The 106,958-nt window shown below is 45.2% G+C and overlaps 4 protein-coding genes and 1 pseudogene across 12 annotated transcripts; 2 read left to right on the top strand and 3 right to left on the bottom strand.

Moving 5' to 3' along the window:
* Positions 1–3,148: 3,148 nt before the first annotated feature.
* PIN1 (peptidylprolyl cis/trans isomerase, NIMA-interacting 1) lies at positions 3,149–14,858 on the bottom strand. The gene is made up of 4 exons (XM_059159899.1): positions 14,707–14,858; positions 12,476–12,688; positions 4,686–4,796; positions 3,149–3,773 (listed from the first exon to the last, which is right to left on the bottom strand). Exons 1-4 carry the CDS (start codon positions 14,762–14,764, stop codon positions 3,664–3,666), a joined length of 492 nt encoding a protein of 163 aa, XP_059015882.1. The 5' UTR covers positions 14,765–14,858; the 3' UTR covers positions 3,149–3,663.
* A 6,572-nt stretch (positions 14,859–21,430) lies between these two features.
* Positions 21,431–23,074, bottom strand: UBL5 (ubiquitin like 5). Its single transcript, XM_059159898.1, has 5 exons — positions 22,917–23,074; positions 22,573–22,639; positions 22,290–22,373; positions 22,104–22,141; positions 21,431–21,621 (listed from the first exon to the last, which is right to left on the bottom strand). Exons 2-5 carry the CDS (start codon positions 22,626–22,628, stop codon positions 21,578–21,580), a joined length of 222 nt encoding a protein of 73 aa, XP_059015881.1. The 5' UTR covers positions 22,629–22,639; positions 22,917–23,074; the 3' UTR covers positions 21,431–21,577.
* Positions 23,075–29,843: 6,769 nt separating this feature from the next.
* FBXL12 (F-box and leucine rich repeat protein 12) lies at positions 29,844–33,642 on the top strand. Of its 3 annotated transcripts, XM_059159895.1 has the most exons (3): positions 29,844–30,173; positions 30,292–30,364; positions 32,214–33,642. In XM_059159895.1, the coding sequence occupies exons 1-3, from the start codon at positions 30,088–30,090 to the stop codon at positions 33,033–33,035; spliced, it is 981 nt and encodes a 326-aa protein (XP_059015878.1). In that variant the 5' UTR covers positions 29,844–30,087; the 3' UTR covers positions 33,036–33,642. The 3 variants fall into 3 exon arrangements, with proteins under 3 accessions (XP_059015878.1, XP_059015879.1, XP_059015880.1); XM_059159896.1 differs by lacking the exon at positions 30,292–30,364; XM_059159897.1 differs by lacking the exons at positions 29,844–30,173; positions 30,292–30,364 and adding an exon at positions 30,371–30,564.
* An 8,385-nt stretch (positions 33,643–42,027) lies between these two features.
* Positions 42,028–93,476, top strand: ZNF846 (zinc finger protein 846). 7 transcript variants are annotated; one of them, XM_059159890.1, is made up of 8 exons: positions 42,028–42,073; positions 82,671–82,895; positions 85,410–85,638; positions 86,090–86,178; positions 86,816–86,942; positions 87,410–87,493; positions 91,751–91,833; positions 92,302–93,476. In XM_059159890.1, the coding sequence occupies exons 3-8, from the start codon at positions 85,608–85,610 to the stop codon at positions 93,439–93,441; spliced, it is 1,554 nt and encodes a 517-aa protein (XP_059015873.1). In that variant the 5' UTR covers positions 42,028–42,073; positions 82,671–82,895; positions 85,410–85,607; the 3' UTR covers positions 93,442–93,476. The 7 variants fall into 7 exon arrangements, with proteins under 7 accessions (XP_059015873.1, XP_059015872.1, XP_059015870.1 ...); XM_059159889.1 differs by lacking the exon at positions 42,028–42,073 and having other exon boundaries at positions 82,053–82,895; XM_059159887.1 differs by lacking the exons at positions 42,028–42,073; positions 82,671–82,895 and adding an exon at positions 82,902–83,247.
* A 5,129-nt stretch (positions 93,477–98,605) lies between these two features.
* On the bottom strand, positions 98,606–99,355 carry LOC131823099 (large ribosomal subunit protein eL15-like; annotated as a pseudogene).
* Between the last annotated feature and the right edge of the window lie 7,603 nt (positions 99,356–106,958).

The following is a 106,958-nucleotide window of genomic DNA, read 5'->3' as shown; positions in this document are numbered from 1 at the left end:
AACAGGCCTCGAATGAATAGTCTCCATCACTGGTTTTTCACTCATTGATCACACTGATGCGTCCCTGAAACATCTGGCGAGTTTTTAAATTTTTTGTTTAAACAGTTTGACTGCTTTTAAGAATTTGGGTGTGAGAGAGTAGGGCAGTAGATTTTTCCTTTTCTCTTTTTGCTTTGTAATTTCAAAATCATTTTAAATGAGTCGCCTGCTCTCAGTTCACTACAAAAAAGGTAGAAACAGCCGGAAGGAGGCTCTGGGGGCCTTCGGCGGAACCCACACTCACCCCACGCCTGGAGCCCATTTGCTGAAAGGGGCTTGGGCCGAGATGGGCTGTACCATGAAGACCAGAGCTCCTGGAGGGGAAGGAGCGGCCAAGCTAGGAAGTACAGGAGGCAAGAGGCAGGAAGGAGGTTGGAGAAGCCTTGGTGATGTGACTGCGGTGGGGAGTCGGGGGGCACAGAAGGGGTAGGACAAATGGCCTTATTTTAGCCAGACCCTGGTGGCCAAGGTGAGACTGCCAGAGTGGGGAGCGTCCCCTCTGGGGTCAAGAGTGGTAGTGCTGACCGCCAGCCCCCCACCCCCCGCCGCCGCTCGCCCCACCACATGGCCCCTGCTCAGTCTGGAGAAGAATATTATGTTAAGAGCTCCAGGGGCCTAGATCCCACCCCACTGAGACCACGGAGGAAGCCAAACCAGCTCTTCTAGGAGCTACCATCCCCCCCCCCATCTCTAATTAATGGCTTCTCTGATTAAATCATCTCAGCTCCGTGCTGGCATCTCCGGGAACTCGGGACATGGGGCCATACTGCAAATGAAACCAATGAATAATAAATGTGACTGCCTAATGCACTCATTTAAAACCAATTTTTAAAGAAATCTTCAAGAAAAGCAATTAATTTCCATTTAAATTAACAAGTTTGACATTGAAAAAGAACTGATTCCCAGATAAGCCCATTGAGGCACTTTGTACCTGCTTTAAGAAAAAAAAAAGGCAGAGAGTTGGGGGCCACCTAGGACCTCTGCAGTCCAGCCCTCCTATGTGTTTATTTGCAGGCAAATCCCCCAAATGAGCCCTGTGCGGGTGGAGAGTAGTTCACTGGTCTCTCCTACTCCCAAAGTAGGGCTGGGGACCAAGGGCTGCTGAGTTCCACTGTCTCTGTCCTTTCAAAACACTCCCAGCCTTGGAGACTCGCACAGAACCCAGGGCTGGCTGTGGGTGTCTGTGTCACCTCTGCACGCCGGTCCCCCAGCATATGCCAAGCACTTGGCATCAGAACAGCCCTCTCACTCTCTCACACACAGGCAGGCCCTGTGCCCCTTAGGCTTTTACGTTTGTGGCTTTTCTTCCAACCAGGGATGGGCGGGAAGAGTAACTGTCCATCCCCGACCCAGGCCAGGATCCCTGTGCACCTTTGGCTGCCGGCCGCTGGCCCTGATGGGCTCCCTTGTGGACGTGTGCCCGACTACAGTGGGAAGTGTCATAGCCCATCCCGTGGCAGTGCCTGGGTTACCCCAAGTTGAGGTGACCCATCTTAGGAACCATGCGTGGCCGCAGAGGCCTGAGCTGGTGCCCTTGGCAGAACTTTGGAAATGGTCCCCACCCCCGGGGCATTTTGGGCTGGGGAATGCCAGACCAAGGGGACAGGTGGGAAGACTGCACCGCTGTCACCATCCAGAAGGCCTGGGATTTACGACCCCACCTCCAGGCAGGAGGCAGGTGGGGGGGGTGGGGGTGTGGAGCAGGTGAGGGAAGCCGCAGCTACTTAACCATGAGCCACGCTTAGGCTGAGTGCACTCGGGGGCACGTCTACTGATTGGGTTTGGCGGCTGCACAGCTAGACAAAGGAGGAGGTCCGTGCATGGAGGCGGTCGCGGGGACTCCCTAGTGTCACACAGGACACACACCTAGGGATAACGAGAGTCCCATGGCCACAGGCATGCTTAGGTGCTGGTGGAGATGTGCGCGCGCACACACACACACACACGCCTGGATGCCCAAGGTGACAGAGAATGCCACAAAGACCATTTCCCTGCCAGCCTCACACAGGAAAACATACCACGCTCCCCAGCAGCGTCTCCGTGCCCCTGTCCACTCCCTTCGTTTCTGCTCCATCCCAGAGGCTCCGGGGGTCAGGAGGAGTGTGATCACTCCCCGACCCCACAGAACTGTTGGTGCTGCGGGCCCCCACAGGTGATGGGGGATGCCGTCTGGAGGTGCAGTCAGCCCGCAGCTCCCCCTCCAGCCTGCCAGAGTGGAGAAGCAGCCCATTAAACCTTCCTAATGACATACACTCTGGCAGGCAGCAAGCAGACGGCGATTGCTCTAGAAACCAGCCAGATGGGAGCTGGCCCAGGTGACTGTTACAAGGCAGCCCTAGAGGCCTCCCTTGAGGTGGGGCTGGGCAGGCTTTTTTTGTTCAGGTCCCAAGCCCTGCTGGCCTGCATGCCTCCGCCCCCAATCTGGGCTGGTTCCCATTAAATGAGGGGGAGCAGACTGGGCTAAGCCCATAAACCTTTTGATTCAGCTGGGGCTCTGCCCCAGGCCCCGGCACAGAGGTAGCCAGTGAGGAGGTGACAGAAAGCAGGTGGGGCACACCCACAGGCCACACGGGAGTAGCCCCCTCCCTTCGTGGCTGGTCCCCTGTTGCTAAGGTTAACGGCACCTGAGAAGGAGGCAGGACCCAGGAACAACCTGCCAGAAACATTTGTGGTAACAGGAAAGCAGGCCTCAGGGTGCTGGGTGTCATTTGTTCTAGCTGGGAGTGGCTTGTGGGCGTGTGTGGGTGCGCAGAGGACAGCCAGGGCCGGAGGGGGGGTGGGGGGGGAATTGTGGTCTGTCCCGCCCAGGATCCCCTGCAGATCCCCAGCTCCACCCTGACCCACTGAATCCAGATATGTGAGGTGAGGTCAGGGCACTGCCCCTGCATTCTAGAACATTCTTAAACACCCAAGTTTGAGGACCACAGACACTGGTGCCCCACTTCCCTGCTGGGACCACCCCACCTCCACCCCGGGCCCAGGATGAAGGGGGGCTTCTCAGGGATGAAATGCAGCTTGGATACTTGGGACGCTAGAGACAGTAGAAGATGGTGGCCCCTGACAGCTCCCCCCTCACTTCAGGGCGGCAATGAGACACAGGACAGCACAGTAGTGGTTCCAAGTTTAATCGAGGGTGCGTAGGGGGCTGCACTGCCCCCCAGTGAGGGCCCCGAGGTGGTGGGCAGCCTGGGCCCCACGTGGATCATTTGCTTTTTGCAGCTGAACAGAGGAATATAGCATAACCAGAAACAAGGCCGTCCTGCCCCCGTCCTGGACCTGGGTGGCGAGGAGGGACACAGGGGGCAGCTCAGCTGACGAGGCCTTCTCTCTGGGACAGGTCATCCCCACCCCTTCTGTCCGGGAGCCTCCCCACCCACCTGCCCTTCTGAAGTCAATTCCTAAAGGGGAGAAGAGTCTGGCAGGGACAGCCCCAGCTGGGGGCAGAGGGGGACCCCCAAGGGCGAAGCGCTCCCCTCAGCCATTTTGGGAACAATAAATACTGTGACGTCAGCAGGGAGGGGCACCCGCTGGCCAGCCGACAGCAGGGAGCAGAGTCTGTGGGCCCAGCCACCCCCGTTCCGCCCCACCCGCCCCTGCAGGCCAGGCCTAAGCCACCCAGAGCCCTCACTCCGTGCGTAGGATGATATGGATGCCGGAGTCCGTGAACACGGGGCCGCTCATCTCCCCCGTCCGCAGGGCAAAGGAGGCATCTTCGAATGGCTTCTGCATCTGACCTGGAGAAGCGGCAGGGGTGGCGCGTGGGGGTCAAGGCTCGGCCACAGGCCAAGCCTGGGTGGGGCGGGCAGATGGGGCTCCCACCTGCGCCGAGCCCCACGCTCATTTGTCATGCGGTTTATGGCCCTGTCAGTGGGGCGGCAGAGCCATTAAGGCGGCCCCAGGAAGCCCAGGGACAGCATGAGGGATGGCAGGCAGAGCGGCTGCCACCGCCGCACACTCGGGAGGCACATTTCAGTGATGAACTCGCCTCCCAAGGCCCCCGGTGGCAGCCCCTGCCGCATCATCTGTCCGCCTGTCTCCTGGGGCGGGCAGGCGGCTGACAGCCCTGTGCCAGCTCTCCCCGCCCTCCTCACCCCATCCTGGGCCCCTCCCTGATGCTCTGCAGACCCCAGGATGGAGGCGGTGGAGGAGGGAGAGGAGGAGGAGGTGGCCTGATCCGCTCCTGCTCCTCCCTTCTCACTGACCCGAGCCAGAGGCCTATACTCAGGGCCGCTGAGCTGAACTCTCTCCTCCCCACTGCTGTCCCCGCTCCGGAGGGTGGCGCTGGGAGGGGCATTCCTAGGGACAGGCCCCAGGGCTCTCCGGGGACCCAGCCTTATACCCCTAAACCTGAGGAGGGACAAATGGCAGCCAGTACCCGTTTTGCTGGGTCTGTGCTGGGAACAACTGCACAGAGAGACCCTCAGACCCACTCCCCACCGCAGGAGGGAAGGACACCCGGCAGCAGGCTCTGCAGCATTCCCCCTCCCCTCGCCGCCCCCCTGCCAAAGCAGGGTAAGTCCCTCTGAAGCTTGCAGGACTGTGCTGCCACCTAGTGGACCCTGAACGCCTGTGTAGCCAGGGCTGTCCCTCGCAACTAATGGGACAGAGGCTCTGCTAAAGCTAGGTAGGGCCCGCTTCTCGCGCACCTCTGCTGAAGGCACCCAGGTCTCCCCTGGCCTTGGCCGAGCTGCAGTCGCTGAACTGTGAGGCCAGAGATTCAAAGTCTTCCTCTCCTGACTTGATCTTCTGGATGTAGCCTGTGGACACACATGACATGGGGACATACAGGGAGACGTAGCATCAAAAGCAGGCAGGACGGGGTGCAGGGCTCCAAGTGGAGGACGGCTCTTCACTCGGAAGGAAGGCGTGCAACCCTGCCCAACTCTGCCCATGCGCACGTGTGAACACTCGCCTCACACACGTCCACAAATGCTGCCCCCTCCAACATGCGGGTACACCTGACCCCGCGGTGGCCTCAGTGCTGGTCTCACACCCATTCCTCCAGCTCCCCCCATCACCCCTGCCGCTCCCCACCAACATAACATGAAGAGAGCATGTTCATAGCACACCCCCCAACACATATTTTGGGGGAAAAAAATCTACTTCCAGGCCCTGTTGGGGAGGAGAACAGAAGGCAGGGCAGACACTGAAGAGGGATGCTGGGACCCAGGGCCCCCACCAAGATCCCCAGAGTGGTGATGGGGAAATTTTCTAGAGGCTTCTAGGAGAAAGGCAGGAGGCTGGGGCACCAGGCCAGCTCTGCCAGGGGTGTTGGCTGAATTCTCAGCCCCTGGGCCTCAGCTGTCCAACATTACGGAAACTGGGAGGAAGGCCTAGGCTGCTTCCGGGGTGTCCTGAAGAGACCACGAGGCAGCTTAGGTAGGACACCTGTCACTCCCATGGGCTGTGGCCCCAGAAGCAGCTGACAGTTCTTCTCCCAGCTGCCCGAAAAGGCTCTGCTGGCATCACACTGGCTTCACCCTCTGTGTGGCACAAACTGCCCTGTTGGGGACCAATTCTCCCTGGGGGGCGAGGGAGGTCAGGGGTAGCACGTGGGGAGCAAAGCGCGCAGGAGGACTGTGTGTGCCTGGTGGAGAAGAGCCCCCACTCGTTCTGGAGTTCAGGCAGGAGCCCTTGGAGCCAGAACCCATCTGTTCTTCCCCTAAGTACTCTCCGTCCTGCTCCAACCAGCTGCCCAGCACACGAATACCATTCTCACTGGTCTTGTCCCTGTGCCCACCGGGGCAGCCACTGGGTGGGCTCCCAGGACACCCAGTTCCCGACCACCAGAATGGCCCCTCACCCCGAGCTGGTCCCTCATGGCTTCCCAGGCAGCTACTTTCCCGGGGACATTCCGCACACCCACCCAGCCACACTGAACGTGCGGCTCTTCCTGTTACACCCGCCGGTGGGCTTCTCAACACCTCTGTGACACTTCTGTCCACTGCTCCTGTCTGAGCACCACAGGGACACTGCTGGCTAATCCACCTGTGCTCTGAGGCCCAGACACCCAGTCAGGTCATCTGCCGGATGCTGAGCTAGTGCAAACCTTGCAAGGACCACAAATGAACAGCAAACCATGACGACAACCATGCACGACACGGCAGCGACCAGCATCCTGGTGTCTGATCTGCTTGGTTGCTTCCACGGCTGGCCTCATCACCCCCGCATTCCCCAGGTTCCCGTCACTCCTGTCCTGTCCTGACCATCCCTTTGCCTCTGAACCATTAGTCCCCTGCCAGCAGGCCACAGGGACACTCAGCACAGCGCCTGGCATGGAGACCTTGAGAGATGACACTCGCTGTGACAGTTCTCCCTTCCATGAGGGCTGCACATCTCAGTGAGAAGGTTCCCCCTGTGTCTGGGTGATGTGCCCATCCCGGGGCCCCCTTGCCTGTAGGGCTCACCCTGGTCTGGTCGACAGTGTGATCGGCTGCTTGGCCAGAAAGGCTCGCCAGCGCGACACAAGCCCCGCCCTCTGCGGGCAGCGGTGATGTCTGCCTGTCATGCGCCGCTGGGGCTGCTCGGCGGCTCCCCCCTGTGCCAGCTGCACCCACCCGTGATCCACGCTGACGCAGACGTCATTAAGACACCCCCCCATCTCCGCTCCTTGGACTTCTGGCCGTCTCTCCGCCTCACCTGGGAAGCCTCGAGATTCCTCCTCCTCTCCCTTCTGTCTGGACCTCGGTTCGCGGGCTGGAGAATCCTGAGCACATAGGGTTCCTCTCGGTCCCGGTCCACTGTCCCTGTCCGCGCATGCCCAGCACCGGCGGCGCCCCGAGCCCCGCCCCCGCCCCACCAGGCCAGGCTCTAGGAGCTGGGACAGAGGGGCAGCAGGGACCCCGAGACTAGATGGCCTAGCCCAGGTACACAGATATCAGCCTAAAAATCAAATAAAAGCCAAGCTTTTACCCGCCATGGTTCACAGCACCCAAATCTTCCTCTGACCAGCCAACTCTCGGGAAACTTTCTGCTTGGATAGGATCCTCAAGTGATTAAAAACAAAATACCTCACTCCTTTCTGATCTCTCCTTTCTAGAAGCTGATTTTCAGCAGGCTGGCCACAAGCCAAGATGCAAGGGGAGCTTCAGACCCCTGTGCGACCCCTTGGCTCAGGATTCCCCCATCCCCTGGGGACATCTCTCCCAGCCCCGCCCTACTCCTACCACCTTGAGGCCACTGCTTAATGGTCTCTTCCCGCAGGAAGCTCATGCGTCATCCTCTGGCCTCACCCAGGAGCCTTTCCCCAGACTGCTGTGTGAGGTGCCTCCCTGCATTTGCCCGTGCCCTGTCTGTGTGTCTGTCACCCGCCTCGCGCTGGGATGGCAGGGCCGGCTGGCCTCGGTCATGGCTGTGTTCCCAGCACCCAGCTCCGTGCACAGAACAGGTGCTCGCGAATGCTGAAGGAATCCATCAATAAATGAGACATGAGACAGAAACAGGGCACGGGGAAGGAGGGGGAGGGATCCACCCCTCCGCTCTTTAGGCAGGAACGCTGAAACCTCGTTTTTCCTCCGTGCACCTCAGATCAGAAGGCTCAAGAGGGGGAGAAAAGGGAAGCACCTACCAGTTACTCCGCCCCCACAACACCCTGGCCTGCCTGCTCCCCTCACCAAGACAGCGCCCATCCAATGGAGCTCCGGATGAGGGAGGCAGACCCGGGGGCGGCCTCTCAAGGAGCTCCCAGTCTGAAGCAGGGAACTCTCACCTGCTTCAGGGAGCTCAGGAGACCCTGAAACTGGCTGAATGACAAAAGGGCACCTGTGGTCAGATCACAGGCTGGCCTGCTCAGTGTGTCTCTGAGGCTGAGAAAGGCAAACTCCAGGCCACCGAGATGCTGCATTCGGAGCTCAGGTCTACCCCTCCTGAGCTCCATGACCCTGGTGGCTGACTGCCTCTCGGAGGCTTATTTGCCTGGCCTGTAAAATGGGCTAATGATAGCAGCTCCCACCTTGGAAGGCTCCCAGGAGGGGTTGTTCCTGCTGGCACAAGAGCAAGCTCCTGAGAGTTACCAGCTGTCCGTCCCTACGTTACGGACTGAACTGTGTCCCCCCAAATTCATACTTAGAAGCCTCAATCCCCAATGTGCCTGTTTTTGGAGTGGGGCCTTCACACAAGTGATCAGGGTTAAATGAAGTCATAATGGAGGCCCCTGATCCCACAGGATTAGTGTCCTTACAAGAAAAGATCCTAGAGAGCTCCGTGGCTCATTCCCCATGTGCACACACCAAGGAAAGCCCAGACGAGCACACAGTGAGAAGGCAGCGGTCCACAAGCCAGAAAGAGCGTCTTCACCAGAACCTTCATCTCAGACTTCCAGCCCCAGAACTGTGGCAAATAGACACCCAGCCCATGGTATTCTGTACAGAACCCTGAGTGAATGCACCACAGTTATTTAGGGGAAAGTGAGTAAACAAAGGGGGTGGTCTCTGACTCTTTTTTTTTTTTTTTTTTTTAAAGGAAGGGAGGCACAGAGGGAGAGGGAGAGAGAATCCTAAGCAGGCTCCATGCCCCAGGGCAGAGCCCAATGTGGGGCTCGATCTCACAACCCTGAGATCATGACCTGAACTGAAATCAAGAGTTGGGTGCTTAACCAACTGGGTCACCCAAGCACCCCTAAAAAGATTTAGAGACAAACTAGGGAAGGGGCCTAGACAGAGAAAAAGGTGACGGGATTAATCTGCTGTCCTAGAACACCCAAGATCCAGGGGGAGGGGCCACAGAGACCAGAGACCCAGCCTGAAGCCAGCAGTCTGGAAGGGACTCCCAGACCTTGGGTGGGGACACTAGGCCAAAAGTGCTCACTGGCCCTCAGACCCTGGGTATGGGTATGTCTGAGGGATTGCTGCCTCCCTGGGACCCTCAAGTCCTGGGCATGGCTGTGTGCTAAGGAGCTGCTCCTTGCCCTGGGGCCTCCCTGGGACCCTCAGGCCCTGAGCACATGCGGGTGGAGGGACGGGGAACAGGTGGAGAGGGCTTCTCCACAGCCTGGCCTCCTTAGGCAAGGACACTGGCAATGACAGGCAGCTGGTCCTCAGATCCCTGACAGGGCCTGGCCACAGCCCAGCAGCTGCAGAGGAAAAGGAACCTCAGCAGAAAACGCAGACGCGCTGGCTCTTACCGCAGGCAGCCTGTCCCCTCGGGGCGATGGGGAGAACTGGACCTAACTGGGTACTGATGAGATTCGAGCCCCAAGCCTGATCTTTTGATTGCTCAGAACAAGCCCAGGACAGAGGGAACATCCTCTTTCATGGAAGAGAACATCGAGCCTGGACGCCCCCACCTTGCCGACCGAGCACACGAGCGTCTGGTTATGAGGCACACCGTGGCCTGGGCTGTCTCACTGAGCCACCTAATGACCCCTGAGGGGGCCCACCCCAGCCCCACCTCAAGACACCGAGTAAAAAGGCCAAGGTCACCAGATGGTCTATATGTGGAGCCCATCAGGCTGCCCAGAGCTCTTTCAGCAGATGCACTGTCCTGACCTTGGCCACCAACCACACATGCCTGAATGCCTGGGGTCCCCATGTAGACACCAAGAGCCTGGCACGGAGCCCACTGCTCCGCTGGCCGGCCCCTCATCTCACGGCCATCCTGCCCCTGTGATGATGCAGCCAAGGAAGGCTCTGAGACACTTGCCCAGGGCCACATGGCTGGCACAGGCTCCGTCTGTGTGTGACTGCAGGAGTCTCATGAGTTCTGACCTCACCCTGCCCCGCCCAGCTAACCCGCTACCCAGTCCTGATTCTGCCTCCGGACCTCTCCGGCATCTGCTCCCCTCACCCCTCCGTGGCCCCTTGGGCAGCACTGCCTGTACCTGCACGTCCTCTCACAGCTCTCCCCAGGCCATCTGCACAGCCCCTGTGTCCAGCCGCTGCTAACATGCCCGAGTCTGCACTGACCTAGGTTAGGCCCCGGCACCTGATGCTCCCGGGAGCACCTCCCCGATCCTCAATCTCCAAGACCTAAGCTGACCTCGGCACTTGCCACAGCGTCAGCCCAGCAAGAGCACACCCCATCCATCCTGAAGACGGGGAGGCACTCTCACCAGCCCCTCCCAGGCGGTCCCCGTGGCCTGACCGCCATGCTCAGATCTCCCCGTGCCCTCCTGCCTCAGCCTCTGGCCATCTCTTGCCAAGACTGTCCCAAAGGTCTCCATCTCTGGCCTGGCTGCTCTGCTGAATCTAGACTCTTTCCCAGTCGCCCCCCAACGGCTCTTCCTTGGACCCCTCAGACTTAATGAGTCCCTCCCCAGACTCGCCTCTTCCCAAGTCCCCTCCAGCAGCGACGGCACCTCTTACCACTCAGTCTCCAAGTGTCTCTTGCCTCTTGCCCATTCTTGTGGGTCCCAAAGCCTCAGAACAGGGACCACTTGAGCTGGGAAGACCCAAGTCACCGTGTGATTCTCTGGGCTTTCCCCACTCACTTCCTCCTCTTCCCCTGGGACAGCCAGAACCCCCTCATTGCTCACTGACAGACCCTCCTGGCCTGGGCTCTGGGCCTTCCAGTGTCCCTGGCCCTTCACACTCCAGCCACACAGCTCTTTCCTGAGAGCAAAGTGCCTTCGCCTCACTCAGGGGTCCCCTTAACCTTGCTGGGACGTGCCCTTGAAGGCTCTCATCCCATCGCAGTCCCCCTACACGGCCTTCCTGAGTCCTGGCTATGGCCTTGCCCCATGCCTTTACTTGTGCCACTTTCTCTGCTAGGAATCCTCGCTTCCTGCTGGTTCCTGAAACAAGGCTGTGAGCACTGGTGGCAGGCCAGGCTGTGTGTAGAGCGGTGGGACTATGGAGGGAAGAGAGCCAGTCCCTGTCCTCACGGAGTTCATGAGGTGAGCTCTTTAATCTGCCTTCCGGATCAGTATGTGAACTCTGTTCCTCTTTATAACGGCGAGGTGTGAGGCTCGCAGGGGCCAGACATTGTACGGGGGCGGGGGGTGGTGCTGTGGGTGGGTGTAAGTAATATCCTGGAGGCCAAATCCTGGACCAAGCGATAACTGGACCAGTAGAACAACAGTCAGTACTGACCGAGTGTGCACTTTGCCAGGCCTGTGCTCCTAGCAACAATCATCATGACCGCTAGCAATTCGAGAACTTTTACTAGACACCAGAACTGTTATTCACGCTTTACTGCCCTGGGTCAGAGTCTTCACAACTACCCTATGGGGTGTAGGTCCTACTATCAAAACACAACTTCTGGGGCACCTGGGTGGCTCAATGGGTTAAGCCTCTACCTTCGGCTTGGGTCATGATCTCAGGGTCCTGGGATCGAGCCCTGCATCAGGCTCTCTGCTCAGCAGGGAGCCTGCTTCCTCCTCTCTCTCTGCCTGCCTCTCTGCCTACTTGTGATCATTGTCTGTCAAATAAATAAAATCTCTTAAAAAAAAAAAAAAAGCAGCCCAGGAGAGGTCTGGGGGTCTGTGGTGGCAGAGCCTGAATGGGGACACCACAATGAGATCCAGACCAGCCTTGTCCCACAGAACTTCCTGTAAGGGTGGAAGTGTTTTAGATCTGTGTGAAGATGACAGCCGCTCACCCCATGTGGCTACTGAGCACTGCAAGTACAGCAGTGTGAGGAACCCATCTCTAACAGGCCTTAGTTTTAATTAATTTAAATGGAAACAGCCCCATGTAGGTAGTGGTGGCCATGCTAGGCGGCTCTATAACAGGGTTCTGTAACTGACGGCCATAATGAACTAAATGCTGCTGTTTTCATAAAGTTTTACTGACACACCTGCTTGTGTACATACATATTATCTCAGGCTGCTATCAATTATAAAGCAGACCTGTACAGCGTACGGCCTACAAAATCTAACTTATTTATCGTCTGACCTTCTTAAAGAAAAGGTTTGTGTACTCACCAGTGCTCTAGACTCTGGAGGAAACACAGAGCAGAGACAGGAACAGCTTCCTTTGTCAGGGCAGAAGTAATTCACTGACTCTGCTAGGAAGTTCTACGTTGCTAATTTTCCAACCTCGCTCCCGACCCACCCTATGTGTTCCAGAACCCGCTGGATGACATTGCCATCAACAACAGCTCCCACTGACTGAGGGCTACTGGGACCAAACACTCTCACCTGGGCCTCAGGGGCAGGTATGTGAAAATGCCCATTTTACAGAGGTGAAAACTGAGTCTTAAGGAGCTTACCCAAGGTCCCCCAATGTCCTGGAGCTTACAGGGTATAGCTACCACCTGAACCCAGGTCTGCCAGCCCCCAAGGCTGGGTCCTTCCTGTCTAACCTGGCTTGCCCTCAGATGCCAGACAGAAAAAAAAAAAAAGGACAGGGAGCTGTGTGGCCCAGGCTCATGTCATGTTTAGGCACTTCCGTGTCAGTCAATGCGGACGGCTGAGCTGGCTGTGGGGTGCAGGGTCTGGTGTGATTTCTACGCTCCCCCCACCCACAACTTCCCCCAACCTGTTTCCAGCCCTGCTCACCATTAATCAGCTCCAGGGCCTCCTCCTTGGTCCTGGTGATCTTCTCCTGCCGCCAGGACGAGGGCCGCCGTGACTGGCTGTGCTTGACAAGCAGGTGTGAGCAGCGGACCCTGGTGGGCTCCCCCTGTCCATTTTTGCTGCCACTGCTGCTGTTGCCACTCGGCCGCTCCCACTGGCTGGCGTTAGTGATGTGATTGAAGTAGTACACCCGGCCTGGAGAAGGGGGGAGACAGGGATTCAGCGGGGACCTGCTCAGAGGACACCACCCGGAGGCCAAGATAAGGTGCTGGCCAGTGGCATGCCTTCGTTCAACAAATCCAGTGTCCACCACGTGCCACAGGCCCTTAGGGAGCTAACATTCTCAGTGTCGGGACAGACAGGCAGCCGACAAGCAATTAAGACAATGTAATAATTCCGTTACTGGTGATTTCAAGGAGGAAAACATCCCAGAGGGACAGGAGAGAGAAAGCTGGGTGGGGGGTCAGGCAGGGAGTGGTGTGGAGCACCCCCCCAGCGGCCGGGCTGCCTGTTCAAATCTGGCTCTGACACCTCTGTCACTCACTGTGTGAGCTACCCTCTCTGGGCCTGGATTTTGTCACCCGTAGAATGCAGATCACAACAGTCCCTGCCTGCAGGGTCGGTCTAAGGATGGAGGAAGCTCACAGCTCTCCCCACACTTAACGGTAGTGGCTAGGACCCTGTAGGAGTCTAACAGCTACTACGACAGAAAGGAGGCCTCACTTTCCGTATCTTTGGTAATGCTTCCTGAGGGCACACTCTGCTCCAGGCACGCGTGGTTGGAGGCAGGAACTACTCCCAGGTTGTCAAACACAAAAGCTCCGTTCTTAATCCACACCCAGGGCCCTGCACTCCTAGGGGCTGGAGGTTACCCAGGGCCCGAGGAGCAGGAAGGAGGGAAGGCTGCAAGCGAGAAGACTGAAGTAGGACCCAGGAGAGCCCAGGCATCGTTCCAGGGGCTGAGATTTTGCCTGGGTTGCATGGATGACTCGCACCCAGCACCGTGAAGAGCTGACTGTCACTGCTGAGGAAAATCACTACGGTGGAATCAAGCAGAAATGGCAGGAGGGGCCCAGAACCGGGCACGAGATTCGTGCTGCAGATTGCGGCCACAGAGCAGAGCTGGAGCACACTGGGGGAGAGCTGAGCAAGGGACTGACCTTAAAACCTTAGCAATGGCCTCTGCCTCCCAGAACCCTGGTTTTGTCATCTGAAAAGTGGGGGTGAAGTGACAGAATTAAGGACATAACTTCCTAGCGTTAATGTGGAGAACAGTGATGTTATCCGGGAAGTGCTCACCAGAGGGCCTGGCACTCAATTAACAGAAATTGCTGTGACTGTGATTTTTATGGGTTATGGAGGCGGTGCGGTGAGATGCTGGGCCCTCCTCACTCGTCTGCGGTGACAAAGGGCAGGGGGCTCTGCAGCCACACTTCTAATCCAGCCCCCGCCCTGGAATGAATGACCTTGGGTGAGTTCTTTAAGTTTTCCGACTTCAGTCTCCCCACCTGCAAAATGGGGGTAATAACGACCTACCTCCCAGAGTCGTGGTCATTCAGAGAGAACACACTTAAAACACACTTGGCGCATTGCTGGGCGGTGAGATGAACGTGCCCTATTACTGATATATTATTATCGAGGATAAGCCTTAAATCGGGATTCCAGCACAGGGTCCATCCTCAGGCAGACCACGGGGCCAGATGCGGCCAACTCAGCGCGAGATGGGGTGGGGATGGCAGGCGCGTTAGCAAGAGTAGGCTGTGGGCCCGAGGCCGGGTAACACCCTGGGGGCCACGCCCTGAGCATGGGGTTGGGGTGTCTTTCCCCGGGGGTGCCCCCCGGGCCCAGCGGAGTGCAGAGACGTTCCCCGGGGACGTCAGGTGCATCAGGCCAAAAGGTGTCAGCCGGATCCGCAGGGCCAGAGCCATCACCCGGGGGACTGCAGCGGGATCACCGGCCCTTCACCGCCCCCCTACCGCCCCCGGCAGCGCGCTGGGTCTCTCCGGCCCCGCCCCTTGCCTCAGTTTCCTCCGGCATCCCCGCTCCTTTGATTCGCAGCCCCCACGGGACGGGCCCGGGCCGTTACCCTGGGAAGACGCGGAGGAGCCAAGACCCCACGGGAATCGGGCGGCGGCGCCGCGCCCGAGGGGCGAGCTCGAGCCCTGCTTCCGCGGGCCCGCGCGGCCCCGCCCCAGCCCCGACCCCCGCGGCACCTGAGCTGCGGCTCATGCGCTTCTCCCAGCCGGGCGGCAGCTTCTCCTCGTCCGCCATCTTCCCTCCTGCCGCAGCGCCTGCTCCGCCTCCACCGCACCGCCTATGCCGCCCGCGCCCGCCCACCGCCGCCGCTGATTGGCTCGGTATGCCTCGCGCCCGGGCCTGGCGACGATGCTCATTGGGCACCCAAACAGTCCGGAGAGGCTTTCAGGCTTTCTATTGGGTAACAGAGAGACTGGGCGGATCCTCCCCGCAGTTTACCTGGGGCTCGCCCCCGTAACGCCTCACCCGGATCCCGCCTCCTTCCTCACTCGGCCCCTAACTGGTAGGGAAGGGGCTGGAGCCCGTCCTTCTCGACATCCTTTGGCGAGCTTCAGAGAAGTCCGGACCCCTCCTTTGCGTCCTTCGCCGCAGGCCCCATCCGATTGGCTACTGCGGCAGTAATTCCCGCCTTCTTAAACCGTTCCGAGCGGCCCGCACCCCCGTGCGGAAGTGTCTGGGTGGTTTGGAGTGACGGCAGCCCACGAGGTAACTTGAAAGAGGCGGTGCTGCCTTAGTTGTTGCCGTAGCAACGTGGTTGCCTTGGTGATGAGCAGCTAAGAACCCAGAAGCCTAAATTTGGCTCCTCCATCCTCCCTCTTCCCACCTGTTTCCTCCAGATGTCCAAAGCTATACCCCCACCTTTTTTTTTTTTTTTTTTTCCTTCTTCTTTTGCAAGACTAACCCTTTCCCTATGCCACTGACCCAAACATCTTCTACTTCTTTTGGAACCTACTTTACCTAACTTATTCCCTCTCAGTCTGGCTCCTGCCTCCGTCCTGGGTGACTGGTGGGTGTTGGCATGGCCACTTAGCTGGGGACACAGGAGTACGCGCCGACAGGAGGATGATGAGCTGTTTGAATCGATTTATGATTGAGTGTGCGGCACCTGTGGGACACTGAGAAGGTGCCTGGGGACAGGCTGGAGATAGATAGGAGAGGCAAAAACACCAATAGGGAAGAGTTCAATGATAATTCATCTATAACTAGACCCCATGTGACCGACCATTAAAAAGAATGAGGCGCAGTCATATGAAACACAGGGAAACACATCAACAAGAAATCTGAGACATGATGTAGTAGGTTAAGAGCATTCAGGAGCCAGATTGCTGGATTCAAAGCCTGGCCCTCCATTTGCTATGACCTTGAACAATTACTCTGTGCTTCAGCTTCTCCCTCTGCAAATGAGGATAAGAATATATATCTTGGCGCCTGGGTGGCCTAGTGGGCTAAGCCTCTGCCTTCTGCTCAGGTCATGCATGATCTTAGGGTCCTCGGATCGGCCCTGCATGGGGCTCTCTGCTTAGCAGGGAGCCTGCTTCCCTCTCTCTGCCTACTTGTGCTCTGTCGAATAAAGAAATAAAATCTTGGGGTGCCTGGGTGGCTCAGTCGGTTAAACGGCTGCTTTCGGTTCAGTTCATGATGTCAGGGTCCTGGGATTGAGCCCCACATCTGGCTCCCTGCTCGGTGGAGAGCCTGCTTCTCCCTCTCCTTCTGCCTACTGCCCTGCGTACTTGTACTCTGTATCTCTGTGTCAAATAAATAAAACCTTAAAAAAAAGAAGAAAATCTTAAAAAAAAAAACCAGTATATATCTCATACACACCTTTGATGCAAAGATTAAATGAGTTAATCTGTAGAATGCTTTCAAAAGTGTCTGGCCCATAGCAGGAATATGTGTTTGATAGATTAAAAGAAAAGCTAGTCACAGTATAATGTTGCAATTATAGTATGTATGAAAGCATAGCAAAACAAAACAAAAAAATAAACAAAAATTAATTGAAAAGAATTAGATCTCTTATAGAAAGCTATCAATGCTTTAAAAAAGCATAAAAAGGAAGCTGCTGAACAGTATGAGTAGTAGAATATGTATAATTATTTCAATTGTGTAAAAACTAACAAAATTTCTAGATTCATTCCAATATGTTAATGAATACCACTGGTAATTCAGGCGAAGGAAAAATTGAGGAATGTTAATTTCAATGTAACATTTTGATTTTTTAAGAAGCACATAGAATAATCATAACCGTAATCTTTTTTTAAAAGATGATTTTAACTTAGCACAGAGTTCCAAAAATAGTGTAGATTTTTCATATACCCTTTACCCAGCCATCCACTATGTTAACATCTTACATAATAACAGAATGGTGGTGGGGTTCTTGGCTGGCTCAGTTGGTGGAGCATGTGACTCTTGATCTTGGAGTTGTGAGTTCATACCCCACATCTTATGTAGAGATTGCTTAAAATCTTAAAAAAGTAATAGAACAGAGATCACCAGGGGTTATTTTTGTTCCCCAGGGGACATTTGGCAATGTCTTATATCTTTTTCGGCTGTCACAGATGGTGGATAGGGAAATGCTACTGGCATTTAGTGGACAGAGGCCAGGGATGTTGTTGAACATCCTACAATGCACAGTGACCCCCATGAAGAATTATCTTGCCCCAATATCAACAGTGCCAAAGCTGAGAAACCCTGCCATAGAATAATTATCAAACATTTGTAAATACTATTGGAAATCAACATTAGTACAATACTATTAATTAAACTAGACTTTAGAAAAGAACTTCCTAATTTTCAACTAACATTGTTTTTATGTTCCAGGATGCACACTGGAAGTTTTTTGCACATTGTTAGTTTTCTCCAGTACATGATATTTTTTAGGTCTTTTCTTACTTTCATTACCTTTGATACTTTCAGAAAGCAGAATGTCCCTCGTTCTGATGCTTTGCCATGATAGTGTTTGTCTGATATTTTCATGATTTGATTGAAGTTATGTGTTATTGGTTACGTGTTATACAAGTGCCCTTCTCAGTGTGTCAGAGCAGGTGATCAATGATATTCACTTTCATCTGCTGCTGCCTAACAAATTATCCCACAATTTAGTGGATTAACATGTATTGTCAGTTTCTATGGGTCAGGAATCTAGGCACAGTTTAGACGGTGTCAGCAGGAATGGCTGTGGTCTCATTTGAAGGCTTGACTGGGGCAGAATCTACTTCTAAGCTCACGTTCTGTGCAGGATTTAGTTGCTAAGGGGATCATGGACTGAGGAACAGAGCTCCTCACTAGCTTTGGCCAGGACCTCTGTATGAGGCAACTGGCTTTCATCAGTGAACAAGTGAGAAAGTAAGACAGCAAGCAAGAGAGAAGCCACAGTCTCTTTGTGACTTAATCCCAGAAATGATATCCCATTACTTTTGCCACCGTTCTATTTGTTAGAAGCTAGGTCTATGCTCAAGAGGAAGAGATTACACAAGCATGTGAATACCAGGATAAGAGGATCATTAGGGACCACCTAATTTGTCTGTGATGTTATTAACTTTGATCACTTGGTTAAAGCAGTATCTAAACTTATTTTTCTTTGTAATGAATTTACTAATTTCCTCTTCTTTGTCAACTTAATCTTCTTTTTGGGAGATACTTTGAGGCTGTGCTAATATCCTACTTCTGCTTAAACTTTTGCCTGACTTTAGCATCTATCAATATTTGTCTACAGCAGTTATTACTATGGTGATGCAGTGGTGATTTATTTCCCTCCTTCCTTCTACATTTAACTGCAATCTTTTGTAATAAAGAATTGTCTTTTCTCCCCCATTTATTTACACACTCAATTATTTCTTGATACAAGCATGGGCTCAAAGATACTTATTTTATTCTTTTGATCATAGCCCAATACTACTATTTGGTTTTTCAGGTTGTTCCAAATTTGGCCACTGGGAGCTCTATCACAGGTTGGCTTCTGTGCCCTTTCTACATGCTCCGATCCTTTCTATTAGAGCACTTTCTACTTCGTGGCACCACAAGATATTCTAGGCTCAGTTTGTATATTCTCTGCCCTAGTTCTGGGAACCAATCACTTCTCTAAGGCTTGGTTCCTTCCACTGGAGAATGGTACTTAGAAACCAAGATCTAGGTGTGGGTATGTCCATTGCTACTGGAGTATCACTGCTTCTGGTCCAAGTGGGTAAAGCAAGGAAACACAAACATACATATCTGCATTTCTGCATGTCTGTATACATACTAAAAAGTTTAGTTTTTGTATGAGTCCATACTGATGCCTCCAACTCTAATCCAGCCTCACAGGGTTTACTCTAGCGACCTCCTTTTTTTTTTTAAAATCACACCTTGTTTTATTTGTAGCTTCTTCTTCCAGCAGTGAGAAGTCTGGCTCTATCTACAATATATCTACCCATTCGTCCAAGTGTGTGTGTGTGGTTGTATATGTACAAAAGTAGTTCCAGAATTTCTCGATCAGAACACTGATGAATTTATTTAACTAGAGTACAGGGCTTGCATATAATGCCTTTTTTTTTTTTTTAAATTTTTTGTCTTTAGCCTTACAGTATCCAGTTAAAATACTTTTTCAAAAGTTACTTAGGTCAGCTCTTTTCTTTCCAATCCCTTTTGGTGTGGTCATGTGACTCATTTATAATACAGGCAGATTCATTCCACAGCCATCTTTCTTCCCACATCCTGGTTGACAAATGCAAAGTCCTTCATCTACCACCACAGTTCTACACAGGGAAGTTCCATCACAAAAATCCCTCCATACTTCCTTTTTATGTAAAAAGAGAAAAACAAGCAAGTATCAATAAACTAATGAAAAGGAATGAGGTAATTTATGTGGAAAGGTGAAAAATAAGGCATAAAAAAGCAAGCTACTGGGCTGCCTGGCTGGCTTGGTTGGTGGAGAATGTGATTTGATCTTTGGGTCATGAGTTTGAGCCCCACATTGGGCATAGAGCCTACTTAAAAGAAAAAAGCACCAAATGGTGTATAAATAATAGTATATATTACAGAATGCATAATTATCCCAATTGTATAAAAACTATAGGTTGAAATAAATAAATCTTAAAAAAAAAAAAAAAAGGGACGCCTCGGTGGCTCAGTGGGTTAAAGCCTCTGCCTTCGGCTTAGGTCATGATCCCAGGGTCCTGGGATTGAGTCCCGCATTGGGCTCTCTGCTTGGCAGGGAGCCTGCTTCCTCCTCTCACTCTGCCTGCCTCTCTGCCTCCTTGTGATTTCTGTCTGTCAAATAAATAAATAAATCTTAAAAAAAAAAAAACCCTATAGGTTATATTTTAGAAAATTTCTGGATTTAATATGTTAAAAATTGCCACTGGTGGGAGGGGTGCTGTTATTAAGAAACTTATTAAACAAAACATTTGGATTGTTTTTACAAGTAGATATTAGCATGGTCATTTTTTAAAAATAAGAATGAAGTTTCTATAAATGTATGGGAAAATACCTGACTTCAGGAGAGAGAATGGGACAAGAAGTATTTTACTTTCAGCCTGTACTTTTCTATGCTGTCTGAAATTAACAAGTAATCACCTTGTCAAGGCTGTGGTGTTATCAAAAAAATCCTGTCGGGTTTATTTTTAAATAGACAAATATGGGAGAGAGAGAGAGCTCTAGAGAGTAAGGAGAACAAGGTATCAGGAAACAGACACTTCTGGCATTAGGAGGGAGCTGAGTCCTAAAGACAGAAGGGAAGCCAAGAGGACAGGTAGAGAGGTGTCTAAGGAGAAATCATCCTCCATGAGGTACAGGCCAGCAGCACCCTAGGCATCTGGCAGGTCCACCTCCCAAGAAGCTTGGTAGTGAAATGAAGGCAGAAGACTGGGTGGCACTTAGGGGGAAGGGAAGGAGCAGTACGCTAGATTTGAGCATGTTAATGTACTGCAGGAAATCAGCCAGGTCAATACAGTAGAGGGGAAAAGGGATGGGGCAAGTTTCTGCGCGAACCTCTAGAGAAAGGCTCCAGAATGTAGCTCCAGGGAAAGGCCAAAATTGACCCTAGGATCTGTGGCCAGGGAAACACAGATGGGGTGTTTGGTGTCCTGTCTACTCCCACCTGGGGGAAGGCTGAAGACAGACAGCCTGACACCCTGCTGTTTTTTTTTTTTTCAATTTTATTTATTCCTTTGACAGAGACAAATCAGAAGTAGGCAGAGAGGAAGGCAGAGAGAGGAGGAAGCAGGCTCCCTGCCGAGCAGAGAGCCCAATGCGGGACTCGATCCCAGGACCCTGAGATCATGACCTGAGCTGAAGGCAGAGGCTTTAACTCACTGAGCCACCCAGGCGCCCCCACCCTGCTGTTTTGACTGCATTATCTCATTGAGATGTGGGTGCCACCATGGTGCTTTATTGATCTGAAGATCAAAGGGCTAGCTTCCCCAAATCCCACCACTATAACCAAAGTTCAGCCTATGCCACACTGTCTCACTCTCTCCACTAGGATTTCCAAAGTCCAGGAACTGCGGGTGCATAACCCACCACGCTTTGGCTCATCTGCATTTCATAACATGGCAATGAAGTAAATACTGTCAGTTCCAGTTTGGATAAGGAAATGAAGGTGTAGATAAGTTAATTACCCTGCTCAGAATCACTCTCCGTGGCAGAGCTGTGATTCCAACCATACTTGGTCTGAATCCAGAACCTGTATTCTACTATATCTACTGTCCGTACCCACACAGCCCTTGGTCTATTAGGACCTTCAGGGACCCATGGCAAATCCCAGAGCTGTGGGCGGGGTTCCCAGGCTGCTTGCTTACTCTTCCCTCATCAACCCAGCTGATCCTGCGTTCTTACTGAGCAGCTGCGTACTGAGAGAACAGTGACAACCAGACTTCAACCCTCCCCACATTAGATAAGGCCTCACTCAAGGATGACAACAATGAAGCAACTTCTAGGATTTTATTAACATGAGTTTTTAAAAACAAGTATCCATATCTGTGTGGGGGTGACGATGGGAGAGGAGGCGTTGGGGGAGGAAGAAGAGGGGAAGGGAAGACAAGGCAGGGTACAGCAGGGGGAAGGAATTCTCCTCTACTGGTAATAAAGCTCCAGGTTCATCCCATCGTGGATTTCATCTGAAGGAAAGGTGTCAAGGAATTCTCACTGTGGCCTCCATCTCCACCCTCTCACCTTCCATGGGTAGGTCAGGGTGGCCCAAGGACTCCACCCCGGGCCAAGGAAGCCATTTGGAACTGGGTCATTCTGATGTGGAAAGAACCCAAACTATGAAAAAAAAAAAAAGTTCGTGCTCCCTTTGCACAACAGACCTGCCTGAGTCTCACTCCACCCTGACCTCCTGTCCACACTCAGGTAGAGTTCAGTAATGTATACATTTTGACCTTAGGGTCTTCTAAGCCAAGTCAAAGTATTTCACCAACCACCCTCCTCCCCCAACAAAACAATGACATGGCTCCCGTTTTCCAGATGCTTACCATGTGCCGCCTACTAAATTAAACATTTTATGTGCACCATCTCATACAGACGCACTGCCAGCCCTGAACAAAGAAAACAAAGTCTGGTATGCAGACCCTTCCTCAAGAAGTCACACAAAGGATACAGTCCCCCAGAGACACGTGGTCCTTAAAAATCGTGTACCTGTGGGATAGAAACCTTTCAGACAGAAGTCCAAGGTGGCTTTTCACCCTGGAGGCAAGCTGAGGAACCTCCGCCCTGAGCCGGCAGGGCTCTCCAACCTAGACCTGACCTAGTCCTGCCCAGCCCCCAGCTCTACCACGGCACTCACCACTTCTTCAGGACGATCTTGTTCCAACGGGTGCCAGTTTGGGCTGCGATCAGCTTCTTAAGGTCCCCGATGGTGTCATCAGTGCTGGGCGCAGACGAGTTAAGGAGAATGGAAGGGAGAGGGAGAACGTGCAAGAGGACATTCCAGGGCTGAACGCCCTCTGCCAGGACCCCACCCGCCCCCTCTCCCGGGTCTATCTCAAGTCACCGTACAACACAGACCGAGTTGCCGGCCTCGTGTCAAGCACCCCGGGAACCACTGCCTCCCCGCCGCCGGTGGATACTTGCACTTAACGCGGACCTTCTTCCCTAGACGGTCGTTGCAAACAACCTCGATCATCCTGTCTGGAGCTACACACGGTGTGGGGTGGAAGGCAGCAGAGTCAGGACTTCAGGGGTCTCCAAAGACCCAAGATTCCGGATTTGAGTCTTATGTTTACCCCTCCTCAACCTCCCAGATCCGAGTCCTTCCGGGCCTCAACTCCCGGGACGGCGGACCCCAGGCAGCCGCGCCTCCCCACTCAGGTCGCCTGAAGGCTCCGCCTCGCCGCTCGCAGGCGCGCGCACCCTTGAGAGCCGGGTCCCATCAGTTTCCCCCGACTCCGGACCTCTCTCCGCGGCCCCTCACCTCGAAACGCCTGGAACCAGCAGACGCCACAACCTCCTCGCTCGAGGGCGGAGCCGGGGTCGGACTGCGTTCTAAGAGCCGGAAGCGGAAGTGAACAACCGGAAGTGCCCGTCCCTTGCTCCCCGCTCCACACCCCTCCGACTTCTTTCCGGTCCCAAGTTCCAGGAGGGGTTTGCGGTTCCCAGGCACGGCTTCGGGGGCCCCTGCGGATTCCTGTACATCGCTGCGTGGGGCCACGTTGGGGTCCCGGGCTTTGCGTGGCGGGGGAAGTGGCGTGAAAGGGAAGTCAGAGGTCAGGGGTCGGCGCCCAGTCTGTTGGAAGCTGTTGGTTGAGGCTCCTTAGATGTGGGGAGACGTGTCGTCATGTGTGGGATTTGACAGGAACATCAGGGGAGCCCGGGGACGTCCCGTGGGGGGGGGGTAGTGACTGCCCGTTTCTGAGCCCGACGAAGCCTCCTAGTTGAGACTCAGCCTCAGGGCTATGGGGAGCGTGGGTGGAGCCGTGCAGTCATCTGGTCTGGCCCGCTACCTTCCTTCGGAGCCGGCCGGGCCTTGTTAGCATTTTGCTCACCCCTCTTCTTTGGCTATCGCTCCTGACCCCCCGGGACACTGGGGCGCAGACTACAGTCAATAAGCAGGGGGGCCGCCTGATCTTGTGCTGGATCCCAGCATTTATTAGAATGGAGCCCACGTTGCACGCCGACCAGTATCTCAGGCAAGTAACCTGGAAACGGCACAAGGGCCAAATCACCCAGGTTTGTGTCTTCAAGGCAGATAGCCCTGGCCCGGCAGGGAGCTCCTTGTACCGGATCTCAACCTTGCTTTGAGTCCCAAAGCAGCCCCTCGACTGGTCTGCTTGTCCGGAGCTGGTGGGACAGGGAGCACCCTTCTCTAAGTTCAACCAAACAGTTGCCCGTGGAGCCATTCAGCCGTTCTGTCTCAGCAGACAGGATTTTCCCAGTTTGGTGAGCCTAAAGGGATTTGCTCTGAAAAGGAGCCACTGCTTCTGATTTGCCCAATCCACCTTCTCAAACTGGGTTGTGAGATTAGGTGGAAGACATGAGAGACCATCCTGGGGAAAGAGCGGACGCTCTGTGACCCTTTGGGCGCTGACCTAACTTAGGGAGCTGGCCCAAGAGGTCCTACCACAAACATTAGACTCAGGGGCCTTCCTGCTCAGAACTCGGACCTGTCATTTCTCCGAGAGTTCTGTGCGCGCCCCAGAGGATGGGAAATCTGAATGGAGAACTTTCTCAGGTTGGAGACACAGGCTTTGAATTTGGGAAGATGAGTGAAAAACCCAATCTTACTCCTTAATATTAAACTGTATGATCTCAAGCAAGACAGTTACCCTCTCTGATTCTTACGTTCCTTATCTATGAAAATGGATAGCAAATCCCACCCTAGGATTGTAGTAAGGATTGGTCTCGGACCAGCTTCTGACGATTTTTAAAGAATTTGCACGAGAACTGATGGGCCAAGCAGAGAGGTTGGAATGTCGAAGGTGAGCTGAGGGAACTTCGGAAATCACTGCATTTACATTATTTACGGTGTCCCGCAAGATGTTAATGGTGGTTACCATTGTGGAATTACCGTGGTGGAATTGCTGAATCTCCTGTTCCTCCTTGGCACTTTTTGGTTTTCCCAGATTATCTACAATGAACATATATTACTCTTGTCATCAGGGGAAAAAAGTAAATGTAACGTTTTTAAAACGAGAAGTTTCTAATTTCTCAATAATTGATCCAAAGATTGTTCAAGCACAGGATCATGATGCTGAGTTACAGGCTGGTGGAGGGGCAACGGGAAGTCTGGGGATGAGAATAAATTTGGGATTGTTGGGGGTTTGAGCTCCAGTGGGAGGTGGTGGGGATCCACTGGGGGGTTGCCAACCCCAGCTGGGCTAAGCCATCCTGAGGGAGGTGGTGGGCAATGGGAAGTCCAAGGACTAGACTGTCACTGCTGCATGACAGTGCCCCCCGTGCCCCCCCACTCTGCTCCCCATCCCCGCCCCTCCACCCCTACCCCCATTCAGGCGAAAGGGGGAGGGGCCTTGAGAGATATGGCACCTCACTTTAGAGACCCCTCCCCACACCCTGGTAATTAGAATTTGGAGCATCCCATGAAAGGCCTCAGTGAATGCCCCTTGAGGAACAAGGGCAGCCCCATCCCCCTGTCTGAGCAGCAGAAGGTTGGCTGTCAGAGGTGCTGGGGTGAGGAGGAGATAGGTGCTTCTTGAGAGGGAGAGTTCTGGGTACAGCCCAAGGAGAAAGCTGGGAAGGCCCTCTCTCCCCACTTGTTTTTTGTGTTTCTGCCCCTGAGGAAGGAGTTTATATGTGTGTTTTCCTTCCCTCCACCCTTGTATGCTGGTGGAACCCTCTGTACCCACCCTGTAACTGAGCCCCAGGGGCAGGAGTGCCTGGGTTTTGTTGAACTTAAAAGCTGATGCCCCAGGGGTGCAATTTAAACCAAATTTGGCAATTTTATTTATTTTTATTTCTTTTAAAGATTTTATTTTGTCTTATTTGAGAGAAAGTGAGCTAGCAGGAACAGAAGGATTGGGGGCAGAGACAGAGGGAGAAGCAGAGTCCCTGATGAGTAGGGAGCCTGTGGGACTCTATCCCAGGACCCCGAAACCATGACCTGAGCCAAAGGCAGATGCTTAACCAACTGAACCGCCCAGTTGCCCCCAAATTTGACAATTTAATTTTTTTAAAAGGATTTTATTCCTTGGGACGCCTGGGTGGCTCAGTTGGTTAAGCAGCTGCCTTCAGCTCAGGTCATGATCCCAGCGTCCTGGGATCAAGTCCCACATCGGGCTCCTTGCTCCGCAGGGAGCCTGCTTCTCCCTCTGACTCTGCCTTCCACTCTGTCTGCCTGTGCTCGCTCTCACTCTCTCTCTCTCTCTTACAAATAAATAAATAAAATCTTAAAAAAAAAGATTTTATTCCTTGATTTGACAGAGAGAGAGACAGTGAGAGAGAGGACACAAGTAGGGTAAAGTGGGAGAGGGAGAAGGAGGCCTCCTGCTGAGCAGGGAGCCCGATGTGGGTCTTGATTCCTGGACTCCCAGGATGACCTGAGCCGAACGAAGGCAGATGTTTAACGACTGAGCCACCCAGGTGCCCCCCAAATTTGGCAATTTTATTTTATTATTTTATTTTTAAAAAAGATTTTATTTATTTATCTGACAGACAGAGATCACAAGTAGGCAGAAAGGCAGACACAGAGAGAGGAGGAAGCAGGCTCCCTGCTGAGCAGAGAGCCCAATGCGGGGCTCAATCCTAGAACCCTGGGATCATGACCTGAGCCTAAGGCAGAGGCTTTAACCCACTGAGCCACCCAGGTGCCCCCCAAATTTGGCAATTTTAAACCAAATCTGGCCTAGTCGGTTGTGTCTCCCACTTGGTTTTCAGATGGGGTCACGATCTCAGGGTCATGAGATCAAGCTCCGTTTTGAGCTCTGTGCTCAGTGCCTGGTCCCCTTGGGATTTTCTCTCTCCCTTTCCCTCTGTCCCTCCTTCCCTTCTCTCTCTCTCTCTCTCAAATAAATAAAATTTTTTTAAAGCAATTGCCCCACCTAGGAAGCACCAGAGAGGAAATAATCTTAGGTGTGGAAGGAATTGTTCAAGAGTTTCCTTCTCCCAAATAGCTTAGCCTTTCAGCAGGCCTTGGAGATACAGCAGTGACCAAGGCTCACCCACCACCCAAGAATTCAATCTCATAGAAGAATAAGAAAAGTGAAGGGGTCTTCAGTACAGTGCTGTGAGGGGGAAGCCCAAGGCTCTGGGAGCAAAGAAGGCATTCGCCATGCATGATGGCATAGGCTTTCCAGAAGGAATCAAGACCACAGAGTAGTGTGGTAGAGGGATACACTGTGGCATCAGATCTGGGCCTGTGGCGCTGGCAAGTGATTTGACCTCTGTGGGATTCTTTTGGTCTTTCCATAGTTGCAGGATTGCTGCCAAAGCATGAAGCATTTTTTTCTGTGCTTTTGTTTGAGGAAAAATATCAAAGGGGTTTGATTGATGAATATACATTTGGAACTTACTTTTTTAAAGGTAATAATTGCACATGGCAACAATTAAGCAGTATGAAAGTATATATATGGCAGCCTACAGTGTCCTTGCCTTCAGATCCCAGCCATCCCCAGGGGCAACTACCATTAAAAGTTTCCATTTTCAGGGGCGCCTGGGTGGCTCAGTGGGTTAAGCTTCTGCCTTTGGCTGGGGTCATGATCTCGTGGTCCTGGGATCAAGCCCTGTATTGGTCTCTCTGCTTGGCGGGGAGCCTGCTTCCCCTCCTCTCTCCGCCTGCCTCTCTGCCTGCTTGTCATCTCTGTCTGTCAAATAAATAAAATCTTTAAAAAAAAAAGTTTCCATTTTTGGAGATAGTTTCTGCATCTTCAAATGTGTGATGTGGAGCCTTCCCCAAAAATGATAAAACTTTTCAGACATTAACACATCTCAGTGGAGAGAGACTTTGTATTTTCAGGTAACATACAATATTTTAAGTTATGTCAATTAACACATCTCAGTGGAGAGAGACTTTGTATTTTCAGGTAACATACAATATTTTAAGTTATGTCAAAGGGCAGAAACGAATGACTTGGACTTTTTGGTTTTGTTAAGACTTTTATTTTTTTATTATTTTTATTTTTTTTTTAAAGATTTTATTTATTTATTTGACAGAGAGAGATCACAAGTAGGCAGAGAGGCAGGCAGAGAGAGAGGAGGAAGCAGGCTCCCTGCCGAGCAGAGAGCCCGATGTGGGACTCGATCCCAAGACCTGAGATCATGACCTGAGCCGAAGTCAGCGGCTTAACCCACTGAGCCACCCAGGCGCCCCATTGTTAAGACTTTTTTTTTTAAGATTTTATTTATTTATTTGCTGGAGAGACAGCACAAGCAGGGGGAGAGGGGGAAGCAGACTCCCCGCTGAGCAGGAAGCCCGGGGGGGAATTGCACTCTATTCCAGGACCCTGGGATCTTGACCTGAGTTGAAGACATGCTTAATAGACTGAGCCCCCCAGGCATCCCAAGACTTTTTTTTTTTTTTTTTTTTTTTTAAGTAATCTCTACACCCATTGTGGGGCTTGAATTCACAACCCTGAGATTAAGAATCACATGCTCCACCAAGTGAGCCATCCAGGAATCCTTTGAATGTTTTAGTTTTCATACAGGCCTTGTATAAAGGGTGAAACACAATAAATTGTGTGTGCATTTTTTGGAGGTATATATATCTCCAGTGAGATCAAATTATAGTCCTTGATCTCTACACCTTTTGCTTTTTTTTTTTAATTTTTATTTTTTATAAACATATATTTTTATCCCCAGGGGTACAGGTCTGTGAATCACCAGGTTTACACACTTCACAGCACTCACCAAAGCACATACCCTCCCCAATGTCCATAATCCCACCCCCTTCTCCCAACCCCCCTCCCCCCAGCAACCCTCAGTTTGTTTTGTGAGATTAAGAGTCACTTATGGTTTGTCTCCCTCCCAATTCCTTCTTGTTTCATTGATTCTTCTCCTACCCACTTAAGCCCCCATGTTGCATCACCACTTCCTCATATCAGGGAGATCATATGATAGTTGTCTTTCTCTGCTTGACTTATTTCGCTAAGCATGATACGCTCTAGTTCCATCCATGTTGTCGCAAATGGCAAGATTTCATTTCTTTTGATGGCTGCATAGTATTCCATTGTGTATATATACCACATCTTCTTGATCCAACACCTTTTGCTTTTTAAAGCAAGCAGTATCCTGAAGATTGTTCCAAACAGCATAGAAAGACCTACCTAATTTTTTTTTTTTTTATAACATTTTGGGATCGTATTGTTGGGTCCAACAGAAGCTATAATCTTATATTACTAAACTGGCTTCAAAGAGTTTGAATCTATCCTGCCCCTTCTGCAGGGCTGAAAGGGCCTGTTAACCTCACACCTCAACAGTATGGGTATTTTCCAGCTTCTTCATCTTTTTGTTTGTTTTGTTTTGCTTTTAAAGATTTTGTTTATTATTTATTTGAGAGGGAGAGTGTGCATGAGCAGGGGGAGGGGCAGAAGGAGAGGGAGAAGCAGACTCCTCACTCAGTGGGGAGTCCTATGCAGGGCTTGATTGATTCCAGGACCCTGAGATCATGACTTGAGCGGAAGGCAGCAGCTTAACAGAGCCACCCAGGCGCCCCTTCTTCATCTTTTTTAATCTGATAGGTGAAAGCCCTGGTGTTTTTGTTTATGGATAAGCACGGGCATACAGATATATATATTTTTTAGCTTTATTGAGGTATGGTTGATACACAGAAATTGCACACATTTAACGCATACATCTTAATGAGTTTTGCATTTTTTTTTTCAAAGATTTTATTTATTTGACAGACAGATCACAAGTAGGCCGAGAGGCAGGCCGGGGTGCGGGGTGGGCTTGCATTTCTTTTTAAGACAGTTTTCAGCATCTCCAATTCCTGCCTGTGTGTGTGTGTGTGTGTGTGTGTGTGTATTGAAAGCATTGTATTGCCTTATGGGCTTTTGGGGGTGTGATTTAGCAAAACCTCACAGTTAAACTTCATGTGTCCTTTGACTCATCAAACTGGTTCCTGGTTATTTATCCAGTAGAAAAACATGCCCCAGGGCGCTTTTCCCGGGCTCGATTCCCGCCCTCAGTCCCGCCCCACTAGCCTACTTCCCGCCCTTAGCCCCGCCCCCAGCCTAACCCCAGCCCCAGCCTCGCCCCAGCCTCGTCCCAGCCCTTAGCCCTGTCCCCAGCCTCTTCCCAGCGGGTAATCCCGCTCCCAGGCCGGTTCACGACCCAAACAAGTCCCCGGGTCTCCAGTCACCGCCTCGGGGCCCCTTGTCCCTGCCCCAGCCCCAGCCCCGCCCCCAGCCTCGTCCGCGCCCCCAACCCCGCCTCCGGGCTGCGTCAGAACCTCAGCCACGCCTTCCGAACGCGGGCTTGGTTCCCAGTCCCCGCCTCCCGGCTCCGTCGTGGTCGCCGGCGGGCCTGTCGCCGGGACCCAACCATGTCCCTGTCAGAGGAAAGCTGAAACTCTCCGCCCGCTGTCGGAGGCGGCGGCCACCGCCCTGCCGGCCCCCCCCCGTCACCCGCTGGCGCCCCCCGGGCGAGATCCTGAATCCCCTCAGCCGCAAGCGGAAGTGCGTGTCGCTCGGATCATGGCGACTTTGGCGGACCTGCCGGACTCAGTCCTGTTGGAGATCTTCTCCTACCTCCCGGTCCGGGACCGGATCCGCATCTCCAGGTGCGGCCCCGGCCCGCGGGGGGCTGACGGGAAGGTCGGGGGGCGTGGGGCTGCCCCTGGGACGCGGATCGGGTCCCCGCGGGGCGGGGTGGTTCTAACGCCGGGTCCCCTCCCCCAGGGTTTGTCACCGCTGGAAGAGGCTGGTGGACGACCGGTGGCTCTGGCGACATGTCGACCTGACGCTGTACACGGTACGCGGGGCCGACCCGGCGGGCCTGGGCCGCGGGGGGGTGTCGGGGTCTCGAGCCCCACCCCCTCGCCCCCTAGATTTCGAGCTCGGCGGTCCGGGGTGCATCGCGGCACACTCGCTGCTCAGCCCGTTTCCCCATCTCCAAAGTGGGGATAACCAAGTTCCTGCAGGGAAAGACCGTAGATCCGAGTCCCGCGTCCAGTGAGTATAGGACAAACGTTGGTTGCTTACATGATCTGTTAATGAGTTTTCCCGGAGCAGTCATTTTCCAGATTCCACTTCATTTCCACAGTTTATTTCCTGAGTGGTGCAACCGAACTTTTTCCACTTTTCCCCACTTGCATCGTATTTATTTTTCTTGTTTGAGTAGGAACGATTCCACACATATAGAGGATAGTATCTGAAACGGCTACGTACTCTTCACCTATATTTAACCCGCTTTGACTTTTGGTCATTTTTGCTGCAGATTCTGTGACACATACATGCAAAGGTTTATGGGTACATGTAGGCACACAACATTTATGAATAGATCGTGGCGTTTTTTGAAACCCTCCTCAGAGGTCATCGCTATTATAAAATGGAAATGTAGTCTTCTAGAAACTTAGGTTTCTCCACTTTCTCATTTCTCACTCACTTCCTGTGTGAGTGCCAGGAGGCAACATAGAGTTTTGCTCATGTGTTGATCGAAAGTTTAAGTAATGGTATTCTGTTGAGGTAATGAAACGCTATTTATTGTATATCCACCCAAAACTAGCCTTATTCACACAACATTGCTTTTGAAATTTATTGTAATTGAGACATGGAACTCTGGTTCGTTCCTTTTAATTTGTTAAATGAATATACCACAATTTATCTGTCTTCCTGTTGACATTTAGTTATTTCCAGCTTTTTACTATTACAAACAGTGTTATAAAGGAGTGTCTCAAACTTGCCTGTGTATATGAATCATCTAAGGATCTTGTTAAAATGCTGATTCTGATTGAGTGAATGCGGATAGGGCCCCAGATTCTGAATTTCTTTTTTTTTTTTTAAATATTTTATTTATTTATTTGACAGGCAGAGATCACAAGTAGGTAGGGAGGCAGGCAGAGAGAGAGGGGGGAAGCAGGCTCCCCGCCGAGCAGGGAGCAGGGAGCCTGATGCCGGGCTCGATCCCAGGACCCTGAGATCATGACCTGAGCTGAAGGCAGAAGCTTAACCCACTGAGCCACCCGGGCACCCCTGAATTTCTAACAACATCCCAGATTTTATGCTATGCACAAATTTTACACTATGCAGTTTCTTTTTTCTTCCTTTTTTTTTTTTTAAGGTAAAGTGTACCTACATTAAAATGCACAGTGCTTCCAGTTACTTTGTTTTCTAGTAATTAACTTTGCACAGTTAATTTTTGCAGCTTTCATCGTCACCAGGTTGTGATGGTAATGGTGATGATGATGATTTTTAACACAAGTCTAATTTACTCTAGGCAGTTCTAGCCTTTTTCAGTTTGCTTTTGTGTTGCTTATTTCTGTTGGCGGTGGTCATGAGGAAAGGGATAAAATAAAATGCCGGTGAGTTGCTCTGCTTTCTTACTTCAGGTAATGAGAATCTGCTGTTGCTAAAGACAGATCTATTCTGATTTTCTCTTTTCCCTCATTGCTTTTGTTCAAACCTAGAAATCAGAGTGAATGGGTTATATTGTCTTGTTACTCTTGGGGAGGCACAGAGTCACTTGAGGCTGGCAGGGGAAGAGCAGAAGCCCAGGGGAGCACTAGAGCCCCAGCTGGGGCTTGTTTGTCTCCAGGCAGGCAGAGGCTGTGGAATATTCTCCATATCTCTCACCCTGTCACCTGCATTTCTGGCTCTTACAGATGCGGCCTAAAGTCATGTGGCACCTCCTTCGCCGGTACATGGCATCCCGGCTCCATTCCCTGCGGATGGGTGGCTACCTCTTCTCAGGCTCCCAGGCCCCCCAGTTGTCCCCCGCCTTGATGAGGGCCCTGGGCCAGAAGTGCCCCAATCTGAAGCGCCTCTGTCTACACGTGGCTGACCTGAGCATGGTGCCCATCACCAGCTTGCCCTGCACCCTGAGGACCCTGGAGCTGCACAGCTGTGAGATCTCTATGGCCTGGCTCCTCAAGGAGCAGGACCCCACCGTGCTGCCCTTGCTTGAGTGCATCGTGCTGGACCGCGTCCCTGCCTTCCGAGACGAGCACCTGCAGGGCCTGACACGCTTTCGTGCCCTGCGGTCATTGGTGCTCGGCGGCACCTACCGTGTGACAGAGACAGGGCTAGATGCGGGCCTCCAGGAGCTGAGCTACTTGCAGAGGCTGGAGGTGCTAGGTTGCACCCTCTCGGCCGACAGCACCCTCCTGGCCATCAGCCGCCACCTTCGAGATGTGCGGAAGATCCGGCTGACCGTGAGGGGCCTCTCTGCCCCTGGCCTGTCTGTCTTGGAGGGCATGCCAGCCCTGGAGAGTCTGTGTTTGCTAGGCCCTCTTATCACCCCAGAAATGCCTTCCCCGGGTGAAATCCTCTCTTCCTGCCTTGCTATGCCCAAGCTTAGGGTCCTTGAGCTGCAGGGTCTGGGGTGGGAGGGTCAGGAGGCTGAGAGGATCCTGTGTAGGGGTCTGCCCCACTGTATGGTCATCGTTAGGGCCTGCCCCAAAGAGTCCATGGACTGGTGGATGTGACAACCACCTGTCCATCTCAGCTTTCACTGGGGAGCCCCACACCCTCTGAACGGCACCTTGCGAGGGCCTGTAGTCAGGCTGATGGGGCCTGAAAGCCACATATGGAGAGAACCAAAGCCTTGGGGCCTCTAGACAATTGGAATCCCTGTTTGCCAGTTGTTTGGCCTCTGAGACATCAGCCAGCCTCCTGGAGGGCCTGTCCCCACATCTGGAAATGGGGGAGATCATAGCTACCTCATGGTTACGTTGCAAAGCCTTAACTCTTTACCAGCCCTGGGCTGAAAAGGTCCTAGATGAAGGGTTGTTCTCAGGAACAGGATGGATGCAGAAGGGTGGTGTTAGGAGTTAGGGGGACCTGAAGGGCCAAGGCCCCTTAGGAGGTCTGGAAAGACTGTCTATGCATGTGCATCCACACACCCACACACCATTGATATGCCTACTTGCACACAAGGGACATGATGAGAAAGCCAGCAAGTCTTAGGCTTTGATGATCGAAAGTGTTAATGAAGGTTCTAAGTTGTATTTTCTGTACTTGGTATTCTGTATTTTCCAATTTTTCCACAGTATATATTATTTTGCTATTAAAGAATTTTTTTTTTCCAAAAAAGCATTTGGTTTCTTATTCGACATTTTCTTGAATGCCCACTCTATCACACACCGTGTTCTAAGTCTTGGGGCCACAGCAGTAATCAAAACAAGCCCTGAGTAGAAGGCAGGACGATCAACAGGTGAATGCATCGATGGGATAGTTTTAGAGACAATAAACCAAGCTCACGTGATGGAGGTACCCGTGTCTGGTAGAGTGAGCAGAATGAGCTGCTCAAGTCTGGAGACCTGAGAGGGGATGAGGAACCCACTCTGGGAAGCGCTGGGCAAAAGAAAAGACCAAGACACTGAGATGTAAATGAACTTGACATTTTTCGGGATCAAGAAGAACCGTGTGGCTGAGGGAACAAGAGGTGAGCCATAGAAAGTGAAGTCAGCTGATAGGGTGAGGTTGGGGGCTCCTCACAGGTGGCATGGGTTTTGGAGGTTCAGTAAGTAGCAATGCTTTTCCTGCAGGCTGAGTTTGAGCCACTTGAAAGAAGCAGGTGGCAGGCTGATAGTGATCAGGAGCGCCCACCCTTGAGGCCCCCCAGCCCAGCCTGCCTGCTCTGTGGTGGGAAGAGCCAGAAGAGAAAACGGCTGAGCTAGGACCCTTGGTTCCTTGTTCCAAGCTCACTCACCAGAGACTGGGTGTCTCTCCCATGCTTTCCCACTATCAGGTAGAACAGAAATTCCCCATCAGGCTATATGAGGACTATGGTATGAGTACCCCCTCAGTGTGGCCATGGCTAGGGTCTACTTTACTTGTTCCATGCCATGCTCAAACTTGGCAGCTCCAGCTCAGGGCACCTGGTGGGCTAGACTGATGCAGCCTGGAGCGTTGGGACTGGTGAAGTCTCAGGTTGGGGAAAGAGATCTGCTTAAGGGTGTCTGGACACCTGAGGTCTGTTGTGGGCAGTATGATGGGGTGGCCAACCCCAGTCTTATGCTGGGATCTGCTGGTGGTCCTGGAGTAGGCTGCCGATGCCCCACCTGGAGCAGCTTGAGGAGGAAAAATAATTTCCTTCCTTTATTCTTGCTTTTCCTGCAGAAATGGAGTAGCAGGCATGAAATTGGAGACAGTGGTAAACATGGAAGTATTTAATGGCCAGCGCTAGCAAGTAATGATGGGGCAGGGGAGCCCTAATTTGTAGTGTTTGCCCATTTCTGTGGTGTGAGTATCCCGTCGTGGCTGGTTTCAAGCTACCAACAGTCTAACAACTGGCTCACAAAATCCTTGCAACTTTAGCAATTGGCCCTCCTGACCTGGCATGAGCTGGCTTCAGGAGGCCACGGGTTCGTGGTGTCTTTCTTCTAGGTTCACCCAACTTTAGTGACCCTTTTCCTGAGTGTAGGTCTGAGGCGCGATAGGATTATGGGACATAAGACAGAGCTCCTTCCACCCCTGACCGCTGCCTTCTGGATAAGGGGCTGGGAGTGGGAGGATGCCCTTTGCTATTAAATGTACCTGAGACTTGTTTTAATCACATATGATGATAGACATGGAGACAACTGTCTTTGAAAGAAAACTTTATTACTTAAAATTCCCAAGAGCAGGGGGCTCACCATGCAATGAAGAGCCACTATGGGGGGAAAACCAGGGTCTGTAGGAAGCAGGAGTAGGGGGAAAGCATGGGCCTGAGCCTTTATTATGGTTTTTGCAGGAAGAAATGGGCAAGGTAGGGCAGGCAAGCTAAGCAAGTTTAGAATTGGCTAGTTTGAATAATTTTCGTGGGTCTAGGCTCTAGAAGTGGTCCCTAGTTGTCTGCTACTTGACCCTGGGGTGATTTAGGGCAGAGGGAATATTGGTTTGCATGTAAGACTGAGATCAAGGAGGTAATTGTATTGGTTGGCTTGAAGGGTGGTCCTTATCCAGGTTTGCAAGACCCTAAGGTGTCAAAGCATCATAAAACATAGAAAATAGGGGCACCTGGGTGGCTCAGTGGGTTAAAACCTCTGCCTTCGGCTCAGGTCATGATCCCAGGGTCCTGGGATCGAGCCCTGCATCGGGCTCTCTGCTCCGCAGGGAGCCTGCTTCCTCCTCTCTCTCTCTCTCTCTGCCTGCCTCTCTGCCTACTTGTGATCTCTGTCTGGAAATAAATAAATAAAATCTTTAAAAAAACATAGAAAATAAAAACATGACTAATACACTCTCCATTGAAAGTAAAGATAATCACAAGAGCAAACTTTAATTGAGTGTCTGTTTTGTGTCAGTCCTTCATGCATGAATTTCCTCTAGCATCCCAATGAGGAGCTCTATTGAGGTGTAATTCACACAAATAAACAGCAAATATTTAGGTGCATAATTTGACGGTTCTGACACATGTGTACACTTGTGAAACTATCAAGATAACAAATATTTCCATAACTCCCTAAAGTTTCCTTGTAGCTCCTTTTAACCCTTCCTCCATTCCTGTCCTCAGGCAAACACTGGCCTCCTTTCTGTCACTATAAATTATTTTTATTATCCTAGAGTTTTATGTAAGTAGAGATGGATATTTGTGTTTAAACATATGTTTTCCTTAAAATAATTTTTCCTGATATTAAAAAAATAACATATGTTTGTAAAGGATTTTAACATTATGGGAAGTGAGGGGCGGCTGGGTAAGTCAGTCAGTTACGTGTCTGACTTTGGCTCAGGTCATGATCTTGGGGTCCTGGGATGAAGTGAGCCCTGCATAAGTTTCCCCACTCCATGGGGAGTCAGCTTCCCCCTCTCCCTCTTCCTCTCCCCCGACTTGTGCTCTCTCTCTGCCTCTCTCTTTTATTTATTAAATAAATAAAATCTTAAAAAAATTATAGAAAGCAAACCTCTTTCTAATCCCAGGCCCCAGAGGAAATCACTGTGAGAAGTTGGATGTACAGTCTTCTAGGATTTTGTCTACTATTGGGACTCTGGGGAAAAAATCAAAGGCATTACTTTTTTTTTTAAGTTTAAAAAATTTTTAAAGTAACCTCTGGACCCAACGTGGGGCTCAAACTCATAAACCCGAGATCAAGAGTCACACGTTCTTCTACCTGAGCCAGCTACACACCCTAATCAATGACATCTCTTAATCTCCCTTCTGAGTTTGAGACCAATCATGGAAGTTAGATATGGAAACATCAGCTTCATGAGTAACAAAACTTGGATTGAAGCATGCTGGTGTGCTATGTATCCCCTGTTGGCCTTATGATGTTTTACTGCTGCATTTGCCAAATATACTTGGGCATGGTTCAACTGGTTGACCACAAACCTCCTTTGGACGCTTACTGTATGGCCCCAGCCTGATCAAACTAGCCCTTCTCTGGAATCCCTTAGACTCCCAAGCAGAGAGAGAAAGGGTGAGATACAAAGATCCTCAGTTCTTTCTTCCAAATCTGCTAGTGAGATAAAGGGTTTAAGTGTGTATGTGTAGAGGTCACTTTAGCTGACATTTGCCCTCCTTGGATATGGAAAGCCAGAGGAAAGATGTTTTCTCCGTAATGGACTAAAATAGATGCATACCTGTTTTGTGTCAGTCTCAGCCTGTAATAGTGATGCTATTGGCTGGGAATGCCGGGGGCACTCATCTGGGCCCCTACTTCTGGCAGTGAGCCCCCACAGGCATTACCCTGATTGGAGCCAATGTTGTGGCTGGACCCACCCTTGTGGTTCTTACTATGATTGCAAGACACACCTCAGCAACAACTATCAGATAACTTTGAAAAACGAGACTTATAACTTAGGAGTCCTGGAGGGTACATGGCATACCTAAGGTTGCCAGCAAAGAGAGAAAGAGAGAGAGAGAGAATGAACAGTCTTGGAGTTCTGCCTTTATTGGGGGTTAAGGATGGGGTGGAGGGCTTAAGGTTTTGTGGATTCACCTTTATTGGTGAATTTTGTTAACCTTAAAAATTAAAGTTATTTTTGCCAGCAAAAAAAAAAAAAAAAAGGGTTAATTCAGGAATAGCAGAGAATTACAATTCATGACATACAGGTTATGGCAAAACCATAGGCAAGTCTGGAGAACGAAGGAGAGGAATGCTCTTTTATAGAGGAAAGAGGGGATTTGGGAAGGGTTATTATAAGCAATAAGTCCATTGGAGTAAACGGAGTTTGAAGTATAGTGGCTTCTCATTGGCTGAGCTGTGCAAGTCTCTCATTGGCTGGGCTGTTGCTGAGCTAGGAGTAAATCTTTCCTCCAACTGCTGGGGTAGTAAATGTGCAGGCTTCTTCCTGTTGAGAATGCAAGGTATGTCTCTTCCTGCTCATTCTGCAAAGGGCTGTGAGAAGTGGTGTGTTATCCCTTCTGGCTTTCTGACTCCAATTTATTTTATTAAGTATGGAGCCAGCATGGAGCCCAACCCAAGGCTTGAATTTAGGACCCTGAGATCAAGACCTGAGTGAGATCAAGAGTTGGGTGCTAAACTGACTGAGCCACCCAGGTGTCCCACTCCTGACTCCATTTTAGATGAGATTTCCTTTATTCAAGTTCATAAAATGGATGCCCCTTCAATCAAAAACTTAACGTTAGGTACTTACACTGAACCTCTTCAAACAGATGTTCCCCGTGTTCCCTTACTCCTCCCTCTAAAAGAAGAGCCTTTTTCTAACTAACCTTCAAGATACTTATAGCTCTTATGGTTGGAGTGTTCTTATTTCAATAGGCTTTTCTCCCTCCTGAAATAATCCTTTTGAATGAAGTCTTTCTTTACCATTGTCCAGAATGATTTTTGACAATGATAAACAAACAAAAATCTTTTAAGCCATTTTGACTCCTTGCCCTAAAACTACTCAGATCCATCAGCAGATAGCAGATAGCCATTGGCTCTGCCTTAATTTTAGCATCAGAGCTGGTCCCACTCCTTCCATTCCTCCCAGCCACCTGCGTCCAGCTATTTCCATCTGTCATTGGGATTATTGCCTCAAATTTCTAATTGTCCTGCCTGATTCTACCTTTGCCTCCCTAGAGTCACACAACAAAGAGAACTTGAACATAAAATAAAATAAAATAAAAATACACATCAGATAATATTGCTCCTATAGCTCAAAAGCCTTCAGGGGCTCCCCCATTGCACTCAAGGTAAAACCCACAATTTTTGAACATTGTGCAGATTTCTCAAGAAATTAAAAATAGAGCTTCCCTATGACCCTGCCATTGCACTACTGGGTATTTACCCCAAAGATACAGATGGAGTGAAAAGAAGGGCCATCTGTACCCCAATGTTTATAGCAGCAATGGCCACAGTCGCCAAACTGTGGAAAGAACCAAGATGCCCTTCAACGCACGAATGGATAAGGAAGATGTGGTCCATATACACTATGGAGTATTATGCCTCCATCAGAAAGGATGAATACCCAACTTTTGTAGCAACATGGACGGGACTGGAAGAGATTATGCTGAGTGAAATAAGTCAAGCAGAGAGAGTCAATTATCATGTGGTTTCACTTATTTGTGGAGCATAACAAATAGCATGGAGGACAAGGGGAGTTAGAGAGGAGAAGGGAGTTGGGGTAAATTGGAAGGGGAGGTGAACCATGAGAGACTATGGACTCTGAAAAACAACCTGAGGGTCTTGAAGGGGTGGGGGGTGGGAGGTTGGGGGAACCAGATGGTGGGTATTAGGGAGCGCACGTATTGCATGGAGCACTGGGTGTGGTGCGAAAACAATGAACACTGTTATGCTGAAAAGAAATTAAAAAAAAGATTTCATTCATTTATTTTTAAGATTTTATTTATTTATTTGACAGACAGAGATCACAAGAAGGTGGAGAGGCAGGCAGAGAGAGAGAGAGAGGAGGAAGCAGAGAGCTCCTTCTCCCCACGGAGCAGAGAGCCAGACACAGGGCTCAATTCCAGGACCCTGGGATCATGACCTGAGCTGAAGGCAGAGGCTTCTGAGCCATGCAGGTTCCCCTTATTTGTTTATTTGTTTGAGAGAGAGACAGAGACCACACGCTCTCGGGAGGGAGAAGGAGCAGGTGGGAGGGGCAGAGGGAGAGGAAGAAGCAGAATCCCTGCTGAGAAGGGAACCCCGTGTGGGGCTCAATCCTAGGACCCCGGGATCATGACCTGAGCCAAAGGCAGACCCTTAACCAACTGTCCCAAATCCCGAAATTCTTACAGTTGCCCAGGTGGCCTCATGTGATACGGTTCCATTACTTCTCTGACCTCACTTCTAGCTAGTCTCCATCCTGCCCAACTCATGTCAAACAATTTATTTATTTTTAAAAAATTTTTATTTATTTATTTATTTTAAACTTCAAACATTTTGGACACTGGGCTTCTGCTGTTGTTTAGAGGCAAAACCTCTCCTACCTCAGGGCCTTTGCCCCCAGACATTCATACTCATCTCCAACCAGATTGCTGGGGGTGAAGTGGAAATACTGTGTGTTCACGATTCTGGGCCTTGGCTTTCTCAACGGTCAAACCATTGTTCTTCCTTACCTCAAATGCCAGGAAGATTTTATAATCAAATGGATAGTGGGAAGGGAAAATGCTTTCTAAAGTGAGAACTGTTGACCTTAAAAACAAAACAGACGGTTGTTTTACCAGCAAAGATGGGCTTATTTAGGAATAGCAAAAAGTTACAGTCCTGGGCCCAAGCAAACTATGGCAAAATCATAGATAAGTCCCACCAACAAAGACGGTAGCTTTTTTTTTTTTTTTTTTAAGATTTTATTTATTTGCCAGAGAGAGAGAGAGAAAGTACACACGAGCAGGCTGAGAGGCAGGCAGAGGCAGAGAGAGAAGCAGGCTCCCCGTCGAGCAAAGAGCCTGACGCGGGAATCAGTCCCAGGACCCCGGAACCATGACCTGAGCCGAAGGCAGTGTCCCAACCAACTGAGCCACCCAGGCGTCCCCCGACTTCATTCTAACTGAGGTTTCCTTTTATTCATTTTCACAGAACTTTCCAATCTGAAGTAAACTTTTAGGGTTGGTTTGAAGAGCAGCTGCTTGAGACAGAGTGTGTAATACCATCAGTTACCACTAGATGGCAGCACGCCACCGAATTTGTCCTGTAGGTCATTTCTCACAGTACAGTAATTCTAAGTTGCTAATATTTCTGTACCTCTTCGCCCTTCATAAATAGGAACAATGAAAGGAAAGTATATTTGTTGGGCATCTATTGTTTTGGCTGGACATCCAATTTACATCCGTGATTTAAACCAGAGCATCCCCCTCATCTTTTAGAACTTCCCAGTAACAATCAAATGGGAAATGAAACAAATTAAATATATGGGGACGCCTGGGTGGCTCAGTCTGTTAAGTGTCTGCCTTTGGCTTAGGTCCTGGGTCATGGGATTGAGTCCTCTATGGGGCTTCCTGCTCAGCGGGGAGACTGCTTCTCCCTTTCCCTCTGACCCTCCTCCCTGCCTGTGCTCTGCCTCTGACAAATAAATAAAATCTTTAAACAATAAAATGTAGGAGCTCGCGGGTGGCTCAGTCCTTAAGTATCTGCTCAGGTCATGATCCCCGGGTCCTGGGATTGAGCCCCACATCAGACTCCCTCCTCTGCGGGAAGCGAGCTTCTCCCTCTCCATGCCCCCTGCTTGTGTTTCTGCTCTCCCTGTCAAATAAATAAATAAAATCTTTTTAAAAAATTAAATGTATGGGGACGCCTGGGTGGCTCAGTTGGTTAAGCAGCTGCCTTCGGCTCAGGTCATGATCCCAGCATCCTGGGATCGAGTCCCGCATCGGGCTCCTTGCTCGGCAGGGAGCCTGCTTCTCCCTCTGCCTCTGTCTGCCTGTGCTCGCTCTCTCTCTCTGATAAATAAATAAAATCTTAAAAAAAAATTAAATGTATGTACATATAGTGTCTAGGAATAGACCTAACTGAAAGATACGAACCATTGAAGAAGAAAATTCAAAATGTAAGGGCCTAAGGAAGGAGCAGGATGAATGGAGGTGTGATCCACTTTGTGGACTGACAGGTACCTTGGTAAACCTGATGTTCGTCACAAAGGGTCTCAGAAGGGAAGAGAGAAGGAGCAAAAAAGCTTTTATTAGGCATCCTGAGGACTGGCCAACTGGAAGTGAGGCTCAGCCTAAGCACTGCCCTCACACCCGGTCCCCACCCGGGCTCCGGTCCCCACCCGGGCTCCGCCCCCGGAGCCTGGAATCCACCTTAGCCCCGCCGACGACGCCCTCTGCTTACTCTTAGCCGCGCCTTCCAGGATTGGTCTTTGCCAGCCAGGCCACGCCCCCCGGGGCTGTTCCCACCTCTAGCTCAGCCCGTTCAACCTGGTACTCGCCCCTGGTTGGCCCATTCGGCACCCAGCCTTCCCTGAGGGCTTCTTCGGGCTCCTCCCTCCTCCCATTACGCCCCGCCCCAGGCTGGGGCCCCGCCCCTTCTCTGCCCACAATACCGGAAGTGGAAGTGTGGGTTGGCTGGGAGCCCACAGGTGGCTGTGTTGCTTCCGGGATCTCCTGACGCGGACTCTGGTGTCGGTGGCGAATGGCTCTGCCGGGAAGGATTCAGACCAAAGGGTAGGTCTGGTCCGGTCCCTGTGGCGCTTTTAGCTAGAGCCTTGCTGGTCCATGGCTTTTTGGATCTGGGGAGGTTGTGGGTGGCTGGGTTATATCGGGGTCTGTGCCCAGATGGTTCTGGACCCCTATGTTCTCATCTGTTGCTCCTTGGCCCCCTTCTCCAGAGCACTAGGCTGATGTTATAACCCAAAAGTATAGGGGGACAGGAACGTGTTTTTATGTTTTCAGTGAGAACTTTTAAAAGGACATCAGTGATGAAGTTTTAGAGTATAAGTGACGTTCAGGGGGGTGAGATCCATATGGGATGACGAAGAAAGAATTCTTGAGACATCTTTGGTGCAAAATGGTGGTTTATTAAAGCGTGGGGACAGGACCCGTGGGCAGAAAGAGCTGTTGGCCCTGGGGTTGTGAGGCGTGGCTGACTATATGCTACGGGGCTGGGGGAGTTAAGGAAAAGGGGGTTTTTAGAAGAACTTTTAGGGCGCCTGGCTGGCTCAGTGGGTTAAAGCGTCTGCCTTCAGCTCAGGTTATGATCTCCGGGTCCTGGGACTGAGTACCGCATCAGGCTCTCTGCTCAGCAGGGAGCCTGCTTCCTCACCCCCTCTCTGCCTACTTGCGATCTCTCTCTGTCAAATAAATAAAATCTTGAACACACACACATTAAAAAAAAGAAGAAAAACTTTCGTATGCTAAAGAGGACCCACAAGATACTGGAGGCCTTGAGACATTGCCATTGTCAGGTTATGGTGGTTTTTCCCCTCTTGCAAGGTATTAACTTAGGATGGGAGAATCTTGGAAGAATGTCACAAATGTCCCACCCAGGAGTACGGGGTGGGGAGAGGTTGCAAGGTGTCAGTTTCTGCCTAGTCCTCAGCCAGCCTTCTTTTTCCTCATCATGAGCATGGATGATCTGAAACCTGCTGTGTGAATGAAGCTTTGCACAAGTGTATATATCTTTCGATCTTGTTTAAATGGAGTTCTGAGAAAAGCAAAAAGTAATCTGGGCCCCAGCGCAGAAGTTTTGGGTGGGAACTAACTAGGAAAGGGACATGAACTTCCACAAGCGAGGATAACTATAACTTGATAGAGATTTGGGTTACAGAGATGTATTTATCAAGACTGAACTGCACACTTTAATTTCACATTATGTAAACTTTTCCTCAAAAGAAAATATTGTATGCAAATACTAAACTAGTGGGTGATATACATACTGAAAAATTTGGGAAGATGTGTATTGATGTCACAGGTGACTTTGAAAAACATGTAAAAAAGATTGATGAGTAGATGGCAGGATAGATAAATATATGATCATGCAATTATAGGAAAACGCTAATGGTAGCTTATAAGGTGTAACTATAAAATTTGTACAGATTTGCTGTGTATTTGGAAATTTGGATATTAAAATTTTAGGGGAGGGACACCTGGGTGGCTCAGTGGTTAAGCCTCTACCTTCGACTCAGGTCATGATCTCGGCATCCTGGGATCGAGCCCCGCATTGGGCTCTCTGCTTGGCAGGGAGCCTGCTTCCCCCTCTCTGTTTGCCTGCCTCTCTGCCTACTTGTGATCTCTGTCTCAAATAAAAAAAATCTTTAACATGTTAGGGGGAAAGCTTGTACACTTAGAGGATATGTTGTTTATGGATATCCTGTTTAAGATGTAAATACAGGGGTGCCTGGGTGGCTCAGTTGGTTAAGTATCTGCCTTTGGCTCAGGTCATGATCCCAGGGTCCTAGGATTGAGCCCTACATCAGGCTCCCTGCTTCTCCCTCTGCTGCTGTCCCTGCCTGTGCTCTCTCATTCTCTCTCCCTGTCAAATAAACAATCTTAAAAAAAAAAAAAAGGTGTATGGCTCCTGGGTGACTCCGTTGGTCAAGTGACTGCCTTCGGCTCAGGTCATGATCCTGGAGTCTCTGCATGGAGGTCCGCATGGGATCCCTGCACAGTGGGGAGTTTGCTTCTCCCTCTGCCCCTCCTTTATCTCATTCTCTCACTTTCAAATAAATAAGTATAATCTTTTAAAAAATGTAAATACAAAAGGAGGGGTGCCCACGTGGCCCAGTTGGTTAAGCCATTGACTCCTGATTTGGCTCAGATCATAATCTCAGGGTTGTAAGATTGAGCCCACTGTTGGCTTTGCGCTGGGCATGGAGCCTTCTTAAAATTCTCCCTTTCTCTTCACCCCATGTCCCCTCAAATGCACTCACTCTCTCTCTTGCTCAAAAAAAGATGTAAATACGGGACACCTGGGTGGCTCAGTCAGTTAAGCCTCAGCCTTTGGCTCAGGTTGTGATCCTAGGGTCCTGGGATTGAGTCCCACACTGGGCTCCTTGCTTAGCAGGGAGCTTGCTTCTCTTTCTGTCTGCTTGTGCGTGCACTCTCTCTCTCTGACAAATAAATAAAATATTTTTAAAAAGATGTAAATATAAAAGATATCTAACTACATCAAAATTTAATACAGAATTGAAAGACAAGAAGTAAACCAGGAGAAGGAATATGTGATATACAACTTACTCTTATGTATCAGTGATGAAAAGGCAAGCAATTCAGTAGAGAATTGGCATTGAAATAGGCAGTTTATAGATAAGGAAATAACAGTAACCACATTAAAGACAGATCTATTGGAATACACAAAGAACTCTATCAAAAAGACACCATGACGGGATGCTTGGGTGGTTAAGCCTCTGCCTTCAGCTCAGGTCATGGTCTTGGGGTCCTGGGATGGAGCCCCACCTTGGGCTCTGCTCAGCGGGGAGCCTGCTTCCTCCTCTCTCTCTGCCTACCTCTCTGACTACTTGTGCTCTCTCTGTGTCAAATAAATAAATAAATAAAATCTTAAAAAAAAAAAAAAAAGACACCATGAGGTACCTGAGTGGCTCATTCAGTTAAGCATCTGACTCTTGATTTTGACTCCAGTCATGATCTCAGGGTCTTGAGATTGCACCTTAATTCAGGCTCCACGGAGTCAGGCTGGTGTCTGCTTAAGATCTGCCTCTCCTTCAGTTCCTCCCCACTGCATGTGCTCTCTCTCACTCAAACAAATAGATCTTTTTAAAAAGGCACCACTAAGAAAGGGAAAATAAGCTATAATGAGGGATAAGATATATGTAACATATGTATGAAAAGGATTGCTGTGCAGAATAACTTCTGTATTACCGAAGAAAAAGATAAAAGTTCCAGAAGAAAAATGGACAAGAGCATTGAGTAGGCAGTTCCCAAAAATAAAGGTCTCCAAACAATAAACGTATGAAAAGATGCGTAGTTTCAGTGATCAATGAAATGGGAATAAAACCATCCAGAGATGCTAGTACACACCTAATAGAGTGTTGAAAATTACAGGCTGGGTGGCTCAGTAGGTTAATTGTCTGCCTTCAGCTCAGGTCATGATCCCAGGGCCCTTGCTCAGCAGGGAGCCTGATTTTCAGTCTTCCTGCAGCTCCCCTGGTTGTGCCCTCTTTGGCTCTCCCTCTCTCTGTTGGACAAACAAATAAGTAAATAAAATCTTAAAAAGTATACAGGCTGTCAATACCAAGTATGGATAAAGATGCAGAACAGCAATGCTCATACTGTCTGGGAGTATAAATTTGCACCATCATATTTCTTTCTAACCAAGAGAATATGACAGAGGTAATGGGATACGACTCCTATAATTCTACTGCATTATGTAAAACTTGCTAGCTGACTGTAGTTTCTAGAGTCTTCCTCTCTTTGGCATTGACGCAGCAAGCTTTCACAAATAGTGATGACCAGTGAGCTAATGATTAAAAAAGAATTCTTGATGGGGTACCAGGGTGGCTCAGTCAGGTAAGCGTCTGCTTGGGCTCAGGTCATTATCTTGGGGTCCTGGGGTTGAGCTCTGCATCAAGCTCTCTGCTTATTGGGAAGCCGCTACTTTCTTTCACTCTCACTCTCTGTGCTCTCTCTCAAATAAATAAATAAAACCTTAAAAAAAGAGAACGAATTCTTGAGATATTTTTGGTGCAATAAGAGGCTTTTTATTAAGGGCGCCTGGGTGGCTCAGTGGGTTAAAGCCTCTGCCTTCGGCTCAGGTCATGATCCCAGGGTCCTGGGATCAAGCCCAACATTGGGCTCTCTGCTCAGCAGGGAGCCTGCTTCCTCCTCTCTCTGCCTGCCTCTCTGCCTACTTGTGATCTCTGTCAAATACATAAATAAAATCTTTAAAAAAACTATAAAAAAGATGCTTTTATTACAGTATGGGGACCTATGGTCAGAAAGAGCCACAATGGGATTGTGAGGAGTAACTGATTGTATACTTTTTTGTAAGTGGAGGTTAGGGATAGTATGTCTCTAGGGAATTTGTGCACGTTAAAAGTAAGGTCTCCAGGACATTGGAGGGCTAGCTATTAAGGTAACATTGTTTTTAGTCTTTAATGAAATATCAACAGTAAAGTAGCCATGAATTCCTTGAGGAATATCACATTCCACATATCTTGGGGATTTATCACTGGGCTGCAAGTTGTAAGGAGACTTAATTTTAGCTACATTTCTCTTGCCTTTGTTCTCATCAAATAGTACAGCCAAAGAAAATTAAGTTTGCCAATGAAGTCACCAAACCTGATGGAGTTTATTATTTTTTTTAAAGAGCTGAGGTTTTTTTTTTTTTTTTAAAGATATTATTTATTTGACAGAAGGAGAGAGAGCATAATTATGCAGGAGGAGTGGCAGGGAGAGGGAGAAGGAGGCTTCCCACTGAGCAGGGACCCTGATGTGGGACTCAGTCCCAGGATCATGACCAGAGCCAAAGGCAGAAGCTTAACCGACCAAGCCACGGGCATCCCCCTGATGGAGTTAGAAGTAGATTCTGTCTCTACCTCTCTAAAAAAATTAATAAAAACAAAATCTTTAGAAAATAAAATAAAATTTAAGCTATAAATTTACTTTCTGTTGTGAAAATTAATAAAGAGAAACCTCACTAAAATGGAGTCCGGAGGCCAGAAGGAGTGGTTTTCATGCTATACCACTATAGCTATACCACTTCTTATGAACCACAGGAAGAACTGTCCATTACAGTCCTCCAAAAGGAAAAGATGTACCTTGTATCTCCTACAAGAAATTAACTATCCTTCAAGCAACTTAGCCAATGAGAAACTCCTCATTACTCTCTACTCTTGCTTTTATGCAATTTACTTTTGTTCAAAACAACTCCTCCTGGGACGCCTGGGTGGCTCAGTGGTTTAAAGCCTCTGCCTTCGGCTCAGGTCATAATCTCAGGGTCCTGAGACCGAGCCCCACATTGGGCTCTGGGGCTTGCGCCTCCCCCTCCCCCGCCTGCCTGCCTGCTTCTCTGCCTACTTGTGATCTCATGTCTGTCAGGTGAATGAAGAAAATCTTAACAAACAAAAAAACAACTCCTCCCAACTTATCCTTCTATTCCGTGAATAACATTCCTGTCCTTTGTTGGACTAGCATATGGTTTTGCCATAGTTTGCTTGTCCCAAATTTTAATTCTTGGCTATTCCTCAATAAACCTATTTTTCCCGGTAAAATAACTTTTATTTTTAAGGTCAACACTTTATCATATTATTTTTTTGAAATGGGTTAAAAAGAAATGATTCAATAAATCTCCACAGGTTTCTAGATATACTAAAAATACTCCAGTGTGGCATTGATATGCATGTTTTCTTGCTAGTTCTACCGTCTGTCCTCCTCCCCAGTAGAAATAAAAGCTCTGTGAAGGTCTGAGCAATTTAATGAATGAAAGGAAAAGCATTATTAGGGGACATGATGGTAACCACATAAAAGTAAAACAGCAATAGAAATACATAAAAGATATACACAAGCTCATACCTAAGGAAAGACTAAATGTCGTTTACTGTTTGTCATACAAAAACAGGTTTTAGGGGCGCCTGGGTGGCTCAGAGGGTTAAGGCCTCTGCCTTCGGCTCAGGTCGTGATCTCAGGTTCCTGGGATCGAACCCCGCATCGGGCTCTCTGCTCAGCAGGGAGCCCGCTTCCTCCTCTCTCTGCCTACCTCTCTGCCTGCTTGTGATCTCTCTCTCTGTCAAACAAATAAATAAAATATTAAAAAACCAAGGTTTTAAAAAATAAAGTCTACAGTCCCAAGATTAACATGCAAATGTAAGACAAGTTCGAAGATAAAATGGAAAAACTGAGAAGGGACAAGAAAGATTTTTAAGAATAGTGGGGATGGAGGAGTCAGTACTGCTGCATAACAAAGCATCTCCAAGCTTCACACATCCTTGCAGCTTGCCACGTTAACTCAGAGAACAGCCGGTTTTTTTTCTAATTTATTTTTTATTTATTTTCAGCATAACAGTATTATTTTTGCCCCACACCCAGTGCTCCATGCAATCCATGCCCTCTCTAATACCCACCACCTGGTTCCCCCAACCTCCCACCCCCCGCCACTTCAAACTCCTCAGATTGTTTTTCAGAGTCCATAGTCTCTCATGGTTCACCTCCCTTTCCAATTTCCCCCAGCTCCCTTCTTCTATCTCCCCATGTCCTCCACGCTATTTGTTATGCTCCACTAAGTGAAACCATATGATAATTGACTCTCTCTGCTTGACTTATTTCACTCAGCATAATCTCTTCCAGTCCTGTCCATGTTGCTACAAAAGTTGGGTATTCATCCTTTCTGATGGAGGCATAATACTCCAGAGTGTATATGGACCACATTTTCCTTATTCATTGGTCCGTTGAAGGGCATTTTGGTTCTTTCCACAGTTTGGTGACCGTGGCCATTGCTGCTGTAAACATTGGGGTACAGATGGCCCTTCTTTTCACTACATCTGTATCTTTGGGGTAAATACCCAGGAGTGCAATCGCAAGGTCATAGAGAAGCTCTATTTTTAATTTCTTGAGGAATCTCCACACTGTTCTCCAAAGAGGTTGTACCAACTTGCATTCCCACCAACAGTGGAAGAGGGTTCCCCTTTCTCCACATCCCCTCCAACACATGTTGCAATCTATACTTTTAATGCCATTCCAATCAAAATTCCACCGGTATTCTTCAAAGAGCTGGAGCAAATAATCCAAAAATTTGTATGGAATCAGAAGAGACCCTGAATCGCTAAGGAAATGTTGAAAAACAAAAATAAAACTGGGGGCATCACGCTACCTGATTTCAAGCTTTACTACAAAGCTGTGATCACCAAGACAGCATGGTCCTGGCATAAAAACAGACACATAGACCAGTGGAACAGAGTAGAGAGCCCAGATATGGACCCTCAACTCTATGGGCAAATAATCTTCGACAAAACAGGAAAAAATATACAGTGGAAAAAAGACAGTCTCTTCAATAAATGGTGCTGGGGAAACTGGGCAGCTATATGTAGAAGAATGAAACTCGACCATTCTCTTACACCATACACAAAGATAAACTCAAAATGGATAAAAGACCTCAACGTGAGACAGGAATCCATCAGAATCCTAGAGGAGAACATAGGCAGTAATCTCTTCGATATCAGTCACAGCAACTTCTTTCAAGATATGTCTCCAAAGGCAAAGGAAACAAAAGCGGAAATAAACTTTTGGGACTTCATCAAAATCAAAAGCTTCTGCACAGCAAAGGAAACAGTCAAGAAAACAAAGAGGCAACCCACGGAATGGGAGAAGATATTTGCAAATGACAGTATAGACAAAAGGCTGATATCCAGGATCTATAATGAACTCCTCAAACTCAACACACACGAAACAGGCAAACATATCAAAAAATGGGCAGAAGATATGAACAGACACTTCTCCAGTGAAGACATACAAATGGCTAACAGACACATGAAAAAATGTTCATCATCACTAGCCCTCAGGGAGATTCAAATTAAAACCACATTGAGATATTACCATACACCGGTTAGAATGGCCAAAATTAGCAAGACTGAGAACAGCCGTTTTTCTGAGAGAGAGCTGCCTGTCCAGTCAGGGGCAGGCGGGATCGAGGCTCCGCCCAACAGGCTCCGGTCCTGCCCCCAGCCGGGGCGCGGGTGTCCCTTCTCAGGGTCACTGGAGTGGATCCCGCGGGGCCTGGGCCCAGCTGCAGTGCCTTGGGCCACGCCAGGACTTCTCTGTGGAGGCCCAAGGACGTGGCCACCGCCCCTCCCGCTGCCTCAGCAGTTCTACGCCCGGTGGGAGCCTTCTACTTCCCAAACCCCAGACCGGAAGTGGGGTGCGCTTCCCCCGTGCGGCCGCCATCTTGCCTCTAAGGGCACCACGGTTTTTCTCGTTATTCACTTCCAGCACAGAAGAGTGGCTGCACGTGCAAGATCTGGTTAGTATTGTTGGGGGGGGGGGGGGGAGCGCTTCTGGGGGCGGGGTCTTGACGAAGCTGAAGAGGCGCGGTTCCGGTGAGGGTGGACAAATGGGGCTCTGGATAGGACTTTGGGGGGCGGGGTCTTAGGATGGACAAAGGGGGCTGTGGGCGGGGCTGAGGAGGCGTGGTCTAGGAGGGGCGTGGCCTCAGTCTCGCGGGCTGGGAGAGCACAGGCAGTTGGTCACCTGCCGGCATCCTTCGGTTTGTCGGTTTGTCGTTGGTTTTGGGGGTTAAGAGGCCTCGGTGAAATAGACATCCAGGAGGTCCCTTTCTGCCTTCCTCACACAAGAGACTTTTACTTTTGCGACTTTTGTGAGAAATGGTTGAGGTGAGAAGATCTTAAAACTTTTTTCGGTTAATAACGTTTGATAAATTCATTTGGGAAAATGCTTCCTCAGGATTGTAGCGTGAGTGCCAGTCCGTACGTGTAATCAGGAACAGAGAAGGAAACAGCAGGAATGAAAATGTAAATACCAAGACTTACAATTAAAGGAGGCGGTTCCGCTACATACTTCCCAAGTTTTAAAACGTGGGGATCTCTTGCTCTCGATATTATTAAAATGGATTTTGGTGGCATATACTTGCGGCTAAAGCCTAATAGAAGTCTAAAGCATAAGTGACATGCATGAAATTGTGTGAGTTAAAACCACGGGGATCTCCAGGAAAAAGGGAGGAAGGAGCTCTCCCAACATCAGGTACTAGGACTATGGGAAATTTGTTATTCATTTAATTGACAGAGTGAGAGAGCACAAGCAGGGGGAGCAGCAGAGGGAGAGGGAGAAGCAGGCTCCCCAATGAGCAGGGAGCCAGATGTGGGGCTTGATCCCAGCACCCCAGGATCATGACCTGAGCTGAAGGCAGGTGCTTAACTGAGCCACCCAGATGCCTCTAGATTTCTCTCTCTCTCTTTTTTTTTTTTTTTTTAAAGATTTTATTTATTTGACAGAGAGAGATCACAAGTAGGCAGAGAGGTAGGCAGAGAGAGAGAGAGGAGGAAGCAGGCTCCCTGCTGAGCAGAGAGCCCGACACGGGACTTGATCCCAGGACCCTGAGATCATGACCTGAGCCGAAGGCAGCGGCTTAACCCACTGAGCCACCCAGGCGCCCCTTTCCCTTTTTTAAAATAAAATGTTTGGGAACCCCCTGAAGCTTATAGGAGAAAACGTTGCAAGAACAGTACAATGAAATTCCATTTGCTCTTTGTCTAGATTGAGCATTTGTTAATGTTTTGCCACATTTCTTGTCTCTCTCGGTATACATATAATTACTATATTAGCTGGGTCATTTGAGAGTAAGTTGCAGAAATCATAACCCTTTACTTCTGAAGACTTCAGTGTGCTTATAGTTCCTAAAAACAGGCATTCTTCTCTTTTATAACCTCAGCCTAATTACTAAATTCTGGAAGGTGTAGGTCTAAAAAACAAGGATTTTACCTATTTATTAGAGCCAGAGACAGACAGAGAGAGCATGAGAGGGGAGTAGGTCAGAGAGAGAAGCAGACTGCCCATGCAGCTGGGAGCCCGATGCATGTGGGACTCGATCCCGGGACTCCAGGACTATGACCTCAGCCAAAGGCAGTTGTTTAACCAACTGAGCCACCCAGGTGCCCTAAAAAAACTGTTTTCTGATAAAACTGTTTTCTTTTTTTTTTAAGATCTTATTTATTCATTTGACAGAGACACAGCGAGAAAGGGAACACAAGCAGTGGGGAGTAGCAGAGGGAGAAGCAGGCTCCCGGCAGAGCAGGGAGCCCAATGTGGGGCTCGATCCCAGGACCCTAGGATCATGACCTGAGCCAAAGGCAGATGCTTAATGACTGAGCCACCCAGGCACCCCAAGATGTTCCCTTATTATTTAATTTTTTCCCTGAAGCCATGGAATAATGATTTTATAAAATACTTTTACTGAATATATTTAGAGAATCATATGATTCTCTCCAGTCTGCAAATGTAGTGAATTCTATTAAGTGTTTTCGTAAAGACACTAACCCTAACTTGAATCCCAGTGTGCTTGTCTTAGATTCTCCTGCTCACTGGTACATTCAGCGTGTTAATACCTCCTTTCTGCTCTTTGCACTTATGCTCATGAATGAGTTGGGCTCCTTATTTTCCTTTCTTATAACCATTATTATTCCTTGACTTAAACTGGTTTCTTTGTTGTTGTTTTACTGTCAGTGTTCGGTTTCTGGGGATCTCGTGACTGGGTCTCTTCTATGGCCTGGTGGGAACTGAGTTTTTCCAGAAACTGTGTGCTTGTTCATATGTTAGTTTCTTGCTTAAGGTGTTTTGGACCACAGAGGTGTTGTGATTTACACCAATACCCAAGGGAGAATGGGCTTATGTTTGCAAACTCTCACGAGAGATTGTCCCAGTAACCCACCACTAATGCCAGAAGAACCCTGGTCATCTTCCTGGTCCTCATTCAGCAAGCATTTCCACCAGGGAGGGGCAAGACAGGTGTGCGAAAGGCCAGAGGTGGGAAGGTGTCACCTGCTGAGATTGGAGTTTGGACTGTATGCTATATGCAGTAGACATTCTAGAAGTTCTTAAACTAAACTGGGAGGGGGCAAGATCCAGTTTGTAGGCTTTTTTCCTCCCTAGTAGAGTTGTGTTGACCTCATGGGACATTATTAACTATTAGGCTTAGAGATAGAAGAAAGCAAAGGAACCAGTTTGTAAAACATTGGAATCTTCCAGGCAGGAGGTGATAAAAACCACAATTTTAGCACATTCTGTGCTATTAAATGATGTTGCCTTCATAATGCACAATAATGTATGCTCTGCACCATCTAAAGAATGTAAGATACTGTATGTGGATGCATTTCATAAGGCTGTAGGTGTTTGATTTAAAAAGCTCTTCCCAGGGGCGCCTGGGTGACTCAGTGGGTTAAAGCCTCTGCCTTCAGCTCAGGGTCCTGGGATTGAGCCCCGCATCAGGCTCTCTGATCAACAGGGAGCCTGCTTCCCCTTCTCTCTCTGCCTGCTTCTCTGCCTACTTGTGATCTCTGTCTGTCAAATAAATAAATAAAATCTTAAAAAAAAAAAAAAAACTCTTCCCAGGGGCACGTGAGTGGCTCAGTCAGCTGAGTATCCGACTCCTAATTTTGGCTCAAGATTTGAGATCCAGCCCTGTGATGAGCTCCATACTCAGTGGGGAGTCTGCTTGAAATTCTCTCTCTCCCTCTCCCTTTCTCTTGCTCAAATAAATAGATAAACCTTTGACAAAAAAAAACCACAACTCTTCCTTTGGTTGGACAGAAAGATGGAAAATAGATGAAATATGAATCTGTAGTCAGTAATGAGTGGGTCTAGACTATGCTCTTGGCAGGGCTCCAAATGGAAGGCATCTGGTGTGTGTGGAGTTGAGATGGTAAAAGGCACTTGGATCAGTGAGATTAGCTGTGGGTGGAGGTGATAATTCAGCTATGTGCATTATTTTTATACTTGGCTGTTTAATTTTTCTTGATGCATGGGTATTTTGTTTTTCTTGTTTAACATTCAACGAATTCAGAAACTATAGTTAAAATGTTAAATGTACATTTTCTTTCTCCATTCATCTGTTGATATTTGGATTGTGTGAATCATGCTATGAACATTCATTTACAAATACCGGGTCAAGTTTCTGCTTTCTGTTCTTTTGGGCATATACTCAGAAATGGAATTGCTGAATTATGCGGTAATTCTGTGTATGCTTTTTTTTTTTTTTCTGTGTACGTTTTTTGAGGAACCACCATACTGTTCTCTACAGGGGCTGTGCTGTTTCATAATCCCTTCTGCAATGAGCAAGGGTTCAAATTTCTCCAAATCCTCACCAACACTTGTTATTTTTATTGTTTTGATAATAGCCATCCTAATGGGTATGAAGTGGCATCTCATTATAGTTTTGATTTGTATTTCCCTAATGATGAGTGATGATGAACATCTTGTCACGTGATTACTGGCCATCTGTATGTCTTTGGGGAACTTTCTATTCAAATCCTTTGCCTAAGTCTTTTTTTTTTTAAAGAGTTTTTATTTATTTATTTGACAGACAGAGATCACAAGCAGGCAGAGAGGCAGGCAGAGAGAGAGGGGGAAGCAGGCTCCTTGATGAACAGAGAGACCGATGCGGGGCTCGATCCCAGGACCCTGCGATCATGACCTGAGCTGAAGGCAGAGGCTTAACCCACTAAGCCACCCAGTCGTCCCTAACAGTAATTTTTAATGCAGGTACATATATATATTTTATAAATCATATAAATATATTTATACTTTATCTTAAGATCTATGTCAGTCTTTGTTTTAAACACCATAATCAGGGTGCCTGGGTGGCTCAGTCAGTTAAGTGCCTTCCACTCAGGTCATGATTGTGGGGTCCTAGGATTGAGCCCCACATCTGGCTCCCTGCTCAGCAAGGAGTCTGCTTCTCCTTCTCCCTCTGCCCCTCTGCCTGCTTGTGTAATCTTTCTCTCTGAAATAAACAAAATCTTAAAAAAATTAACACCATAATCATATCCCATAGTATGATACATGATAATTAATGCAGTAATGTGTATTTTGATTAGTTCCGGTTCTTACCTATGATAAACAGTTTGTAGTAGACAAGCTATCTCTCTACCTATCTGTCTGTCTACACAGATGCCGGGATTTCTCTTGGCGACAATCCTATGAGTTGCTGGTTTAAGGATAGGAGTATTTAAAATTTTGTAGACGTAAATTCCAATATCCCCAGCATACTCCCAACTACCAATGGCCTCTGGTCATCCTTTGGCATCTGTAGCTAAGACAGTTTTTCTACCCGGTGCTGAAAAAGCTTGAACTAGGAGCCCCGCCTCAGCCTGCTGGTTTTGAAATTATTCCTGCTAACCCACATTATTCTCACAAGCTTAAAAACAGGCCCTGATAGGCCTCTTGCAAAAAGATCCTCCCCAAAGCCCCAACACCCCATCAAACCCCTCTGCCCTATCAAACTCCTCTAAGGGGGAAGCAACCATGTGGAAGTGGCCCTGTGCCAGGAGGAAATTCCCCTTCTCTTGAACCCTCCAGCTCACAGCCGCTTCCTCTTGTGCCACAATGTGGGGAGGCAGGAGTCAGATGGACAGACGCATCCGTAGGGCCTGGGCTCTCTGTCACTATATACCCTGTTTAATTTGATGGGGTATTAATATTACTATTACAGCATTAAGATGCTGTACGTAAAATATGTTAAGTGCTGTGTATATTTATGAAGTATATTATTCATGATATATACGTATTAATTTTCACATATTATACAATATATATATTTTTTCCCTGTAAAGCCTCACCTTGAACAAATTTGTCTCATATTCTTTCCCTCTCGGGTTTATCCCACCACTACCTACCCAGTTTATTGGTACTATAAGGAGAGACTGTCGCCGTACCTAAAGTCTGGTGTTAAACTTTTATAAGAAAGAGTTTACAAGCTGGGAAGTGGGCTGAGTGGGTGGGGTGACAGGATTTTTGGTCTTGGAGGTCAGCTGATTGTCCCAGAGGCGCTGATAGAGAGGGTTGTTCTGTGTCCCAGCACTCAGGGGGTAGGTTGTGGGGAGGAGAAAAACTGGACTGAGTGTAGTGAAGTCAACTTAAATTCAAAGGTATTTTATCTAGGTAGTTCAGTGGAGACAAACAGTTCAGCTACTCATTCATGAGACAAAAATGACGAAGCATGAGAGACTGTGGACTCTGAGAAACAAACCGAGGGTTTTGGAGGGTGGGGGTGGGAGGTTGGGGGAACCTGGTGGTGGCTATTATGGAGGGCACGCATTGCATGGAGCACTGGGTGTGGTGCATAAACAATGAATTCTGGAACACTGAGAAGAAATTTTTTAAAAAATGGGAATTTGGATCGTCTGTGCCTGGCCTTGTCATAGGTAAACAAGGGGTCATCCTTCTGTTTTATCGAAATCATATAGGGAAAGGTGTTTAACTGCATTCAGATATTTTCCAGAACACAAAAGGGTTGGGGATTTCTTACCCATCAGAATTTTCTAGAAGCACAGGGTTTGGGTGTGAAGCTTAACACTGTTAGTATAAAGACTGGATCCTTCTGTGGTTTCTCTAAGTTCTCTCACTGGCTGCACCCCACCCCCCTTTTCATCCTTGTGTATGTCCCTTGCAAATTCTTTGATGATGCTCCCACATGTACACACAGTCATCTCTTCTGCTCCTCCCTCCCCAAGAGTCCCGTTCTCACCTGGACCCTGCTGTTGCCCCTCACTGCCCGCCCCTGCTTCTACTCTGGCCTTCCCCTCTCCTGTCCTGTGAACAGCAGCTAGTTTGATCTTTAAAAATACAAATAGGAATAGGGGCGCCTGGGCCTCTGCCTTCGGCTCAGGTCGTGATCTCAGGGTCCTGGGATCGAGTCCTGCGTTAGGCTCTCTGCTCAGTAGGGAGCGTGCTTCCCCCTCTCCCTCTACCTTCCTCCCTGCCTCCATGTGATCGCTCGCTCTCTCTGTGTCAAATAAATAAATAAAATCTTAAAAAAAAAAACAAATAGGAATAGGAAACTTGTAAAACTGCTAAGCTGCCAGTCAGAACGTATAAATTCAGATTAGATCTAGGCTTGTTTGCCGTGATCTTGACCTAGCTCCTGGCGTTTCTGCCACCCTGTCCCATCACTTTCTTCTCCAGACACCCAGGTCACACCAACTCCAGCCACACCTGCATGGGCTTCCTCCCTGGTTGTGCACCTGCCTGGAGCTAGGTCATGCCCTGGCCTTTTCCTCCAGGGCTTCCAAAGGCTCAGACAAGGTGGGAATGGAGCCCCAGAAACCCTGCCAGTCTGCTTGCACCAGGGTTGGGGCCTGGCTTTGAGATGTTTGAGAATGATACATTATACCTTGTATTCTTTTCATAAACTTGGGCAATTGACTTGCTAAACCTCTTTGAACTTGAATACCCTCAATAGACATGGAAGTTTGCTAGTCTTCCTCAAGCAACAAGGAGCAGCAAGTCCCAGAGGCCTCTCTCCTGGCTGTGAGAGACAGGACTCCCCGTGGCCTTTTAGGAAACCTGTGTGCATGCAAGCTTTTGCTTGGCCTTCATGTGGGGTCCTGGGTCCTGGGACGCAGCTTCTAGGCATGTGCCGGCTGGAGTCTAGGGCATATCCTGCCTCTCACATTCACCCTCTTGTCCTCTCGCTGTGCCCGCTCGTGACCGCCTGTCTCTAGGACGGGAATGTGGAGGTGGGAGTGATGGCTCCAGGGTTGCCGACAATCTGACCACAGATAATCATTAATCCCCGTTTTTCCAATGTGACTTCTCCCTCCATGAGGTTAGCTGTGTCTCCTTCTGGTGGCCCAGAGCCTTCCAATCTGACCAGGACTTATCTCCACACTTCCTCAGGACCCTTAGCCTCTCATGAACGGTGGCTGAGGGACTTTCAGAGAATGCTCAGCGTTTGTGAATTTTTTCCAGTGCCTTGTTCATATTAGCTCAGTGGTCACTTCAGAGCCGGGGCAGAAAACCAGGAAAGGCTACGAGATTACTTCATCTCAGGAATTCATGGAGACATCATTCAGAGCCTTACTCTATGTATTTGTCCCAGGCCTCCATGCGCCCAGGGCTGTGTGGCATCTCAGGGCCAGATGGGTTCACAGAGTAGTTGCAGAGAGAACAGTTCAGCCACTTGTCGAAGAGCTAATAATCTCTGAGCTAGATCGCGGAGGATATGTGAATGGAGAGAGATGAAGTGAGGAGCCCCTTCCCCTCCGCATCTGAATTTCCCCCTCCTTGTTCTTCTGATGCCTTCCTCCTCACACCTGGCCTTCCTGGGACACTGATTGAGATGAGCTTTGGCTGAACCTGAATGTGTGTGACGTTTCAGGATTCAGTGACCTTTGAGGAAGTGGTGGTGGACTTCTCCCAGGAGGTGTGGGCACCCCTGGAGCCTGCTCTGAAAATTCTGTACAGAGACCTGATGCTAGAGAACTACAGGAACTTGGCCTCTGCCACGCTCATCTCTTCGTTGGTAGATTTCTGCTGCAAGTATTTCTTAAGCACCTGTTACGTTCTGGGAACTGTTCTTGGTCTTAGGTAAAAAGTAGTGAAGAAGGAGATGCGGCCCGCTCTTGAGCAGCGACAGTGTAGAACAGGAATGGCCACACTTTTCTTTAGAGGCCAGAGAGGGATATTTTTGGCATCATGGGCCGTAGAGTTTCTGTGGCAACTACACAGTATTGCTAATATAGTGCCTGGAATAGTATGGTGTGTAAACAAATACAGTTGTGTTCCGCTAAAAGTTTATTCACAAAAGCAGGTGGCTAACTCTGGGCTCTAGCCATTCATCCCCAGTCTAGCATCTTCCCCTTGAGAATGAAGATTCATCTCTTAGGCCCACTTTATTTTCTTCATGATTAGAAGCTTTGGTGTTCTGAAGTGTGTCTCTGAGCTGGGGGCTGAGGGTCCCCCATCCCTATAGGGCATGAGGTGGGGTACATCAGCTCATTGCTCATGGGGTCACACATGTCCATCCTCTGAAGGTGTTGGTCCCACTCTGAGGGGAGGTTGCCTTTTCATCCCTGCACATCCCCCTGATGTGTCTTTCCGTGTGTGCAGGCATCATTTCCATAAACCCAGCCTGCTCACCCAGGTGGAGCAGGAGGAGTGGGGGACCAAGGAAAGGAGAGTTCTGATTCCCCACAAAACCAGTGCAGGTCAGCCCAGGTGAAAGGGACAACATGCAGGGAATTTCTAAAATGTCATGATTTTTTAAAATTTGAGGTGTAGGGGTGCCTGGGTGGCTCAGTGCGCTAAGCCTCTACCTTCGGCTCCAGTTATGATCTTGGGGTTCTGGGATCGAGCCCCGCATTGGGCTCTCTGCTCAGCAGGGAGACTGCTTCCCCTGCTCTCCCTGCCTGCCTCTCGGCCCCCTTGTGACCTCTCTGTCAAATAAATAAAATCTTTTTTAAAAATTGAGGTATAGTTGACACAGTGTTACCTTAGTTCAGGTATACAACATAGGGATTTGACAACAAGTTTTTATGTTATGCTGTGCTCCCCGCAAGTGTAGCTAGCATCTACGACCACATACTACTATTTTACAGTGTCTAAGATGTTATCTTGTCTGAGAAATCATCTCAGGCCACTTAGGATGAGTTTTCTCTTGAAGGTTTGGCTTCCCTTCCTCTCCTTCTTCCTTTTCTCCCCAACTTTCTTTTGCTCCCAGAGAAAGCTCTATCTTGCTTCCTTTTTTTTCTGAACATGTCCACCTTTGTAAATATTGGACCATGGCCCCACTTGTTTATTTATTCATTTTTCTACTGTCCTCAAACTTTGTCAGTGCCTTCTGTCAGACTGTTAGCAGCTGTCTCATTCTTAAGAAAATCATTTCTCAGCATTTCCATCCCTTGTTCCTGTCGCAGTCAAATTCTTCATATTGCTGGACACCTGGGAGGCTCAGTCGGTTAAGTGTCTGCCTTCAGCTCAGGTCATGGTCCCAGAGTCCTGGGATTGAGTCCCACATTGGGCTCCTTGCTTCTCCCTCTGCTTCTCTCTCTCTCTCTCTCTGTCTCTCATGAATAAATAAATAAAATCTTGAAAAATAATAATACATAAAATAAAATAAAAAATTATTAAATTCTTCATATTGCTGAAATCCTTAAAGTCTGTCCAACTGCTGGGGCATTCTTTCATATTTAGAGACTCTCATGTTTAGAGTCTGTTTACAAAGAAAAGCTACGTGGGCCTGGCTCTTTGTTTTTGTTTTTAATTATCTGTCTCATCATTTATTTCTCTAAGAACTAAATCTTTCTCCTCCTCTCTCCCATTAATTTCAGATTAAAAGTTTCAACTGAGCACCCAAAAGACCACTGCAAAGCAGAATAAAGTTTGGAAAAAACATCCACTGTCAGGAAAATGGTAAGGTTCATGAGGGCACATTGCTGGTTCTCTGCAGTAGGAGTCTGGGATTACTGTGTCACAGAACGCAGCCACTGTGGGGAGACACTGGGTCCAATGACCTTCACCCAAAAGAAGTTATTTCTCTGAGTATCATGAATTTGGGGAACCTTCTAAACCAGTTTCAGTATTTATGAAGAGTTCCCACAAGTAAGCAGTTCATAAATATGACTTAGTGAATGTTGACGTATAATTCAGTTTTTGTTGAAGTAATTATCAAGAAAAATCTACGTAAGCAGCTTTATGAGTGCCCATATGATGGGCCTTTGAGGCAGAGCATTCGCCTTACTTAAAATTAGAAAGAACTCAGGGCAGAAGTAGTGCATGTGCTCTGAGAATGGTAGCAACTTAGCAAGTAGGAATTTTTATTTTTTTTTTATAGTGCAGACTTTTTTTTTTTTTTTAAGATTTTATTTAGTTGAGGGGTGCCTGAGTGGCTCAGTGGGTTAGGCCTCTGCCTTTGGCTCAGGTCATGATCTCAGGGTCCTGGGATTGAGCCCTGTATCGGGCTCACTGCTCTGCCTGCCTCTCTGCCTACTTGTGATCTCTCTCTGTCAAATAAATAGAATAAGTAAAAAGATTTTTTTTTAAAGATTTATTTATTTGTCAGAGAGAGCACAAGGGGAAGTGGAAGGGAGAGGTAGAAACAGGCTCCCCACTGAGCAAGGAACCCAATGTTGGGCTCGATCTTAGGACCCTGGGATGATGACCTGAGCCGAAGGCAGCTGCTTAACCAATGGAGCCACCCAGGCATCCCTAGTGCAGACTTTCTATGGTGGGGGGTAATCCCCGTGAGTGCAGTGAAAGTGAAAAAGCCTTTAGTTATCGCTTATCCCTTACCCAACAGGCACTAAATCCAGCTGGAGAGAAACCCCATGAATACAATCTGTGTGGAAGAGCCATCAGAAGGAATTCTAACCTTGTTTGGCCAAAGAGAAGTTACACAGGAGAGAAAAGAAATGAATGTAAAGAAAGTGGGAGTGTTTAGTTGTCTTTCATCCCTGCAGACCCACGTGTGCTCTCGCGCTGGCAAGAAACCCTGTACGTGGGAAAGCTTCTGGTCATTACCCGTCCTTTATGACACACGTGCGAATCCACACTGGAGAGAAATCCTATGAGTTTAACCAGCATAGGAGAGGATACACAATTGGGAGAAGCTGTATAAATGCAAGGACTGTAGAAAGACTTCATCAGGAGCAGGAGCCTGACCGTGCATAAGAGAGCGCACACCAGAGAGGGACTCTGTGTGTGATGATTGTCGCAAAGCCTTAAGCAGGAAATTCCATCTGATGGCACACATGAGAACCCATAACGGGGAGAAGCTTTACCATTGCAGTACCCGTGGAAAAGCCTTCAATAGGAACCTTAACCTGACTGATGACAAGACGGTACATACAAGGAAGATTGACCAGTGTAGCTACTGTAGTAACTTGAGTAGTCACCCACCCCGGAGGAAACATGTGAGTACTCTCGGTGGAGAGAAGCCCTGGGATTGGAAGCACATGGGAAAGCCCCATTGGTCTCACATGTGAGCAACTCTGTGCATATCATTCGTCTGAGAAAGCCTTCCATGGGGACTTCAGTTCCTGCATAAAGAAATACAGAGTGGGAGAGAAACCTTACGAGTGTTATAAATATAGAATTGCTTTCAGCAGGGTCTTCTCCTCAAAATGGAAATCTAACTCTTTAGTTTTCAGATCCTGTTTGTGAATAAAAGCACCCATAGAGATCCCCTGCATATCCCTTTAGCTACATTACATGGGTTTCGACCTAAGGTATTTTTTATTTTGGTTTAATTCTAAATACTGTTTCTGTTCGATGTATTTTAACTCAACAATGTCACTTTCTTTTGAGCCTATCAAAATACAACTTCATTTAAATTTCACCTGAATTTTCTCCTTCCCCCAGATTTTATGATATCCATAGTTCTTTGGTAGGACACCCATGGTTCCTTAGGTGTGTGGTCCCCCTTGTTGCAATGAGCCAATAAGCTGGACTTTGTTAGACTATAAGTTTTGTCCCTGGTGGTCTTTGGCTGGTTATGTTGGGACAACAATAGTCAGTCATAAATATGTTCTATTCTCTTGTCATCTAAAATGTTTCTAAAAAGTCCTTCTGAAATGTCTTCCAACATATTCTCCTATCAACTCATGATATTTTAAATATGTGTGTCAGGAGGGGTCCAATTTAATTTCCTTCCTGGTAGATAACCAGTTTTCCTAGAACTCTAATCTGAAAGCTCCAGTTTAAAGTTTCTGTGTGCATGTTTTTATGTTTCTGGGCCTTCCATTCTATTATAATCAAATTTGTTAATCCTGTATCAATCCAGCACCATCTTTAATAACTTTATACTATTTTGTAACATCTAAGAGATCCCTACAACCTGTTCTTCAAGAGTAGCTTCTCTCTTCTGTGCCTTTCATTTCTTCATACGTATTTTATAGTAAACTTGCACAATTCCACAAAAGTCATATTGGTATCATGTCTGACATCTCATTAGATCAGTACTTTCAGGCCTTAAACTCAATAACTTCATTTATTTAGTCATTCTCTAATGTCTTTCAGTAAAGTTTTATACATTTGATAAATACATACATATTTAAAATACTATTTTCTTTTTTTTTTTAAGATTTTATTTATTTATTTGACAGAGATCACAAGTAGGCAGAGAGGCAGGCAGAGAGAGAAAGAGGGAAGCAGGCTCCCTGCTGAGCAGAGAGCCCAATGTGGGACTCAATCCCAGGACTCTGAGATCATGACCCGAGCTGAAGGCAGTGTCTTAACCCATTGAGCCACCCAGGCGCCCCTAAAATACTATTTTCTTAAACATATGAAATGTATGGGCATTGGTTTCTTAGTTTCTAAAATAACCATCTATATTGACAAACATGGGTCTTGAGGGAAAAGAGGGATCAGAAAAAAGCAGCCTCCAGCATTTAGGGAACATGTGTCGCTGGTGGGATTGTAAAGTGATGTGTGGTCATTTTGATGAAGTTTGGCAATTTCTTTTTTTTTCCTTAAGATTCTTTAATTAATTGTTTATTTATTAATTGAACAAAGAGAACAAGGGAGCACAAGTAGGGGAGCAGTGTGGAGAAAGAGGGAGAAGCAGACTCCCCACCAAGCAGGGAGCCTGATGCGGGGCTCAATCCCAGGACCCTGAGATCATGATCTGAGCCGAAGGCAGACATCCTACCTTCTGAGCCACCCAGGTATCCCGAGGTTTGGCAACTTCTTTTTTTTTTAATTTTTAATTTTTTATAAACATATAATATATTTTTATCCCCAGGGGTACAGGTCTATGAATCGCCAGGTTTACACACCGAAGTTTGGCAATTCTTAAAACAAATTTGCCATTTGGCCCCCAAGAGAAAGAAAAAAGTGCTTCCACACACAGACTTGCCCACAAATGTTTATAGCATGTTTCATAATACCCAAAAGAGGAAACCCTGAAAGTCCATCAGTTGGAGAATAAGTAAACAAAATCTAGCTATCCATACGAAGCAATATTTGCCCATACAAAGAAATGAAGTTCTGATACATGCTACAACATGAATGAACTTTGAAAACATTATGCTCAGTGAGAGAAACCAGTCACAAAGGACCACATATTGTATGATTTCATTTATATGAAATATCCAGAATAGAGAAAGCCATAGAGTAGGTTCATGTTTGCCTTGCCTAGGGGGTGGGACCTTGATTAAACAGGCATGAAGTATCTTGTTGGGTTGATAGTAATGTTCTAAAACTGGTTTGTGCTGATGTTGCACAGCTACACTCACTAAAAATCATTTGAATGTACATTTAAAAGGGTTGAGTTTTATGGTATGTAAACTATATCTCACTAAAGCTGTTATAAAAGGAGATTCCTTTTATAAATGAGCCACGGTCTCCATTGTGGTGGGATATGTCCATAATACTTAGCTCTGAAGTCATCGTTACAATAGTGGCATTCCTCGTAGGGGACAACAGCATGATCTTTTCTCAAGTGATGCGTGAGTTCAGTTGATGAATCCTTTTTGGAGTAGATGCATGACCGAAGAGTATGACCCTTTATAAGCTCATTTATTGGAATTCAGGTGAGGTATTTATTTAGCTTGGAGATGTCATCCTTTTCAGAGTCTTCCTCCTTTTACTCAGTAGTTTCAGTGCCATACTTTCTAATTTGGTTCTTTTCCTTGTGTTCTTTAAAAGTCTTTTTGGACTTATCGTGAGACCTTGAATGGTTTTCTTTCATAGGCTTTGGGTACTTCAAACTAAAACCAGGATGTAAGTTTTCTGGAGAAGGGCTAGAGGTATATGTATCTTGCTGGTCCTTATAGATTATAATTCTCTTTGTATGTTGAGTTTGGCCTGTAGCAGACTTGCAATACTCTTACTTTAATAACCGATGTGTGGATCTTTTGATGTTTTCTGTAGATGATTGTGTGTACCAATACAGGCAGATTTCCTCTGCTCCTTTTTAATTTGTGTACCTTTCTCATGCGTTTGTTGCCTGACTTTCTCTGACTGGGGCTTGAACCATATTGACTAGAAGTAGTCCTATAGGTACTCTTGTCTTCTTCCTGATCTTAAAGGGCATTTTTTTCATATTTCATCTTTAATTGTGATGTTCTCTATAACATTTTTGTAGATCACTTTACTAGGGTAAGAAAGTTTGTTTCTTTTTCCTAGGATATTGGTTGGCATCCTTACTCATGAACAGATGTCGAATTTTATCAGATGTTTGTTCAGCATCTCCTGAGATGATGATATTTTCACTGATGTATTTCAGAACTCCTAGAACAATGGTAGGACACAGGGTAGGCACTCATTAAGTATTTGTTGAATGAATGAATGAATGAATGAATGAATACATGTAACAGCTTTAACATGTTTGTGTGGTAAATTACTTTAATTGATTTTTCACTGTGAAATTAACTTTGCATTCCTAAATAACTTGGTCATCACATATCAGTTACACATCATTTTTCCTAGTTTGCTAATATATTAGGATTTTTGCATCTTTGAATTAGATTGCCCTGCAGTTTTTCTTTCTCATGTTGTCCTTCTGTTATTGTTTCAAGGATATGGTAGCCTTATAGTACTGGTTGGGAAAATTCTCCCAAAGTCCATTCCTTCACCTAGATTCACCAGTTGTCAACATTTTTGACTGTTAAAGCTTTTCTCATTTGTATATAATTTTATTGTATGGATGAGCCATTACAGATATAAGACTTCTTCAAAATTTATACTAAGAACAGGGACATTGTCAAGAACTCAAAGGTCTGAGATTTCCCCCTACTTATAGGCTAACAAGTTAGCCTGCCACAGTTTCATGGATGTTGGCGAAAGACACCAGACTTCTGGGCCAGGACTTTATTACAGCCCAGCGGGCAGTACAAGCGTCATATTGCTGTCAGTTCCTCCTGATTCCCAAGTCCCCCGGGGGTGACATGAAGTGGATTTGTATCACAGCTGGAGCCCCAAGCTTTTCTAAAGAGCTGCACACAAACCTGCTCTTTCTTTCCCCCAGAGGGAGATTTTATCTTATCTACACAGAACAACAAAAAACCTGCCCTTTGCTCTAAGGATGTTGTATAAACATCCTCCAAGACATAGTCTAGAGCAGAATAAGGTGTGCACACATGAGCTACTCATGAAGAATTGCCTTCCCACAGACATTTTCCTCTATAATCAAATATCATTAATACACTGATGAAATTTAGCATAACAAATATCAAATCTCTCCCATCCCAAACATCCTTTATTGAGGATTTAGAACATAATTTAGTTGTAAAAATGATTTTAAGAAATCTTATGTGCGAAGCTCTGGGATAACAGACACTTAATAGAGCCATTTGGCAAAAGTCACTTTATTCAACTCCAAAATCAGGGCAGGAACTGCACAGAAAAGTCATATATATATATATATATATTTTTTTTTATTTTTATTTTTTCACAAAAGAAAGTGTGAAAGCCTTCACAAGCCCTCCTTCTTGTATGAAACACATGAGGACACATTGGAGGAAAGTCCTGTTAGTGTAATGAATATGGAAGGTCTTCAGGTGTGGATCTTCGCTTGCTCTATACAAGAGAACTCATTCTGAGGGAGAGAGACCATGTCCATGTTGTGAATATGGGATTGCCTCTGTGCTGCCTTCTTGAGGTGGACCCCTAATTCATTAATGTGTTTTTTTCTTTCATAATATAAATAGTCAAGAACACTCCTATCCCTCTAAATACCCTCATTATTGAACAAGTTGTGGTAGGTGATATTTGTATTTACTATGGCCCAATTGTAAATGCTGTCTCATTTCCATTTTAACAACTTCTTGGACTCGTGGGTTGATCAGGAATGTGTTTTCAAGTGCAATGCCAGGAGTTCTTAGGTGGCTTGTTTTTCATTTCACATGTAACTGCTTTGTGGTCAGAGTCAGTGATCTGTAGGATATGGGTTCTTTGGCATTTGTTGGGACTTTCTCTCTAGCCCAGTGTGGCAGACACTGCTGGCTGCCTGTCTATCCATTCTCCTCATTCTTCTTACTCTCAGAACTTGGATTTTGCTCAATTTGTCAATGTTTACTATAAAAACAAACCAAACAAAAACCCAGCCAGCTCTCTCAGTCTTTCTTGAAGGAGTGGTCATGTCCCAGAGCCCTGGCCTGCGGCAGGTAGGCAGAATCACTGGGGTAGCTTCTGGGAAAGTTCTTGGAAAGGGGACAGCCCCATGCTTGTTATTTTCACTTTTTGTTCACGGTCCTTCCTCCTCCTTTCTGCCTAGACCCTGGATACAGAGCCTAGTGTTGGAAGGAGGTTACTTTGTAACCCGTAGGCAGAAGCCACAGGTAGAGTTGGTGTAGCCAGATCATAGGACTCCTTGCTCCCCAAGGGGTTTCTTTGAGTGACTGCACCAGCCCTGAACTGCTTATTTCTAGACTCATGTTACATGAGAAAAAGAGATCTTCTTTTAAAACAAAGTCCTAATTGTAGATTCATAGTAGGGGAGCAATCAGAAATTTGTGTGGCAGCCATGAGAACCTGCTCCTTGGATAGCCACCTAGGGACTTAGTTGGCTGCTGGCCCTGGTTGCTACCCATGCCAGGACCTACCTTTGGTGTTGTGCTAAGACTACTCCTAGCAGTGACTAAGCATGGCAGGAGTAATAGTGCAAGCCCACTCCTGTGTAGGGCTCTTCGAGTGATGTCTGTGGCTCAAGAACCCTCCACTGGCCTGGCCCAGACTTGGCTAGACTGTGCTGAGGTTTGAGACTCTTCCTACCTGGTCCTCCTTGGCCCTTACCCCTTTTTCTTGACTGAATTGGCAAAAAATATCAAAATATCAATATAAGTCCTTGATGACCTTATCAAAGTTGATTCTGTGACCTATTTGCCCACAGAAGCCTGATTGAAGTGGGTTCAGGACAAACTAGAAGAAAAATTGGAGATAGTAAAGAGAAAGATTTTTTGATCTTATTTTAATCTTATTAATTTAATATTATTAGTAAAGCCATGCCAGTTTTCTTTTGTTAGTATCGGTTACGTATTTTTCCATTCTTTTAATTTAAGCCTTCTGTGTACTTAAGCTTTAGATGTGTCCCTTATAAATAGGATGTAGCTGGATAAGAAAGTCCAATCTGAAAATATCTTTCAGTTTATAAACCACTCTGGTCTCTTATTATGATACCTAATATTTTGGATTAATTTCTACCAAATTAGAGTAATGGTTGTGATTTCTATTCTGTATTTTTCTTTGGAAAAATTGGAAATAGAGATTTGTTGAAAATATACACATACAGTTAAAGATCAATAAACTTGTACCCATCAACCAAGCCAAGAGATAGGAGATTGTTCTACCTCAGGTCTTATGTGAGGGATCTTCATGATTATTCTCAAGATGAAGTAACTATTGTGATTCTTAAATTTATTAATTTCTTGCATGATAACATTGCCAAGGGTTGGGGGAAGGATAACATGAAGATTTCTTTGTAGAGATGGAATCATTTTGTATCCTGATTATAAGAATGGGTCTCTGAACCTATCTGTATATGTGATAGGAAGTGAAAAAAAGTCAAAGAACTTTATCACTCATATATTACCTACATAACTATATAATCTACCCCCACAAAAGAGTGCACATAACAACAGATAAGATCCAGATGAGGTCTGTAGATGAATAGTATTATAGAAATGCCAGTGTCCTGGTTTGAGAATAGAATGTGGTTATGTTAGATATTACCATTGGGTAATATTGTTGCAACTTCTTGTAATTCTGAAACTATTTCAAAATAAAATTACTAAAAAAAAAATCAAGGAAGGAAAAACACTATGTAAGTGAATAGCATGTTTATACATTCTTGTGACATATTTTTGCTCACATTTTTAAACTTTTATTTGTGTGTCTCGTAGTTTTAGATTTATTTAATTGCTGCATAGGGGCCTTTTGTATGAATATACCACAGCTCATTTATCCAGTCTACAGTGGATGCACCTCCTTGGGCTGTTTGTAGCTTTCATCCATCATGAAAATTGATGCCATAAACATTCTTTTTTTTTTTTTTAAAAGATTTTTATTTATTTATTTGACAGAGAGATACAGAGAGAGCACAACTAGAGAAGTAGGCAGAGGGAGAGGGAAAAGCAGGCTCTCTGCTGAGCAGGGAGCCTAATGCAGGGCTCCATCCCAGGACAACTGAAAGCAGCTGCTTAACTGACGGAACCCCACAGGTGCCCCGTCATGAACATTCTTGCTCATCTCCCTTGCTCATATATACTGAATTACTCTAAAACTGAACTCGCTGGCTATAGAATCTATATGCTAAAATTTGTCTTGTGTTTTATGCTTTTTCTTGTATTTTTTATTTTTGAGTAGTTAGGAAATGGTATCTCATTGTTTTAATTCGTGTTTTGCTGATTACTATTGAGAATGGGCATTTTAAATAATATTGGCTTTTAAAAAAAGATTTTATTTATTTATTTGACAGAGAGTTAGAGAGTACAAGTAGGCAGAGCAGCAGGCAGAGGGAGAGGGAGAAGCAGACTCCCCGCCAAGCAGGGAGCCCAACTCGGGGCTCAATCCCAGGACCCTGGGATCATGACCCAAACCGAAGGCAGCCACTTAACCGACTGAACCCAGGTGCCCCAATATTGGCTATTAAAAACAAAAAGATACTTATTTATTTATTTGAGAGAGAGACAATAGAAAGAGCATGAGAGGGGAAAAGTAATAGGGAGAAGCAGACTCCCCATGGAGCTGGGAGCCCGATGTGGGACTTGATCCCGGATCTCCGGGATCATGACCTGAGCCGAAGGCAGTTGCCTAACCAACTGAGCCACTCAGGTGTCCTAATATTGGCTATTTTTAATTTCCCCTTGGGAATTACCTATACATGTTTTTGCTGATTTTTCTTTGTATCTTTGTCTTTCCTATGATTTTTAGGAGTGTGATAACTTTATCAATTTTTACTTTTGCCTGTAAATGTCCCTCTCTTTATGGTGTCTTGATGGCAGAGATTCTGAATTTTAATCAAATTTATTAGTCTTTTCCTTTTTGGTGTGAGTTTTTGCATCTTGTTTAAGAAATCCTTCCCCAAACAAGTGATTATAAATGTTTTTGGCTTTAGTGTCTTATTCATTTTTTGAAGTTAGTTTCACATTTAAATTCTCTATTTTGGGGGCACCTGGGTGGCTCAATGGGTTAAAGCCTCTGCCTTCTGCTCAGGTCATGATCCCAGGGTGCTGGGATCGAGCCCCGCATCGGCTCTCTGCTCGGCGGGGACCAGAGAGCCTGCTTCCTCCCCTCTCTCTGCCTGCTTGTGATCTCCGTCTGTCAAATAAATAAAATCTTTTTTTTTTTTTTTTTTTTTTTTTTTTTTAAAGATTTTATTTATTTATTTGACAGAGAGAAATCACAAGTAGATGGAGAGGCAGGCAGAGAGAGAGAGAGGGAAACAGGCTCCCTGCCGAGCAGAGAGCCCGATGTGGGACTCGATCCCAGGACCCTGAGATCATGACCTGAGCCGAAGGCAGCGGCTTAACCCACTGAGCCACCCAGGCGCCCAAATCTTTTTTTTTTTAAAGATTTTATTTATTTGTCAGAGAGAGAGAGAGCGAGAGCGAGCACAGGCAGACAGAGTGGCAGGCAGTCAGAGGGAGAAGCAGGCTCCCTGCGGAGCAAGGAGCCTGATGTGGGACTCGATTCCATGGCACTGGGATCATGACCTGAGCCGAAGGCAGCTGCTTAACCAACTGAGCCACCCAGGCGTCCCAATAAATAAAATTTAAAAATCTCTATTTTTGTATGCAACAGAACACAACAAATATACTAATATTGTTTTAGATTCCACATTGTAGCTAATCTTTAAGGAATGACCACTTGTTAATTTTGATGCAGTATCAAAAAAGATTATCCACAATTATCTGAAAATTCTGTTAAAAAACTTTTCTCTTTTCCATCTATGTTTCTTTGTGAAGCTGAAAGTCTTCATATGCTTCAATTAAAACAAATCACAACAGATAGATTATAGAAGCAGATATGAGAGTCCAGCTGTTTACCTGGACTGCAGACTGTTTACCTGTTTACCTGTTTAGCAGACATTAAGTTATGCAAAAATATCAATGCCACTCTTCTTTCTAAATGTTCTGGTTTGGAAAATATACTTCTATTTTCAAAATAAAAATGTTATATATGTCTACATGTAATGGTTTGTTGTTACCTTTAACAGATCAGTAAGTTGTAATAATTTTTTTAAAGTAACATTTTAACATTGTTAATGTTTAACATTTTAAAAAGATACCAGCAGAAAAAAAAGATATGAGCAGAACTTTAAGATATTTTACAGAAATGGGAGAAACTTAGGAAGAATAGGTAAAGAGATCAAGACAAGATTTTGTATATCTAAGAATGAACTGAAACAATATGATAGTTTATAAATAAATTTCATTAGTAAAGTAGAATATATAAAAATACAAATGGTGTTTCTATTACATGGTGTCATCGGTTTGTTATGTTAAAAATAAAAAAAGAAAAAAATTTCACATGTTGAGACAGAAAATTAGACGAATGAAAAAAACAATTGCTCAGTGTAAGGGCCTACTTGATCAGAGGGAGCCATTTTGTTGTTCATGCAGTAAACTTAGATTGACCCTGCCCCTCCCAGAGGAACTTACTTGCAAAGCCTAGACACAAGGGTGGGTCAGGCCAGGTGAAGACATCCAATCAGTGGGGCGTGCATATATTTACTAGGGTAAATTGAAATTCAACTGGCTGCCCGTGTGTAACCTAGCAATTTTGTGTGTGGCAGACCTAGCATGACTGTGCAGTTTTCTCTGTGTATTGCAATCTCATTGGCCACCTGTGTATAGCCTGGCTAAACTACCTCTATAAAAGTAAGTCTGTGAGGCTGGGAGGGGTCGCCTCTTTGCAAGAGACAGCCCTGACCAGTCAGTTTGATTCTCGATGCTTGGTGCGAAATAAAGCTTTGCTTGACCTTCGCTTTGTATCAGTATTGCTCGTTTGATTACGGGCCCTAACACAGGAATAGTCAGGGAGAAGTATATTTGTTGGGTCCGTTATCAAAGGAAGAAGACTGGGACAAAGTGAAAGTTATGCAAAGCCTTATTTTATGCCAAGCATTAGAAGTTAGACTGACCGGCCAGGGCCACCTCTGAAGTGAGCAACCCCCTTTCATTTTACAGGTTAGTTTTTATAGGGCACAACCACAGACCTCTGTATATGTGGCTTTGGCTGATTGGATCTCTTTTACCTGTCTGGCCTTATTTTAGATGTGTGTTTTAGCAATGGTTACCCAGAACCGATATTACTAACTGCTGAAGCATTTATTAAACAACAAAATGGCTATCTAGGTAACACGGAGTCACTCTGGCTAAGCAGGCCCAGGCAGGCCCTAAGGGTTTAGCAGGTTTTAATGTGGAATCGACCCCAACAATATTAAAATAATACTGAGACATTATTTTCCTCCCATAAGGATGGCAAATATTTTTATTTTAAAAGTATTTATTTGGGCGCCTGGGTGGCTCAGTGGGTTAAGCCGCTGCCTTCAGCTCAGGTCATGATCTCAGAGTCCTGGGATCGAGTCCCGCATCGGGCTCTCTGCTCAGCAGAGAGCCTGCTTCCCTCTCTCTCTCTCTCTGCCTGCCTCTCCATCTACTTGTGATTTCTCTCTGTCAAATAAATAAATAAAATCTTAAAAAAAAAAAAAGTATTTATTTGGGGCGCATAGGTGGCTCAGTGGGTTAAAACAAGCCTCTGCCTTCAGCTCGGGTTGTGATCTTGGGGTCTTGGGATCGAGTCCTGCATTGGGCTTTCTGCTCAGCAGGGAGCCTACTTCCCCCTCTCTCTGCCTGCCTCTTTGCCTACTTGTGATTGTAAGGACCTATTTAGCCAGAGCGCTTCCATCCAGTTAAACAATAACCTTGTTGTTTAAGCCTTAAACTGTCCCTGCCCCTTTCCCCCAGGGGACTTACTTAAAAACAAGTCCCAGAAACTAGTCCCAGGTAACAAAGCCCAAATACAAGGGTTGGATCAGGCCAGGTGGAGACATCCAATCAGTGGGGGAGGGGGGTGCATACTGTCTCCCTAGTTACCAAGGAGTATGGGCCCCACCCTTTGGGAGCCTTTTGGGTGCCAATTCTAACCAAGGTGATAGGTTAATTCAAATATCTACTAGGGTAAATTGTAATTCAATTGGTCACTTATGTGTGACCTAACATGATTGTGCAGCTTTCTCTGTGTGTTACAATTTTATTGGCCATCTGTGTGTGGCCAGCCCAACCACATGGACTTTGCCCTTAAAAGCTAGTCTGTGAAGCAGAGAGAGGTAACCCTCTCTGTAAGAGGTGAGGCCCCAAACGTTCGGTTTGATTCTTGGTGCTTGGCGCAAAATAAAGCTTTGCTTGACCTTCATTTTGTATCAGTCTCACTCCTTTAATCATGGACCCATTATTGGGGGACCTAACATACACATTTATTTATTTAAAAGATTTTATTTGTCAGAGAGAGAGAGCACATAAGCAGGGGGAGTGGCAGGCAGAGGGAGAAGCAGGCTCCCTGCTGAGCAAGAAGCCTGACCTGGGCCTGGATCCCAAGATCTTGGGATTATGACTTGAGTTGGAGGTGACACTTAACTGACTGAGCTACCCAGGCATTTATGAACTCACTTCTAAAAGGACAATAGTTTCCAGAAACTATAAAGGACAAATTTGATTTCACAAATATTTTATATGACTTATGATTCCCTAAGGTTAAAGAAAACAAAGGCATAAAAAAGCCTTTGATAAAGTTCAACACATTTTCCAATAAAATCTCTTCCTAATCCAAGGATAAAAATTAATTTTTTACCTGTTTTGGTCACTGACACCCCTCCACTACAAATATCAAAATTAATAGAGAAACTGTAGAACTGCTGCTTTATTATTATTATTTACTATTATTCAGAGAGGGAGAGAGAGAATCCCAAGCAGTTTCTGAGCCAGCGCAGAGCTAGACTTGGGGCTTGAGCCCACAACCCCAAGATCATGACCTGAGCTGAAATCAAGAGTTGGAGGCTTAACCAGCTGAACCACCCAGGTGCCCCTAGAATCACTGCTTTATACATCAAGAATAAGACAAGGATGCCTACTAATCACTGCCATTATTCAACATAATATTAGGAATTCTGATCAACACCATAAGAAAAATGAGATACAATTACTGGCAGAAAAGAAAACTATCTTAAATAGATTATTGTTTATAGCTATTTAGACCCATTTACATTAAAAATCCAAGAAAATCAGCAAATTATTAGAACTAGTCTCTTTCAAGGTTACTAGATTCGTGATCAATACATAAAAATACCATTATTCTATTAATCAGATAACATCCGTGTGAAATGTATATATACACAAGCGTATATGAAGCATCCAGGAACGACTCTAACCAACATGGCAAAAAGCAAACCAGTGAAGTACATTTTAAGAAAAACGAATGAACGGGAGGCTATAACATTTCACAGACTGGCAAGCCTGCCACTATAAACATGGCTGGTCATAGTCCTGGGCGGTAGATGCTAGTGGAAAGAAAAGAAAATATCACTGCAGAAACAAAGCCTTCGCCTCCAAGTCGGTAGGAATTCGAGTCAGACCACGCCTCTGGCCTGGTCCAACCACTGTATTCAACTAGGCTCTCGGTGAAGGAACACGGATTTCTCCGCTCTCCAAGTGGTAGGCGGTGGGCCACACCCCTTCCTTCCTCCAGAACGGAAGCGGAAGTGTGCGTTCTGGGGCCACAGCCATTGCTGCCGAACTTTCCCACTACGTGGGGGGCGGAGTCTATGAAATTGGCTTCCGGTCTGGCCCAGCGGGTCTTGGACCATAACGGGCCGGAGGGCCCTGGACAGATGTGGTAGGCATTGGTGGGCACTGGGTCAACGTGTGAGTCTGGTCTCCGATGCCAGGCATGGCTTCCGGCGAAAAACTGGCCTTTGACGGGGAGAAAACACGCTACTTCCGCTCAGTTCCGCAGAGGCTTGGTCGGCGCATTCTCGCTCCTCTGCAGATGTGGGCGGGTTCTGGTGAGAACCGGACAGACTGTCCTTGGGGAGCCCCTAATCCCTCTTTTATTTTTAAGAGAGCGTGGGCGTGAGCGAGGGGAGTGGAAGAGGGAAAGTCTCTCTCTTTTTTTCCCCCCAAGATTTTATTTATTTGAGAGAGCAGGGGCAGGGGGAGGTGTAGAGGGACAAAACCACTGTGTGCTGAGCGGGAAGCCCATCCTGGGGCTTGAGCCAGGACTCTCAGATCATGACCTGGGCGGAAGTCAGAGGCTTAAACTGACTAAGCCACCCAGGTGCCCAGCCCCTAATCCCACTTGTGTGAGAGGAGTTAAATCCCTAACATTTCATCCAGCTGTAGCTTCTCAGTGTCACTAAGAAGAGAAGCTGGTTTCTTTGGAAAAATAATGTCAAAATTTATTTCCTTGTAAAATGGTTTTGTTTGGGACCAAATGAAATACTCCCTGCCTCCCTCGGGCCAACCATTTATTTTAAAAAATTTCAAAAGTTGCAAGAATGTATATATATACCCTTAACCTGGAGCCATCAATTGTTAACCCTTTACCAAATCTATTATACTTTTTCCCTCTGCTGAACTTGAACTGAATCAAGTAGAAGACATATGTCAGACCCCTAAATGCTTTCATGTGCATCTCCTAGAACCAGGGGTGGTCTTCTACTTAACCACAATATTGTTATTCCACCTAGAAAAATTAAAAATAGTTATGCCATTTAATATACAGCCCAGTATACTCAATCCAAAATACAGTCTCACAGAGCTAATTATTTATTTAATCCAGGATTCAGTCAAGGTTTACACATTTACATTGGTTATTACTGTCTATATATATTTTCAGTCTAGAACAGTACTCCTGACATTTTTTAAAAAAGATTTTGTTTATTTATTTGACAGACAGCGAGAGAGGGAACACAAGCAGGGGGAATGGGAGAGGGAGAAGCAGGCTTCCCACTGAGCAGGGAGCCTGATGCCGTGCTGGATCCCAGGACGCTGGGATCATGACCTGAGCCTAAGGCAGACACCTGACGACCGAGCCACCCAACGTGCCCCCTCTTTTTTTGCCTTCATGACATTTTGAGGAATCGACATCAATTTCTTGGGTGTTTCACATTATGGATGTTTCATTGTTTTCTCATGGTTTATTTTAGCTTGTTTTTAGTTACCTGCATTTCCTGTAAATTGGAAGTTAGGTCTAGAGTAGTGTTTCTTAATGGAGGTCATTTTGTTCCCAAAGGACATTTGGCATTATGTGGAGATGTTTTTGGTTGTCATAACTGGGAGTGCTTCTGGCATTTAATATGTAGAGGTCAGGGATGTGGCTAAACATTCTCCAGTGCACAGGTCGCCGCCACTCCCCAACAAAGACTTGGCTGGCTCCATGTGTCAATAGTGCTGAAACTGAGAAACCATGGCTTAGAGCAACACTGTTTGTGATGAGGGAAATGTTCTATATCTGCACTGTTCAACATAGTAGACTTGAGCCACATGTGACTCTCCAGCACTTCAAATATGGCTAGCATGACTAAGAAACTGAGGTTTCAATTTTGATTACATTTAAATAGTCACATTTGGCTAGTGGCTAGCTTATTGGGCAATAAGCGTTTACAGGTTAGATTTAGGGTAAACATCTTTTCAGTGTAGCCAAAAAGGAACAAAGGAACTACAAAACAGCCAGAAAACTCTTAATAAGATGGCATTAGTAAGTCCTTACCAGTTAATACTTTAAATGTAAATGATTAAATTCCTGGTTGAGGGGCACCTGGGTGGCTCAGTGGGTTAAAGCCTCTGCCTTCGGCTCAGGTCATGATCCCAGGGTCCTGGAATCGAGCCCACATTGGGCTTCCTGTTCAGTAGGGAGCCTGCTCCACCCATCTCCCCACCCCCCCACTTGTGATCTCTGTCTGTGAAATAAATAAAATCTTTAAATTCCTGGTTAAAAGGCAAAGTGAGCCTGAAGGGATTTAAAAAAAAATAAATAAAAGAGGCCCATCTCTATACTGCCTACACAAAAGTCACTTCAGCTTTAGACACACATAGAGTCAAAGTTAAAGAATGAAAAAAGATATTCCATGCAAATGGAAACCAAAAGATTGCAGAAGTAGTTATATCAGGAAAAATAGACTTTAAGTCATTAACTGTAATAAGAGACAAAAATGTCATTATATAAGGATAAAGGAATCAATTCGTCAAGAGAATTTAACAATTGTAAATATGTATTTACTGAGCATCAGAGCACCTAAATATATTAAGCAAATACTAAGAGACATATGAAAGGAAAAATAGGCAACAAAGTAATACCCTATTTTCTAAAATGGATAGATCAACCTGACAGAAAGTCCATAAACTAACACTGGACCTGAAATATACTTTAGACCAAATGGACCTAACAGACTTACACAGAACATTTCATTCAATGGCAACATTCTTCTCAAGCACACATGGAACATTCTCCAGGACAGATCATGTTAGGTCACAAAAGAAATCTCATCAAATTCAAGAGGACTTAAGTCATACCAAGTATCTTTGCTAACCCCGATGCTAAAAAACTAGAAATTACCAGAAGGAAAGCTGGAAAATTCACAAATATGTGGACAACACATTCCTGAGCAACCAGTGAGTCTAAGAAGTAAACAATAGGGAAATAAAAAACATGTTTTTATGGAATCAATATATAATTGTTGTAAAAAGCAAAGACAAGGGATGCCTGGGTGGCTCAGTTGGTTAAGTGTCTGCTATTGGCTCAGGTCACGATCCCTGGGTCCTGGGATCAAGTCCCATGTCAGGCTCCTTGCTTAGCAGGAAGTCTGCTTCTCCTTCTGCTTGCTGCTCCCTCTGCTTGTGCTCTCTCTATCTCTGACATGTAAATAAATAAAAATCTTTAAAAACAAAAAAACAAAGACAAGCAAAAAGAGAGAAATAACCCAAAATTCCATGGAGTACATAAACCACTATTAATCATTTTCCTATAAACATATTTTGTAATAGTCATATTATAATGTATTGTAATTTGCTTTTCAAACTTAATCAACTTCCCATATATTTAAATATTTTATGACATCATTATATCTTATCTTATTATCTTCACAGAATAAGCTATATTTTAGCTAATGCCTTGTTAGAAACTTGCTTCTAATCTTTCTTGCTATTGTTACAATATGTAGCAAATATCCTTGTAGTTAAATTTTTATACATATATTTTATCTTTTCCATAAAATAAATACCTAAAAAGTGCCATTGCTGAGCCAAAGCTATTAACAGTTGAGGATCCTCTTATTTGAATTGCTTCCAAAAATTGGCAATTCATATTGCAACTAGAAGTATAACCTGGTAATAACAAACCCTACCATAACCATATATAAAAATATTTTTAAAAAGATTTTTATTTATTTATTAGAGAGAGTACAAGCAGGGGGAGCGGCAGAGGAGAAGAAGGCTCCCCACTGAGCAGGGAGCCCAATGCAGAGCTCGATCCCAGGACCCTGGGATTATGACCTGAGCCAAAGACAGACACTTAACTGACTGAGCCCCCCCGGTACCCCTAAAAAATATTTTGAAACAAAAATAAAAACGCAGCCTGCCAAAACTTATGGGGTGAAGCAGTGTGAGTATAAGAGGGAATTTTATAACAATGAATGCCCACATTAAGAAAAAAAGACCTCAAATCAACAACTTAATTTTATATCACAAGGTACTATGTATAGAAGAACAAACTAAACCCAAAGTTAGCAGAAGGAAGGAGATAACAAAAATCAGAGCAGACATAAATGAAATAAAGAATAGGAAAACAATAGAAAATCTTTTGTTTTGAAGATAAAATTGACAACTCTTTAGCTTGGATTACCAAGAAAAAGAGACAGGATTCAAATGAATAAAATTATAAATGGAAGAGATGACTTTACAAGTGACTTCACATAAATACAAAGGGCTGGAAGTGATAATATGAACAATTATATGCCAACAAATTGGGGAACCTAGAAGAAAAGCTTAAATTCTTAGAAATGTACAACCTACCAAGGCTGAATCATGAAGAAATAGAAATTGTGAACAAACCAATAATGAATGAGCATATTGAACCTAGAAGGAAACACCTCCCAGCAAAAAAAGCCCAGGACCAGAAGGATTCACAGGCTAATTCTACCAATCATTTAAAGAAGAATTAGGGGTGCCTGACTGGCTCAATTGGTATATACTGGTTATTGGTTGAGTAAATGAAGGCTTTCGATTTCTGGATGACAATTTCATATCCTGCTAACATACTAAATTCTTTATTGTTTGCCATTAATTTTACCATTAATTCTCTAGAGCTTTCCATGTATAATATCATATCATCTGTAAAAAGAGATGGTTTTACTTTTTTTTTTTTTGCAATTCTTATGTTTCTTATTAGTTTCTCTTCTCTAACTGCATTAACCAATACCAGCTGTACACACCCAGACACATGTATACCCACACACATAGCTATAGATCTAAGCAATCATCTTTAAAAATTTTTTTTACTTATTTAGAGAGAGAGAGAGGGAGGTCAGGAGGAGCAGAAGAAGAGGGAGAGAGAGAATCTCAAGCAGACTGCATTGGAGCATGGAGCCCAATGCAGGGCTTTATCCCACAACCCCAAGATTGTGACCTAAGCCAGACACTTAGCCACCTGAACCACCCAGGTGCCCTGATATAGGCAATAATCTTAAGAAAATATTCATCAATTTCTATTTTTGAGTGCTTTTGTCAATAATGGATGTTGAATTTTGTTTAAGGCTTCATCAGCACCCATGGAGATGATAATGACTTGTTTTCTTAAATGTATTAATATGGTATATTATTTAGTAGATTTCCTAATAACTAAGCAAACCTGGAGTTTCTAGAGTAAATTCCACTTGCTCAAGGTTATTATTTTCTTAATGCAGTTTCATATTCTTTTTTTAAAGATTTGTTCATTTATTTGAGAGAGAGAAAGAATGGGGTAGAAGGAGAGGGAAAGAGAATCTTAAGCAGACTTCAAGCTGAGCCCAGATCCTGATGTGGGGCTTTGATCCCATGACCCTGAGATCTTAAGCAGAGACCAAGGATCTGATGCTTAACTAATTGCAACCACCTTGTACCCTTGTGGTTTTACATTCTTTTTGCTAATATTTAACATAGCTCATTTGAATCAATATTCATAAGTGATATGGCTTTGTAACTTCCTATTTTTGTATGTTAGGAAGTTTTTCTTCATTCTCATTGCTCTTAACTTATGGAGTAGTACAAATATTTGAACTTTGAAGGTATAATTCTCCTAATTAATATACCTGGGCTTACATTATGGGTCCAATGATGCTTGGTGAGGGTGCCAAAAACAATTCATTAGGGGAACAAAGAGTCTTTTCAACAAATGGTGCTGGGACAACTGGATACCCATACAACATAGCATGAAGCTGGATGTCTGCCTCACACTGTATTTGAAAATTACCCAAAATGGATCAAAGAACTAAATATAAGAGCTAGAAGCTTAAAACTCTTAGAGGAAAATAGTGGTAAATTTTTAGTGATCTTGAATTTGATAGTGGTTTCTTAAATTTCACATCCAAAGCATAAGCAATGAAAGAAAAAAAATAGACAAGTTGAGACTTCATAAAAATGAATTGTTTTGTACTTGAGAGGATACCATAAAGTGAAAAGACAACCTATTTAATGGGAGAGAATATTTGAAAATTCTATATCTGAAAAGGGGCTGACATCTTTAATATACAAAGAACTCTCAGAGTCCAATAATAAAATGGTAAATAGCACAAAACATAGTCAAGGATTCTGAACGGACATTTCTCCTAATAAAACATAAATGGCTAATATGCACATGCAAAGATAATCAATACCCACTAGTCATCCAGGAAATGAAAATGAAAACTACAATGAAATACTACCTCACATCAACCAGGATGTCTATAATATTAAAAACAAAACAAAACACTAAATGTTGGACAGGATGAGAAATTGGAAACCTCATATATTGCAGGTGAGATTGTAAAGTGGTACAGCCACTTAGGGAAAATAGGCAGTTCCTCTAAAGCTTAAACATAGTGTTAGAATATGATGGAGCAGTTCCTATCCCAGGCATATATCTAAAAGAAATGAAAACATGTCTGCATAAAAACTTGTATAACAGTATTTCATAGCATTATTCACAATGGCCAGAGAGTGAAAACAACCCACATGTCCACCAACTGATGGGAATATTATTCACTGATTAAAAAGAATAAAATACTAGGGTATCTGGCTGGCTCAGTCAGAAGAACATGCAACTCTTGATCTCAGGGTTGTGAGTTTGAACCCCACATTGGGTGTAGATTACTTAAGTTTAAAAAATAAAATACTGATAAATGCTACAATTTCAAGATTAATCTTGAAAAGTTTATGCTATGTGAAAGAAATCAGTCACAAAAGACCATATATTTTTATTTTTTAATAAATTTTGCGTTAAAAAAAAAAAGATTTGGGCGCCTGGGTGGCTCAGTGGGTTAAGCCGCTGCCTTCGGCTCAGGTCATGATCTCAGGGTCCTGGGATTGAGTCCCCCATCGGGCTCTCTGCTCGGCAGGGAGCCTGCTTCCCTCTCTCTCTCTCTGCCTGCCTCTCCACCTACTTGTGATTTCTCTCTGTCAAATAAATAAATAAATAAATCTTTAAAAAAAAAAAGATTTTATTTATTTATTTGACAGAGAGAAATCACATAGGCAGGCAGAGAGAGAGGGGGAAGCAAGCTCCCCGCTGAGCAGAGAGCTTGATGCTGGGCTTGATCCCAGGACCCTGGGATCATGACCTGAGCCGAAGGCTGAGGCTTTAACCCACTGAGCCACCCAGGCATCCCCATATAGTATTTTTAAAAACTTAAAATGAAATTGTCAGAATAGGCAAATCTAGAGAGACAATAGATTAGTAACCGCTTCAGGTTAGGGATAGGATGGGGAGTTTGGGGTGGTGAAAGTGTTCTAAAACTGACTGTGGTAATGATTTCACAACTCTGTGAATATGGTAACCACTAATGTACCCTTTAAATGGGTGAACTGTATGTGAATTATGTTTCAGTAAAGCTGTTATCACCCCCACTCAGACGAAAACCAATCCATCTGGGCTTGGTGCTCTTTCATAATGATAAGTTCCTATATAACTTTCTATGTTGGTTTGTGCTATTTCCAGGTTTTTTTTTTTTTTTTTAGCTTGATATATATTATTGTTTTGTTTTTCAGGGTATAAACGTTTGAGAATATGAATTTTCCTCTGATCACTGTTAAAAAAATATCCCATACTATTTATAATAGTCAAGAAAGGGGAAGTAACCTATTGTCCATAAACTAATGAATGGATAAATTGGGACACACCCATACAACGGAATATTACTCAGTAAGGAAAAGAAATGAAGTACTGGTACACGCTACAATATGGGCAAACCTTGAAAACATTACAGAAGTCAAAGAAGCCAGACACAAAGACCACATATTGTAATATTTTGTTCACATGAAATGTTGAGAATAGGTAAATTCCTAGAGGCAAAAAGTAAGTTGCTGCCTTGGGCTTGTGGTGAGGTGGGTACTGGGATCCCTTTTGTGATTATGAAAATGTACTAAAATTGTGGTGATCGATGCACACACAGTTCTGACTAAAAAGAATTTTAAGCGGGTTAATGATGTGCTAAAATGCCATCTCAAACAAGACTCAGGATCTAAAAAGAGAACTGAATGTGCTAGTTCATTTTATGGACTAGTAGGGTTATCTTTATAAATCTACATAGCGCTGCGTGAAGCTGAACCAACGAGAAAGACTTGTAGAAAAGCACTTAATGAGCCTCCTTGGCCGGGAACCCGGAGGCACACCTTGCCCACCACGTCTGCTGCTCTTCCAGCTTGGTGCCCTGGACTCCGCTCGGCTCTCCTGCCGAGTCAGTGTGGACAGCCTGGACTGGGAGCAACCAGGTGCAACCGCCACCGGGAACGTATGGAGGACGCGGCCGCCAACCGCCACCAGACCCAGATGTTCCTGGGGCCCCGCCCCTTACGCTGACCTCGCGGCGGGAAGCGGAAGCGCTCCTCGGCTAACGCCTCACTTCCCGCTCCGCCCTGCGTGGGAGGTGAGTTTTCCATTCTGCTGGCCTCCCGCAACGCGCTCAGCCTCGGGGGTCTCGAACTTCTTGGGGTGGTTGGGAGTCGCGGCTCCTCCTCCCCACCGGCACACAGCGCCGGAGGGACTGAGGCCGCCCGGGTCTCTCCGAGAGCCTCTGTCGGCTCCGCCCGCGCGGGTTGGGGGCGGGGTCGTGGCTCAGGGACCGCGGAGGAGGCAGGGCCTCTTCTCCCTCCGGTGTGCTCCTCTTCCAAAGCTACCAGACCGCTTTGCCCCTTCTCCAGAGGAGAAACGTGTACGCAGTGGTGGAAAACGGCCGCAGTGCCCTCTTTTCACTGACCTGGGGATCGCGGGAGGTTCTGGTGAGCAGTGGACGGAAATGCTCTCTCTGGCTGTGGGCACCCATTATTGACGTTTGACGAATTATTCAGGTGTTCCCTTGTCGCACACTGACCATTTGTTAGTATTTTGCATGCGTAGTGTACCTCTTTCTACATCTTTCTCCATGTGTATAGTTAAATGTTTATGATAAGCTCTTTGAAAATAAGATTAAAATAATTTGCAGGCATGATATTCGACCTTTAGTACTTGGTTAATTGCCTCACACGTAAGAACAAAGGAGTTATGTAATAACTCCTACAAATTAATACCCAAGGTGAAAAATGAGCAAGAGGTTTGGATAGGCTCTTTAATAAAAGAAAAAAATGCAAATAGACAACAAATACATGAAAAGATACTTCAGATCACTAGCAACCAGAGATTTGCAAATAAAAACCACGGTGTAATACTACTGCACACACTAAATATCTAAATAAAAGTAAAACTAAAAAAAATGGCAGTGCCAAGAGTTAATGTATCAAGTGAGATGTGCATAACTGCTAGTGGAAACACATTTTCAAAGTATATCAACTAACTTACACACCAGTACACACACACTTCTGCCAATTCAACATAAACACTATTTGTAACAACATTATTTGAAATATCCCTAAATTGGAAATCCTCCAAAGTTGATCAAAGGATGAGTGGATGAATTGTAGCATATATTTTTTGTGGGATACTCTTTAGTAAAAGGAAGGAGTACAGATGCAACAACTTGGATGAACGTCACAAAACATAATGTTGAATGAAAGAAGCCAGACATAAAAGAATGCGTGCTGTTTGATACTCTGTCTTTAAAATTCAAAAACGGGCAGAACACTCTAGAGTGTTAAATGTCAGGATAGTGGATGTAGTTGGGAGGCATGGAATGAGTGATTTGGGAAAGACCAGGAATATGTCTGAGATGCTGGATTTGGATGTGTTCTACTTCTCAACCTGAATGATGGTTACATGGGGCTGTTCATTTCTTAATACCCTATTGCGGTTTTTATTCATGATTGCCTCCCTTAGTTGTATGTATGCTGTAGTTTAATAAAAGAAGTTTGAGAAGTGGAACTAAGCATGCTACTTCATAAGATTGAGCAAGAAATAAAGAAGTAGAAGAAAATGTATTGAAAGGGTGAATAAAAATAAAACTAATGATGGAAAAAAGTAGAACTGATCAATAATAAGAAAAGGTGAAACAATGCACGATATATTTATATACTAGTCTTTGTGGTTAACTGTGAGATAATATGGAAAGCCTTTAGTTTCAACATTAAAAAAAAGAACCAACAACCCAGTGACATGATTCAGATGCTGTTGGAGTGGCTAACATGAGAAATGTTATTTTGAGTTTTTCTAAAATTATGATATTTCAAGGGTGGGTGTCTTTGGGTCAAAATTTGGGCACTACTTTTGAAGCAAGTGAGGTATCAATTATCACAGGCTTCTGAAGTGATTATTTCCCAGTTCCGTCTTTATCCTACCTCTAACTAGCCTTGTCTCTGTATCAGGAGTATATTTGTATATGTGCAGTACTCCTTATACTTTAATGGGATTGATTCTTTATACTGCATATCACCAACTGATGATTATCTGTTTATTACCTGCATTACCAGATTGAACTGTGAGATCCCTAAAAACTGTTCCCTTCTCATTGCCTTGTACCTGGCCTGGCAGAAGGAAGACCCGTACTAAGTATTTGCTAACTGAATGAAGGAATAAGGGACAGAAGGTGGCAAAGTTTCCAAATCCAACAAAGCTCCTACAGGGGTATTCAGAGGGACTTCTCATTTCATGAAACCTTTTGTATTTCTCATCTCCATTATGCCTAGCAGAGGATGTGGACTGAATTCTGGTCATGTCAGGAATAACAACCACCACAGGAGATAAGGCTCTTGCCATTCCAGTATGTGTCTGTCTGGCTTTTCTGATGGGTGACTTGAGACAGCTATTAATACTGTGTGATCCTCCATTTTCTCAACTATTAAATGACAGTTATTAATACCCAATTTGGAGGGTTGTTAGGGCAGTTAAAGGAGTTATATATGTAGAACAGTATATATTGTAGAACAGTCCTCAGTAAATAGAGGTTGGCATTAATATTTGCATGGTAGGATATTCGGGTTTCTAATGGCTGTCACATGTTTCATCTGCACAGAGATGGCTAGAGAGTGGTGTTTGATGATTGAGGGAAAATGTCTGTTGCTTAATGATGGATATTGTGAACCAGTTACCCAGACACTCCAGTATTCAAAGAGAAATTGAGATCAAGCTCTTAATTTAAACTCAGAAGCTTCTCTGAAGTGGTCTTCAGAGTGAGATATGGAATAATTTGGAAACGCTATCAGATCACAGGATGGAAGCCCTTGATGTGAATCAGGTGTATGGTGAGTTCTTATTGATGCTTCTTTTTATGTAGTTCCTTCACAAGTGGCAGATCCAGTGCTCAGTGCTCAGAGCCTGAGCGATGGTGCAGTGGGCCATAGAAGAACAATGGAAATGAGTAGAGCATGTATAAAAGTCAGTTTCCTGGGATTTGGGAGGCAAGAAGGTGTGTGTGGTGTTTGAGAGAATAACGTGTTCATGAATTCTTTTGTGTCAGACAGCTCTGTCTCTCTCTACTGTAATTTGTGTAACTCTAAGGTAGAATATTTAACCTGTTTCTTATGGGTAGCAAGATCCAGAAAACCATTTTTTGCTCCAGGTAACTCAGCACTGTGCCAGTTTATGGAATTAGTGTGTTTGTGGTATGTTCTGTGCATGGTGTGGAATAGCTTATAAGCATGTTATTACTGGAATTGGATTGGCTTCCCAGTTCATGGCATTCTTCTCTCTGAGGTTATCTTTCTCGGAACCCTTTCTGTCTTCCTGAGGGGAAGATTGAGGAGGCAAAGATGGTGGCTGGGTTACTGATGGATTCTTCTCAGGTAAGTGGAAAGTTGATCTTTCTTCAGAATGTCAGCCTTATATATTAGGTAGCCGTATCTCCTTGTAATGTCCCCAGTCTTCTTATAGCAACTAATGACCCTGCTTAAGGAATGAGTCTCTGGTCAGTTTCTCCAGGACTTATGCCATCTCAGAATATATAGGGATTACATGGATATGATTCTTTTATCCCACTATTCACTAATTCTTTCTGACCCTCAGTCATGCTTGTTGACCTGTTGTTTTGCTGAGTGTTATGATAGGTACTGAGGAATGATATGAAGGTAACCTCATATAAAGCGTGTGTTATTGTGGAAATAATTCATCTGTTAGAAGATTTTACAGAGTGTTGCACTGTGTTCAGTGCTAAGTGTAGCTTATAAATAGAGGAGGAATAAAGCAAAAAGAGACCATAGTCAAGTGGTGGTAACAGAAGTTTAGTCACATGTCAGTGATGCTGGTAAGTCCATGTAACTGGCTGTGATCACCAGGCAGTATCTGTAGGTAGAGAAGAGAAGATGTCTGGTCCCAGGAGTACTGTAGGTTTCTGGTCTACCTTCCTCAGTCTTTCATACATCTTCCTGAGAACCTCAAAGAAGACAGTGGTTAGCTGAAGCCAGTATGTATTTGATGGTTTAGCACTTAGTGACCTTCGAGGATGTGGCTGTGACCTTTACCCAGGAGGAGTGGACTTTGTTGGATCAAACACAGAGAGATCTCTACAGAGATGTGATGTTGGAGAACTACCAGAATCTCATTATATTAGGTAAGGTTGGCATCATTTCTTCACTGAACTCTTTATGAAATGAATGTTTCATAAGTATCTTTGCTGTTGGATGGGAATACTGTGGTAAACAAGACAGATGTAATCCCTGGCCTCAGGGGCCTTACTGTCTAGAGGATTCCCTGTGAAAATGAAGATCTGTCTAAATAAATGACTTTATTCCTTTTAGGGACTGAAATCCTTAGGACTTTAAATGTGTGTAGAGAGCCAGACACGATTTTTAAGTCTTGAGCTCTCTCGTCATTTGAGGGCACAGAAAGAATGTATTCACATTTTTATTCCTTTTAGAATAGTTTTATTGCATTGATTTAAAATTTTGTGTGATTATTTGGCGTTTGTAAAGTGAGACTTCACTGTCTACAGAATCCCCGAAGCTAAAGTGTTGGTTCCTATCCAGAGAGCCATGTTTCATGTCTTGCGAGGTCCTTACATATTCTTCCTGTAAGCAGGATATGAATCATGCAAACCTGATCTCTACTCTCTAATGGGAGGAGCAGAAGAGCTGAGGACAGGAGGGAGAGGAATTCTGCAGGGTAAGTTCATGAGATACAGTTTTGTGACAAGTGATGTGACTAGCCTGGGAAAGGTACAATATGTTTGGAAATGCCACTTGGCAAACTTTCAAAGGTAAACTCTTTCTGAGAAGGAAGTCATTCAGTTTCTGAGTTTGCTTAGGAACCTTCATCTCCCTTTACCTTTAAATTTCCAGTGATCTCAACCTTTTTCTCTTCTCCCCGAAAGGTCTATCTGACTCAGTTGAAAATGTCATTACTTACAGTAGCTCATTTTGCAGTGCTTTCTCTCTTGCTTTCCTGATTCTATCTGTTTTTTGTTCACTGTCAGCCTTAGTTTTCCAGAGTATTAAGCTTTGGAAATTGCCTACGATTTTAACACCATAGCCTTACCATTGCCAGACTCCTAACACAGCTGTACTCTTTGTAATCCAACTTCCCTTTTGTTTCAACCTTTTTATCTTGTTTCATGCATATTTAAACATATGTATATGCCATTTTTAAAGATAAAATACACAAAAATTAACCATTTTAATAAATATGATTTATTGGTATTGAGTACATACACAGTGTTGTGCAACCATCAGCTTTCTAGTTCCAAAATATTTTCATCACTTATCACTTGAAAAGGAAACCCTGTAACCATTAGTCAGTCAGTCTCCCTTCAGCTCTACCCCTATTCCCTGCAGCTAATAATCTACTTTCTAATTTATAGGTTTGTCTGTTCTGTGCATATCAAATAGAATCATACAGAATTCAGTTTCAGGACTATTACTTATTACTTAGAAATAGATTTGTGCGGCATATGGTCATTTTATGTTTAACTTGTTAAGGATTACCAAACTGTTTAACACAGAAGCTGTACCATCTTATATTCCCTCTAGCAGTGTAGAAGTTACTTCACATCCCTGCCATCACTTCTCCTTCCTTCCTTCCTCCCTCCTCCCTCTTCTTTTTTTTTAATAGTAACCATCCTAGCAGGTATGAAGTGGTATCTTACGGTAGTTTTGATTTTCATTTCCCTAAAACAAATGATGTTGGACATCTTTTTGTGTGCTTGTTGACCATTTTCTGTGTCTTTGGAGAAATGCCGATTCAAGTTCTTCGCCCATTTTTTACTTTGAGTTGTTTGTTTTGTTGTTAAAGCATAGGAGTTCTTTCTGTACTCTAATAGTGGACATATATCACATGGATGATATGCAAATATTTTCTCCCATTTTTGGGGTTATCAGTTTGCTTTTTTTATAGTGTTCTTTGATGTATATTTTAAATTGCAGTGGGGTTCAATTTATCTTTTGTTCTCTTTGGTGCTTTTGATGTCATGTCTAAGAACAGAAATACTGGACACTATCAAATCTGAGGTTCTGAAGATTTACCCCCTTGTTTTCTTCTTCTTCCTTTTTTTTTTTTTTTAAGATTTTATTTATTTATCAGAGGGGGGGGGAGAGCGAGCACAGGCAGACAGAATGGCAGGCAGAGGCAGAGGGAGAAGCAGGCTCCCTGCCGAGCAAGGAGCCCGATGTGGGACTCGGTCCCAGGACGCTGGGATCATGACCCGAGCTGAAGGCAGTTGCTTAACCAACTGAGCCACCCAGGCGTCCCCCCCCTTGTTTTCTTCTAAGGGTTTTATACATTTAGCCTTTACATTAGGGTTTTGATCCATTTTGAGTGAATTGGTATATATTGTGTGAAGTAGGGGTCCAGTTTGATTCTTCTGCATAGAAATACCAGTTATCTGGTATTGTGTATTGAAGAGACTGTTCTTTCCCCCATTGAATGGTCATGGCACACTTGTTAAGAATATATTTATTCTAAATGTATGGGTTTTTCTTATGGATTCTTTATTCTATTTGTATATATGTCTATCCTTTTTCCTGTACGACACGTTTCTGGTTTTTTTTTTTTTTGCCATTTATTTATTTATTTTTAACTAATTATTTTTATTAACATATAATGTATCATTTGCCCCAGGAGTACAGGTCTATGAATCGTCAGGCTTACACATTTCACAGGACTCACCATATCACATATCCTTCCCAATGTCCATAACCCAACCACCCTCTCCATACCTCCCCACCCCCACTCACCCTCAGTTTGTATTGTGAGATTAAGAGTCTCTCCTTCCCAGTCCCATCTTGTTTCATTTTTTCCTTCCCTACTCCCAAACTCCCCACCCTGCTTCTCAAATTCCTCATATCAGGGAGATCATATGATAATTGTGTTTCTGTGATTGACTTATTTCACTCAGCATAATACCCTCTGGTTATTTCATTTCTTTTGATGGCTACATAGTATTCCAGTGTGTGTGTGATTCCAGTATCACATCATCTTTATCCATTCATCTGTTGATGGACATCTAGGTTTTTTTCCATAGTTTGGCTATTGTGGACATTGCTGCTATAAATATTTGGTGCACGTGCCCCTTTGGATCACATTTGTATCTTTAGGATGAATACCCAGTAGTGCAATTGTTGGGTTGTAGGATAGCTATGTGTTCAACTTTTTGAAGAACCTCCAAGCTGTTTTCCACAGTGGCTGCACCAGCTTGCATTCCCACCAACAGTGTAGGAGGGCTCCCCTTTCTCCGCATCCACACCAACATCTGTTGTTTCCTGAATTGTTCATTTTAGCCATTCTGACTGGTGTGAGGTGGTATCTCATTGTGGTTTTGATTTGTATTTCCCTGATACCAAGTTACGTTGAGCACTTTTCCAACACATTTCTGATAATGTATTTCTCAGCTCCAGAATTTTATTTGGTTCTTCTTTGTAATTTCTGTCTCTTACTTGACAGTCTCTTACTTGAGTCCTAATTCTTCTAGTTTTCTTAGTTCTTTGTCCATGGTTTCTGTTAGCTCTTTGGTGTGTTGAAACAAATTGATTTAAAGTTATTAGTCCAATGCCTGGGCTTTCAGGAACAATTTGTATTAATTTTTAAATTGTTCCTTTGCATACCTCATATATTTTAGTTGGAAGTATAAATTTTAGACATCATAATGTGGCAATTGAAAATATGATTCAGCCCCTCCCTGGGTTTGTTGTTGCTGCTTGTTGTGTATTCTTGATGTTTGTTTTGTGGCTGTTTTTTTTTTTTTTTAAAGATTTATTTATTTATTTGACAGAGAGATATTACAAGTAGGCAGAGAGGCAGGCAGAGAGAGAGAGGAGGAAGCAGGCTCCCTGCTGAGCAGAGAGCCCAATGCGGGACTCGATCCCAGGACCCTGAGATCATGACCTGAGCCGAAGGAAGCGGCTTAACCCACTGAGCCACCCAGGCGCCCCATGTTTTGTGGCTGTTTTTATAAATTATTTTTGTATGTTCTTCATTCTTTTTAGTGCGGTCCCTGAAATCCGTGTTCTGTTAGTTTTGTGGTCATCTTAGAGTAACAGAAATTCCTTGAATAACTGGAACCAAGAAAAGAAAACTAAAAATATTCTTTTAGTTTTTGCTGATTGGCTATGTGTTGGGCCACTCCTTCAGTGTTTAGCTGGGCCGTGTACAACTCTTTCTTAGCTTTCCATTCCTGGTAGAGTGGATGCTGAAGGTTAGTGAGAGGTGAAATCTTTGGGTCCTCTCCAGCCTCCCAGCCCCATGTATGCATGTGAACTTCTTGATTCACTGGTAAACACCTGAGCTTTTCAAAACCCTATTTCCGCACATACCAACATTTCCAGTCTGTTCCTTCTAAGGCTTTTCAGGCTGTCTTTTATTTGTCTCAAATGTTTTCCCTGTTCTTGGACTGCTGTAGGCAATACTTTGCCTTCAGATACTTTAATCAGTAGTTGTCTGATGCTGCCTTGCTTCTGGGAACTCTTTGAGTTCGATGATATAAAGGCACACCCTTGCAGTCATGATACTTGAAGCTGCCAGACAGATGGAAACGCACAATGGCAGTTCTCCGAGAGCAAAGTCCATAGTGCTTGTTTCAGCAATTATAACTTTCTCAGGGTTGCATCCTGTTGTCTACATGACTGCAGCTGATCTGAGGAGTGGGGATGGTAGGTGGGTAATTAAAATGCTTCCACACTCTCTTGGTGAACTGTAGCTGCTGCTTTTTTCTCTAAGTGTTCGCTTGGCAGTTCTAAGTTTTTGACTAGATTCCCAAGTTCTGTAATAGTTGATTTTGATAGTTTTTGTAAGCTTTTTATTTGTTTTCTGGTGGGAAGGAGTCCTGGAGAACTCCACCATATTTTGTGGTGTCATTCTCTGTGTTGTATGTTTTTAAACAACTTTGTCCCAGGATTTTTCTCTGAAACAAAATTTTCCACTTTTTTTCAGAATTGGATTTGCAGCTCAAAACTAAAGTTTTCACAGCCCTTCAGGATATTTCTTTGGAAAAAACATCAAATGGAATACATTTGGTAAGATATCCAAAAGTAATTGCTTTCTTCCACACCTGGGCCAGAAGTACAGAATTGATGGAGATGATATGAAATAAATGTCATTTACCCAAAGAAAGAATCTGTGAAGAGATTTCTTTGAATGTCAAGAATTTGGGGAGCACTGTAAACCTACTTCAAACCTGTTTCTCCTCAGAGATCCACATAAATATAGCTCAGATGTCCAGTTTTTGATACAGTGGGATTAGGTTTTAAATGATTTAGTATGAGTAATTACCAGAAGATACTCTGTGAAAGTAGAGTATAGCCTCGGAGTCTGTTTATTTGACTTAAAATAACTCAAAAACAGGGCAGGAACTCTGTACACTGAAATGGAAAAAAACCACTTTAATTATGATGATGTTTCCAATGCATAAAAGTTGTGATGGGGGAGAAATTCTGTTGCATTGTGCATAAGTCTTTAGTTATCATTTAAATCTTAATCAACAGGAGAGAAGCAATGCTGGAGCGAAACGATATGGCTCTGACTTGTGTGGAAGAGTGTTTAGTGGACACTCATTTATGACTCACAGTAGACAGAAAACTTCTAAGGGTAATCAGAATGGAAAGGCCTTTAAAAAGAACTTTATTTGTACTCTGCTCAAGGAAATCCCCATTGGGGAGAAAACTTCTGAGAGTGTCGAGCACGATAAAGCCTTTGGTCAGCTTTCAGATCTTACTGGGCACAAGAAAACTCAGACACGAGGGAACGTGTGTGAATGCAAAGAGCGTCAGAGAACTTCTGTTAATCAGTCACCCCTTAAGGCACACAGGAGACACCACACTGGAGAAAAACCCTGTGAATGTAAAGAATGTGGGAAGGTCTTCACTCATTCCTCGTACCTTACAGATCATAGAAGAATTCACAGTGGAAAAAAGCCCTCTGTGTGCATGGAATGTGGGAAAGCCTTTACTCGATCCACAGGACTTATTTTACACATGCGAATTCACACTGGAGAAAAACCTTATGAATGTAAGGAATGTGGAAAAGCTTTTATTCACTCTTCATACCTTACAAAACACGTAAGAATTCACAGCGGAGAAAAGCCATATTTATGTAAGGAGTGTGGGAAAACTTTCACTCGCTCCTCAGGACTTGTCTTACATGTGCGAACACACACTGGAGAGAAACCCTATGTGTGTAAGGAATGTGGGAAAGCCTTTAATAATTCTTCAATGCTTAGTCAACATGTCAGGACACACACTGGCGAGAAGCCATACGAATGCAAGCAGTGTGGGAAAGCCTTCACTCAGTCTTCAGGCCTTACCACACACTTAAGAACTCACACTGGAGAGAAGGCCTATGCATGTAAAGACTGTGGGAAAGGTTTTGCTCGTTCTACAAATCTTAATATGCACATGCGAACGCACACTGGCGAAAAACCGTACAAATGTAAAGAATGTGGGAAAGCCTTTAGGTACTCCACGTGCCTTAATATTCACATGCGAACTCACACTGGAGAGAAACCATATAAATGTAAGGACTGTGGGAAAACCTTCACTCAGTCTTCGGCACTTGCTAAACATTTAAGAACTAAGGCATGTGGAAAAACCTGTAAATGTTCTCCAGATCTTAGTATTCACATCTAAACTCATCTGGATAAAAAGTACCTTATGAAAGTAAAGACTGTGTGAGAAAGCTGTACTCATTTTTTATGCTTACGTGATAGGAACATCCTGGGGCAGAATTTGCATGCATATAAGGTATATGGGAGAGCAGTAATTGTTCATACTTTACAGAATGTAAAGTGTAAGAACTCACACTTGAGAGAACCTTCCAATTATAAGGTATGTGGGAGAGCCTTTTTGTTGTTGCTCTGACATTAATTTTACATATCTAAAATTACCGTAAAAGTCAGGGGGCCTGGCTGGCACAGTTGGTAGAGCAGGTGACTCTTGGTCTCAGGGTTGTGAGTTTGAGCTCCCTGTTGTGCATAGAGATTACTTACAAATAAAAAATGACTGTAAAAGTGATGTGAAGGTAAGAATGAAGTATAGCCTTAAAATATGACAGTGAGGGGTGCCTGGGTGGCTCAGTGGGTAAAGCCTCTGCCTTTGGCTTGGGTTGTGATCTCAGGGTCCTGGGATTGAGCCCTGAGTCGGGCTCTCTGCTCAGCAGGGAGCCTGCTTCCCCCTCTCTCTCTGTCTCCCTCTCTGCTTACTTGTGATCTGTCAAATAAAATAAGTAAAATCTTAATGAAAAAATATAACAACGGGGTTTGAGAGCACATGATAATTCATTCTAGTAGGGATAAATCATCTGTATGTAAGGAATGTGGTAAAACCTTAGTGTCAAGGTCTTAATAGCCACATGAGACTTCATACTGGTATAAAACCTACAAATGTAAAGGACCCAGGAAGACCTACAGTTGTTTCTTTTATCTTAAGAACTCAACATTCAAAAAAACCTGGAGAAATTTCTATGCATGGAAGAAATATGGGAAAGCTTCGGGAAAGCTTTTAGAAATTATTGATTGCTTCATGTGCAGGGAGACTTGTGAATGTAAGAAATGTTGAAGATTGTTCAGGTGTTAATGAGTAAGTCACAACACACAGTGAAGAGAAACCTTATGATGGTAAGGTACGTGGGAAAACAGCCCCATTGTTGACATTCTTTGGCAATCTCACAGAGGCAGAAAATGTTATGACTATTAGAAATAATGGATATGCCTCTGTGTGTGTGTGTGTGTGTGTATGTGTGTGTGTGTGTTTACTTTTTGGCTTTGGCTAATTATTGGTAAAAATAATCCACACTGGAGAGAAATAGTGGTTGTAGGATACATGGGAAATGGTGTATCCATCTTATACATTTTACTATACGTGTGAAAACCCACCCTGCAAAGAAGCTGAATGCATGTAAAAATGTGGGAATGATTTTTGGTAAATACACATCCATTAAGAGACTCACAGAATACTCACTGGAGGAATGAAGTATGAATGAGAGGAATTTGGGGAAGCCTTCAGGTACTGCTCTTCCTTAAGTGTACACAAGACAATTCTTCCTGGAGGTCAGATTGAAATAAATGACATAAATGCAGTCACCTTTCTCTGTGTCTCATTCTCAAGGAAAGCAGCTGGCACCTTTATTTTTGTGGTGGTTGTATTACAAAGTTTTAGTTGCTTTTAAAGATACTCAAGTAATTTCTGCAATGGTATACTCATTTGATATAATGGTGTCTTCATTATGGTTCATATCTAAAGACTTCCCTGTATATATGTCTTCATTGAACTATATGAAATATTTGGAAATTTATTTGGCAATGTAAAAGCGTTTAAAAAAAAGATTTTATTTATTTGACACAGAGAGAGAGCATAGGCAGCGGAAGCAGCAGGGAGAGGGAGAAGCAAGGTCCCCACTGAGCAGGGAACCCAATGCAGGGCTCAATCCCATGACATGACCTGAGCCGAAGACAGACACTTAGCCGACTTAGCCACCCAGGCGCCCCTGTAAGTGTGTGTGTGTGTGTGTGTGTGTGTGTGTGTGTGTGTGTGTGTATTTGGTTTTGTTTTGTTTTGTTTTGTTTTGTTTTTTGAGAGAGAACGTGTGCACATCAGCTGGGGCAGGGACCGAGGGAGAGAATCTTTGAAGCAGACTCCCTGCTGAGTACAGAGTCCCACACAGAGTTGAGTCTCATGACCCATGAGATCTTGACCTGAGCTGAAAACAAGAGTTGGACACTCAACTGATGGAGCCACCCAGGTGCCTTCACAATGTAAGAGCATTTTATAATGTTTTTAGATACTGCTTTCTAGTGTATTTGCAAGTGAGTCATAAATGAAGCTCTTTATGGTATTTGATTATAGGAAAATTCTGGCTTTTTATGGCAAGTGGTATTTAGTCATCTCAGTATTCCTGTCCCTTATAAATAGAATCCAGGTTATCTCCAGGCACATAATTTAAAAAAAAAAAAATCATTCCTACTTCTCAGATTTCCTTGGATTTATGAGAAAACTATAATTCATAGTCCTGGCTAATAAGAAGTAGGCAGAACTCATCAGTGTGGATTCTGGGAAAACCGTTAAAAAGGGGACAGTCTCCAATGGCTTTTTCTCTTCAAGGATTGTTCTTACACATTGTGTACTGTGAGGATAAAAACTACAGACCAATTGGGTATGGCTGAGAAACAGAGAGATGCTTCTGTTGGTAGTATTGTACCAGTCACTGGACTGCTTATATACAGACTTCTTGGTACATAACAAAAGCTAACTAGGCTGAGCACTTGTATTTCAGAATCATCAATGTATAGATGGCACTTAAAGCCATTCAGTTAGATAATTTCATCTGAGGATTGGCAAGCCCTGGGATTGTGGCAGTTGGAGTCACATAGGAGGTAACGAGTGAATTGAAAAGTAGTGGCCCATAAAATAGGAATAGAATTAAGACTGATGTCCATGAATCCAAGGCAAGGAGCAGTGACTGATTGGCTCTACCAAATGCTGATTTGGGTGAGTTGAATGAGGTTGGGATTTAATCATAAAAGTTACTGCGGACCTTTTAAAAAAGCCGGCTTTATAGAACAGGGTGTGCCAAGGTTGTCTTGGTATAGATTTCTGAGAAAATAGTATATACTTTGTCTATCCTATTCTACCGTACCCATTCTATCCTAAATATAGATACTTCTCTTATACCCTCAAAATCTATACCTTAATATTCTAGCTTTACATTGTGTTATTAGTTTACTACTGCTGCTCTAACAAACTACCAAACAATGTCAGAAGACAACTAAAACTTTACTATCTTAAAAGCTTTGGAGTTCAGAACTCTGAAATGGATTTCAGGGAACTAAAATCAAGATGTTAATAGGACTGTATTCCTTCCCGGGGCTCTAGGGGTGAATCTGTTCCTTTTCCCAGTTTCTAGATGCCCTTCTGCTTTCCTTTTTTCCTGGATCTTTTTTCCTTCTTAAAGACTAGCAATGTCAGTCCTCATACTACCATCTCCCTGGCTCTTCTGCTTTATCTCCTCCTACTACCCTTTTTTTTTTTTTTTTTTAAGATTTTATTTATTTATTTGAGAGAGCACAGAGGAAGAATGAGAGGGAGAAGCAGACTCCCTGCTGAGCAGAGAGCTCAATGCGGGGCTCCATCCCAAGACCCTGAGGTCATGAGCTGAAGGCAGATGCTTAACTGACAGAGCCACCAAGACCCCCACCTCCTTTTTTTTTTTAAAGTGAACTGAAAAGAAATTTAAAAAATAAATAATTTTTTTTTGTTTTTTAAAAATAAATTATTTTTTTTCAGAAAAACAGTATTCATTATTTTTTCACCACACCCAGTGCTCCATGCAATCCGTGCCCTCCATAATACCCACCACCTGGTACCCCAACCTCCCACCCCCCCAGCCACTTCAAACCCCTCAGATTGTTTTTCGGAGTCCATAGTCTCTCATGGTTCACTTCCCCTTCCAATTTCTCCCAACTCCATTCTCCTCTCTAACACCCCTTGTCCTCCATGATATTTGTTATGCTCCACAAATAAGTGAGACCATATGATAATTGACTCTCTCTGCTTGACTTATTTCACTCAGCATAATCTCTTCCAGTCCCATCCATGTTGCTACAAAAGTTGGGTATTCGTCCTTTCTGATGGAGGCATAATACTCCATAGTGTATATGGACCACATCTTCCTTATCCATTCGTGCGTTGAAGGGCATCTTGGTTCTTTCCACAGTTTGGTGACCGTGGCCATTGCTGCTATAAACATTGGGGTACAGGTGGCCCTTCTTTTCACAACATCTGTATCTTTGGGGTAAATACCCAGGAGTGCAATGGCAGGGTCATAGGGAATTTCTATTTTTAATTTCTTGAGCAATCTCCACACTGTTCTCCAAAGAGGTTGCACCAACTTGCATTCCCACCAACAGTGTAAGAGGGTACCCCTTTCTCCACATCCTCTCCAACACATGTTGTTTCCTGTTTTGTTAATTTTGGCCATTCTAACTGGTGAGGTGAAGGCAGATGCTTAACTGACAGAGCCACCAAGACCCCCACCTCCTTTTTTTTAAAAAAAAGTGAACTGAAAAGAAATTTAAAAATAAATAAAAAATTTTTTTAAAAAGCGAACTCTATTCCCAATGTGGGGCTTGAACTCAAGACCCTAAGATCAAGAATTGTATGCTGTCCTGACTGAGCCAGCCAGGTACCCCACCTCTACTACATTATTTTAATGCTGTTCTGTGATTTTTCCCCCCCATTCTGCTAAAAGAAATATTTGAGAGAGAGCATGAATGGAGGAGAGGCAGAAGGAGAGGAAGAGGGACAAGTAGACTTTCTGCTGAGTGCAGAGCCCAACATGGAGCTTGGTCCCAGGACCTGAGATCACCATCTGGGGCAAAGTCAGATGCTTAAATGACTGAGCCACCCAGGTGTCCCTTTTTTCCCCACCCTTGGATTTTATAATTCTAGCATACATACAGAAAATAGTGTGAAAGTGCCTACGTGTTGCTAATAAACTACAAGCTAGTGTGTCCACAGGTATCCATCCTCCAGATACAGAAATGGAAGGTTACCAAACTACCCATGTGAATCTCTTCCATCTTGCATCATCACCCTCCATCCAAGAGGAAAAACCATTGTGTTTGGACATTAGCTTAACCACTGTACTAATCATGCTTTTAATTTTTTGTGTATTATATTGCTTTAACATCTTTGGGTTCTTACTGCCTCGAGAGACTGCCCCTCCCAGCACTAGGCTGTTGTTGTTGTTTTTGACCTAAATTATTTAATAGGTAAGAATTTTACAAACATTACTATATTAGCAGTAACAGTGGGGCTGGATAATATTGTGCCCTCTCTGTGCTGCCTGGTGAGGACCGCAAATAATGTGGTGGAACTTGTGACCCTTTCCAAGGCCGTAGTTCTTGGTAGCCTGCAGAAGTCAGCCTTCCCATTTCCCTGTGCTTGTGGACTGGTTTAGTGAACTAGGTGTCAGGATTTCTTCTGATTGCTTTATGGAGTGGCTCAATTAGCATAACCTCACAGAATTTGTATGCGCAATCTTCACCAGCCCAATAAGAATTCAAGACTCTCAGAGCCCCAGTGGCGTCCAGCTTGTTCCTCTACAACAGACTGAAGATGTTGGGTAAACTTTAGCTGGTTAACACCATGATGGAAAGGCTTGCCATAGGCTGCACCCTTAGGAACTGGATATCTGCAGCCACTACACCACACACATGAAGCCAATATATGACATAAACTTGCTTGGCCTTGTACCCCAGTCTGCATGCTTTATGGGGCTGGGTTGGGTGGAGGGCCCTGTGAAGTGCACAGAGCTGGGGGCTCTGCCAGCAGCTCACCCTGAGAAGAAGGAGCATTATTATATTGGACTGCTTCCTCCTCCATAGCTCCTGGATGTACTGGTAAGTGCCCCTCTTGGCTTGCCTTTCAGGGGATGGCTGCCTCCAGACAAAGGCAGGACAAGCTAATTTTTATTTTAAAGACAGTAAATAACTTCTTTGGAAGCTTACATATGATTCATATGCAAACCAATCACTCCAGAGCCCATAGTCCAACCACCTCCTTTATCTTAACTCTCATACAATCCAGTATTTCTCCTGCCCTAAATCAACCTAGGGCTAGGTAGCAGACAACTGTGATCCTGAGCCCACTGGAATTATTCAAACTATACAATATTTATCTTTACCTTGCTCTGCCTTGCCTTTCCTGAAGAAACCCCAACACAGCTCTGACCTGTGCTTTTCCCTCATTCCTGTTTTCTGTCTCCTGACTGACCTGATGCTTCCCTATTGATCCTGCATTACCTGGTGTGCCCCCTTCTCTTGGAACTGTTAATAAACTTTCAGTGGCATTAACCTATCTGTGTTATCATCTGGTTACCTTTATAATTTAGGACCCTAGCACAAATCCATTGGCACAGGTGACTCCGTTTGGTGTGTGTGTGGGGATTCCTCTGGACTGCTCTTGACTTACTATCTATGCCAAAAAGCAAGTTCTGCCTGAGGGTACTGGCTACTGGTGCACTTGAACTTTAACCATTACTGCCTTGTGCAGTGTTTGCATGTTCTGTGGTTTTCCAATCTAAATTGTGGTAAGAGATTGACCCCACTTTCTTGTTATATATAGTTACTATGATTGGGTGTATGAGAGGTCCCCAATCAACATTTTATTAACAAAGTGTCCTACGGGATGAGAAGTCGTGGAAGCATCTAGGGATTATTGGCATATACTAAAAGGGGCATGGTGAAGGTTTCCTGAAAAGTGGGAAGCACAGAATGGTTATCCTCAAGACTACTGTGAGGGTGCTGAGACTGATCCACTGGCCTGCCAACACTATTAGAGCATACCAAGGGCCACAGTGGAGGGCTTAGGAGACACGAATTGAGTCCCAGGTGCTGTTCCTTCTTTGTGAGAAATCTACTTTGATGGACAAATAAGTCTGGGGTGAATTGTGTTCCACTGACAGGCCATTAAAAGCTGTCATTGAATGTTCTTTGGGAATTGTGACCTTTGGGAAACACTCATCCGTTTGATTTGAAATTTGGACAGGCCCCTCTCATTCTTCAGTAGTTAGGCGGAGGTGGTCCAACCTATGAATAATCCTTGCTTCCAAAAATTTAAATACTGCTTTAAGGGGAAATCCCTGTGTTGATACTTGCTTTGTACTTTGTTCTCTGACCTAGTGGGTTAAAGAAGATCCCATCCATGGAAACTAGTCGCTCAGTGTGTAATGAAAAAGAAAAGAAGGAAGGAATATTTTTGGTTTTGCTTCCCTAAGACCTTTGAGGAGGTTTCTCAACTCATATGAAGTTGTTAGTTTCCTCATCAGTGTATTTGGGCATTCTTTTTTTTTTTTTAAATTTTATTTATTTACTTAGGAGAGAGAGAGTGAGGGAGCATGAGAAGGGGGAGGGTCAGAGGGAGAAGCGGACTCCCTGCTGAGCAGGGAGCCCAATGCGGAACTCGATCCCAGGACTCCAGGATCATGACCTGAGCTGAAGGCAGTCGCTTAACCAACTGAGCCACCCAGGTGCCCCATATTTGGGCATTCTTGAATGCCGCTGCCTATCAGCATGTTAAAAGCATCCTCCTAAAAATCAAATTATCACAAAATCAGGATCTGCCATTATATTACTCTTGGATTTAAACCACAGCCCCTCTAAATTTGATAGGGATATCCTAGAAAGAGAAGTGGATGCTCATAGGAGGGGCCACTTGGGACTACCAGGAGCTTATCAGGTAAATCCTTCTTCTTCTTCTTCTTCTTCTTCTTCTTCTTTTTTTTTTAAGGGAAACAATCCAGGTCAGACAGGAGACTAAATCAATTTTTAAAAAGTAAGGGCTGTAGCTTTTTTTGGGAAGCACAAAAAGAGAACTGTTTTTGGGAAGCACAAAAAGAGAACAGCCCCCCAAAAGAGAACTTTAAATTTTGGTCACCCAGGAAATGCCAGGTATAGATGCCATAGTGCTAATGTTACATTATTTGCTGATCTTATTTTTTTTAATTTTTTTTTTAAAGATTTAATTAATTTATTTGAAAGACAGAGATCACAAGTAGGCAGAGAGGCAGGCAGAGAGAGAGGAGGAAGCAGGCTCCCCACCAAGCAGAGAGCCTGATGTGGGACTCGATCCCAAGACCCTGGGATCATGACCTGAGCTGAAGCCAGAGGCTTTAACCCACTGAGCCACCCAGGCACCCCTATTTGCTGATTTTAAAACAAGAAAGCTATAGATGCAGGGAGAGAAAATAAAAGATAGCTAAATAAAAAACATGTATACATAATTTTTTAAAAAAGATTTTATTTATTTGACAGAGAACACAAGTAGGCAGAGAGGCAGGCAGAGAGAGAGAGAGAAGCAGGCTCTGCACTGAGCAGAGAGCCTGATGCGGGGCTCGATCCCAGGACCCTGGGATCACGACCTGGGCCGAAGGCAGAGGCTTTAACCCGCTGAGCCAACCAGGCGCCCCCATAATTTTTTAATATAAAATTGAAATTATATAATTTAAGTCCCATAATTAGATCCAATTAGAATTCCAAAATTTTTATGTTAAAATTTCATATCCTAAAAACTTAGATAACTAAACATGTAATAATCATGTGTACAACAACTATGCGATAACATTTATATGCTAAAAAAAGTTATGAAAGAAAAAGATAAAAGGGGCATTGATTGGCTTTTGTGCCTCTTCAACATAACTTCTACATTAATATTTGCTAAAATGTACTAATTGAAAAAGCTTCACAGACTTCATACTATGTCTCAAATATAGTTATACCTGGGGATCACACCATATTTAAACATGATATCCGCTATAATTTTTAAAAAGTAATTGAAACTAGGGGTGCCTGGGTGGTTCAGTTGGTTTGAGCATATGACACTTGATCTCAGGGTTGTGAGTTCAAGCTCTGCATTGAGCCTACTTAGAAAAAGTAATTAAGGGTACCTGGGTGGCTCAGTTGGTTGGGCGACTGCCTTTGGCTCAGGTCATGATCCTGGAGTCCTGGAATCGAGTCCTGCATTGGGCTCCCTGCTCAGAGGGGAGTCTGCTTCTCCCTCTGACCCTCCCCACCTCATGCTCTCTCTCTCTCTTTCTCTCGCAAATAAATAAAATCTTTTAAAAAAGTAATTAAAAATAAAATAGAGAATAAATATGTATGCCTTTCTTTAACTGTAGCCTTACCTAAATTTCCTATAGTCCTGGGATGCCTGGGTAGCTCAGTCACTTAAGCATCTGCCTTTGGCTCAGATCATGATCCCAGGGTCCTGGGATTCAGTTGCACATTGGGTTCCCTGCTCAGTGGGGAGCCTGCTTCTCCCTCTCCCTCTGCTGCTCTCCCTGCTTGTGTTCTCTTGCTCTCCCTGTCAAATAAATAAAATCTTTTAAAAATAACGAATTCCCATAATCCTAGTATACCTGTTGCCCTAAGATATATCATCTTGAGTATATGTATGACAACAATTATACATTTAAGTGAAGGTAATTTGTTGGCACACGTTTTCTTGATAAACCCCTATGAATCCCTTGTTAAAATAATTATTATGGCCCAATGTAAGTTAAAACAGGGCCACCAAGGATTAAAACTTATTATATAAACCCCATTAGTAAAGTGGAGATCATTTCCATTGGTTCAAAGTTAAATAACACAGTTTTGACTTTTGACCTTTTTTCTTTTTTGAAAGAGTCCGATTGTGCTTCTGAGTCAGGGGAGGGGCAGTGGGAGAGGGAGAATCTTCAGCAGGCGCTATGACCCACAGAAGCAAATGTGGAGCTCAATCTCATGACCCCAAGATCATGACCTGAGCCAAATCAAGAGTTGGATGTTTAACCAACTGAGCCACCCAGGGTGCCCCCAATTACGCCTTTTCTTAAGGCTGAAAATAAGTACATAAAAGGTAAATAAATTCAACCATCCATCCATCTATCCCTTGGCTACCTGGGGAACCCTCTGGGATTAACTGAGTAAACAGCAATGGGTGTTCAAAAACTAAATGAATTGCACTACTAACCATCCTACGTGATGGAGCACAGTGGAATGTTGCTAATAAAAATAGGACCCCAGGAAACATCACACTTGGTCAAATTTCAGGCAGTCAGTCATTTTTGGCTCTGGCTGCCCTGGCCAATGAATGCCCCCATCTTCATGGTTATTATGAACTGCTGGGCCATCATCTAAAAATTATCCCCTTCAGTGTCAATAGCTCTGGGAATCTCTTGCCTCACACATACCCAAATTACATATTTCTGATATATATACTGAGGCCACAATACATGGTTTTGTCAGGACACTCCTTATTCCCTTTGAAGTTATTGACATTACTAATAGTAACCAAGGAACACATTTGATTTCTCAAAATACATAATTTTGTGCTCTTGGAGAAGGCATTCACTAAAACTTATATGTACCTGATGGGTCCCAGATGGCCAGTTTAATTGGGAGATGCAAAGATCTGTTCCTTGCGTTGTGCCATTCCTATTTTTCTTTTTATACTCAGTAAGTTGTGGGAGATCCATTTAATTTTTTGTATCATGATTTTTTTAATTTTTGGTTCTCCAAAAATACTTGGTCTACTTTTGATTAGACATTTGCTGAACCGAATCATTTTTAGAAATGTATTTTTTGCATTGGACATTCCAATCCAAGACCAAGATGATTCTCCCTGTTTATTTAAGTCTTCTTCAAAGAGGTTCAATATTTTAAAATTTTCTCCCCACAAAAGCTCTGCAAGATATTAGATTCATTCTTAAGTACTTAAAAATTTCTTACCATAATTTTATTACACATATATCTTATGTATTTTAATTTAAATTTCCTGATTGTCAGTATACAATATGTAGGTGGTTTTCATATATCAAAATTTATCCAGCAGCCTTGTTAAATTTTATCTAAAATTCTGATATTTATGTAATCTTTTGGGGTTTTCACATAAGCAATCCTATCATTTAAAATAATGACAGTTTTATTTTTCTGTTTCAATCGTTAGAACATTTGTATCTTTTTCTTGCTTTCCTGAATAAATAAAATCTCTAGTAAAATAATGACTAGCAGTTGTAAAATAAGCATACCTGGGCTACATATTGCATCTTTACCATTTGCTTTATTGGTGTTGTAAATTTGATAAGGTTAAAGTTTTTTCCTACCTTTCATAGTTTAGGAAGGCTTTCTCATAAGTGCCACTGAGTTTATTATGTGCTTTTCTGATTGCTCTGAAATGGTGAATTTCTTCCATGATCTAATTCAAGTCCTTAGAACTGAATATTTGAATGACTAAATGAATAAAAGGACTCTTTTTAAAAAATGTGGTGAATTCATTGAATTTCCAATGTTATAGTAACCTTGTTATTCTAGGAAAACAAAACTTGGACATAAAAAATTGCCTTTTAAATTTTCTGAATGTATTCTATATACTGATATTTTAAAGATTTTATTTATTTATTTGACAGAGAGAGACAGAGAGGGAATACAACCAGGGGGAGGGACAGAGGAAGAGGGAGATGTAGGCTTTTTGCTGAGCCGGGAGCCTCATGTGGGGCTCAATCCCAGGGTCCTGGAATCATGACCTGAGAGGAAGGCAGATTCTTAACTGACTGAGCCAACCAGGTGCCCTACATACTGGTATTTTATTTTTATTTATTAAAGATTTTATTTATTTACTTGACAGACAGAGATCACAAGTAGGCAGAGCGGCAGGCAGAGACAGAGAGAGGGGGAAGCAGGCTCCCTCCTGAGCAGAGAGCCTGACATGGGGCTCAATCCCAGGACCCCGGGATCATGACCTGAGCTGAAGGCAGAGACTTAACCCACTGAGCCACCCAGGTGCCCCTTTTTGTTTATTTTTTAAAAAAGATTTTATTTATCTATTTGACAGAGAAACAGTGATAGAGGGAATGCAAGCAGGGGTAGTGGGAGAGGGAGAATCAGGCTCCCTCCAGAGCAGGGAGCCCCATGGGATGCTGGGCTCCATCCCAGGACCCTGGATCATGCTTCAGCTGAAGGCAGATGCTTAACGACTGAGCCACCCAGGCGCCCCTATACTGGTATTTTAGATATTTAATAAATATGTTTGATTAACATTAGCCTGTAATATTCTTTTCTTACTGTATTTTCCCCTGTTTCCTTGTGTGAAGATAAGAGTATTTCCTCTCCTTTAAAAAATTTTTTATTTAAATAATCTCTGCACCCCACGTGGGGTTCAAACTCACTACCTCGAGATCAAGAGTTGTATGCTCAGGGCGCCTGGATGGCTCAGTGGGTTAAAGCCTCTGCCTTTGGCTCAGGTCGTGATCCCAGAGTCCTGGGATCGAGCCCCACATCAGGATCTCTGCTCTGTGGGGAGCCTGCTTCCTCCTCTCTCTCTGCATGCCTCTCCGCCTACCTGTGATCTCTGTCAAATAAATAAAAAATTTTTTTAAAGACTTTATTTATTTATTTGACAGACAGAGATCACAAGCAGGCAGAGAGGCAGGCAGAGAGAGAGGAGGAAGCAGACTCCCTGACGAGAAGAGAGCCCAATGCGGGGCTTGATCCCAGGACCCTGAGACCATGACCTGAGCCGAAAGCAGAGGCTTCAACCCACTGAGCCACCCAGGCGCCCCAAATAAATAAAATCTTAAAAAAAAAAAAAAAAGAGTTGTATGCTCTTCCAACTGAGCCAGCCAGGTCTCCCCTCCTTTTTAAAAAAAAATTAATTTTTTCAGTGTTTCAAGATTCATTGTTTATGCACCACACCCAGTGCTCCATGCAATACGTGCCCTCTATAATACCCACCACCTGGTACCTCAACCTCCCCCCCACACACACACTTCAAACCCCTCAGTTGTTTTTCAGAGTCCATAGTCTCTCATGATTCACCTCCCCTTCCAATTTACCCCAACTCCCTTCTCCTCTCTAACACCCCTTGTCCTCCATGATATTTGTTATGCTCCACAAATAAGTGAAACCATATGATAGTTGACTCTCTCTGCTTGACTTATTTCACTCAGCATAATCTCTTCCAGTCCCGTCCATGTTGCTACAAAAGTTGGGTATTCGTCCTTTCTGATGGAGGCATCATACTCCATAGTGTATATGGACTGCCCCCTCCTTTTGATAAACTTTAAAAGTATTTCCTATGATAAGAATGGTTTCTTTTATATAAGGAAAAATTCACCCTTTACATTATTTGCATCTATATTAGTTGTCATTAGTTATTGCATTTGGTTTTCCTTTTTTGGAATGATTTTAAAGCAAGCATCAAATAGTTTTATGTTTTTTAGGACTGCTGAGGTTTCCAAATTCATTTTAAGTCAGTTTAGGCAAGTTGTGTTTTCCCAGGCATTTTTCTATTTCAAATTTAGCATCAAAATTCATAATATTTTCTTATAATTTATTATTTGTGGATTTTGTAAACACTGCCATCTGTTTCTACATTCTCTCCAGTCTATCCATTAGAGTCCGTAGCATTTTAGTCACAATTGATTTATATTTGATCATTCCAACATTCCTGCCATCTCTGAATCTAATTTTTTTTTTTTTTTAAAGATTTTATTTATTTATTTGACAGAGAGAGATCACAAGTAGGCAGAGAGGCAGGCAGAGAGAGAGGAGGAAGCAGGCTCCCCGCTGAGCAGAGAGCCCGATGCGGGACTCGATCCCAGGACCCTGAGATCA

The sequence above is a fragment of the Mustela lutreola genome, chromosome 2 (assembly GCF_030435805.1).
Source record: "Mustela lutreola isolate mMusLut2 chromosome 2, mMusLut2.pri, whole genome shotgun sequence".
Taxonomy (NCBI): Eukaryota; Metazoa; Chordata; class Mammalia; order Carnivora; family Mustelidae; genus Mustela; species Mustela lutreola.
Note: the sequence above shows the minus strand (reverse complement) of the source record. Positions and strands in the feature narration are given on the sequence as shown.

Bases quoted from the DNA above. Each gene is read 5' to 3' on its own strand.
- PIN1 (XM_059159899.1), bottom strand. From the start codon at position 14,764: ATGGCGGACGAGGAGAAGCTGCCGCCCGGCTGGGAGAAGCGCATGAGC. The intron at 12,689-14,706 runs GTGCCGCGGGGG...CCCCTTCTCCAG, and splicing joins GCGCATGAGCCGCAGCTCAG to GCCGGGTGTACTACTTCAAT. The intron at 4,797-12,475 runs GTGAGCAGGGCT...GTGTGTCCACAG, and splicing joins GGCCCTGGAGCTGATTAATG to GCTACATCCAGAAGATCAAG.
- UBL5 (XM_059159898.1), bottom strand. From the start codon at position 22,628: ATGATCGAGGTTGTTTGCAACGACCGTCTAGGGAAGAAGGTCCGCGTT. The intron at 22,142-22,289 runs GTGAGTGCCGTG...TCTATCCCACAG, and splicing joins AAGATCGTCCTGAAGAAGTG to GTACACGATTTTTAAGGACC. The intron at 21,622-22,103 runs GTATCCTTTGTG...CCTTTCCTTCAG, and splicing joins CCACGTGTCTCTGGGGGACT to ATGAAATCCACGATGGGATG.
- ZNF846 (XM_059159890.1), top strand. From the start codon at position 85,608: ATGGAAGCCCTTGATGTGAATCAGGTGTATG. The intron at 86,943-87,409 runs GTAAGGTTGGCA...TCCTGTAAGCAG, and splicing joins CCAGAATCTCATTATATTAG to GATATGAATCATGCAAACCT. The intron at 87,494-91,750 runs GTAAGTTCATGA...ACTTTTTTTCAG, and splicing joins AGGGAGAGGAATTCTGCAGG to AATTGGATTTGCAGCTCAAA.
- FBXL12 (XM_059159895.1), top strand. From the start codon at position 30,088: ATGGCGACTTTGGCGGACCTGCCGGACTCAGTCCTGTTGGAGATCTTC. The intron at 30,174-30,291 runs GTGCGGCCCCGG...CCCCTCCCCCAG, and splicing joins GACCGGATCCGCATCTCCAG to GGTTTGTCACCGCTGGAAGA. The intron at 30,365-32,213 runs GTACGCGGGGCC...TGGCTCTTACAG, and splicing joins TCGACCTGACGCTGTACACG to ATGCGGCCTAAAGTCATGTG.